Source organism: Capricornis sumatraensis, chromosome 21, assembly GCF_032405125.1.
Source record: "Capricornis sumatraensis isolate serow.1 chromosome 21, serow.2, whole genome shotgun sequence".
In the NCBI taxonomy this organism is placed as follows: Eukaryota; Metazoa; Chordata; class Mammalia; order Artiodactyla; family Bovidae; genus Capricornis; species Capricornis sumatraensis.
The window spans coordinates 2,863,730-3,002,723 of NC_091089.1; the positions used below are offsets into that span (position 1 = coordinate 2,863,730).

Here is a 138,994-nt window from a genome sequence, read left to right on the forward strand (position 1 = left end):
ATATATGCTGGCATACTGAGTGCAGCACTTTCACAGCATCATCTTTCAGGATCTGAAAGAGCTCAACTGGAATTTCATCACCTCCCCTAGCTTTGTTCATACTTATGCTTCCTAAGGCCCACTTGACTTCGCATTCCAGGATGTTTGGCTCTAGGTGAGCGATCACACCATCGTGATTATCTGGGTCGTGAAGATCTTTTTATATAGTTTTTCTGTGTGTTCTTGCCACCTTTTCTTAATATCTTCTGCTTCTGTTAGGTCCATACCATTTCTATCCTTTATTGAGCCCATCTTTGCATGAAATGCTCCCTTGGCATCTCTAATTTTCTTGAAGAGATTTCTAGTCTTTCCCATTCTACTCTTTTCCTCTATTTCTTTGCACTGATCACTGAGGAAGGCTTTCAAGTCTCCTTGTTATTCTTTGGAACTTTGCATTCAAATGAGGATAGCTTTCCTTCTCTCCTTTGCCTTTTGCTTCTCTTCTTTTCACAGCTATTTTTAAGAGCTCTTCTGACAGCCATTTTCCTTTTTTTGCATTTCTTTTTCTTGGGGATGGTCTTGATTCCTGTCTCCTGTACAATGTCATGAACCTTTGTCCATAGTTCATCAGGCATCCTGTCTATCAGATCTAGTCCCTTAAATCTATTTCTCACTTCCACTGTATAATCCTAAGGGATTTGATTTAGGTCATATTTGGGTCATACCTGAATGGTTTAGTGGTTTTCCCTACTTTCTTCAATTTAAGCCTGAATTTGGCAATAAAGAGTTCATGATCTGAGCCACAGTCAGCTCCTGGTCTTGTTTCTGCTGACTGTATAGAGCTTCTCCATCTTTGGCTGCAAAGACTATAATCAATCTGATTTCAGTGTTGACCATCTGGTGATGTCCACGTGTAGAGTCATCTCTTGTGTTGTTGGAAGAGGGTGTTTGCTATGACCAGTGCGATCTCTTGGCAAAACTCTACGAGCCTTTGCCCTGCTTCATTCTGTACTCCAAGGCCAAATTTGCCTGTTACTCCAGCTGTTTCTTGACTTTCTACTTTTGCATTCCAGTCCCCTATAATGAAAAGGACATCTTTTTTAGTGTTAGCTCTAAAAGGTCTTGTAGGTCTTCATAGAACCATTGACCTTTAGCTTCTTCAGCGTTACTAGTCGGGGCATAGACTTGGATTACCATGATATTGAATGGTTTGCCTTGGAAATGAACAGAGATCATTGGGTCATTTTTGAGATTGCATCCAAGTACTGCATTTTGGACTCTTGTTGACGATGATGGCTACTCCATTTCTTCTAAGGGAATCTTGCCCATGGTAGTAGATATAATGGTCATCTCAGTTAAATTCACCCATTCCAGTCCATTTTAGTTTGCTGATACCTAAAATGTGAACGTTCACTCTTGCCATCTGCTGTTTAACCACTTCCAATTTGCCTTGATTCAAGGACTTAACATTTCAGGTTCCTATGTAATATTGCTCTTTACAGCTTCAGACCTTACTTCCATCACCAGTCACTTCCATAACTGAGTGTTGTTGTTGCTTTGGCTCTGTCTCTTCATTTTTTCTGGAGTTACATCTCCACTGATCTCCAGTAGCATATTGGGCACCTACTGACCTAAGTCAACCAAAATCGAACTAAAATTATTAAAATAGATAGTCGTGGCTCCTTATTGCTTTTTGGAATTGAGCCACTTTACAGGCCCAGAAACCTTTCAATGAAGGGATAAGAAAGCTTTCCTCAGCGATCAATGAAAAGAAATAGAGGAAAACAACAGAATGGGAAAGACTAGAGATCTCTACATTAATTACATCAAAGTAAAAAGAATAATTAATAATAAAAATTAAAATTAAAAGAAAATTAGAGATACCAAGGGAACATTTCATGCAAAGATGGGCTCGATAAAGGACAGAAATGGTATGGACTTAACAGAAGCAGAACATAGTAAGAAGAGGTGTCAAGAATACACAGAAGAATGGTACAAAAAAGAGCTTCATGACCTAGATAATCACAATGGTGTGATCACTCATCTAGAGCCAGACATCCTGGAATGCGAAGTCAAGTGGGCCTTGGAAAGCATCACTACAAACAAAGCTAGTGGAGGTGATGAAATCCCAGTTGAGCTATTTCAAATCCAAAAAGATGATACTGTGAAAGTGCTGCACTCAATATGCCAGCAAATTTGGAAAACTCTCCGTTGGCAACAGGACTGGAAAAGGGCAGTTTTCATTCCAATCCCAAAGAAAAGAAACGTCAAATCACACTCAAACTATCACACAACTGCACTCATCTCACGTGCTAGTAAAGTAATGCTCAAAATTCTACAAGCCAGGCTTCAGCAGTACATGAAACGTGAACTTCCAGCTGTTCAAGCTGGTTTTAGAAAAGGCAGAGGAGCCAGAGATCAAATTGCCAACATCCACTGGATCATGGAAAAAGCAAGAGAGTTCCAGAAAAACATCTATTTCTGCCTTATTGACTATGCCAAAGTCTTTGACTGTGGAAAATTCTGAAAGAGATGGGAATACCAGACCACCTACCTGCCTCTTGAGAAACCTATATGCAGGTCAGGAAGCAACAGTTAGAACTGGACATGGAACAGACTGGTTCCAAATAGGAAAAGGAGTACGTCAAGGCTGTATGTTGTCACCCTGCTTATTTAACTTATATGCAGAGTACATCATGAGAAACGCTGGGCTGGAAGAAGCACAAGCTGGAAATAAGATTGCCAGGAGAAATATCAGTAACCTCAGATATGCAGATGACACCACTCTTATGGCAGAAAGTGAAGAGGAACTAAAAAGCCTCTTGATGAAAGTGAAAGAGGAGAGTGAAAAAGTTGGCTTAAAGCTCAACATTCAGAAAACGAAGATCATGGCATCTGGTCCCATCACTTCATGGGAAATAGACAGGAAACAGTGGAAACAGTGTCAGACTTTATTTTGGGGGGCTCCAAAATCACTGCAGATGGTGATTGCAGCCATGAAATTAAAAGACGCTTACTTCTTGGAAGAAAAGTTATGACCAACATAGACAGCACATTAAAAATCAGAGACATTACCTTGCCAACAAAGGTCTGTCTAGTCAAGGCTATGGTTTTTCCAGTAGTCATGTGTGGATGTGAGAGTTGGACTGTGAAGAAAGCTGAGCACCGAAGAATTGATGTTTTTGAACTGTGATGTTAGAGAAGACTCTTGAGAATCCCTTGGACTGCAAGGAGATCCAACCAATCCATTCTGAAGGAGATCAGCCCTGGGATTTCTTTGGAGGTAATGATGCTGAAACTGAAACTCCAGGACTTTGGCCACCTCATGCAAGGAGTTGACTCATTGGAAAAAACTCTGATGCTGGGAGGAATTAGGGGCAGGATGAGAAGGGGACGACAGAGGATGAAATGGCTGGATGGCATCACTGACTCGATGGAAATGAGTCTGAGTGAACTCCAGGAGTTGGTGATGGACAGGGAGGCCTGGCATGCTGCGATTCATGGAGTCGCAAAGAGTCAGAAACGACTGAGCTACTGATCTAAACTGAAAGAAGGACTTGGAACAATAGCCAGAATTTTTGTTTGTGATATTTATCCCGCTCTCCCAAGAGGGACACAATGATTTTATCAATGTAAATGCATTTGGGTAAGGAAATAATCATAATTTTCTAAAACTACAGGACATTTTATTTTGAGGGCTCCAAAAACACTGCAGCTGGAGAATGCAGCCATGAAATTAAAAGACGCTTACTCCTTTGAAGGAAAGTTATGACCAACCTAGATAGATATTAAAAAGCAGAGACAATACTTTGCCAACAAAATTCATCTAGTCAGGGCTATGGTTTTTCTAGTAGTCATGTATGGATATGAAATTTGGACTATAAAGAAACTAGAACACTGAAGAATTGATGGTTTTGAACTGTGGTGTTAGAGAAGACTCTTGAGAGTCCTTTGGACTGCAAGGAAATCCCACCAGTCAATCCTAAAGGAAATCAATCCTGAATATTCATTGGAAGGACTGATGCTGAAGCTGAAACTCCAGTACTTTGCTCATCTGGTGTGAAGAGCTGACCTTTGGAAAAGACCCTGATGGGAAAGTTTAAAGGCGGAAGTAGAAGAGGACAACATAGGATGAGTTGGTTGGATGGAATCACTGACTTGATGGACATGAGTTTGAGTAAGCCCCGGGTTGGTGATGAACAGAGAAGCCTGTTGTGCTTCAATCCTTGGGGTCGCAAAGAGTTGGGAACAACTGATCCACTGAACTGAACTGAACAGTGGTTGTGAAATGACATTGATTCCAAGAGACCCAAATTGTCACTGTGGTCATCAGTCAAAGTAGAACCTTATGGGGGTCAACTTATCAACAGAACTTTAGCTCAGGTTCACCTCATAGTGAGTCCAGGGTGTTCCTGAGCTCATTCTATAGCTATTTTCCAAGTTCCAAAATGTATAATTAGAATAGATATTCTTAGCAGTTGGCAGCACCCCAACATAGGTTCCCTAAACTGTGGAGTGAGTGGTGTCATGGTGAGAAAGTCCAAATGGAAGCCAGTAAAACCGACCATTTCCTGGAAAATTTTACAGTAATACTACTTTCCTGGAGGTACAGAGATGGATGCTCTCTGAGTGCATGCATTTGTGCTGAGTCACTTCATTTGTATCCTACTCTTTGAGACCCTTCTGAACTCGATAGGAGGCCTGACAGCCTTGTTACAACTTGAGAGAAAAGCGGAGTTCCATGCCTCAAAACGAGACAAGGCCTGACTCCCCTGTTGAAACTTGATAAGAACCCCAAGATGCCTGTCGCAACTGGAGAGGAACCCTGAGTTTCCCACCTCAACTCAAGATGAGGCCCTATTCCCCTACAGCGACTCAAGAGGAATCCCGAGGTGCCCCTCACAACTTGAAAGGAGGCCTGACTTCCCTGAGGCAACATGAGAGGTTCCCTGAGGTCCCTGTCACAACTGGAGAGGAACCCAAAGCTTCCCGAATCAACTCAAGAAACACCACGAGATTCCCCTCTCAATGCGAGATGAGACCCGATTCCCCTGCAGTGATTCAAGAAAAATCCCACGCTTCCCGTCACAACTTGAAAGGAGACTTGGCTTCCCTGAGGCAACACAAGAGGTTCCCTAGGAGCCCCGTTGCAACTCAAGAGGAACCACAAGCTTCCCGCCGCAACTTGAGAAAAAACACGAGATTCCCCCTCAATGCGAGATGAGGCCCTGTTCCCCAGCTGCACCTTGAGAGCAATCCCGAGTTCCCTCTCGAAACTTAAAAGGAGGTTGGACTCCTTCTATGCAACTCAAGAGGTTTCGCGAGATACACATTGCAACTCGAACAGAAACCCGAATTTCCCGCCACAACTTGAAAAGAGCCCCATGTTCCCCAACTCATCTCAAGATGAGGGCCAATTCCCCTGCTTCGACTCGAGAGGAATAAAGACTATCCCCTCGAATGTCAGGAGGAGGTCTGTCTCACCTATTGAAACTCAAGGGGAACCCCATGGTTCGTGCCACAATGACAGGACGCTGGGTTCCCCCTCAAATCGAGATAAGGCCTGATTCCCCTGCACTGACTCGAATGGAACAATGAGTATCACCTCATAACATGAAAGAAGGTCTGGCTCTCGTGCGGCACCTCTATATAAAAAGCCCAAATACCCGACCTGAACTCGACAGGAGGCCTCAAACCCCTTTAAAAACTCGAGAGAAAAGCGGAGTTCCATGCCTCAACACGAGACGAGGACTGACTCCCCTGTTGAAATTCGGTAAGAACCTCAAGATCCCTGTCACAACTGGAGAGGAACCCTGAGTTTCCTGCCTCAACTCGACATGAGGCCCTATTCCCCTGCAGCACCTCGAGAGCAATCCTGAGGTGCCCATCACAACTGGAAAGGAGGCCTGACTTCCCTGAGGCACCATGAGAGGTTCCCTGAGGTCCCCATCACAACTCGAGAGGAACCCCAATATTCTCGCCACAACTCAAGAAGCACCACGAGATTCCCCTCACAAAGCAAGATGAGGCCCGATTCCCCTGCAGTGACTCAAGAGCAATCCCGCGCTCCCCCTCGCAACTTGAAAGGAGACTTGACTTCCCTGAGGCAAGACGAGAGGTTCCCTGAGGTCCCCATCACAACTCAAGAGGAACTACAAACTTCCCGCTGCAACTCCAGAAAAACCACGAGATTTCCCCCCTCAGTGCGAGATGAGGTCTTTTTCTCCTGCAGTGCCTAGAGAGCAATCCCAAGTTCCCTCTCGAAACTTGAAAGGAGGCTTGGCTCCCTTTATGCAACTCAAAAGCTTCCCCAAGATACCCGTCGCTACTCAATAGGAACCCCGAGTTTCCCGCCAAAACTTGAGAAGAGTCCCATGTTCCCCACCTCATCTCGAGATGAGGGCCGATTCCCCTGCTTCAGTTTGAGAGGAATCCCGACTTTCCCCTCGAATATCAAGAAGCCCCTCTCATGTATTGAAAATCGAGAGGAACCCCATGTTTCCTGCCACAAGTTGAAAGGACACTGTGTACCCACTCAACCTGAGATAAGGCCTGATTCCCCTGCACCAACTCTGTGGAACCCTGACTATCCCCTCACATACGAACATAGGTCTGACTCCCCTGTTGCACCTCTTGAAAAAGCCCAACCTCCCCCCACAACCCGAACTCAACAGGAGGCCAAACACCCATTTCACAACTCGAGAGGAAAGCGGAATTCCATGCCTCAACTCAAGACAAGGCCTGACTCCCTGTTGAAACTCAGTAGGAACCCTGAGATCCCTGTCGCAACTGGAAAGGAACCCTGAGTTTCCCGCCTCAACTTGAGATGAGGCCCCACTGCCCCACTGTCCTGCCGCGACTCAAGAGAAATCCCGAGGTGCCTCTTGCAACTAGAAACAAGGCCTGACTTCCCTGAGGCAACATGAGAGGTTCCGTGAGGTCCCCATTGCAACTCGAGAAGAATGCAAAGCTTCCCGCCACAACTGGAGAAACACCATGAAATTCCCCCTCAATGCGAGATGAGGCCCGACTCCCCAGCAGTGACTCACGAGCAATCCCTCACTCCCCCTCACAACTCGAAAGGAAACCTGACTTCCCAGAGGTAACACGAGAGGTTCCCTGTGGCCCCCGTCACAAATTGAGAGGAACCACAATCTCCCGCCACGACTCGTGAAAAAACACGAGATTCTCTCCTCAACGCAAGACCCATTTCCCCTGCAACAACTCGAGAGCAATCCTGAGTTCCGATTCGAAACTTGAAAGCAGGCTTGACTCCCTTTATGCAGTTCAAGAGGTTCCCCAAGATACCTATCAAATCTCGAGAGAAACCCCGAGTTCCCTGCAAAAATTCAAGAGCCCCGTGTTCCTCACCTCATCTCGAGATGAAGGTCGACTCCCCTGCTTCAACACAAAAGGAATCCCGACTTTCCCCTCATACCTCAAGAAGAGGCCTGTCTCACCTATTGAAACTCAAGAAGAACCTCACAGTTCCTGCCGCAATTTGAAAGGACACCGAGTTCCCCCTCAACTCGACATAAGGCCTGATTCCACTTCACCTACTCAAATGGGACCCCGAGTATCCTCTCAAAAAATGAAGGGAGGTCTGACTCTCCTGTTGCAACTCTAGAAAAAGCCCAAGTTCCCCACCTGAACTCTACAGGAGGCCTGAAAACCCCTTTTACAAATCGAGAGGAAAGTGGAGTTCCATGCCTCAACACAAGACAAGGCCTGACTCCCCCGTTGAAACTCGATAGGAACCCCAAGATGCCTTTTGCAACTGGAGAGGAACCCTGAGTTCCTGACAACTCCAGATGAGGCCCTATTCCCCTGCAGCAACTCGAAAGGAATCCCGAGGTGTGCCCTTGCAACTTAGAAGGAGGCCTGACTTCCCAGAGGCAACATGAGAGGGTCCCTGAGATCCACATCACAATTCGAGAGGAACACAAGCTTCCCACCACAAGTCGAGAAACACCACGAGATTACCCCCTCAATGAGAGATGAGGTCCAATTCCCCTGCAGTGACAGGAGAGAAATCACACACTCGTCCTTGCAACGCAAAAGGAGACTTGACTTCCCTGAGTCAACACGAGGTTCCCTGAGGTCCCCATCTCAACTCGAGAGAAACCCCAAGCTTCCCTCCACAACTTGACAAAAAGCAACAGATTCCCCCCTTAAGGTGAGATAAGGCCCTTTTCCCCTGCAGCGCCTCGAGAGCAATCCTAGTTCCCTCTCAAAACTCGAAAGGAGGCTTGAGTCCCTTTTTGCAACTCAAGAGGTTCCCCGAGATACTTATCGCAACTCAAGAGGAACATGGATTTTGTGCCACAACTCGAGAAGTGCCCCGTGTTCCCCATCTCATCTCGAGATGAAAGCCAATTCCCCTGCTTTGACTCAAGAGGAATCCCGACTTTCCCCTTGCACCTGAAGAGGAGGCTTGTCTCACCAATTGAAACTAGAGAGGAACCCCATGGTTTCTGCCACAAGTAGAAAGGACACTGAGTTCCCCCTCAACTTGAGATAATGCCTGATTCCATGTCACTGACTTGAATGTCACCGCAAGTATCCCCTCACAACACAAGGGAGGTCTGACTCCCATGTTGCACCTCCAGAAAAATCCCAAGTTCCCCACCTCAACCCCTCAGGAGGCCTGACACCCCTTTTACACCCTGAACGGAAAGTGGAGTTCCATGCCTCAACACAAGATGAGGCCTGACTCCCCTGTTGAAACTTGATAGGAACCCAAAGATCCCTGTTGCAACTGGAGAGGAACTCTGAGTTTCCTGCCTCAACCTGAGATGAGGCCCTATTCCCCTGCATCGACCCAAGAGGAATCCCGAGGTGCCCCTCGCATCTTGAAAGGAGGCCTGGCTTCCCTGAAGTAACACGAGAGGTTCGCTGAAGTCCCTGTCGCAACTTGAGAGGAACCCAAAGCTTCCCGCTTCAACTAGAGAAACAATGAGACTGCTCCCTCAAAACGAGATGAGCCCCGATTCCCCTGCAGTAACTCAAGAGCAATCACAAACTCCCCCTTCCAACTTGAAAGGAGACTGGATATCCCTGAGGCAACACAAGAGGTTCCCTGAGGTCCTCTTCGCAACTCAAGAGGAACCACAAGCTTCCTGCTGCAACCCAAGAAAACCCAGGAGATTCCCCTCTCAGTGCTAGATGAGGCCCATTTCCCCTGCAGGGCCCCAAGAGCAATTTTGATTTCCATGAAACTCGAAAGGAGGTTTGACTCCCTTTATGCACGTCAAGAGCTTCTCCGAGATGTGTCACAACTCAAAGGAACCCCGAGTTTCCCATCACAACTCGAGAAGAGCCCCGTGTTCCCCACCTCATCTCGAGATGAGGCTTGTCTCACCTACTGCAACGTGAGAAGGACCCCGAGGTTCCTGACACCAGTTGCAAGGACACATAGTTGCCCTTCAACCCCAGATAAGGCCTGATTCTCCTGTAGTGACTCAAATGGAACCCCGAGATTGCTCTCACAACACGAAGGGAGGTTTGACTCCCCAGTTGCTCCTCTAGAGAGAGCCCAAGTTCCCAATCTTAACACGACAAGAGGCCTGACACCCCTTTAATAAAAGGACAGGAAAGCGGAGGTCAATGTCTCAACACAAGACGAGGCCTGACTCCCCTATTGAAACTCAATAGGAACCCCGAGATCCCTGTCACAACTGGAGAGGAACCGGGAGTTTCCCACATCAACTCAGAATGAGGCCCTATTTCCCTGCAGCAACTCAAGAGGAATCCTGAAGTGCCCTTTGCAACATGAAAGCAGGCCTGACTCCACTGTGTCAATACAAGAGGTTCCCTGAGGTCCCCATCGCACCTCGAGAGGAACCCCAATTTCCCACCGCAACTCGAGAAAAACCACAAGATTCCTCCTCAACCAAACATGAGGCCCAATTCCCCTGAAGTGACTCAAGAGCAATCCCGAGTTACCTCTTGAAACTGAAAGCAGGCTTGATTTCCTTTATCCAACTCCAGAGGTTACCTGAAATACCCGTCACAACTTGAGAGCAACCCTGAGTTTCCACCCGCAACTCGAGAAGAGCCCCATGTTCCCCGCCTCATCTTGAGATGAGGGCCGATTCCCCAGCTTCGACTCAAGAGGACTGCTGACTTTCCCCTCACTCCTCAAGAGGAGGCCTGTCTCACATTTTGCAATGTGGGAGGAACACCAAATTTCCTTCCTCAAGTCGAAAGAACACCGAGTTTCCCCCCAACTCGAGTAAAGGCCTGATTTCCCTGCCGCAAGTCCTATGGAACACTGAGTTTCCCCACACAACATGAAGGGCGGTCTGACTCCCCTGCTGCACCTATTTTAAAAAGCCCTTGTTCCCCACCTCAACTCAACAGGAGGCCTGACACCCCTTTCTCAACTTGAGAGGAAAGTGGAGTTCCATGCCTAAACACGAGATGAGGCCTGACTCCCCAGTTGAAACTCCATAGGAACCCCGAGATCCCTGTCACAACTGGAGAAGAACCCTGATTTCCCCGCTTCAACTCGAGATGAGGCCCTATTTCCCTCAGTGACTCGAAAGGAACCTAGAGGTGCCCCTTGCAACTCTAGAAGACGCCTGACCCCACTGTCGCAACATGAGAGGTTCCCTGAGGTCCCTGTCGCAACTCGAGAAAGACCACGAAGGTTACCTGCTCCACGTGAGAGGAGGCCCATTTGCCCTGCAGCACCTTGGGAGCAGTTCTGAGTTCCCTCTCAAAACTGAAAAGGAGGCTTTACTCCCTTTATGCAACTTCAGAGGTTCCCCAAGATACCCATCACAACTCGAGAGGAACCCCGAGTTTCCTGCTGAATCTCGAAAGGAATCCTGAGTTTCCTGAACAACTCTAGAAAAGCCCTGATTTCCCACCTCTTCTCGAGATGAGGCCCGATTCCCCTGCAGTGACTCAAGAGCAATCCTGGGTTCCCCCTCCCAACTTTAAAGGCTTGACCCCCTTTATGCAACTCCAGAGGTTTCCTGAGGTTCCCGCCACAACTTGAGAAAAACCACGAGATTCCCCCCTCAAAGTGAGTTGACTTCCTTTCCCCTACAGCGCCTCAAGAGCAATCTCGACTTTCACCTTGCACCTCAAGAGGAGGCCTGTCTTACCAACTGCAACTCGAGAGGAATCCCGAGGTTCCTGCCACAAGTCAAAAGGACACCGAGTACCCCCTCAACTCAAGATAAGGCCTGATTTCCCTACAGTGGGGACTCCAATGGAACCCTGAGATTTCCCTAACAACAGGAAGGGAGTTCTGACTCCCCTGTTGCACTTCTAGAAAAAGCCCAGGTTCCCCGACTCAACTTAACAGGAGGCATGACACCCCTTTTACAATTTGAAGGAAAGTGGAGTTCCATGCCTCAACACCAGATGAGGCCTGACTCCTGTGTTGAAACTTGATAGGAACCCCAAGATCCCTGATGCAACTGGAGAAGCAACCTGAGTTTCCAGCCTCACTCGAGATTAGGTCCTATGACCCTGTAGTGACTGGAGAGGAATCCTAAGGTGCCCCTCACACCTCGAAAAGAGGTCTGACTTCCCTGAGGCAACACGAGAGGTGCACTGAGGTTCCCATTGCAAAAACAGAGGAACGCCAAACTTCCTGCCTCAACTCGAGAAAAAAACACGAGATTTCCCCCTCAATACAAGACAAGGCCCTTTTCCCCTGCAGCCCCTCGAGAGCAATCACGAGTTCCCTCTCGCAACTTGAAAGGAGGCTTGACTCCCTTTATGCCACCTCAAAGGTTCCTCAAAATACCCACAGCAACTCGAGATGGATCCTGTGTTGCCTGCCACAACTCAAGAAGAACCCTGTGTTCTGCTCCTCATCTTGAGATGAGGGCTGATTCGCCTGCTTCGACTTGAGAAGAATCCCAACTTTACCCTTGCACCTCAAAAGGAGGTCTGTCTCACCTGTTACAACGTGAGAGGAACACCAAGCTTCCTGCCACCTCTAGAAAAAGACCTGTTCCCCGCCTCAACTCAACAGGAGCCCGGACACGCCTTTTACAACTCGAGAGAAAAGCGTAGTTCTCTGCCTTAACACAAGATGAGGCCTTACTCCTCTGTTGCAACTCAATAGGAACCCCGAGATCCCTGTCCAGCTGGATAGGAACCCTGAGTTTCCCGCCTTAAAACGAGATGAGGCCCTATTCCCCTACAGCGACTCGCAAGGAATCCCGAGGAGCCCCTTGCAATTTGAAAGGAGGTGTGACTCCTCTCTGGAAACACCAGGTGTTCCCTAAGGTCCCCAACGCAACTCAAGAGGAATCGCGAGCTTCCCACCACAATTTGAGAAAAACCACGAGATTCTCCCTTCCCCTGCAGTGCCTCAAGAGCAATCCCGAGTTCCCTCTCACAACTTGAAAGGAGGTTTGACTTCCTTTATGCAACTCCAGAGGTTTCCTGAGATACCTGTCACAACTCACATGGAACTCCGTGTTTCCCTCCTCAACTTGAGAAGAGCCCTGTGTTCCCCACCTCATCTCTAGATGAGAGCTGATTGCCCTGCTTCAACTCGAGAGTAATCCCGAGTTTCCCCTCGCACCTCAAAAGGAGGCCTGTCTCAACTCTTGAAATGTGAGAGGAACCCCGAGGTCCCTGACGCAAGTCCAAAGAACACCAAGTTGCCCCTGAACTCGAGATAAAGCCTGATTCCTGGGCAGCAACAGGAATGGAACCCCGAGTTCCCCCTCACAACATGAAGAGAGGTCTGCCTTCCCTGTTGCACCTCTAGAATAAGCCCGACTTCCCCCCCGCCAGCCCCACTCAACTCAGCAGGAGTCCTGACACCCCTTTTACAACTTGAGAGGAAAGCGGAGTTCCATGCCTCAACACGAGACGAGGCCTGACTCCCCTGTTGAAACTCCATAGGAACCCTGAGATCCCTGTCGCAATGGAGAGGAACCCTGAGTTTCCCGCTTCAACTCAAGATGAGGACCTATTCCCCTTCAACGACTAGAGAGGAATCCCGAGGTACCCCTCACAACTCGAAAGGGGCCTGACAACCCTGAGGCATCATGAGAGGTTTCCTTAGGTCCCTGTCACAACTTGAGAGGAACCCCCAGATTAGCCCCGCAACTCAAGAAGAGCCCCTTGTTCACCACCTCATCTTGAGATGAGGGCCCATTCCCCTGATTTGAATCTAGAGGAATCCCAAATTTCCCCTCACACCTCAAGAGGAGGCCTGTCTCACCTATTGAAACTCGAGAGGAACCCCAAGGTCCCTGCCACAAGTTGAAAGGACACAGAGCTCCCCCTAAACTCTAATAAGGCCTGATTCCCCTTAAGCAACTCGAATGGAACATTGAGTTTCCCCTGACAACACGAAAGGAGGTCTCACTCCCCTGTTGAAGCTCAATAGGAACCCCGAAATCCCTCTCACAACTGGAGAGGAACCCTGAGTGTCCCGCAACAACTCGAAATGAGGCCTATTCCCCTGAAGCGACTTGAGAGGAATCCTGCGGTGCCCCTTGCAATTCCAAAGGAGGTCTGACTTCACTGTGGCCACATGAGAGGTTCCCTGAGGTCCCAGTCACAACTCAAGAGGAACCGCGAGTTTCCCACCACAACAGGAGAAAAATCACAAGATGCCCACGCAACGCGAGATGAAGCCCGATTCCCCTGCAGTGACTCATGTGTAATCCCACACTCCTCCTTGCAAATTGAAAGGAGGCTTGACTCCCTTTACACAACTCCAGAAGTTCCCCGAGATACCCATCGCAACTCAACAGGAACCCCAAGTTTCGCACTGCAACACAGAAGAGCCCCATGTTCCCCACCTAATCTCAAGATGAGGGATGATTACTGGAGAGGAATCGTGACTTTCCCCTCACACCTCAGGAGGAGGTCTGTCTCACCTATTGCAACTTGAGAGGTACCCAGAGGTTCCTGCCACAGGTCGAAATGACACCAAGTTCCCCCTCAACTCGAGATGAGGCCCGATTTCCCTGCAGTGACTCAAGAGCAATCCTGCATTCTGTCTCGCAACTCGAATGGAGGGGTGACTCCCTTAATGCAACTCGAGAGGTTCCCCGAGATACTCATCACAACTCAAGAGGAACACCGAGTTTCCCGCCTCAGCTTAGAAAAGCCCCATGTTACCCACCTCATCGCAAGATAAGGGCCGATTCCCCTGCATCAACTCCAGAGGAATTTTGAATTTCCCCTTGGACCTCAAGAGGAGGACTATCTCACCTTTACAACTCAAGAGGAACCCCGAGGTTCCCCTCAAAACTCCAAAGGAGGCCTGACTCCCCTAAGGCAACACAAGTGGTTCACTGACATCCCCATTGCAACTCGAGAGGAACCCTGAGATACCTGTCACAATTCGAGAGGAATCCCGAATTTCCCACCTCACTCGAGATGAGGCTGGATTCCCCTGAAGCTATTTGAGATCAATCCCAAGTTCCCCCTCACAACTTGAAAGGAAACCTGACTGCCCTTAGGCAACATAAGAGGTTCCCTGAGGTCCCCATCGCAATTTGAGAGGTACCCCGGCTTCCTGCTGCAACTCGAGAAAAACCACGACATCACCCCCTCAGTGCGAGATGATGCCAGATTCCCCTGCAGCAACTCGAGAGTGATTGCAAGTTCCCCCTCGCTACTCGAAAGGAGGCTTGACTCCCTTTGGCAACTCAGGAGGTTCTCCGAGATTACTGTCACAACTCAAGAGGAACCCCAAGTTTCCTGCCACAACTCTAGAAGAACCTTGTGGTCCACACTTCATCTCAAGATGAGGGCTGATTCCCCTGCTTTAACTTGAGAGGAATCCTGACTTCCCATGGCACCACAAGAGGAGACCTGTGTCACCTATGGCAACTATAGAGGATCCCCAAGTTCCCCATCACAATGCAAGTAAATCTCCAAGTTTCCCACCACAACTCCAGAAGAACCCCGAGATCCCTGCGGCAATTTGAGATGTGGCCCAATTCTCGAGTCTGCAGCTACTCGAGAGGAACCCCAAGTTCCCCCTCACAGCTAGAAAGGAGGCTTGACTACCCTGAGGCAACATGAGAGGTTCCTGATGTCCCCGTTGAAACTGGAGTGGAACCCTGAGCTTCCCATCATATCTCAAGAAAAACCACGAGATTCTCCCCTCAATGTGAGATGCATCTCAATTTCCCTGCAGTGACTCGAGAGCAATCACAAGTTCCCCCTCCCAACTCAAAAATACCCTTGACTTCCTTTTGGCAACTCGAGAGGTTCCCCAAGATTCCCATTGCAACTCGAGAGGAAGCCCGAGTTTCCAGCCACAAGTCGAGAAGAATACCGTGTTCCCCACCTCATCTTGAATGAGGGCCAATTCTCCTGCTTCAACTCGAGAGGAAGCCTGACTTCCCCCTTGCACCTCAAGAGGAGGCCTGTCTCACCTAAGGCAACTCCAGAAGATCCCTGAGTTCCCCGTCAAACTCAAAAGAAACCCCGAGTTTCCTGCCAGAACTCAAGATGAATCCCAAGTTCCCCACCTCAATTTCAGATGTGGCCCAATTCCCCTGCACTGACTTGAGAGTAACCCCAAGTGAGCCATCCCAATTCAACACGGACCCCAAGACCATAATGCAACTGCAGAGGATTCCCAAGAGGAACTTCAGTACAGTTCAGTTCAGTTCAGTCACTCAGTCGGGTCCAACTTTTTGCGACCCGATGAATCGCAGAACGCCAGGCCTCCCTGTCCATCACCAACTCCTGGAGTTCACTCAGACTCACGTCCATCGAGTCAGTGATGCCAGCCAGCCATCTCATCCTCTGTCATCCCCTTCTCCTCCTGCCCCTAGTCCCTCCCAGAATCAGGGTATTTTCCAATGAGTCAACTCTTCCCATGAGGTGGCCAAAGTACTGGAGTTTCAGCTTTAGCATCATTCCTTCCAAAGAAATCCCAGGGCTGATCTCATTCAGAATTGACTGGTTGGATCTCCTTGCAGTCCAAGGGACTCCCAAGACTCTTCTCCAACACCACAGTTCAAAAGCATGGATTTTTCAACACTCAGCTTTCTTCACAGTCTAATTCTCACATCCATACGTGACCACTGGAAAAACGATAACCTTGACTGGATGGACCTTTGTTGGTAATGTCACTGCTTTTCAATATGCTATCAAGGTTGGTCATAACTTTCCTTCCAAGGAGTAAGCGTCTTTTAATTTCATGGCTGTAGTAAATATCTGCCGTGATTTTGGAGCCCAAAATAAAATAAAGTATGACACTGTTTCCACTGTTTCCCCATCTATTTGCCATGAAGTGATGGGACCAGATGCCAAGATATTCGTTTTCTGAATGTTGAGCTTTAAGCCAACTTTTTCACTCTCCACTTTCACTTTCATCAAGAGGCTATTTAGTTCCTCTTCACTTTCTGCTATTATAGGAGACTGGTATGCAAAAGTAGGAAGTCAAGAAAGACCTGGAGTAACAGACAAATTTGGCCTTGGAATGCAGAATGAAGCAGGGCAAAGACTAATAGAGTTTTGCCAAGAAAATGCACTGGTCATAGCAAACACCCTCTTCCAACAACACAAGAGAACACTACACACGCACATCACCAGATGGTCAACACCGAAATCAGATTGATTGTATTCTTTGCAGCCAAAGATGGAGAAGCTCTATACTGTCAACAAAAAGAAGACCAGGAGCTGATTGTGGCTCAGATCATCAACTCCTTATTACCAAATTCAGACTCAAATTGAGGAAAGTAGGGAAAACCGCTAGACCATTCAGATATGACCTAAATAAAATCCCTTATGATTATACAGTGGAAGTGAGAAATAGATTTAAGGGCCGAGATCTGATAGAAGGAGTGCCTGATGAACTATGGAATGAGGTTCGTGACATTGTACAGGAGACAGGGATCAAGACCATCCCCATGGGAAAGAAATGCAAAAACGCAAAATGGCTGTCTGGGGAGGCCTTACGAATAGCTGTGAAAAGAAGAGAGGCAAAAAACAAAGGAGAAAAGGAAAGATATAAGCATCGGAATGCAGAGTTCCAAAGAATAGCAAGAAGAGATAAGAAAGCCTTCTACAGTGATCAATGCAAAGAAATTGAGGACAAGAAAAGAATGGGAAAGACTAGAGATCTCTTCAAGGAAATTAGAGATACCAGGGAACATTTCATGCAAAGATGGGCTTGATAAAGGACAGAAATGGTATGGACCTAACAGAAGCAGAAGATATTAAGAAGAGATGGCAAGAATACACAGAAGAATTGTACAAAAAATATCTTCACAACCCAGATAATCATGATGGTGTGATCACTCATCTAGAGCCAGACATCCTGGAATGTGAAGTCAAGTGGGCCTTAGAGAGCATCACTACGAACAAAGCTAGTGGAGGTGATGGAATTCCAGTTGAGCTATTTCAAATCCTGAAAGATGATGCTGTGAAAGTGCCGCACTCAATATGCCAGCAAACTTGGAAAACTCAGCGGTGGCCACAGGACTGGAAAATGTCCGTTTTCACTCCAATCCCAAAGAAAGGCAATGCCAAAGAATGCTCAAACTACCGCACAATTGCAGTCATTTCACACGCTAGTAAAGTAATGCTCAAAATTCTACAAGCCAGGCTTCAGCAATACGTGAAACGTGAACTTCCTGATGTTCAAGCTGATTTAAGAAAAGTCAGGAGAACCAGAGATCAAATTGCCAACATCCATTGGATCATGGAAAAAGCAAGAGAGTTCCAGAAAAACATCCATTTCTGCTTTATTGACTATGCCAAAGCCCTTGACATTGTGGATCACTATAAACTGTGGAAAATTCTGAGAGAGATGGGAATACCAGAATACCTGACCTGTCTCTTGAGAAATCTATATGCAGCTCAAGAAGCAACAGTTAGAACTGGACATGGAACAACAGACTGGTTCCAAATAGGAACGGGAGTATGTCAAGGCTGTATGTTATCACCCTGCGTATTCAACTTATATGCAGAGTACATCATGAGAAACGCTGGACTGGAAGAAACACAAGCTGGAATCAAGACTGCTGGGAGAAATATCAATAACCTCAGATATGCAGATGATACCACCCTTATGGCAGATAGTGAAGAGGAACTAAAAAGTCTCTTGATGAAAGTGAAAGTGGAGAGTGACACACTAGGCTTAAAGCTCAACATTCAGAAAACGAAGATCATGGCATTTGGTCCCATCACTTCCTGAGAAATAGATGGGGAAACAGTGTCAGACTTTATTTTGGGGGGCTCCAAAATCACTGCAGATGGTGATTGCAACCATGAAATTAAAGAACGTTTACTCCTTGGAAGAAAAGGTATGACCAACCTAGATAGCATATTCAAAAGCAGAGACATTATTTTGCCGACTAAGGTCCATCTAGTCAAGGCTATGGTTTTTCCAGTAGTCATGTATGGATGTGAGAATTAGACTGTGAAGAAGGCTGAGCGCCAAAGAATTGATGCTTTTGAATTGTGGTGTTGGAGAAGACTCTTGAGAGTCACTTGGACTGCAAGGAGATCCAACCAGTCCATTCTGAAGGAGATTAGCCCTGGGATTTCTTTGGAAGGAATGATGCTAAAGCTGAAACTCCAGTACTTTGGCCACCTCATGCGAAGAGTTGACTCACTGGAAAAGACTCTGATGCTGGGAGGGATTGGGGGCAGGAGGAGAAGGAGATGACAGAGGATGAGATAGCTGGCAACTCCGGGAGTTGGTGATGGACAGGGAGGCCTGGCGTGCTGAAATTCATGGGGTCACAGAGTCAGACCCAACTGAGTGACTGAACTCACTTTCTGCCATAAGGGTGGTGTCATCTGCATATCTTGGTCTTGAAGCTTTTTTTTGTACAGTTCTTCTGTATATTCTTGCCATCTCTTCTTAACATCTTCTGCTTCTGTTCAGTTCAGTCATGTCTGACTCTTTGCGACCCCATGAATCACAGCACACCAGGCCTCCCTGTCCATCGCCATTTCCCGGAGTTCACTCAGACTCACGTCCATCGAGTCAGTGATGCCATCCAGCCATCTCATCCTTGGTCGTCCCCTTCTCCTCCTGCCCCCAATCCCTCGAAGCATCAGAGTCTTTTCCAATGAGTCACCTCTTTGCATGAGGTGGCCAAAGTACTGGAGTTTCAGCTTTAGCATCGTTCCTTCCAAAGAAATCCCAGGGCTGATCTCCTTCAGAATGGATTAGTTGGATCTCCCTGCAGTCCAACACCACAGTTCAAAAGCATCAATTCTTCGGCGCTCAGCCTTCTTCACAGTCCAACTCTGACATCCTTACATGACCACAGGATAAAACATAGCCTTGACTAGACGGACCTTAGTCAGCAAAGTAATGTCTCTGCTTTTGAATATACTATCTAGGTTGGTCATAACTTTCCTTCCAAGGAGTAAGCGTCTTTTAATTTCATGGGTGCAGTCACCATCTGCAGTGATTTTGGAGCCCAGAAAAATAAAGTCTGACACTGTTTCCACTGTTTCCCCATCTTCTGTTAGGTCCATACCATTTCTGTCCTTTATCGAGCACATCTTTGCATGAAATGTTCCCTTGGTGTCTCTAATTTTCTTGAAAAGATCTCAAGTCTTTCCCATTCTGTTGTTTTCCTCTATTTCTTTGCATTGATCACTGAGGAAGGCTTTCTTATGTCTTCTTGCTATTCTTTGAAATTCCAGATGCTTATATCTTTCCTTTTCTCCTTTGCTTTTTGCTTCTCTTCTTTTCATAGCTATTTGTAAGGCCTCCCCAGCCAGCCAGCCAACTAGTAGGGGTATAAACTGGATGGCTCTTTTAGACTGCGTATGTGCTGTGAGAGGTACAGTGAGAGTCTGTTTGTTAGGGACAATACTCACCTGGGGAGTGAGGAAGGCTAAGGTGCAGATACCCATCTAATTGACAGGTAGACATAAGTAAGCATCTGCCTCACAAAGAAAAGGCCTTGATGAGGGCTGCACCATCTGTTGCAGCACAGGACACCAAAAGGCTGCACATAACAGATAACTGAACACTAGCGAAAGGTTTCCTCCCCATCTTTGGTGCCGGAGTCCAACTCCTGCAGCCAGGGATTCAACCTGAAGAGGTGAACAGTGTCAGCGATGAGACAGCCTCTCATTTTTCTTTTGAACCGCCTGTTTATTCCAAGTTTAAGATTCTCTTTTATACTTTTACAAAAACATTAGGCCAGAGGTTTGACATTTTCAGATCCCCCTCTCGCAGACTTATTGTCTCCATAAGTCATTGTTGCTCTTCAAACAGAGTTCCTGCTTCAGTGATTCTCGCAGAATCAGCCTTATCATCTATTATCTATCTCTTCTAATGTGTCCTGTAGTTAACGTGATTACATTGTAACTCATGGAACATTCTTCAGTTTATTTCTTATCTTTCTAAATCCTGTTTGACCCTAACATCCTGAGCTCACTATCTCTTAAAAAAGCTTCTAGCTATCATTTCAGTTCAGTCACTCAGTCGTGTCCGACTCTTTGCGACTGCATGAATCACAGCACACCAGGCCTCCCTGTCCATCACCAACTGCCGTAGTTCACTCAGATTCACATCCATCGAGTCAGTGATGCCATCCAGCCATCTCATCCTCTGTCATCTCCTTCTCCTCCTGCCCCCAATCCCTCCCAGCATCAGAGTCTTTTCCAATGAGTCACCTCTTCGCATGAGGTGGCCAAAGTACTGGAGTTTCAGCTTTAGCATCATTCCTTCCAAAGAAATCCCAGGGCTGATCTCCTTCAAAATGGACTGGTTGGATCTCCTTGCAGTCCAAGGGACTCTCAAGAGTCTTCTCCAACACCACAGTCCAAAAGCATCAATTCTTCAGCGCTCAGCCTTCTTCACAGTCCAACTCTCACATCCATACATGACTATTGGAAAAACCATAGCCTTGACTAGACGGACCTTTGTTGGCAAAGTAATGTCTCTGCTTTTGAATATGCTATCGAGGTTGATCATAACTTTTCTTCCAAGGAGTAAGCGTCTCTTAATTTCATGGCTGCAGTCACCATCTGCAGTGATTTTGGAGCCCCCCAAAATAAAGTCTGACACTGTTTCCACTGTTTCCCCATCTATTTCCCATGAAGTGATTGGACCAGATGCCATGATCTTCGTTTTCTGAATGTTGAGCTTTAAGTCAACTTTTTCACTCTGTTTCACTCTCATCAAGAGGCTTTTCAGTTCCTCTTCACTTTCTGCCATAAGGGTGGTGTCATCTGCATATCTGAGGTTCTTGATATTTCTCCCGGCAATCTTGATTCCAGCTTGCGTTTCTTCCAGCCCAGCATTTCTCATGATGTACTCAGCATATAAGTTAAATAAGCAGGGTGACAATATACAGCCTTGACGCACTCCTTTTCCTATCTGGAACCAGTCTGTTGTTCCATGTCCAGTTCTAACCATTGCTTCCTGACCTGCATATAGATTTCTCAAGAGGCAAATCAGGTGGTCTGGTATTCCGATCTCTTTCAGAATTTTCCACAATTTATTGTGATCCACACAGTCAAAGGCTTTGGCATAGTCAATAAAGCAGAAATAGATGTTTTTCTGGAACTCTCTTGCTTTTTCCATGATCCAGTGGATGTTGGCAATTTGATCTCTCGTTCCTCTGCCTTTTCTAAAACCAGTTTGAACATCAGGAAGTTCATGGTTCATGTATTGCTGAAGCCTGGCTTGTAGAATTTTGAGCATTACTTTACTAGCGTGTGAAATGACTGCAATTGTGCAGTAGTTTGAGCATTCTTTGGCATTGCCTTTCTTTGGGATTGGAATGAAAAAGGACATTTTCCAGTCCTGTGGCCACTGCTGAGTTTTCCCAAATTTGCTGGCATATTGAGTGCAGCACTTTCACAGCGTCATCTTTCAGGATTTGAAGTAGCTCAACTGGAATTCCATCACCTCCACTAGCTTTGTTCGTAGTGATGCTTTCTAAGGCCCACTTGACTTCGCATTCCAGGATGTCTGGCTCTAGGTGAGTGACCATACCATCGTGATTATCCTGGTCTTAAAGCTCTTTTTTGTACAGTTCTTCTGTATATTCTTGCCACCTCTTCTTAATATCTTCTGCTTCTGTTAGGTCCATACCATTTCTGTCCTTTATTGAGCCCATCTTTGCATGAAATGTTCCCTTGGTATCTCTAATTTTCTTGAAGAGATCTCTAGTATTTCCCATTCTGTTGTTTTCCTCTATTTCTATAAATGATTACAGCCAAGTGTTAATCTCCTGGTTGTACATCATGGAGCATCTGACCTTTAATCCAAAGACTAGTTACTGAGATAAGCTTTGGAAACAATCTTAGAGTGTCCTTTTCAATAGCTTAATTAAAACTTTTAGCAATATAACATAACAAGGAACTATCTCAGAAGTGAGTCTTAGTAAGCACACACCGTAATTAACAAAACTGAACTTAATACTTAGTGACACATAATTTTTTCTTTTTTTCTTTCTTTTTTTTTTTTTTTGCAGGACTCATTGTGAGGGCATTAACAATGTAGCCATGTAAGGCTTTAACCCATCAAATAAAAATAAGGACTGTCAGAGAACTGGGAAAAGCCAAGCAGCCATCTTAGATTTCCCATAGCCCTGGCTCTTTGATTTTCAGTTGTTGTTTATCTATTTTTAATTTCCTGATTTAAGAGCAGACTATCACCATGTTTTAAAGATATCAAGACAGTAAAAGTCTAACCATGAGGGGTTATTTTTTGCAGAATTTAAGTTTTTCCACCAGCTTAAACTCATTTAGGTAAACTTAATTAAATTTATTTTAAATTTAGTCAGTCCTAACCATGCACAAAACTTTTTCAGGGTCCACCTTCCACAAACCATTTAATCACTTTCTGTAACAGCTACCTGTAAATCAGACTTACTTTCTTTGCCCTTTATAAAATGTAATTTTATTTTTTACATTTTCTTTATTAAAAACATACATCCTACTTTCTTATTAGATTACCAAACAAACATTAACACTAGATATTTAACACTGAATATTTCCCAGTTCACTTGAATCTGAAATTTATTTAGATTAATTTTTCTTGTATTTAGAATTGTTTAATTTGTAAGGGCTTACTTTTCTTTAGGCCAATTAAATTATAACTCATTTACAACTTCAACGACATTATCAGAAAAAAGATACATAGTGAGACATACATAAATCCAGACAGACTCACTGACTGAGATCTTATTGCTTTTTGCTTGAGATTTAAAATATATCTTTGGGTCCCAGGAAAGGTCCATCTAGTCAAGGCTATGGTTTTTCCAGTGGTCATGTATGGATGTGAGAGTTGGACTGTGAAGAAAGCTGAGCACTGAAGAACTGATGCTTTTGAACTGTGGTGTTTGGAGAAGACTCTTGAGAGTCCCTTGGACTGCAAGGAGATCCAACCAGTCCATTCTAAAGGAGATCAGCCCGGGGATTTCTTTGGAAGGAATGATGCTAAAGCTGAAACTCCAGTACTTTGGCCACCTCATGCGAAGAGGTGACTCATTGGAAAAGACTTTGATGCTGGGAGGGATTGGGGGCAGGAGGAGAAGGGGATGACAGAGGATGAGATGGCTGGATGGCATCACTGACTCGATGGACGTGAGTCTGAGTGAACTCTGAGAGTTGGTCATGGACCGGGAGGCCTGGTGTGTTGCAATTCATGGGGTCGCAAAGAATCGGACACAACTGAGCTACTGAACTGAACTGAAATGAACTTGGGCCCCAGCCAAGATATCTGACATGGAGGGTGATTTCACATGCAATGAGGAGGAGGACTATGACCTGGAATACTCTGAAGATGGTAACTCTGAGCCAAATGTGGGTTGGGAAAATCAGTACTATAATTCCAAAGCATTAAAAGAAGATGACCCAAAAGCAGCATTAAGCAGTTTCCAAAAGATTTTGGAGCTTGAAGGTGAAAAAGGAGAATGGGGATTTAAAGCACTGAAACAAATGATTAACTTCAAGTTGACAAACTTTCCAGAAATGATGAACAGATATAAACAACTATTGACCTATATTCAGAGTGCTGTCACAAGAAATTATTCTGAAAAATCCATTAATTCTATTCTTGATTATATCTCTACTTCTAAGCAGAATTCTGGTTTTTTATGTCAGATGAATTTACTGCAGGAATTCTATGAAACAACACTGGAATCTTTGAAAGATGCTAAGAATGACAGACTGTGGTTTAAGACAGACACAAAGCTGAGGAAATTATATTTAGAATGACAGGAATATGGAAAGCTTCAAAAAAAATTTATGCCCGTTACATCAGTCCTGCCAGACTGATGATGGAGAAGATGACTTGAAAAAAGGCACACAGTTATTAGAAATATATTCTTTGGAAATTCAAACATACACAGCACAAAAATAACAAAAAACTTAAAGCACTCTATGAACAGTCACTTCACATCAAGTCTGCCATCCCTCATCCATTGATCATGAGAGTTATTACAGAATGTGGTGGTAAAATGCACTTGAGAGAAAGTGAATTTGAAAAAGCACATGCTGATTTCTTTGAAGTCGTTAAGAATTATGATGAATTGGGAAGTCCAAAATGAACCACTTGCTTAAAATATTTAGTCTTAGCAAATATGCTAATGAAATTGGGAATAAATCCATTTGATTTACAGGAGGTCAAACCTTACAAAAACGATCCAGAAATTCTAGCAATGATGAATTTAGTAAGTGCCTATCAGAGTAATGATATCATTGAATTTGAAAAGATTCTGAAAACAAATCACAGCAACATCATGGATGATCCTTTCATAAGGGAACACACTGAAGTGTTTTTGTGAAATATCAGAACACAAGTGCTTATAAAATTAATTAAGCTTTACACAAGAATACATATTCCTTTATTTCTAAGGAGTTAAACATACATGTAGCTGATGTGGAGAGCTTGCTAGTGCGGTGCATATTGGATAACACTGTACATGGCCAAATTGATCAAGTCAACCAACTCCTTGAGCTGGATCATCAGAAGAGGCGTGGTGCCTGATATATTGCACTAGATAAATGGACCAACCAACTAAATTCTCTCAACCAGGCTGTAGTCAGTTAACTGGTTTAACAGAGAACAAGCTTTTACAGACATACTTAAGCAACAATGCAGAGATGTAACCCTTAAAAGAACTGGGAATGGCAAAACTACTGTCGGTTGATGTGTCCTGAAAATTATTGAAGTTATGGCAGAAGTGCTTTTTTTGATCAACTGGTTTGTGTTTTGCTGCTGCATTTATCCCAAAGGGGGGAGCGGGGGGGAACAGCTTTAATCTCCAGAAGAAAACCAAAATGCCATGGGATTTATGCTGTATTGACATCTTGCCCTAAAACATACAACATCATAGTAATTTGTCATGGGCAACATGACCAGAGAGATTTTTGTCATGATTTTAAATACACTGACATGCTACTGTTGGTTAAATTTAAACATGTTTTACCTGCAGAAATTCTCTCACAAATAACCTGCAATAACTTGAAAAGCATACCCTTTTGAACATACCCTTTTCTCATGTATAAATTAAAATGTTTGCTGCATTTTGCAAAAATAAAATAAAATATATCTTTGACCCCTTCTTTTCTTCTCTTGAAGTTTTAATTTGCCCAAGGCTGAGGTCTCAGGCAAAGCTGGCTGTGTATTTCAAGGACATGGAAAGGGTTAACTTCAAGCTTTCCCCGGGCAGGTCTTTTTACAAGCTCATTGTTTTTAATTGCATATGCAAAAAGAATTGGTTTTGCAGTTTCCAAAAAGAAAAATTTCTCTCACTCTGTTCAGTCAGCAATCACACACTCACAATCATCAGAGGCTATCACAATGCTTTCCTTAACCCGGAGTCCCCAGGTCTCCCAATCTGTTGCTCCCTTCCTGGGAGCCCAAAGAGGTGATCAGTCTCTTCTTCCACCCGCTGGGGTAGGTTCCTGCCTGGGGATTGGCCCTGGGGCCTTACCTTATCCTGTGGCCATTTCTGGTGAGTTGGTCCATCCCTCCAATGAGTACAGTTGGGGCTCAGCCGTCTGGAGAGTCGGAAAGCCGGTATGAAAGAGAACCCGGAATACCGTCAGGTGGCGCGCCTCCTTCTTCGTCTCCGGGTTCTTTCACTCAATCCTGGCCGAGTCACCAGTCTGGTGCCTCAAGGGGCTGGCGTGGTTGGAACCTTGCTGGGGCCTCAAGAAATGTTGCAGAAACCAGTACTCAGGAAACCAAGCACCACACTCGGAGAGTTGGAGAACTCAGGTTTATTATGCCAGCGGGCCGAGGGGAGTTAACACTCCAAGCTCTGAGCCCGGAACAAAGGGATTACAGAGTTTTAATAGACAGACTGTAGTGGGCAACACTAGCTGTTAATAGGCTGGTTTAAACTAAGGAAAGGGTGTGTGAGATAAACTCCAGTTCCTAGTATTGCAAGTACCCACTTTCTGAGACTACGTGATCCAGACTTTTCAAGGGGCAAGGTGAGTTACAGAGGCAGAAGGAGGTAAAATTTTAACTTTTCCTCTTCAGGAGGAGAAGGGTATGACAGAGGATAAGATGGTTGGATGGCATTGCGAATTCTATGGACATGAGTTTGAGCAAGCTCCAGCAGTTGGTGGTGGACAGGAAAGCCCAACGTGCTGCAGTCCATGGCGTTGCAAAGAATCAGACACATCTGAGTGACTGAACTGAATGGAACTGGACAGCAAAGAGATCAAACCAGTCAATCGTAAAGGAAATCAACCCTGAATATTCATTGGAAGGACTGATGCTGAAGCCAAAGCTCCAATACTTTGGCACCAGATTTGAAGAGCTGACTCATTGAAAAAGACCCTGATGCTGGGGAAGATTGAGGTAGGAAGAGAAGGGGGCAAGATGGTTGGATGACATCACCAACTCAATGGATATGAGTTTGTGCAAACTCTTGGATTTAGTGAAGGACAGGGAAGCCTGGTGTGCTGTAGTCCATGGGGTTGCAAAGAATAGATGCAACTTAGCCACTGAACAACAATAAAAATGAAATTACCAAGGAAAAAAAATTGGGGAGTGAAGAAATGCTGCCATCTTGTAGCCGTTCACTGTAACAGCAACTTTAAGGTGTGTTTGTGGCTCAGTCATGTCTGATTCTTTGCAACCCCATTGATTGTAGACTGCCAGGCTCCTGTGTCCACGGAATTTCTCAGGCAAGAATACTGGAGTGGGTATACATTCTCTTCTCCAGGGGATCTTCCCGACCTGAGGATTGAACCCAGGCCTCCTGCACTGCAGGCAGCTTCTTTGCCATCTGAACCACCAGGGAAGCCCTTAAAAGGTGTGCTGATGGGCATTTAATGTTCACATGGCCTGTGGGGCTGTAAGTAAAACTCACCTGCCCTCAAGAAATGTCATAGGCATGGTCATCAATTTTAAAAAATCCAATGCACAGCAGAAGTTCAAGAAGCCAATTTCAAAAGATATATTTCACTCACACCCTTTTTAAAAATCACATGAAAAGAAAGATGTCAGCATTGCTAAATATTAGAGAAATGCAAACTAAAACTACACCGAGGTATCACCATAGAGTGGTCAGAATGGCCACTGGCAGAAACCCTACAAAGGATAAATGCTGGAGACAGCATGGAGAAAAAGGAACCCTCCCACACTGATGCTGGCTATGCAAATTGCGAACAGCCACTCTGGAGGACAGAGTGGCGCTTTCTCAAACAATGAAAAGGCCAGTGAAATTAGAATACTCCCTAACACCACACACAAAATTAAACTCCCAACAGTTTAAATATCTACACCTAAGGATGGGAACTATAAAACTCCTGAGGAAAATATAGGGAGATGTAAACCACAGCAAGTTCTTTTGGGATCTACTTCTTACAATAATCAAAACAAAACAAGAATAAGCAAGCTGTGCCTAATTAGTCTTAACAGCATTAATCTGCACAGCAGAGGAAATCCTAAAATAAATTCATTTCTTCTTCTCCAGAAAATAATTTAAGATGCACTGTAAATATAACCACAAACTGAGTCAAATATTACAGTAATGCTTTCTTATTATCCAGACAAAACATATCTTGGAGATATTTTCTTAGGAAACATATATATATATTCTTAGGAAATATATATATATATCTGTAACAGATATTCAACCATAAAAGAGTCACCCACTTGATTTTCTCCCAACCCCCACCTTTACAGATTAAAGTCTTGGTGACCAGTGACTATTTAATAAATACATTTAAGAAATTGTTGGCAGAGATGGCTCTTTTAAACAATAAATTGTAGTTATATCTCTGAACATAATTTACCTACAAAAAACACTTTAAGTATAGGGAAAGATTGCTTCTGTTTCCCTCGGCTGCAGGGATGACTGAAGTGGGGCGCAGTCTCCCCTCACGTATCACCCTGGTCGCTCACTGGAGCTCAGCTGCAGGGCTGGCCCAAGGAGCCTCTTCTGTCAAGGGGGATTCAGACTCGTGCTCCCCTAAGAGCCCACAGCACGTGGAGCTAGGAGTGCTCACTGCAGCCCCCAGGCTACATGGTCTCATGAGCAGCTACTGTGGGAACAGAGGCGGTGCAGGCCTACACTCCATATCAGTTCGATTTGCCAACTCTGATTTGTGTCCTGAACTGCTTTTCTTTTCTTCTTCTTCTTTCAGAAAGCTATTTTTCTGGTTTTATTTATATTTGTGTCACAGTGTGGTTTTCGGGATCTTAGTTCCCTGACCACATTGGTGCCCCCTTGCAGGGGAGGCCGGGGAAAAACCACAAGGGAACTCCCTGGAACTGCTGTTCTTGGGGTGGTTCTGCTGTGTCTGTCTTTCACCCTTTAATTTTACATAATAACCATTAGAACCAGTTTTTAGTTGAAGACAAAAGGATGGTTTTTCACTGGGAATTAGCCAGTTATTTCGCAAATCCCTTGGAAATTCAAACATTGGTGGGTATTCCTATTTGCAAACTGTTATTATACAAGACTTAATGCCATGTTACGTGGTTAGATGAGCAGAATCCACTTGCATACAACAACTTGCACCTGGAAGGACCCAGAAATCCCAGGCCTCACTTTGTCCCAGGCCCTGCACCCACCAAGGCTGGGGGCACGTGGAGAGAAAGGTTTGCCCTGCGCATCCTGTTCTAGGACCACCCGTCCAGGATCCAGGCAGCTGCCATCAGTCAGCCAGCACGCACAATGGAAATTCACATCCAGTGGAAAGGACAGACAGAGAAACAGAAAATGACAATGTGGTGTGGCACGTGCTACGAGAGGAGACATTCAGGGGAACAACTCAGACAACAGGAGGGCCAAGGGGGTGTGCAGGGCCGGCCAGACCGGGGTGGAGCTGTAGAGGCTCGAGGAGGTGGACACAAAGGTTTCCCTGAACAGCACAGGGGTCGGTGTGACCAGGAAACAACCAGCAGGGGATGCTGAGGAGCTGCCCAGGCACCAGGAAGAGATGGTGGCTGGCCCAGCTCAAGACAATCAGCCAGCACCTTGGGTCACCCTGGCCTGCTCTGGCCTTCTGTTTCCCTGGACACAGACCACCGAGACAGCTCTGGGCAAAACTGTCTTCACCCACCTCCACTCACTCCCTCCTCACCCATCTCAGGTCTTGCTGAGCCCAGAGCACCAGGGATGCCCACCGTCCTCCCAGTTGAAGCCCACCAGCCAGCCCTTCGAGGTCCTGCCAACACACTCACATGGGTGGTCACGAGATGCAACTGGAGTCCAAATCGCACAACCATTCATTTCACCTTGAGTTACTAGGAAACAGCTCTTTACCCATGAATCATATTTTGCATTTGTACTTCCACGCATTTCTGGTCCTTTACAAAACACATTTTCTTATGGACTTTTACACTGAAGTGTCTTTTGCAAAGCAAACATTCAGTTATAACATTTATTTTGGTACAGTTTTTTTATGTGCATAGATATGTAGTTAAAGAGGGCCATGTATAATATAAGCTGCTTAGTTTTCCATTTGTTTGAAGTCTGAGGCACCTGAGGGTGAGCTCGCCTGGTGTTTAGGATTGTTTTCTTAGAGTACTGTCTTCCCACCTTCATCTCCAGACCCAAGGGAGATGACAAAACAGGTCCGCACGCTAAAAAATGTCTTCAGGAATCTTCAAACCCAGCTTCTTCTAGGAGTTCAAGGTTAGGGACCAGGACAGTGAGAGGGTGTGTGGGGGAGGGAACAGCAAGTCACCAAAACCAAGTGTCTGTGACCAGCCCACCTTCTGTCAGGAGGACCACCTGGAGCTGGTCTCTGCATGGGCCAGCCCTTGTGCTGAGACGGGGGAGCAGCTGACCCCAGAAACCACCAGCTAAGTGCTTGTGAGACCTACTGTCAGCCCCGAGCTAAGGTTAAACCGTAACTACGTTTACCTGCATATTTACTGTGACAGACAGTATGCTCAGTACCCTGAGTGACTGTATTCTCCCCTATTCTATTTCCTATAAACCCACTTTATGAAGGTACGATTGACATACAGAAAGCTGAGTTTGGAGAAAGGTTACTTCCATGAAGCCATGACCACAGTCTACACCGTAAACATTTATCTGTAATTACCAGTATCATCACCATTTATGTGTACGGTAAGAATACTTAAAATAGGATCCATCCTATCGTAAATTTTAAGTACACGGCGCAGTATTGTGAAGTACAGGGGCCATATTTAACAGCCAACCTCCAGGACTTCTTCATCTGGCGTCACTGAAATTTGTGCCCTTGCACCAGCTCCTCCCAACTTCTCAGGGACTCAGGAGGGTGAAGTATTGCCTTGGGCCTTTATAGCTGGGATTGTAGCAGCAGAGACTTGGTGTCTTCCTGCTCTGTGCAGACCTACTTGAGGTCGGTAAATGCTCTGCTCCCGACCCCAGCCCCTTGCTCACACACTCTGGTATAGAGCCCCGAGTTTGGGCCCCACGCCCACCCATTCACTAGCAACAGAAGCCCTTGCTCCCTGGACCTCTCTGCTCCTCTTTTCTGGTCTTCTCTCCCCCTAACATGCCCCTCCTTGCTTTCCACCAGAGAAAGAGCTGGTGGAGAAAAGGGAAGCCATCAAGCTACAACAATGGCTCACACATAGGTATTTCCTGGCGTGAGGGGCTGCTCTGTGTGTCCTGTGGGGTCACACGTTAATCTTCATGACAACCTCATGAGGGAAGTTCCCATCACTACGTCCACTTCATGGATGAGGGCCTGAGGAGGGGCAGTGCGGGAACTGAGCACCCTCACACACAATGAGACCCAGACTCCTTAACCTGTGGCTCACCTGGCTTCAGCCACTGCATCCTCGTGTTCTTGGAGACTCTGCTAGGTCCTTTCCACAAATCCCCTCAAGACTTATAGGCTTTTAACTAATCTATATGGGCAAGTTACTTCAAGTTTTCCTGAAAAACAACCCCAAGCAGGTTTCTACCCAGCTATGAGCACATGGGCGGCTGCAACCGGTGCACATAGCACGGCCGAGAGGAGCTACCCCACGTCCGGGGTCAGGGGCAGAAGCCAGGAGGACCTCATGCCTGAGGGACGGTGGCCAAGAGAAGTTACCCAACGTCTGAGGTCAGGGGCAGCAGCCGAGAGTGCCAGTCTGCGATGGCACAGGAACAGCCGAGAGGAGCTACCCCAGTCCGAGGTCAGGGGCAGCGGCCGGGAGGAGCAACCCCACGTCCAAGGAGCAGTGGCTGCAGGGGCGCAGGAGGGCCTAGAGGAGCTATTCCACGTTCAAGGTCAGGAGGGGCGGGGGTGAGGAGATACCCCTCGTCCAAGGTAAGAGAAACCCAATAAGATGGTAGGTGTTGCGAGAGGGCATCAGAGGGCAGACACACTGAAACCATAATCACAGAAAACTAGTCAATCTAATCACTCTAGGACCACAGCTTTGTCTAACTCAATGAAACTAAGCCATGCCCTGTGGGGCCACCCAAGATGGGTGGGTCATGGTGGAGAGGTCTGACAGAAGGTGGTCCACTGGAGAAGGGAATGGCAAACCACTTCAGTATTCTTGCCTTGAGAACCCCATGAACAGTACGAAAAGGCAAAATGATAGGATACTGAAAGAGGAACTCCCCAGTTCAGTAGGTGCCCAATATGCTACTGGAGATCAGTGGAGAAATAACTCCACAAAGAATGAAGGGATGGAGCCAAAGCAAAAACAATACCCAGTTGTGGATGTGACTGGTGATAGAAGCAAGGGCCGATGCTGTAAAGAGCAATATTGCAAAGGAACCTGGAATGTCAGGTACATGAATCAAGGCAAATTGAAAGTGGTCAAACAAGAGATGGCAAGAGTGAACGTCGACATTCTAGGAATCAGCAAACTAAAATGGACTGGAATGGGTGAATTTAACTCAGATGACCATTATATCTACTACTGTGGGCAGGAATCCCTTAGAAGAAATGGAGTAGCCATCATGGTCAACAGAATCCGAAATGCAGTACTTGGATGCAGTCTCAAAAATGACAGAATGGTCTCTATTCGTTTCCAAGGCAAACCATTCAATATCACAGTAATCCGAGTCTATCCCCCAACCAGTAACGCTGAAGAAGCTGAAGTTGAATGGTTCTGTCACATGAGTGTACATTCCTCGATTCTTTGTCTCGTCACAACAAAGATTTGGAGTGACGGACATTAAAGCCCCCTCGGCGTGTCACAGCTCTCAGGTCTTGGATAGACCGTGTTATAGCTCTCAGGTCTCGAATGGACCGTGTTATAGCTCTTAGACAAATCAGTGCTACAGCTCAGTGTGACAGCTCTATTTTATTTAGAAGATAGCAGGAAAATCCGTCTTTCAGGCGTGAGGGCATGTCGATCTAAAGAGACGAGAAGAAGAGCGCCCCAGCGCGCGCGGGAGAGAGAGAGAGTGCGAGAGAGAGAGCTGGCTTTGGCTCTTCTATTTATATGTTTATCTCTCCCTGGGCCTGTCCTATGTAAACTGGGCCAGACAGGAGTGTTGTTTGTTTTACCTGAGGTCCTCACTCCGGTCCTCGGACCTTCTTTTGTTTCTTTTTCGCGGGCTTTTCCCTTGTCTGTAGCCACCGCCATTTTGGACTCCTTTTCCCTGTTCTACCTACATAACAGTTCTGTGAAGATCTACGAGAGCTTCTAGAACTAACACCCAAAAACGATGTCCTTTTCATTATAGGGGACTGGAATGCAAAAGTAGGAAGTCAAGAAACACCTGGAGCAACAGGCAAATTTGGCCTTGGAATACAGAATGAAGCAGGGCAAAGACTAATAGAGATTTGCCAAGAAAATGAACTGGTCATAGCAAACACCCTCTTCCAACCACACAAGAGAAGACTCTACACATGGACATCACCAGATGGTCAACACTGAAATCAGATTGATTATATTCTATGCAGCCAAAATGGGGAAGCTCTATACAGGCAACAAAAACAAGACCAGGAGCTGACTGTGGCTCAGATCATGAACTCCTTATTACCAAATTCAGACTTAAATTGAAGAAAGTAGCGAAAACCACTGCACCATTCAGGTATGACCTAAATCAAACCCCTTATGATTATACAGTAGAAGTGAGAAATAGATTTAAGGGATGAGATCTGATAGATAGCGTGCATGATGAACTATGGACTGAGGTTCATGACATTGTAGAAGAGACAGGGATCAAGACCATCCCCATGGGAAAGAAATGCAAAAAAGCAAAATGGCTGTCTGGGGAGGCCTTACAAATACCTGTGAAAAGAAGAGAAGCGAAAAGCCAAGGAGAAAAGGAAAGATATAAGCATCGGAATGCAGAGTTCCAAAGAATAGCAAGAAGAGATAAGAAAGCCTTCCTCAGCAATCAATGCAAAGAAATAGAGGAAAACAACAGAATGGGAAAGACTAGAGATCTCTTCAACAAAATTAGAGATACCAAGGGAACATTTCATGCAAAGATGGGCTCGATAACGGACAGAAATGGTATGGACCTAACAGAAGCAGAGGATATTAAGAAGAGGTGGCAAAAATATGCAGAACTGTACAAAAAAGAGCTTCACAACCCAGATAATCACGATGGTGTGATCACTCATCTAGAGCCAGACATCCTGGAATGTGAAGTCAAGTGGGCCTTAGAAAGCATCACTACGAACAAAGCTAGTGGAGGTGATGGAATTCCAGTTGAGCTGTTTCAAATCCTGAAAGATGATGCAGTGAAAGTGCTGCACTCAGTATGCCAGCAAATTTGGAAAACTCAGCAGTGGCCACAGGACTGGAAAAGGTCAGTTTTCATTCCAATCCCAAAAAAAGGCAATGGCAAAGAGTGCTCAGACTGCTGCACAATTGCAGTCATTTCACACACTAGTAAAGTAATGCTCAAAATTCTCCAAGCCAGGCTTCAGCAATATGTGAACCGTGAACTTCCTGATGTTCAAGCTGGTTTTACCAAAGGCAGAGGAACCAGAGATCAAATTGCCAACATCCACTGGATCATGGAAAAAGCAAGAGAGTTCCAGAAGAACATCTATTTCTGCTTTCTTGACTATGCCAAAGCCCTTGACTGTGTGGATCACAATAAAATGTGGAAAATTCTGAAAGAGATCGGAATACCAGACCACCTGATTTGCCTCTTGAGAAATCTGTATGCAGGTCAGGAAGCAACAGTTAGAACTGGACATGGAACAACAGATTGGTTCCAAATGGGAAAAGGAGTATGTCAAGACTGTATATTGTCACCCTGCTTATTTAACTTATATGCAGAGTACATCATGAGAAACGCTGGACTGGAAGAAACAGAAGCTGGAATCAAGATTGCCGGGAGAAATATCAATAACCTCAGATATGCAGATGACACCACCCTTATGGCAGAAAGTGAAGAGGAACTGAAAAGCCTCTTGATGAGAGTGAAAGAGGAGAGTGAAAAAGTTGGCTTAAAGCTCAACATTCAGAAAATAAAGACCATGGCATCTAGTCCCATCACTTCATGGGAAATAGATGGGGAAACAGTGGAAACAGTGTCAGACTTTATTTTGGGGGGCTCCAAAATCACTGCAGATGGTGACTGCAGCGATGAAATTAAAAGATGCTTACTCCTTGGAAGAAAAGTTATGACCAACCTAGATAGCATATTCAAAAGCAGAGACATTACTTTGCCAACAAAGGTCTGTCTAGTCAAAGCTATGGTTTTTCCTGTGGTCATGTATGGATGTGAGAGTTGGACTGTGAAGAAAGCTGAGTGCTGAAGAATTGATGCTTTTGAACTGTGGTGTTGGAGAAGACTCTTGAGAGTCCCTTGGACTGCAAGGAGATCCAACCAGTCCATTTTGAAGGAGATCAGCCCTGGGATTTCTTTGGAAGGAATGATGTTAAAGCTGAAACTCCAGTACTTTGGCCACCTCATGCGAAGAGGTGACGCATTGGAAAAGACTCTGATGCTGGGAGGGATTGGGGGCAGAGGAGAAGGGGATGACAGAGGATGAGATGGCTGGACGGCATCACTGACTCGATGGACATGAGTCTGAGTGAACTCCAGGAGTTGGTGATGGACAGGGAGGCCTGGCGTGCCGCGATTCATGGGGTCACAAAGAGTCGGACACGACTGAGCAACTGAACTGAACTGAACTGATGAGCACACGGAAAACTGAGGACAGACGGCAGAGCCCAGGTCCCAGCAGACAGGAAGCAGCTGCTTTCACTGGAAAAGCAGAGGCAGACCTGGGGACTGGACAAGAGGAAGCGGGCCTGGGAAGGAGGGGCCGTGATACCCCCTCACAGCCCCGTCCTCCACTCAAGCACAAGTCCTCAGCAGTGTGCTGGCTCTGCAGTCAACACACTGAAGATGACATGCCCTGTGGGCCAAGGCCAAGTGCCAGCCAACATCCACAGAATCGAAGAAAAATACAAAACAAAGAGCTGTGCTTGAGTTTTTGAGATTGAACTGTGATGGGCAACAGCAGCATCACCCCTCTCTAGCACGTGTCTGTGCCCAGAGTAGCATTTTCCAAGGGCTATTGTTGACTTTTGTGAAACACTGTTGTTGTTATTGTTGTTCAGTTGCTCAGTCATGTCCGACTCTTTGTGACCCCATAGACTGCAGCACGCCAGGCCTCCCTGTCCGTCACCACCTCCCGGAATTTGTCCAAGTTCATGTTCATTGCATCTGTGATGCTGTCCAGCCATCTCATCCTTTGCTGTCCTCTTCTCCTGCCCTCAATCTTTCCCAGCATCAGCGACTTCTCTAGTGAGTCGTCTGTTCACATCAGAGGACCAAAATCCTGGAGCTTCACCTTCAGCATCAGTCCTTCCAGTGAATATCCAGTGCTGATCTCCCTTAAGATTGACTTGTTTGCTCTCCTTGCTCTCCAGGGGACTTTCAGGAATCTTCTCCAGCCTTCTTCGAACCACGGTTCAAAGGCATCAATTCTTTGATGTTCTGTCTTCTTTTCGGTCCAGCTCTCACACCCATACATGACCACTGGGAAGACTGTAACCTTGACTATATGAACCTTTAGCGACAGAGTAACGTCTCTACTTTTCAACACACTGTGTAGGTTTGTCATCGCTTTCCTGCCAAGAAGCAATCATCTTCTGATTTCATGGCTGCAGTCACTGTCCGCAGTGATTTGAGGAAGCTGAGAATCACAGAACTCAAGTCTCCCAGAAAGGAGCATGCCCTGTCTACAGGTTTTAAGTTGTTTCAGAAGGTCAGCACTGCTGGCCAGGCCCCAGCTTCACACAGAGGGTCAAGAGTCAGGCAGGATCCTTTTGCAAAGCTGCCCCACTAAGCTTCCACTCTAACAAGGTCTTGATTACAGAAATGTATACTCATGCAGATGTTTCTACAATGCAGAAAATAATGGAGAGGAAGTCAAAACACCCTGTGATTCCATCCCAAGAGATACTCGCCACTAACCTATGGATCCATGTCCTCTCCGCCTCGCGCTGACTGACCTCTCTGACCTGGACTTTGGTCTGGGATGGACATCACATCCCACACTACCCCTAGATGTCCAGGGCGGAGCTGGCAACACACTGAGGGTCGAGGTGGGGGTGTCTGGCTGGAAGAGCCGTCTGAAGGGGCACACTCTGAAGGGCCTGGGCTGCAGACTTAGTGTGAGTCTGTGTCCTCGTCAGACCTCTGTTTATCAGCTGACCCCAGAGCCATGTGACTAAAGGGTGCTCCACAGAGCAGCCATGACCTCACTACTAACTGGCCCAGTCTGTCTCTTTCTACCCCAAACTCCACATTGTGTATTACCAGTGAGACCAAGACCAAACCTGCTAGCACCAAGCCCAGCAGCACCCCCTGACTTTTCAGACCCTGCTCCACAGCAGAGGGGAGGGCAGGGAATTAGGGCATTAACCAGGCCCTCGATTTCCAACTCCTGAGGCCAGGCCACCAGGTCATTCACAAACACTGGACAACAAAAGGTCCTTAAGTCTCACCAAGCTACAGAAGAGGCTCGTCCCTGACTTGTGGGCAGAGAGAGGGATGGGCTGTCCTCCTTCTCTGCAGGCCGGCACTACCACATGCCTGGGCTTCTCCCCTCGGCACTGCTGGCATTCTGGACTGAACTGCTCTGTGTAGGGCTGTCCTGGGCACTGAGTGTCCCGGCAGGGAGGGCCACATGGTTCTGCTCTGGAGCCCCACACTGGCCGCCCTGCTGTCCTGGGCACTGAGTGTCCCGGCAGGGAGGGCCACATGGTTCTGCTCTGGAGCCCCACACTTGCTGCCCTGCTCCGATCAGCCCAGGGCACCTGCAGGCAGGACTCACCAGGCACTCTGGAGTCGGGGGTGGGACTGGAGTCTCTTCTCCACTGCAGTTGGCATCCAAAAATCCTAACTGCTGATTCAGTCACTCATGTGAGGTTGACATTTCTCCTCTCTGTTATCAGGGTCTTAAAAACAATTTATCTCTTTTCATTATTAAATCCCTTTTCATTCTAATGAAACACCTTTGGTCTTCAAATACCTAGAAGTTTTGGGGTTTTTAAAGATATTCTTTTTTCCATTTATTTATTTGGCTGCGCTGGTTCTTAGATGCAGCGTGCAGGACCTTTAGTTGCAGGATACTATCTCTGGGTTGCAGCCTGTGGGATCTAGTTCCCTGACTAGGGATCAAACCTGGGCCCCCACACTGGGAGTGTGGAGCCAGCCACAGGACCACCAGAGAAGTCCCTGGAGGTTAAGACTTTGTCTACTGCTACTTCCATCTTGGATGCTGATGATGGTGAGGCATACCCAGGACTTTGGGGAAACCTATTTCCCTGGGTCTGTGGCACGTTTCCCTCGACACTGGGGAGACAGGGTACCAGTTTCGGGTGGACTATTTGAAGCCATAGACATGAGGAGGACTGCACCCTTACACCTGCCCGTTTTCCTTCTTGGTCTCTGTCTGTAACTAGTCTGTAGCCGTGTACACATAGGGAGTGTGCACCTCTGCAGCTGGGCCTTCCGTGCAGACACACCTCTGCTGGGCCGTGCACACTCCCAACACCCTCTCCATGAGACCCAGCTGTGGCTCAGGGAAGGTGCAGCCACTCTGACTGACAGACCTGTTTAAAGACTTCAAAGTGGGGCTACATGGTGTCCTTTTGCTTCCAGGATACGGCCACAAAGTGGGTGAGGGAAGAGCCGTGGTGCCCACCTCACAAATAGAGAAGGCCGAGGCTCAGCTGAGAGGACAGTCCAAGCTTGCCTAGACCCAGGCTCCTCGTGGGTGCCTGCAGGATGCACGACTGAAGTAAAAGGCCTCCCCATGCTCCCAGCCCTCTGCTGAGGGCCTTATTTAATTGCACTCACAGCTCCGGACACCTCACTGAGGGGGCCAGCTCAGTGATAATTAACAGAACCACATCTTATGTCGGGATTGTGGGGCAAGTGTGTACCTTGCGTCTGCCAGCCGCAGACAGCCTCCCAGTGAGGCCTCCCAAGGCTCCATGACCCCACGGGCCAGTCAGGTCAGGATGAACGGGGAGGTTTTCAATCAAGCTTCTGGACTTTGAAGAGATTTTCCCATTGGAAGACTTTGCTAGGCAAGTTGATTGTCTACACTGAACCCACCCACAGGCTTGAAGCCCTCAAGGACCTTGTTCAAGTCTCAGCTGGATGCTCAGCCTCCACACACAACCAGCCAGTGTTCCCAGCCTTTCCTCCTGCTGACCGCACCAACCGACAAGAGCCTGCAACAGAGGAGAGGAGAGGAGAGACGGGCAAGAAAGACTGCAGAAGGCCGGGGGTCACTGACAGCGCCGAGCAGACACGTGGCGGGGCTCTGACCATAGGCCACCAGCGTGGCAGAGGTGACCGCTGCTCCACCAAGTCCTGTGGCCTCAGCCTCCTCTCTCCCCCACCCAGAGAGCTGCTCATCTGCCCTCAGCCTCTTTCCCTCCTTCTTAGAACGTTTGGGCAGGAGCACCCTGTGAGCATGCCCGGAGCTGCTCCTACCCCCGGGAGACAGGCGGCAGCAGCAACCTGGGACTGTCCTTGGGGCCAAAAACCTGCATTCAGCTTAGGAAATTTCCCTTTGAGAGAAAGTCAGCACTTCTGTACACAGTTTGCTCTGCTACTTGCCCAGTGTGTATCTTTGACATTTTTTGGTTCTACCTGGAATGTATGAGACTTTGTGTAGATGACAGGTTGATCTCAGTCCTTTCTAGCTATCAGAACAATGCTCGGGCTCAGTGTGCTGTCTGGAATAGTCTCCTCTTGACTCTGCGGAAATCTCCCAGCATTTCTTCTGTCTGCCTGCTTACTCCACTTGTTCTGGAACTCAAGTTCTGGCCAGCCTGCTGTTTCTCTTAAGAGCAGGGACTGTACATCACTGCCTCTCTGATCATAGTCCCTGGCATCCAACAGCATATTTATTAAAAGGAAATAAAAATTAAATTTTAAGTACTACAATTTTGCAATCTGTATTGAAGAGGTTAGAGATATGTGTGCTTTATGGCCTAGTATTTTCATTTTTAGGAGTTGATTCTAATGAAATCAGAAATAAGTAAATTTAAGAAACAGACGATTATATAAAATCTAAACATTGGAAACATTCTAAATATCCAATAATGAAATGATTAAAATTACACCTGTATTCAAATATTAAAAACAATATTTTCTAAGAACATTTAATGAAAATGCTTTTTATATAACATGAGGTTAAAAAAGATCAAAATTTTTAAGATATATCAATATATATGCAGAAAAAGAAAAAAAGATAAAATACACCAAAAGGTAATAGAATTGATTGCTAAGTAGTATGAGTGATTTTAACTTTTTCTATTTTGTGTTTGAATTCTCCAGATTTATTTCACAGTGAGTTTATGGGCTTCCCTGATGGCTCTGTGGGTAAAGAAAGAAAGTGAAGTTGCTCAGTGGTGTCTGACTCTTTGTAACCCCATGGACTGTAGCCTACCAGGCTCTTCCATCCTTGGAATTTTCCAGGCAAGAGTACTGGAGTGGGTCCCCATTTCCTTCTCCAGGGGATCTTCCTGACCCAGGGTTCGAACCCGGGTCCCCTGCATTGCAGGCAGACGCTTTACTATCTGAGCTACCAGGGAAGCCCCAGTGGGTAAAGAATCTGCCTGCAATGCAGGAGACAATGGAGACGCAGTTAGATCCCTGGAATGGGAAGATCCTCTGGAGGAGCACATGGCAACCCACTTCAATATTCTTGCCTGGAGAATCTCACGGACAGAGAAGCCTGGCAGGCTACAGGCCATAGCACTGAAAAGAGTTGGACATAACTGAAGCAACTTAGCACAGCCCAGTGCATTTTAACTAAGGTACAGTAGTTAATTTCACATTCTAGCTCCTGTCATTTTATTTTGTGAATGCTGATCAATGCAGTATTCACGTATATTAGATCTTCATGTCGGCATACCACCATTTTCATTATAAAGGTTCATTGTATGCATGTGTTCCAAAAAATAGAGCCTTTTACTTAAATATCATGTAAGAGATTCCAAAGTCTTGTGAAGAGTTTATCACAACTGAGTAAACTTAACAGGAGTAAGGAATAACATTATCCTTAAAAAAAATTTTTGTCCATCTGAATTTTTTTAATCCTCTCATCTGCGGTATCTCATTTCCATTAAATAGGGTAATGTCTTTGTCCCTAAAGCCACATAATCTTAAATTAAGAACCCCATTTTCTCTCTTTCACTGTTATTTTAAATTTCATCCTTTCTATGTCACTTTGTTGTAGTTGTATCTCCTTTACCATTTTTGACTGGATATTACTTAATGAACAAATCTGAAAGTCTTAAAATAGGTGTGTTTTATCTCATTCACTTTATAGGCATGCAGATTATATATACTCTCAGTTCCTATTTATTTCACGCTGTGTTTTCTGTCTGTGGAACTGCTTTCTGACTGCAGGGGCTCTGCACTGCCGTCTGCAGCTCCTTCTGCTGCACATGCACCTTTAGCTGCTCGGCAGCATGTGGGACTTTGGCTGCCTGGCCAAGGATAGAAACCCCGCCCCCTGCATTGGAAGGTAAATTCTTAACCACTGGGCCACCAGGTAAGTCCCTATCTAAAGAATTTTATAAGTATCTCACAATTATGTTTGCATTAGTTTCGCCCTCTATATATACATAGAATGTTCTGAAAATTTGGAGAGGCAATATTTTTGTTCTAATTCTGTTTTTGATTACATTTAAAACCATAAATTTAACTAATACACCCCTCTGTATGTATAATTAGCACGTTTGTATTTCTTCTTCCTTTTTCTCCTATGAATTCAACTAAGAAAAAGTGATATATAATCTACCGAATTGGGTTGTAAATTTGTGTAGCAAGCTTCACAGGACTCTTGAAGCACCTACTGGTCCTGTGTTCTTGGCTTCATCAGAGATTCCTGAAGAGCGAGGATTTCGGTTTCCGCAGCCCCGCTTCCAAGAGCGCTCTAGACAGGAAGCACCCACGACATTGCTCACACCTGACGATGTCTTTCTTCCGTTTCTCGCTTCTACCAGCCCTGGCAGAAGTCTTCCTTCTCATCAGACAGGCCTATGGGTGCTTCTGACACTTCCGAACCCTTTACCTTTGGCCTGTGCTAGACTACGCCTTAGGACGTTGCCTCCGTGCAGAACCTCTGCCCAAACCATCTACCACCTGGCAGCTCTAACGGACAGATGGACCCAAGGAAGTCAGGCTTCCGTGAGTCCAGTATCACCCAAGACAACGTTAAAAATCAGCCAAAACAGACCCCTTTCCTGGACGACGGGAGGATGCTAACAAAATCTTGGCGGAAGCGAGCAAGGGAGAAAAAGTGTGGACGTCCCGGGCGAGTCAACCGGGCTTCTCTCCCCGGCTCTTGATTTTGCGGACGGGAGTGAACACCCACCCGGGAGCGGCGTCCTCGGGGGCGGGTCCGTGGGCGGGGCTCCGGGCGGGGACTGGCCGGGGGCGGGCCGACGAGCCCTGGGTGGGGCGTCGGGTGAGTCCTCGGGACGGGGGGCGTGTCCTCCAGACTCGGAGGGTGGGTCCTCAGGGCGCGAGGCTGGGCCTTGAGGCTCGCGGGGCCAGTCCCCGGGATGTGAGCCGGGTTTTCTCAGCGCCGGGCCAGTCCTTAGGGAACCGGATTAGCGGCGGGTCTACAGGGCGCCGAGCGGGACGTGGGCCCTTGGGGCTCGTGGGGCGGATCCTCGGGGCTCCGGGCGGGTCCTCGGGGGACGGGTGCTCTGGGCCCGGGGCGGGGACTGGCGGCGGGTATTCTGGGCGCTGGGCAGGGATTGGTGGCGGATCCTCCGGGCTCGGGGCGGGACGTGGGTTCTAGGGTATCGGGGGGCGGGTCCTTGGGGCGGCGCGCGCCGCCGTACCCCGCTCCTCCCGCGCGCGGCCCCTGGAGTGCCCAAGGCGCGCGGCCAGCCCTGCTCGGGCCGCTGCACTCGAGCTGCCCCGCGGCCGAGCGAGCGCGGGCAGGGGCCGGGGCCGGGGCCGGCGCCGGGGCCACGGCGGCGGGTGGCGCACCCAGGGTCCTTCTGCAGTCCCCATAGCGAAGAGCGAGGGCGAAGCCAAGGCTGAGCGGGGCTGGAACCATGAACCGGAGTTTCCACAAGTCTCAGACCCTGCGCTTCTACGACTGCAGCGCGGTGGAAGTCAAGAGCAAGGTGAGCCGGGGGCCGGCAGTCTGCGCACCCCCACCCCGCCCCACGAATGAATGGGCGCCCCGAAGGGGACTGGGCGGCGCGAGAGGGGCCGGCGCCGACCACAACTTCGGAGCGCGGCGCGCGTCCGTGAGATGCGCCGGGGTCCCTCAGTCCTTCCCGCCCCTGCGCGCGCACAAAGCCCGGCAGCCCGGTAAGGTTCGGCTCGAGCCCCGGCGCTCGGAGGGCCGCGCGGCCGCCGGACCCTTTGCGAGAGTGGCTCTTTTGTTCCACAAGCCGGCGGCGATCCGGCGCACCGCGCGGTGGAGGGGCGATGTTTCCGGGGCGACCCGGGGGCTGATCGAATTCGGGGCCCTGGAGGGGCCTTGGGGGCCCGGGCCGGGTAAGGGCCCTGGCTGCGCCGCCTCCTTCGCAGCGGAGGAGCCTCGGAACCGGCGAGGGAGAGACAGGCAGCGGGTCCTCGATCCCCGGACCGGACCCCCAGTCCCCAGCACGGCCCTGCATACCAGCCCCTCAGCCTCCCGACGCGCCCCAGGCCCAGATTCCCCGGGCGCGCCGGACCAGCGGCCCCTCCCGCTGCCCGCGCCCGGGCCCAAGCGTGCCCGAACTTGCGGGTGGCTGTGCGCTTTGGATAATTGGCTGATAGGATCTGGCGCTTCTGCCCGTTGCGGGGGCGGCACCTTCGCGGCAGAAGCTTTTGTCTGCGAGGGTCTCAGGGGTGGACCTTGCCGCAGATCAAGAGCAGCAGTTGTTCAGGGTCCTGGAGGAGGGGGCCTCGGGCTTACTGCTGCCTGGGATCGGCTTTCGCCCTTTCTCTGCGCTCCCCCCGCCCGGCTCGGTCAGGCAAGGAGGAGAACCTGAGTGGTGGCAGAGGGGCCAGACCCGAGGGTGGGCTCTGACCTCCAAATCTGTGCACACTTGGTCGCCAGCGTGTGTGTCCTGGTTCGCTCTCTGGGAAGACTAACCCGATGGCCCCTGTCTGGGCTGCCCGTACCAATCAAGGTGGGGTCCTTTGACATAGGATTTGCAGGGCTTCCTCTGAGGCTGGGGGTTCTCTGCAGGAGTCCCACAGAATGAGTTGTGGGATTTCATCACATCTTGTTGGGCAGTCTATTTATGAACCCTCATATCTAATTACCTCCAATGCTAATTCTGTGACCCTGGCCCAGCACTCATCTCTTTTTAGCCCCAGAACTCCCCACACCCCCAAATCAAAAGTGACCTCTGTGAGTTGTGTGGGGGGAGGAACCAACAAGCCTGAGTGGGAGCACCAAATAACTGACGTTTCTTCAACTCAGTGGGAATGTGGCTTCTTAGAACTCATTGTCCCCTGACAATAGCCACTGAGCACCCATGGTGTTTCACTTTAACTATTTATTTTGAGATCATCATAGATTAACAGGCAGTTGTGAGAAAGAACACAGAGGCTTCCCCACAGGTACCGTCTTGTATCACAGTGTCACATCCAGGGCCTTGCGGAGTTTTCAGGTCACAGTTTGTCATGCGTGCGTTCCTGAGGCAGTCTCCACGAGGACCACTTCCATCGCAAGGGGACCTCCTGGCAGCCTTTCACCCCTGCAAGGTGGCTGTTTGGTTCTAAGTGATGAACACCCCAGGCTGTTCACGAATCTCACTGGCCGAATGCCCTGGGCTCTGCAGCCATGGTGGCAGGCAGCTGCCTGACCAGATGCAACTCCGGAGGGCTGGCCCTGGAGGAAATGCCCTCACCAGCCTTTATCCTGCAGTGGTGCACTCTGGACATGGCAGACCCCTGAGGCCTGAAGAGTAAGAGTCTGCCTTTGCCTCTCCCGGGGAACTGGGGGCCATAGGTGTTCTGGTGGCCCAGTGGGTTACCTCAGGCTGCCCCTCCTCCTTGACCCCCAGTGAAGAAGGAGGGCTGCCCCATGGCCCGAGCCTGGGTTCAAGTTCAGATGCAGTGACTGCTCCGCCAGGGGTGAGTGGCAGAGGGGCAAAGTTTTGGTTGAATTTGGGAACAGTCCTGGAGGGCCACACCAGGCTGGGCCCTGCTGGGCTGGCTGGTTATACACACACCACCACCGCCCCAGGCCCTTTTGGATAAGGTGGCTTGTCTTACTGTTTGTCCAGTGGGGCCACGTGGCTCCCCTTTCTGTACCACTCTCTCACCCACCCACGGAGTCCATCTCTGCAGGGAGCCTTATTCCAGCTGCTCTTGTCAAAATATGGGAGGCAAACCATTATGACAGTGATGTTTTTATCCAATCTAAATGGTTCACCAAAACACCTGGGTTTGCATGTGGAGAAAAATCGTGCCAAAATCCAGCCAGTTCTACCACCCAACCTTGTGAGCTTTCAGACAAGTCATTTAACTTTTCTGAGCCTTAGTTATTTCATCTGTACAATGGTCATTGAACCTATTCTGGTAGCCCGACAGGATCAAACGAGGCAATGAACGGGAAAGCACCTGTAAACTGCAGGACACCCACAGTTGTAAGAGCTAAGCCTTGCAGATCAAGACTCTGTGGCATTTCAGGATATCAGGTCTGAAAATTGCCTCTGATCCTCTCAGAATTGTTGGTGTTAGCCCTCTGTCACAGCTGGTCAATTCCCAAAGCCTTGAGACAGAGAAACTGTCTAGATCGGATGGCTCTCCCCCATCAGACAGCCCCTAACTCTACCCAGCATTTCTGTCAAATACCTGTGATTTGTCTGTTCCTCTCCCAGCCAGCTGCATGCGCTTCTGACTCCCCAGTTCTGGTAACGGGGCTGCCATTTCACACTCAATCTGACTTTTTCCTCTCTTCCCAGAAGACCTGCAGTGGGAAGGGGCTATGCAGATGTCTGGGGAGAATGTCTCAGGCCAAGGAGAGCTGTCTTGGCCCTTCAGAGGGATAGCAGGAAGTCCAGTGCTGGACAGGAGTCTACAGGGGCCAAGTAGTTGGAGTTGACTGGCTGTGTGAGGGGAAGACAGAAGGCCACACAGGGCCATTTTGAGCTCTGTAGTAGCTTTCACTATGTGACTGTCTCATCAGCCCCACCAGCATCTGCATGTGCCTGGAAAGTCTAAAGGAACACAGCTTCCTCATCTCCGCAGTGCGCTCTACACTGCGCCCCCCCACCCACCCCCGCCTGGAGACCCCTGCCTTAAGTGAGGTCCATGGTGTCCCAGCTTCCTTAACAGGCAGGTCTATTCTGTCTTCTCTTTGGCCTCTGGGGCCCTGGTTATGTGGCTTCCCACACCTGAAGTGTTTTCTCCAAGAATCAGCACTATCCTGACATTCCTCCTGCCAAGCCGCCTGACATCTTTGCAGGCAGAGCATTCTCCATCCCGCGCCCCTTCCCCACGTTTCCCTCGTTTTGTGGCCTTGGTCCTGGTGATGGGGGCCCAGGGCTATGTGACTCACCCGTGGCCTCTGGTGTCCGTTGTGTGTGGGGAGAATAACACCACTAAAGGTTTTAATCCAGTTTGGGCTGCTTGGTTTAGATACTGAAAAGTGAAAGTCACTCAGTCTGACTCTTTGAGACCCCATATTCTCCAGGCCAGAATACTGGAGTGGATAGCCTTTTGCTTCTCCAGGGGATCTTCCCAACCCGGGGATCAAACCCAGATCTCCTGCATTGCAGGCAGATTCTTTACCAGCTGAGCCACAAGGGAAGCCCAAGAATACTGGAGTGGGTAGCCTATCCCTTTTTCAGCATATCTTCCCAACCCAGGAATTGTACTGGAGTCTCCTGCATTGCAGGCGGATTCTTTAACCAACCAAGCTACCAGGGAAGCCGTACTGCAGGAGGCTTTTCTGGATTTTAAACTATCATTGTGGAAGATGTGGAAACCACAACAGGCACAAAGGAGGTAATTCCCACATTCCAAGCATGGTCGCATGTCCTTCTGGCCCTTTATGTGCATCTGTACATGCAGATGTCCTCGTTTGACAGAATCAGGGTCGTATTTTATAGGTGTATTTTTCAGTAGCCTTCAACGTTCCACTTTCAATTTAACAGTGAAGTGTTGTGTTTTCTATGTCATTAATATTTTCAGAAGACATGTTTTTGAAATGACTACATAGTATTTCATCTTATATGTGAACCATAATTAACCTAACCAATATCCTGTTTGGGTTATTTTCCATTTTCTTAGAGTAAACAATGTTATGAATAACAATTTTGCATTTAAACATTTATATAAACAGTACATATAGAATGTATATCATATAAAGTATATAAAGCATGTCAGGGATTGGAGAAGGAAACGGCAACCCACTCCAGTACTATTGCTAGGAAAATCCCATGGACAGAGGAGTCTGGTGGGCTACAGTCCATGGGGTCACAAAGAGTCGGACACGACTGAGCACGCCAAGTTTATAAAGATATTGATTCTCTTACTTCATTGCAGGACTTTTATTATTTCTTTAGGACAGATTCTTAGAAATGAAATTACTAAGTGAAACGTATGCAAATTTTTAAGACTTTGTATACATATTGCTGGATTTTCTTCCAGAAAGTCTCTTCTATAAATGTGTACACCCTGCTTCATGTCTATCCCCTCCCTCCCTCTGGTATACCCTCCAGTACTGGGTATTTTCTTATTCTTTTAAAATTAGATAAGTGAAACACTACCCCACTGTTTTAATTTGTAGTCTTCGGTTATTGGTGAATAGAATATTCTTATATGTGTTAGGTATCTCTATGTGTATTTTTAGCTGCCATATTCTTCCCTGCGTTCTTTTGTCAGTGATCTTATTTTTCACTCTTACGGACCTGCTCATCCACAGGAGATTTTCCAATCAGTGCAGATGCTGCTAGGTGTTGGTGCACCCTGTGGTCCCAGATCTTGTCTCTGCCTGGCCATGCCCTTCCATCTGGGGCTGGAGTGGAGGCCACACCCTCCCCACGCGCTGGCTGGGCACTTGCCTCCTGCGGGCCAGTTAAGAACCGCCTGACACAGTTTGACTCACCTCTGTGTGTGGCTACACCCTTTTAAGATTCTGGTTTTGTTGTATCATGCACGTCTGTGTTTAAACAGGTTCGGTGACTTGATTTGGGAAGTTGCGTCCAGAGGAGACTGTCATCAGAGACCCAGGTGGGGAGTGTCATCTGGTGGGCATGGATGGTGGTGCTGCCCACACCCTGTGAGCAGCAGAAAGCCCCTGGGGACCTTCCTGGGGGCACCCAGTTAGCAGAGGTTCCGGCCATTTCCTGGGACTTGTGACATTTCAAATAGAGGGGTCTTCCAATTTTAGGGCAGGGAAGGCATGTCAGGGATTGGGAGATGCAACCGTTCAAGTTGCCTTGAGGAGTCAGAAGGTTAGGGTCAGGGTCAGGGTCAGGGTCAGGGTCAGGGTTAGGGTTAGGGTCAGGGTTAGGGTCAGGGTCAGGGTCAGGGTTAGGGTCAGGGTTAGGGTTAGGGTCAGGGTTAGGGTCAGGGTTAGGGTTAGGGTCAGGGTTAGGGTCAGGGTCAGGGTTAGGGTTAGGGTCAGGGTCAGGGTTAGGGTCAGGGTCAGGGTCAGGGTCAGGGTTAGGGTCAGGGTCAGGGTCAGGGTTAGGGTCAGGGTCAGGGTTAGGGTCAGGGTTAGGGTTAGGGTCAGGGTCAGGGTTAGGGTTAGGGTTAGGGCCACTGTCTGTGAATCAGCAGAAAGAGAGCAGCATCTTGCCCCTTTCCTTCAGAGGGGCCTCCTGGACTTTTACAGGCAAGCAAGGAGGGAGCCCGGAGTGACATCAGAGCGTCGCTGAAACGGACCTCGGGGGCCAGGGAGCGGCAGCACAGTTAGCGTCCAGCGGACTGCTCACCTGCTTACTGCTCCGCACGTCCTCTCACAGGTTGCTCCAACTGTGAGCCTGAGGAGCAACGAGAGGTGCTGCACACCTTCCAAGCCCAGTACATACCCTGCAAGCCTCCTCTGAGGCGCCCCTGAACACAGGGTCCAGGCTGGACACTGCCCTCTGCGAACAGGTTGCATCCAGAAGTATTTCTTTATACATATATATATATAGGCGTCCCAATTGGCACTAGTGGTAAAGAACCACGTGCCAGTGCCGGATACATCAGAGACGTGGGTTCGACCCCTGGGCTGGGAAGATCTTCTGGTGGAGGGCATGGCAACACACTCTAGTATTCTTGCCTGGAGAATCCCATGGACAGAGGAGCCTGGCAGGTTATAGTCCATAGGGTCGCAGAGAGTTGGACATGACTGAAGCAACTTTGTGTGTGTGTGTGTGTGTGTGTGTGTATATACACACATATATAACATATATGTGTATATATACAAACATATATAATACATACACATATATAATATATATACACATGTATAATATATACACATATATAATATATATATGTTTTTTTAATTTTCCTACACCAGGTGTGTTAATTGCACTGTGAAAGATCTTTTAGTTATAACATGTGGGATCTAGTTCCCTAATCAAGGACTGAACCTGGGCCCCCTCCACTGGAAGCACAGAGTCTTAGCCACTGCACCATGAGAGAAGTCCCAGAAGCATTAAAATAAGTTTAACCACATATATATATTCATAAATACATTTTAGTTGCAAATGATAATTCATTACTCTCCATCACAACCTTGCCAGATAGGTTCTGTTACCACTCCAATTATACACTGAAAAGTCTGGGGGGTTCCACTCAACTGGCCCCAGTCGAAGAACTCAGGCTGTTCAGCTCCAGACTCCAGTCTCTACCATGCACTGTCTGTGGCCCTAGTGAAGGAGGGTTCCTGCCCTGCCTCCTCCGACAAGCCCTCAAGTCCGGTCCAGATACTGACACAGGTATTCCCACGTAGAATGAAACAGACCGCTTGGGCTCTCTGGGTCCAGAGTTTGGAAGAGTTAGGCCTAGTGCTCTGAGGAAGGAAGTTCTATTTTGCTTCCATCCCTGCAGCAGGTTTTAGCTGTGTGGCCTCAAGGGAAGTACACTCTCCAGTAGTTATTCTTAAAAGTCTACCATCCATTCATGTATTCATTTACTGAGCACCTACTGTATGCGAGGCATGGGGTTCATGCTGGGGTACAGAGGTAACCAAGATAGCCACTATCCCCAGCTTAAAAGCAAATGGCCCAACGAAGGTCCTGTTGTGTGTAGGCAGACTGGAGTGGGTGGGTGTGGGGGTCCTTTATCCTGAGGCCCAAAGTATCGCCAGAGCCACAGGGTCGCAGCTGGAGGCTGAGGTCTCCAATCCCCCTGCCACCCGCCCGCACAGCAGGAGTAGTCGTGGTGCTCAGGCCTCTAGGAGCTGCTCTCAGCTTCTCTGGAACCAGCAGCGGCGGCACCTGTGCGGGCCGCTTGGAGCTGAGGCAGAGCGCCCTCTCCCCTCCTTGCTTCCAGGAGTAGCTAGGCTCCTCCGGTCTCCAGTTTTCCTCGCCCGGGGACTCTAGTTCTCTCCCAGCCCTGCATTTCTCAGTAGTACGTTCCAAGGAAAGAGTCAGTATCTAAAGTGACCAGCAGGGCTTTGCATGAAGTAGGTGCCCAGTAAATGCCACTCGAGTTAACCTCAGAGGAGGAACAGGTTTTCCAGCTAGCTACTAGTGCAGGAGATAGAGAAGAACAGGGGAGCCTGGCATGCTGCAGCCCATGGGGCCTCAAAGAGGCGGACACGGCTTAGAAACTGAACAACAATGGCTAGTTCAGCAGTGGTCTTTTAGGGTACTTTAGAAAGGAACTGCTTTTTGAGGAAGGTGACCAAAGCTGGAGTCACTAATTGACTTAGCCCCAGGGCATCTCTGCGAGGGCTCAGGGCCCTTGTCCCCTCCCCACTAGTGCCGTGGAGGGAAAGGAAAGAAGTGGTACAAGATGAGCTAAACAAAAAAGAGAAGCTTTGGAAGTCCAAAGGAAGCGGATTTCAAAGGCCACGTTGGGGGCTTCCTTGGTGACTCAGGTGGAAAAGAATCTGCCTGCCGATGCATCAGACACAGGCTCGATCCCTGGTCCAGGGAGATCCCACAGGCCAGAGAAACTAAGCTCGTGTGCCACAACTACCCTAGAGCCCGGGAGCCGCAACCAGAGAGGCCCCTGCAGTGAGCAGCCACGCCCCACAGCCAGAGAGTAGCCCCTGCTCAGCACGACTCAAGAGAGTTCACGCAGAAATGAAGACCCAGCACAGCCAATTAAATAAATTAAATTATTTTTTTTAATCCACGTTGATAGTGTCACCTAATTTCCTTAGTTGACAGCTTCGGGGGCTCAGGGCACCTCCTCAGAGCCAGCCCTACACATCTCCCTGCGTGGTGCTCACACCCCTTCCCTGGAGACGGTGCCAGCCTTCTCTGCCTCCTTCAGAGCCGCCAGGCTGCCCTGTTACCCACAGGACTGGGTGGGGCAGGACTGGGCACTCACTGTTACAGCTGGGGCATCAGTGACCTTTGAAACCTTTCCCCATCCCCTCATTCAGTGCGCCTCTGGTTCCTGGGCTCCAGGAGGTGTGTCCCACACCCCACCGTCCAGCTCTCCAACTTCCAAAGGCTGTGCTCCTTTGGGGCTCTGTGAAGATGCTTGTTGGCAGAGGAGACAAGGGAATGGCTCCTTTCACCATCCCCAGCCAGAGCATCTGCTCTATATTTTGGGGAACATGTGTAGCATTTTACTTGTTGCTGCCAAGTCGCTTCAGTTGTGTCCGACTCTGTGCGACCCCATAGATGGGGGTCCATAGATGGCAGCCAGGCTCCACCATCCCTGGGATTCTCCAGGCAAGAACACTGGAGTGGGTTGCCATTTCCTTCTCCAATGCATGAAAGTGAAAGTGAAGTCACTCAGTCATGTCCGACTTTGCGACCCCATGGACTGCAGCCCACCAGACTCCTCCGTCCATGGGATTTTCCAGGCAAGAGTACTGGAGTGGGGTGCCATTGCCTTCTCTTAATTTTACTTGAGGAAAGTAAAAAAAAAAAAAAAGTTGCTGCTTAAAGAGTTCAAAAACCACCTGGACCCTTCTGCACTGCCCATCCCTGTTAATTCTTCATTTGTCAGCCTCCCCGTGTCCATAGGCTGCCCTTGCACGTGATCCTCTCCTGCAGTTCAGTTCAGTTCAGTTCAGTTCAGTCGCTCAGTCCTGTCCTACTCTTTGTGACCCCATGGACTGCAGCACCCCAGACCTCCCTGTCCATCGCCAACTCCCAGAGTCCACCCAAACCCATGTCTATTGAGTTGGTGATGCCATCCAACCATCTCATCCTCTGTCATCCCCTTCTCCTCCTGCCTTCAATCTTTCCCAGCATCAGGGTCTTTTCAAATGAGTCAGTTCTTTGCATCAGGTGCCCAAAGTATTGGAGTTTCAGCTTCAACATCAGTCCTTCCAATGAATAGTCAGGACTGATCTCCTTTACGATGAACTGGTGGATCTCCTTGAAGTCCAAGGGACTCTCACAGAGTCTTCTCCAACACCACAGTTCAAAACCATCAATTCTTCAGTGCTCAGCTTTCTTTATAGTCCAACTCTCACATCCATACATGACCACAGGAAAAACCATAGCCTTGACTAGATGGACCTTGGTTGGCAAAGTAATGTCTCTGCTTTTTAATATACTGTCTAGGTTGGTCATAACTTTCCTTCCAAGGAGTAAACATCTTTTAATTTCACGGCTGCAGTCACCATCTGCAGTGATTTTGGAGCCCCCAAAAATAAAGTCTGACACTGTTTCCACTGTTTCTCCATCTATTTGCCATGAAAGTGAAGTCGCTCAGTCATGTCTGACTCTTTGCGACCCCATAGACTGTAGCCTACCAGGCTCCTCTGTCCATGGAATTTTCCAGGCAATAGTACTGGAGTGGATTGCCATTTCCTTCTCCAGGGGATCTTCCCGACCCAGAGGATCGAACCCAGGTCTCCCGCATTGTAGACAGACGCTTTACCGTCTGAGCCACCAGGGAAGTTTGCCATGAAGTGATGGCTAATAGAGTTTTGCCAAGAGAACACACTGGTCATATCAAACACTCTCTTCCAACAACACAAAAGAAGACTCTACACATGGACATCACCAGATGGCCAACACCAAAATCAGATTGATTATAGTCTTTGCAGCCAAAGATGGAGAAGCTCTATACAGTCAGCAAAAACAAGACCGGGAGCTGACTCTGGCTCAGATCATGAACTCCTTGTTTCCAAATTCAGACTAAAATTGAAAAAAGTGGGGAAAACCACTAGACCATTCAGGTATGACCTAAATCAAATCCCTTATGATTATACAGTGGAAGTGAGAAGTAGATTTAAGGGACTAGATCTGATAGACAGAGTGCCTGATGAACTATGCACGGAGGTTCGTGACATTGTACAGGAGACAGGAATCAAGACCATCCTCAAGAGAAAGATCCTCTCCTGCACTTGCCCAGAAAGCTCTGCCGTGCCTCGAGGATGAGACTGCTGCCTTTCAGGGACCCGTTCACATGTGACACCGGAATCATTCCTGAGTGGAGTTCAGTGTGTGTGACAGTGTGTGTGTGTGTGTGTGTGTGTGTGTGTGTGTGTATTAGTGGCTCAGTTGTGTCCGACTCTTTGCAACCCTATGGACTGTAGCTCACTCACCAGGCTCCTCTGGCCATGGGATTCTCCAGGCAAGATACTGGAGTGGGTAGCCATTTCCTTCACCAGGGGGTCTTCCTAACCCAAGGATCAAACCCCGGTCTCCTACACTGCAGATGGATTCTTTACCATCTGAGCCACCAGGGAAGCTGTGCGTGACAGTAAAACACACTAATCTCAGCATGCAATCTGATGAAATTGTACATGTTTGCACACCTGGTGAACACTGTGCGCATCACAGTAAGTGTGCAACATTCCAGCATTTGAGAAGGTCCCTCCATGTCAGCACCCACCCCCAGTGTAACCGCCGTCAGGGCTTTGTCACCAGGGTGAGCATGCTGGTGCTCAGACTCAATGTCACGGTGCACTCTGCGTCCAGAGGGTCCATCCGTGTTGTGTGTATCTGGAGATCGGTTTTTTAAACGGATTCAGAGTATTCCTTATGCATCTGTCTGTATGGATGGAGATTCATGGGCCCAAAGCCTCCTGTGAGCTCCTCTTCGACACCCTTGTGGATTCCACTAGTGGTTCTCAATGTTGCTGTGAGCTGGCTGGGCGTAGCCCTCGTCAGCCTCCTCCCAACCCAGTGTGCTGTTCGAGAGCCCTGTACAGACCCCAGCCCTGGACTTGAGTGGACCGGGGTGGAGCAGCTGCTATCGGTGGTCTGAGGGTTCAGGAGTTCCTGAAGGCCTTGAACCACAGCTTATTAATTACTTGTCAATTAATAAATCAAATCAGGGATCTGTTTACCGAGTTGAAAGGCTTTCCCAGCCCTTCCTTTAATTCTGCACTGTGACTCACAGCTTTCAGGCCGTCCTGTGCACTCCGTTACCTGCTGTAGCCCTCTCGGGGGGCTGAGACACCAGGTGGACAGGGTCGGGCCTGGCGCTGCTCAGTGGGTCCAGGACAGCACGTGCCACAGTGTCTTCGATGAAAGTGAACCGCTGTCCTTTTGAAAGTTGTCTGACTTTCACGTGTGAAATGAAGACCCCCACAGCAGCCTTGATGGTGGTGGGCTGTGGGGCCACGAGCTTCGGTGGCCTTCACTTGGGGTTTGCCTGTGTCGTCCTGCGGCTTCCCACTCGCACACCTGAGGGTGTTGGTGAGTCACATCCTTTGCCTTTGGGAATTTCTTTGCTGCTCCTAAAAGTCCTGCCTAGTGATCGGGTATGTTTATTTTCCGCTTCATCACGTCAGTGTGTCTGTCGAAAGCTGAACTGTGTGTCCATCGGTCTGCAGAGCTTCTCTCTCTGCACTTTTGCTCCCGAGACAGGACACGGGGGACTGAGGCACAGGCCCAGAAAGCCCCTCAGATGGCGTCTCCTGGGAGGTGTGCTGTTGTGCATGGGCCTGGGTAAGGGCCATGGAAGCAAGCCACACGGGCCGCTAAAGCCGGCGTCTGCGCGGCCAGCTGTGCCTGAGGAACTGGGAGACTACAGCGCTGCTCGCATCCTGCTTTGTGTGGCTCGGGGGCCACTGGCTCCCCGCCCACACGTCATGACCTTGCTTCCCTCACCGGTCTGGAATAATAACGGGGTGTTGCTATGTGACAAAACAAATACTCTGCCAGGAGTGTGGCCCCTCTCATGGAGGAGGGGCCCCTGGCTCCGGCAGCAGCTGCAGGGATGAGCAGGGCCCCCAACCTTCACAGGAAGGCGCTCCTTTTGCCGGAAGGTGATGCCGAGGCTCCACAGGTCGGAATGCTCTTGTGAGAAACGGTGTGTTGGGGCAGCTGCACTCCACCCTCAGGAGAGGATCTGCCCTGGAGCAGCTTTGTCCCTGTCCACCTGGAGCTGGAGTCACTGCGCTCCCCCGCCCCAAACTGGGAACAGTTTCCCAGGAATGTGGCCCACTGCTTGTCAGTGGTGAGCTGAGGGTCCAGGAGGGGCTGGGGAGGGAGGGAGAGCGACACACGCAAGCCTCCGCACCAGGCAGGTGTTGTCTATCTCCTCACAATGCCTCTTCTCCACCCACCCGGTCACAGCCATTCATCAGAGGAGGGTCAGCACCTGGCCCTGGAGAGTAAGCCAACGTGCGCTGTTGAGGTTGCCCTGTGGTTCTTCCTGGAGAGACTTCTGGGGGGCCACAGTCTCTGGGCTCCCTCCCTGTCCTAGGAGCTCGGTCCAGCCTGGTAGGAGCAGTTGCCGCCCGGTCACATCACCTGAGTCCTTTTCTCTTCTTGGGGTTACCACGTCCCTTCTTAGAGCATCGGCTCTGTGCCAGCCCTTCTACTGGGCACTCAGCTCAGGTGCTTTGTGATGCTCATGACACCATACCTGTGGGCTGCAGAGGGGATGCTCATGACCCCCATACCTCTGGGGTCTGGACCAGGCTGCTAACTCGCCCCAAACAAGGCCCCAGCAACGTTCCATTGCTCCACCATCCTGCTTCTCACCTAGTTCTTGTTATTCCCTGATTCCACCTCGTGGAAAACGGACAACACCTACCTGGTCCAGACTGCTCTGCAGCCACAGCATGCACCGCTCTCTCTCTCTCCCCAGCCCCTCCAGGACATGGCTCAGGGCTGCACTGCCTCTTCAGTATTCTTCCCGTGTCCTGGGAATCCCCCTCTCTGAGGCCGCCCCATGCGCTTTGGCCTGTGTGCAGTCTGCTGGGGGCAGAAGGGGTGCTGCAGGCAGAGCCCCCTCTACAGCTGTGCTCAGAGTGTCAGTGGTGACCGAGCAGAGGCCCCTTGGGCTGCAAGGCTGGGGTGGGCAGCTTCTGCTCAGCTCAGCTCTGAGTCCCCATCTAGAGATCGGAGTTAAGGTCATGCTCCTGAGCACCACTTTTCTCTCACAGAGTAATAAAAAAGTGGTTTCCTTGTGAAAAAAAAAAAAAAAAAAAACCTGAAAAATAACTGCCAGTGATGGAAGGGACAGGGCCTAAAAAAGTCATGACTTGTATTCAGAAATTAGGAAGGTGGCTTAATTGAAGAGGGGTGTACTCCTGTAGGGGCATGCTTCCTGCTCTGTCTTTTATAAACCACACGGGCAGAGGTCTCAGTGCAAGTCTGGGTGTTTGAGAAGGGCTCTGGCAGCCCTGTGGTGCATGTGGAAGCCTGGTGTGCCCTGTACACCTTCCCCACGTGCACTTGGCCAAGAAGAGCAAAAGCTCTGGAACAAGGTGATCGAGTGCAAGCTGCTGTTCAATGGACTCTCACTCAGAACAGGACACGGATTTGATTCAAGACTCACACCAGCCCTCTGGGGAATATATTGTGTCCTTCTTTTACAAAGGAGGAAATATGCTTGGAGAAGTTTAAATGATCCAGAGTCACCAGCCAGTTCAAGGTGAGTCAGGAGCTTGAACCGAGGTCTCCATCCAGGACCTTGCCTCTTGATGCCTCTGCCTTCTGTCTGCTAAGGCACCACTGACCCAGGCAGCGTCCCCCTCAGCCCAGCCCATCCCTGGACACTGCCTCTTTTCCAGGCACTTTTCCTGAGCTCAGGTCCAGATGTGACCTTGCTTGCCTACTCGGGCTGGGGCTCCAGGCCTCTGCCTGAGTGCATTTCTGCATTTCTGTTCCGGGGAAGTGCTGTGAAGGAGAGGCGGATGAGCAGCCTGGCACTGACCTCCACACCTGGCCCAGGTGGGCCCTCCAGCCCACCAGCTCCACCTCGACAGCAGGCTCCCTGCACCTTTTCCTCAGCTTCTAGAGCAGCCGGTTCTGGTCTGCGCTATTCTGCCCACCACGTGTGCCAAGTCGCTTCAGCTGTATCCAGTTCTTTGCAGCTCCGTAGACTGTAACCCACCAGGCTCCTCTGTCCATGGAATTCTCCTGGCAAGAATACTGGAGTGGGTTGCCATGCCCTCCTCAAGGGGATCTTGAGTAACACTGAATTACTTTTCTTGATAAGTTTGTAAGAGAATACCAGGTATTAATTTAATACTGAATATTTCCCAGTTCAGGTGAACCTGAAATTCACTTAACTTCTCTTGTATTTAGAATTGTTTGATTTGTAAGCACTTACTTTTCTTCAAGCCAATTAAATAGAGCTCATTTACAAATTAACCATGGCAGTATTCTCCAAAGACATATACAGAGACATACATATACCCAGACAGACATGAGAGATTTAGCTTCATTTTCTAAACTTAGTCATGAATCAGCTATCACAATGTAAAATTCACTAATTTATAGTGAATAAATAAAAATTGGAATAAATAAAAATTTGGAATTTGGAATAAATTGGAATTGGAATAAATTTGGAATAAATAAACATTTTGAAGGCTTCTCCTGCCCACCATGGCCCGCTTTGTCCACGCTGCCAGCTGGCCTGGGCGTCCCCTCCCCGTGGAATTCCCACAGCCCCCGCTGGCGCTCCTTAGACCTCGTCTAGACCCTCTGCAGTGTCAGCCTCAGGTCCTTTCTTTACTAGTAGCCTTGTGCCTGTGCACAGCTGTCGAAACTTCTGGGTCTCAGCTTCCTGGTCTGTAAAATGGGAACAGCGACACCTGTAGGGTGCTGTGAGGAGAGCTTGGCCCGGACCACACCTTCTCTCCCACCGTCGCGACCACAGCCGTGTCCCGAGATCTCTCTGCTCCCTTCTCGGCCCTGCCCCACTCCTACACTGAGCAGTCCTGGGTCCACAGGTGGAGAGCACACGCAGGGCTCACACAGCCCCCGGCAGCTGCTTGGCAGCCTCACGCAGGAGCCGCTGCTTGTCTGAGCAGTTCTGCAGGTGCTGACGGCTACGCCATCACTGCTCCGGATTGAAGTGGGTGGACGGGGCACAGCAAAGGCCCAGGCTCGGCTGTCCGCTCCACCCCGTCTGACTCACAGGTCTGTGGCCTGATTTTAAACTGTCCCGACGTGTCCGCCCCGGAGGTCACCCCCTGGCAGGTCCCACGCTCTGACAGATGCCTCGTGAGGTTGGCAGCCTGTGCTGCCCGATCGTCCCATAAATGGACGTCTCTCCATGGTTTTCTACACGGCATGCGTGTGTGCGCATGCTCCTTGGCCCTGTCCTGAAGTGGCCCTGACGTGTTCGTGCCCCTTCATGGTTGGATGTGTTGTGTTGATTGTGATTCCAGGACCCACCTCGATGAAAAGCAAGCAGGACGTGAGGCATCACAGCCCACGGGGCTGCCCTGTGGCCTCTGGCGCGCAGTGAGGTCCTGCCCCCCTGGTCCCGGGCCATGGTGTGGGGTGCGCTCTGGCCCTCTCTTCATCTGATTCCTGCTTTCCTGATACACTCAGTTTAAACCAGGGCCTACATCTGTCATACAGCGTCTTTCTGTACTTTTCTCAGTTTGTCCTTACACATTTGCACATGCAACCACAACATCTCAACATTGGGCTCTCAAACCGTCAGCCTTGTGAAGACACTCAACACTAGCCCAGGGCCCTACTGGGCATTCAATTCAGTTCAGTCGCTCAGTCGTGTCTGACTCTTTGCGACCCCATGAATCGCAGCATGCCAGGCCTCCTGGTCCATCACCATCTCCCGGAGTTCACTCAGACTCATGTCCATCGAGTCAGTGATGCCATCCAGCCATCTCATCCTCGGTCGTCCCCTTCTCCTCCTGCCCCCAATCCCCCCCAGCATCAGAGTCTTTTCCAATGACTCAACTCTTCGCATGAGGTGGCCAAAGTACTGGAGTTTCAGCTTCAGCATCAGTCCTTCCAAAGAATATTCAGGACTGATTTCCTTTAGGATGGACTGGTTGGATCTCCTTGCAGTCCAAGGGACTCTCAGGAGTCTTCTCCAACACCACAGTTCAAAAGCATCAATTCTTCGGCGCTCAGCCTTCTTCACAGTCCAACTCTCACATCCATACATGACCACAGGAAAAACCATAGCCTTGACTAGACGAACCTTAGTCGGCAAAGTAATGTCTCTGCTTTTGAATATACTGTCTAGGTTGGTCATAACTTTTCTTCCAAGGAGCAGGCGTCTTTTAATTTCATGGCTGCAATCACCATCTGCAGTGATTTTGGAGCCCCCAAAAATAAAGTCTGACACTGTTTCCACTGTTTCCCCATCTATTTGCCATGAAGTGATGGGACCAGATGCCATGATCTTCGTTTTCTGAATGTTGAGCTTTAAGCCAACGTTTTCACTCTCCTCTTTCACTTTCATCAAGAGGCTTTTTACCTCCTCTTCACTTTCTGCCATAAGGGTGGTGTCATCTGCATATCTGAGGTTATTGATATTTCTCCTGGCAATCTTGATTCCAGCTTCTGTTTCTTCCAGCCCAGCGTTTCTCATGATGTACTCTGCATATAAGTTAAATAAGCAGGGTGACAATATACAGCCTTGACGCACTCCTTTTCCTATTGGGCATTCAGTGCAATCTTAATGAATGAATGAATGGGTACTAAAAACTAGCCCATAACAGTAACTAGCAAGGTGCTTACTGGGATGTTCATGACACAGCTTTTTAGACTTTAGTGTGCACCTGAGTCCCTGGGGATCTTGTTAGACCACAGATTCTGAGTCCCTAGGCCTGGGGCCTAAGGTCATGCATCTCCAGCAGGTTCCAGGTGTTGCTGGCGTTGCTGGTTCAAGGAACACACCTTGAGCAGGAGTTGGAACGGGGCACAGGCAGGAGTCCAGGCCTGGGGCTGGGCCTTGCTGCTTTGTTCTGTGTTCAGCCCGAGTACAATATTTTTCGATCTGATTGGGTCACATTGGAGACTTACCCTTGGGTTGTGTTTTCTCTCACTTTCCATATTGTAAAGGCTTCCTTGAGTCCTTCAGCCCTTTCTAATACAGCACTTCTGTTGGCTTCATCCTGGGAGCAAGTTTAATCTGTTTGATGAGCTTTTACAGTTTCCACTTTTCACCTTTGTGCATATTTTGATGATGATTTTCCATCAGAATCTACCTGTGCTTCTGATGTCCTGTGATTGCTTTCACCTGAGAGGCCTGGGGTGGCGCCTTGGTATGGGTGGGGCTTCGGGGTGGGGCCTCGGTGGGCGGGGCCTTGTGGGGGCGGGGCCTCTGCTGCAGGGTCCGGAGTGCTTGGCTGGGATTCTATCTGCAGTGAGGAGCTTGGGAAGATGAGTAATGTGTGGGTTACCTTTTAACTTCACGTTGTAAGACAGACTTTAATTACAAGGGGTCGGTCGTCTGTGAAAGAACACAGTAACTCCCTAGATGCCCTGAGTATGTTCATGATAAACACAACATTTCACAACAGGAGAACAAGCTGAGGAATCCTGGGTGCTTCAGCCCCAGGCTCCTGCCAGGGAGCAGTCAGTGGATATTGGAATGTCTAGGATCCTCCTTGGTCCCTCAAGACTGGGGCAGTTTCAGGATCACTGGAAGAGTCTAGCCCTGAAGGATTTTCCAAGGAAAGTACTGCTATCATAGTCACAAAATGTCCCTTGTGGCACTTACAAGACAGGAGCCAGATGACTTGACCTTTCTCATGTTCAGGAGCATCTGCAAGTCCAAGATACATACCTACCTCCTGGGACTATAAACATCCAGCAAAAGAATGTTTTTCAAGTATAGCAGATAAGTGAAAAAAATCAGAGTAGACCAGTGTGGACCGCGTGCTGCTTGTCAGAGAAGAGGGCAAGGGGACACAGGTCACAGACCCTGCTCTCACGAGCATGAGATGCCTTTTGAAGGGACAGAGGACTGAAGTCATTGGTTCCTGTGGAGGCTGCTCACTGAACACCTTTTGAATTTTGAGCTGTGTGGTTCTATTCCATTCACACCATAAAGAGAAATATACCAGGCTCTAAGATCCTAATTTTTCTTTAAAAAAAAAAGCATGTTGGAGAAGGTTGAGGAGTGTCCTCTCCCCCATGCAGAGCTTTAGTCACTGGGCCTGCCCAGGTGGGGCTGGGACGGCTGCAGGACAGGGAGCCCTGGGCTCCCAGGGCACCTCAGTGTCACACCACACACTGGACCTAGATTTCCCTCCTTCTTTTCTGTCCGTCATGAATCTTGCTGCTTTCTCCAGAGTGACTGTGTTCACGGGCACGAGTAGTCAGCTCTGTGGACTGCCTCCAAGGTGAAGATTATCGTGAGCTGTGTACGCAGGAGGGAAAAGAATGTTGTTGTGTTTTTTTAAGAGTATTTTAAGGAAATGATGAAGGAGGATAGAAATTCAGAGTTGCAGATATTTGTCCTTAAAGTTCAGTTCCCCCTTTTTTATGAAAACTAACCTGAAAGGGTGGAGAAGGTGATGGCACCCCACTCCAGTATTCTTGCCTGGAAAATCCCATGGATGGAGGAGCCTGGTGGGCTGCAGTCCATGGGGTCCCGAAGAGTTGAACACGACTGAGCGACTTCACTTTTCACTTTCATGCATTGGAGAAGGAAATAGCAACCCACTCCAGTGTTCTTGCCTGGAGAATCCCAGGGACAGGAGAGCCTGGTGGGCTGCCGTCTATGAGGTCGCACAGAGTCGGACACGACTGAAGGGACTTAGCAGCAGCAGCAGCACCGGCAACCTGAAAGGGGAGGTGAGCTGGGGGTTGGGGGTGATTGAGCCAGATACAGTGGCAGAGAGTAACCAGAAACATCTCTGGATATCAGTTACCTGTATCAGGGGTCGAGGAGGGGGCAGCTTGAAAGCTACAAGAACGTGGTATGCTTCCTGCCCCCACAAAGCTGTCAGAGACACAGCCCCATGTGCACCGTCACCTCCCACAGCCTCTCCCCAGGTGTGGAAACAGTGGCCCTGGGGCCACCAAGGGACAGCACATGGGGTCAGGTGTAGGAGCCCTCCCCAGACAAGACAACAGCATGAAGGCCCGAGGTGCGAAGACAGTACCATTTATAATCTTCCTCTCCCTCCTTTGATGTTAGATCAGCAGGAGGGTGCTTTACTCAGACTAGGTTTCTTTGGGAATGATATTCCAGTGTAAGCCAGAAGTACATCTTAATCATCAAAAATATGCTAGAGTTTTTAAGTGAAAGTAGCCAAGTGACTTTAAGATGAAACCTGGGGACCGTGATTTCAGTTGTAAAAAGAAGGAGCTTTTTGGTTGGTTTGAAGTGGCAGTAGCTTAGTGCTGCAGACAGAATACAGGACCAGAGTTGGGAGATGGGTCTGTTTCCAACCTGGAATCCATCAGCTCAACAGCTCTGGGCAGATCTCTCTCCAAGCCCCTCAGCATAGGAGTTCAGAAGTGCACTTCTAGGGGGAACTTATGGTTTAGTTGTGGGCATGAAGACAGCCAGTAAGACTTGCTGCTGCTGCTGCTGCTGCTAAGTCACTTCAGTCGTGTCCGACTCTGTGCGACCCCATAGACGGCAGCCCATCAGGCTCTGCCGTCCCTGGGATTCTCCAGACAAGAACACTGGAGTGGGTTGCCATTTCCTTCTCCAATGTGTGAAAGTGAAAAGTGAAAGGGAAGTTGCTCAGTTGTGTCCAACTCTTCGGGACCCCATGGACTGCAGCCCATCAGGCTCCTCCATCCATGGGATTTTCCAGGCAAGAGTACTGGAGTGGGGTGCCATCGCCTTCTCCGAGTAAGACTTGTAGTGCACACCAAATGAGCCTGGCATGTGCTGAATTAAATATGTTTCCATACGAAAGGGATTTGTTTAAACATATGGATAACTGTAGAGAGAACTCCTCAGGTCTCAAGAAAAAGAAAATTTTACATTTTTAACTTGGAAAGTAAGAGATAATTATGGTAGTGGTAATGAATGAACCATAGAGTGACGTGACTTTGGATGATGAAAATACATTTGTATTGTCAAAGACTTGTGGCTCCAAAAGCATCATTCATATAAAGTTTTAGCTTCTACATTGGACAAGAGGGCCTGAGGGCCTTTTGCCGTTTGGGGTCAGGGTGGAGATGGGCATGTGAAGGAGGCAAGTCCTACCCTGTTCAGAGTGCCTGCCCTCTGTCTTCCCTACCAGTTCAACACTGTTGGACCAATTCAAACTGGAAAAGCTTGCCCTTCCAGCTTAGATGAAGTCTCACATCCTGTTCTCCTCTGCAAGGCCCAGCAGTAATGGGAGTGGGGGCTTCCCTGAGTTCTTAATACATCTTCATCATCTAAACTGATGTGTGCTGACGGGGGATGCCAGACCCTTAGTCTCTTAGTGTTTTCCATCTGCCTGGAGCAAAAGCAGGGCCTCCATGTGCACCAACCAGTCTGCCACCACCTTCTGGAGTTTCCATATTTCTCAACACAAACTTCCAAAAAGCCTTCAGTTGGCTGTTAATAATAATTATTCTTAGGCTTCTCTGTTGGCTCAGTGGTAAAGAATCTGCCTGTTAATGCAGGAGATGTGGGTTCCATCCCTAATCCAGGAAGATCCCACATGCTGCAGAGCAACTAAGCCCATGCCCCACAATGACTGAAGCCCGAGAGACCAAGAGCCCGTACTCCCCAACAAGAGAAGCCACCGCAATGAGAAGCCCATGCACCGCAGCTAGAGAGCAGCCCCTGCTCGCTGCAACTAGAGAGAAACCCAAACAGCAACGAAGACCCTGCACAGCCAAAAATAAATAACTAAATAATTTTTAAAAATTATTCTTCGAAGTGAAAGGTAAAACGCCCTATAAACTACAATTCATATGAAATAAAATTCATATCTTTGAAGTATAAATTCAGTAGGGTCTAGTATTTTCAGAATTGTGCAGTCATTACCATTATTTAATTTTAGAACATTTTCTTCAGCCTAAAAAGAAGCCCCATACCCATTAGCAGCCATTCTCAATTACTTACTACTTCTAGCACCTAGAAACCACTACTCTACTCTCTTTATGAATTTGCCTGTTCTGTATATCTCATATAAATAGGATCATACAACATATGACCTGACGTGTCTCATGTCTTTCATTAAGGTAATGTTTTCAAGGTTCAAATTTGTCATACTTCTTTCCTCGTCATGGACGAATAATATTCAGGAGTAAGAGCATGTATGACTTTTGGTTTATCCGTTCATCAACTGAGGAGTTTTCACTCTTTGGCTATTCTGAATAACGCTGTTATGTACGAGTTTTTGTGTAGACCTATGTGTTCCTTTATCTTGGGTACATACCTAGGGGTGAAATTTCTGGGCAATATGGCAATTCTTTATTCAACATTTTTAGGAGCTGCCAAACTGATCACCAGAATAGAGACATATTTTATATTCCTACAAAAACGTATGAGAGAGTCCAGATTCCTCCACATTCTTACCAACACATTGTCGTTTCTGTCTCTTTTTTTCCACATCAGATGGCACACAGGATCTTACTTCCCTGACCAGGGATCGAACCCATGCTCCCTGCAGTGGAAGCATAACATCTTAACCACTGGACAGCCTGGGAAGGCCCTGTCCCCTATCTCTTTGATCATAGTCATGCCAGTGGATGACATGGTGGCTTATTAGTTTTGATTTGTATTTTCCTAATGACTAATGATGTTGAACATCTTTTCATGTATTTATTGGCCATGTGTATATCTTCTTTGGAGAAATCTCTATCTAGTCCTTTGCCCATTTTTAATAAGGTTGTTTGTTGTCATTGAGTTTTAAGGGTTCTTTATATATTTTTGGTGCAAGTCCATTTTATATATAATTTGATAATTTTCCTCCCATTCTGTAGATTATCTTTTCACTTTCCTACTGCACAGAAGTTTTCAGTTTTGATGAAGGCCAATTTATCTAATTTTTCTCTTTTGTTTCACATGCTTAGTATCATATTGAAGAAATTATTGCCTAACCAAAGTAATGAATGTAATCCTATGTATTCTTCTAAGAGGTTTATAATTTTAGGTCTCATATTTATGTCTAGGATCCAGTTTTAGTTTCAGTTCAGTTCAGTTCAGTTCAGTCGCTCAGTCATGTCCGACTCTTTGCGACCCCATAAATCGCATCACCAACTCCCGGAGTTCACTCAAACTCATGTCCATCAAGTCGGTGATGCCATCCAGCCATCTCATCCTCTGTCGTCCCCTTCTCCTCCTGCCCTCAATCCCCCTCAGCATCAGAGTCTTTTCCAATGAGTCAACTCTTCGCATGAGGTGGCCAAAGTACTGGAGTTTCAGCTTTAGCATCATTCCTTCCAAAGAAATCCCAGGGCTGATCTCCTTTAGGATGGACTGGTTGGATCTCCTTGCAGTCCAAAGGACTCTCAAGAGTCTTTTCCAACACCACAGTTCAAAAGCATCAATTCTTCAGTGCTCAGCTTTCTTCACAGTCCAAATCTCACATCCATGCATGACTACTGGAAAAACCATAGCCTTGACTAGATGGACCTTTGTTGGCAAAGTAATAGCTCTGCTTTTCAATATGCTATCTAGGTTGGTCATAACTTTCCTTCCAAGAAGTAAGCATCTTTTAATTTCATGGCTGCAATCACCATCTGCCATGATTTTGGAGCCCCCCAAAATAAAGTCTTACACTGTTTCCACTGTTTCCCCATCTATTTCCCATGAAGTGATGGGACCGGATGCCATGATCTTTGTTTTCTGAATGTTGAGCTTTAAGCCAACTTTTTCACTCTCCTCTTTCACTTTCATCAAGAGGCTTTTTAGTTCCTCTTCACTTTCTGCCATAAGGGTGGTGTCATCTGCATATCTGAGGTTATTGATATTTCTCCCGGCAGTCTTGATTCCAGCTTGTGTTTCTTCCAGTGCAGCGTTTCTCACGATGTACTCTGCATAGAAGTTAAATAAGCAAGGTGACAATATACAGTCTTGAGATACTCCTTTTCCTATTTGGAACCAGTCTGTTGTTCCATGTCCAGTTCTAACTCTTGCTTCCTGACCTGCATATAGGTTTCTCAAGAGGCACAGCAGGTGATCTGGTATTCCCATCTCTTTCAGAATTTTCCACAGTTTATTGTGATCCACACAGTCAAAGGCTTTGGCATAGTCAATAAAGCAGAAATAGATGTTTTTCTGGAACTCTCTTGCTTTTTCCATGATCCAGTGGATGTTGGCAATTTGATCTCTCGTTCCTCTGCCTTTTCTAAAACCAGCTTGAACATCAGGAAGTTCACGATTCATGTACTGAGGAAGCCTGGCTTGGAGAATTTTGAGCATTACTTTACTAGCATGTGAGATGAGTGCAATGGTATGGTAGTTTGAGCATTCTTTGCATTGCCTTTCTTTGGGATTGGAATGAAACCTGCCCTTTTCCAGTCCTGTGGCCAACGGAGAGTTTTCCAGATTTGCTGGCATACTGAGTGCAGCACTTTCACAGCATCATCTTTCAGGATTTGAAGTAGCTCAACTGAAATTCCATCACCTCCACTAGCTTTGTTCGTAGTGATGCTTTCTAAGGCCCACTTGACTTCACATTCCAGGATGTCTGGCTCTAGATGAGTGATCACACCATCATGATTGTCTTGGTCATGAAGCTCTTTTTTGTACAGTTCTTCTATATATTCTTGCCACCTCTTCTTAATATCTTCTGCTTCTGTTAGGTCCATACCATTTCTGTCCTTTATCGAGCCCATCTTTGCATGAAATGTTCCCTTGATATCTCTAATTTTCTCGAAGAGATCTCTAGTCTTTCTCGTTCTGTTGTTTGCCTCTATTTCTTTGTGTTGATTGCTGAGGAAGGCTTTCTTATCTCTCTTTGCTATTCTTTGGAACTCTGCATTCCGATGCTTATATCTTTCCTTTTGTCCTTTGCTTTGCTTTTCTCTTCTTTTCACAGCTATTTGTAAGGCATCTCTTTTCCATGGGGATGGTCTTGATCCTTGTCTCCTGTACAATGTCACAAACCTCCGTCCATAGTTCATCAGGCACTCTATCTATCAGATCTAGTCCCTTAAATCTATTTCTGAAGTAGGAGTCCAACTTCACTGCTTTGCCTGTGAGTATCAAATTCTCACAACACCATTTGTTGAAAAGATTACTCTATGTCACCATTCAGTAGTCTTAGAATTCTTCTCAAAATCAATTGATCACAAATGTAAGGGTTATTTTCCTGGACTCCCAATTTTATTCTATTGATTATATGTCTACTCTTATGCCAGCAGTACACTGTAAGTTTTGAAATTCAGAAACATGAATCCCTGCTGTTCTTCTTTTTCAAGAATCTTATGGATTTTCTGGGTCCCTTGCATTTCCATATAAATTTTAGGGACAGCTTGCCAATTATTGTAAAAAGGCAGCTACGATTTTGATAGGGCTAGAAATGATTCTATATTAACAGTCTTCCAGTTCATAAACATTGAATCTTTTTTTCCCTTCCTTCCTTCCTTCCTTCTGTCGTTCCTTTCATGCCATAAGTAACCATCTGCTTCCTGAAGATGTCTGCCAATAACTTTGAGAAAAATACTTGGCAAAATGCAAACTCATCAGAGAATTATAGGTAATATATTAGAAATGAAGAACAAGATGGCTACTATTCCAAAAAAGTCTTACTTTATGAATTAAAGGCTGTTTATTTTGTCCTTTTTACATGTCTATATATGTGCTCACACTATTCAGGTCTTCTTTAATTTTTCAACAATACTCTGTACACTGTAGTTTTCAGTATATGAGTCTTTCACTTCTTTTGTTACATTTATTCCTAAATATTTTAATCTTTTCTGATGCTATTATAAATGAAATTTTCTTAATTTCATTTTCAGTTGCTCATTGCTAGTGTACAGTAATAAAATTTATATTCATATGTTGATACTGTTTCCAGCAATCATACTGAACTCATCTATTAGGTCTAATAAGTAATTATTGCAGATTCCTTAGAGCTTTCTACGTATAAGAATGTATCATTTGGGGATAGACATATTTTTAATTCTTCCTTTTCAAACCAGATGTCTTTTATTTTTTCCCTAGGTGCCCTGGGTAGAACCTGTAGCACAATGTTAAACAGTAGTTGTTAGAATGGAAATTCTTTCCTTGTTCCACATCTCAGGGTGAAAATCTCTGTCGTTAACCATTAAGCACGAGGTGTTGGGACCTTCCTTGTGGCTCAGATGGTAAACAATCTGCCTGTAGTGCAGAAGACCCAGGTTTGATCCCTGGGTCTGGAAGATCCCCTGGAGAAGGGAATGATTACCCATTCCAATATTCTTGCCTGGAGAATTTCATGGACAAAGGAGCCTGGTGGGCTACAGTCCATGGGTTGCAAAAGGTCAGACATGACTGAGCAACTAACACACTTTCAGGGTTTATTTGGAAACAGCAAAAAATTGCAATTTGAGCATGCAATCTATGGCAAACCACAGGCATGTTCACAGAACAAAGGAAAGGAATCTGCTTTTATGGGGAAAATGGGGAAGTTGCAGGGTCTGTTCTAAGTGAAAGTTCATTGGAGGAAGGTAGAAGTTCAGACTGATGATGGCTTCTCATTGGTTGAGCTGTGATGTTTCTCATTGGCAGGACTGTTGCTGAGCAAGGAGAAATTCTTCCTTTGGGATAGTAATGTAGTCACTTCCTGTTTGGGAGTGCAAGGTATGCTTCTTCCTTTGAGGTGTGTACATGAAGATCAGTGTGTGCAAATGATGGTGAGTGGTAATGTATGAGAGCTCCCTCTGCAGGTCATTCCCAACTCTAATTTTAGTTGAGGTCTCCTTTATTAATTTCCAGAGGTTACCTATGGATTTTCGTAGAAGCCCTCTATCAGGGTGGAGAAGTCCCCTTATATTCCTAATTCATTGAGTATTTTAGATCGTTAAAATGTGTTAGATTTTGCCAAATGCTGCTTCTGCATCTACTGAGATGATCATGTGGCTTTGTTCTTTATTACTATTATATACTACATGATGTTCAGGTGTTAAACTAATCTTGCATCCCTGTGATAAATCTCACTGGTCATAATGTATTGTTCTTTTTGTATAGTTCTTTACTGGATATGGCCTACAAGTGTTTTGTTGAGAATCTCTGAGTCTCTATTCACAATGGATATTAGTTTGTAGTTTTCCTGTAATGTCTTTTTCTGGCTTTCACAGGGTAATAATACTTCAAAGAATAAGCTGGAAAATGTTCCTTCTCTTTTGCGTTTTAGATTTGTGAAGAATTGGTGTTATTTATGTAAATGTTTACTAGAATTCACTAGTGAAGCCATATGGACATGGGCTTTTCTTTGTGGGCAGTTTCAAAATTACTAATTAAATATCTTGTAATAAGTTTAATCAGGTTGTCTATTTCTTGTTGAGTCAGTTTTGGTAATCTGTGTATTTCTAGGAATCTATCCTTTTCACCTTGGTTATCAAATTTGTTGACATACAGTTATTAGTAGCATTCCTTTGTCATAGTTTTAAAAAGAAAACTTTTAATTTTAGAACAACTCTAGATTTATAGAAAAGTTGAGAAAATAGTACAGAGAATTTCCATATGTATACCACATCGAGTTTCCTCTGTTATTACCATCTAATGTTAATAAAATCTAATGGTACATGTGTTATAATAGGTCTGTAAATATTGTACATTTCAATGGAATGCATATTTATTTTTCCTTCAGTTTAGTCGCTCAGTCATGTCCAACTCTTTGCGACCCCATGAATCGCAGCACGCCAGGCCTCCCTGTCCATCACTATCTCCCGGAGTTCACTCAGACTCATGTCCATCGAGTCAGTGATGCCATCCAGCCATCTCATCCTTGGTCGTCCCCTTCCCCTCCTGCCCCCAATCCCTCCCAGCATCAGAGTCTTTTCCAGTGAGTCAACTCTTCGCATGAGGTTCTCATCTAATACTCTTTTTAGCTTTGTGTTTCAAAATCCTGTACAGGATACATTATATTTGTTGTGATATCTCCTTAGGTTCCTCTTGACCATGAGAATTATGCTCTGTTTTGTACTACCTCTATAAGTTGAATGTCGAATTTAATCCATATGTTGAACCCTTAATCCCCAGTTTGATGGCATTTGGGAGTTAATTAGGGTTACATTAGGGTCATGAGGGTGGGAAACTCGTGATGCAATTAATGTCCAGAGGAAAAGACACAAAACTGCTCCATCATGTGAGGACACGCAGTATGAAGGCAGCCATCAGCAAATCAGGAAAAGAGCTCTCACCAGATACCGAATCTGCCAACACCTTGACCTTGGACTTTCCAGCCTCAAGAACTGTGAGAAAAAAAAATTCTTGTCTAAACTAGCCAGTCCATGGTATTTTGTTATAGCAGCTCAAGAGGGACCTGAGCAGTTTTAAGGAGTGTTGGTCACTTCTTAAAAATCCACTATCTTTTGTGGATTGTCCTTCAGTGAGATTTGCCTGTTGGGCTTCGCATTACTGTACAGAGAGTACTGGTTTGGAGAGGAAGACCGCAGAGGTAAAGTGCCATTTTCATCACATCTTATCAAGAGTGCACACGGTCAACATGGCCCATTACTGTTGCTGTTGACCTTGATGACACAGCTGGGAATGTTTTCCCCATTTCTCCACTTATCCTTTCTCTCACTTTCCATACAGTATTTGGGATGAGCTCTGGGTTATGTTCTATCTCCTTGAAGGTGTGTATCTACGTCAATTACTTGGAGTTCTTCTGCATGATAGATCTGTCTATTCTCTCCCAATTACTGTTCAGCCATTTATTATGTCATTATGGACATGTGGACATTTATTTTGTACATTGAGTTTAATCCAGTACCACTACTGATTTTGTTGCTCATATTATACCAGCTTCAGCAATTTGGAGCCTTTTCAGTTGGTTCGCATTTCTCTTTGACATATCCGATGTTTAGGTATTTTGTTTTTAGCACTTTCTTACTGTCTGGTATTATAAAATTTCCCAGGCTCATCTTGTGTATTCTGTATACCATTTCTAGGTCAGTCAATTCTTCAAGGAGTTTCTTGGGTGTTAGGTATGATTGTTACTACTGTGATGCTTATGATCCTTCTTTTTTTAATATAAATTTATTTATTTTAATTGGAGGCTAATTACTTTACAATATTATATTGGTTTTGCCATACATCAACCCTTCTTAATCCCTTAAGCTCAATAGTAATGTTTCCTCTTTCATTCCTGATTTTAGTACTCTAAATCTTTTCTCCTTGACCCCTCCTACCTAAAATTGGTCAATTTTATTGATCTTTGATCTTTTCAAAAACCTATTTTTGCTTTTGTTATTTTCTATATTTTTTTCTATTCTCTATCACATTCTGTTCTAATCTTTATAATTTCTTACTTTCTACTTGCATTGGATTACTTTTGTGCTGTTTTAGTTTCTAATGGTGGTAGTTTTCAAAACTATGGTTTTTCCAATAGTCATGTATAGATGTGAGAGTTGGACTATAAAGAAAGCTGAGCACTGATGAATTGATGCTTTTGAGCTATGGTGTAGGAGAAGACTCTTGAGAGTCCCTTGGACTATAGGGAGATCAAGCCCATCAATCCTCAAAGAAATCAGTCCTGAATATTCATTGGAAGGACTGATGCTGAAGCTGAAACTTCAATACTTCAGCCACCTGATGCAAAGAATTGACTCATTTGAAAAAAACCCTGATGCTGGGAAATTGAATGCAGGAGGAGAAGGGGACGACAGAGGATGAGATGGTTGGATGGCTTCACCGACTTGATGGACATGAATTTGAGCAATCTCTGGGAGATGGTGATGGTCAGAGAAGCCTGGCATGCTGCAGTCCATGAGGTTGCAAAGAGCTGGACAGATTGAGCAACTGAAATGAACGGTGGTAGTTTAGGTTATTGTTTTGAGATCTTTTTTTTTTTTCTTTCACTCTGGCTATTTATAGCTGTGAATCTCTTTTAAGCACTGTGTTAGCCAAGTCCCATAAATTTTTGTATGGTGTGTTTTCATTTTCTTTAATCTCTTTGTGTTTGCTAATCTCCATTGTGATTTATTCTTTAACCCATTGGTTATTTATTGAGTGTGTTGTTTAATTTCATCATATTTATGAATTTCCCCAATTTCCTCCATTGTTGATTTCTAATTTCATTCCATTGTGGTTGGAATTATACATATTTTGTATTATTTCAGTCCTTTCAAATTTATTAAGGCTTGTTTTAGGGTCTAAAATATGATCTATCTTGGAGAATGTTCCATGTGACAGATTTGCCTAGCTTTTGTTTATTTGGGAATATCTCATTTTTCCTTCATTTTGGAGGATGGTTTTGCTGGATATAGAATTCTTGGTTGATTTTTTTTTTCCACCCACAACTTGGAACATGTCATTCTGCAGCATTTTAGCCTCTGTGGTTTCTGATGAGAAGACAATTGTCAATTTATTGAGGATCATTTGTACACAACAAATTGTTATTCTCTTGCTGCCTTCAAGATTTTCTCTTTGACTTTGGGTTTTGGTAGTTTGACTATAATGCATCTAAATGTGGGCCTGAGTTTATCCTACTTATAATTTGTTGAACTTTGGGATATGTAAATTAAACTTTTTCATCAGATCTGGGAAGTTTTTGACCAGTGTCTCTTCAAATATCCTTTAGCCTTTTTTTCTCTCACTCTCCTCTAGGACTTCCAGATGTGTTCCTTGGTATGCTTGATAGTATGGCACAGATAGAACATCGCTAAGACTGTTCATTTTCCTTCACTTCTTTTTCTTTTCTGCTTCTCAGACTGGATACTCTCAACTGACCTATCTTCAAGTTTGCTGATTCTTTCTCTGCCATGTCTAATCCACTGTTGAGATTAGGGAATTTTTCATTTCAGTTATAATTTTCAACTCTAGAATTTCTATTTGGTTCTTTTCAAACAAAAGATTTTCATCTCTATTATTCTCTATTGGTGAGACATCATTTCATGGTTTCATTGAGCTCTTTGTGTATGGTTTCCTTCAGTTATTTGTAAGTATTTACAATAGTTTATCTAAAAATCTTTGTCTAGTATGTGCAAATTCTGGGCCAGCTCAAGGACAGTTTGCATTGAATGTTTAACTCTGTTTAGGCTTTTTTCACTATTTCTTTGTATATCTCATAATTTTGTTGAAAACTAAATATTTTAAATAATATGATAACTCTGAAAGTCAGATATGATATGATAACTCTGAAAGTCAGACTGTTCCCTCAAAGGTTTGTGGTAGCTGCTACTGTTTGTTCAATAACTCTCCTGGGTTAATGCTGTAAAGTGTATTTTTTCCTCATATGTGACCACTGAAGCTCTGCTCATTTAGCTTAATGGTCATCTGATGATTGGACAGAGATATCATTAAATGATTTGAACCAATAAGTCTCCCATCCTTTGGTTTATATGTATGTACTAGGGTACATTTTCAGCACTCCAGCAGTTTACAGCTTTGCTTTAGCCTTCAATTCCTGATTGCACAGAATCTCACAGTCAGCCAGCTATGAGAGATTGCAACATTCTCAGGTCTTTCCTGACCATGCCCACAGTCCTGCACATGTATGTGCACTTATATATTTCCAGGAATATATCAGAGCTTATCAAAGCCTTCTTCAGACAACTCACTCCCCAGCATTTCAAAAATGTTCCTCTATTTTTCTATTGTAGTAAAATTTACCATCTTAGCCATTTTAGGGGTACAGTGTAATGGTATTAGTGCATTCACATTGTTGTGCAGTCATCACACTATTATACTCATAACTTCTCATCTTTAAACCCTATACTCGTTATGGGCTTCCCAGGTGGCACTAGTGGTAAAGAATCTGCCTGCCAGTGCAGGAGCCTCAGGAGACACGGGTTAGATCCCTGGGTTGAGAAGATCCCCCGGAGGAGGGCATGGCAACCCACTCCAATATTCTTGCCTGGAGAATCCCTGGCAGGCTACAGTCCATAGAGTCGCAAAGAGTCAGGACTGAAGCGACTTAGCATGCATGCATGCATACCCATTAAACAATAACTTCCAGGAGTTCCCTGCAGTCTAGTCATTAGGGCTTTATGCTTCCACTGAAGGAGGCATGGGTTTGGTCCCTGGTTGGGGAATTTTTTGAGGAACCTCCCTACTGTTTTCTACAGTGCTCTAAAGTTCCCATTTCCTCATGTCCTCCCCAACACTTGTTTTCTGGTAGTCATCCTAACAGGTAAGAATCACCACATTGCTTTTTATTGTCTTTGTCCTAGTTGGTACGTTGACTCAGGTATTTTTGTGGCAATTCCTATGCCCTATGCAGTAATCTTCATACATTACAACCCTGTGAAAAGAATTTTGAGAATTACCTGTATAGTGAAGTGAAGTGAAATTTGCTCAGTCATGTCTGACTCTTTGTGACCCCATGGACTGGAATTCTCCAGGCCAGAATCCTGGAGTGGGTAGCCTTTTCCTTCTCCAGGGGGTCTTCCCAACCCAGGGACTGAACCCAGGTCTCCTGCATTACAGGCAGATTCTTTACCAGCTGAGCCACAAGGGAAGCCCAAGAATACTGGAGTTAGTAGCCTATTGCTTCTCCAGGGAATCTTCCCGACCCAGGAATTGAACTGGGGTTTCCTGCATTCCAGGCAGATTCTTTACCAAGTGAGCTATCAGGGAAGCCAATATATTTTGAAGTTTACATCTAAGTTTTCTTGTAGTAAATGTAGTTGATTACCCCAAGGACTGTAGCCTACCAAGCTCCTCCATCCATGGGATTTTCCAGGCAAGAATACTGGAGTGGGTTGCCCTTTCCATCTCCAGAAGATCTTCCTGACCCAGGGATTGAACTCAGGTCTCCTGCATTGTAGGCAGACACTTTACCATCTGAGTCACCAGGAAAGTCCCTAATAAATGTAGTTACAAAAGATAATTTCCAGAGATTTCCCTGGTGGTCCAGCGGATAAGACTCAGAGCTCTCAATGCAGGGGGCCTGGGTTCAATCCCTGGTCAGGGAACACGATCCCACATGTGGCAACAAAGACTGAGCATGCTACAGCTAAGACCCAACATAGCCAAATAAATAAAGATTTTTTTAAAAAAAAAAAAAAGATAATTTCTATCACGTTGTAAAAATTCCATTTAAAAATGAAACTTGTACTATATAATCTTTATTCATTAAACAATTGCTGCTGATTGTTCTTAACAAATGTCCTGAGGAAAGGGCTTTTCCCAACAAGTGAGTTCTGACTCAAGCTAAATAAAGACAAACCCTGTGAACAGGGCTTTTCTAGGGACCTGTGAAACAGGTTTAATGATGACAGCTCTGTGCATATGGTGCTCTGAGGTGAGCTCCAAACCAGTTCTGCCCCCTGTAAAACTATTAGGCTGCTGGTTTTCAAAGCTGAGGAACAGAGCACAAGAAGTTAAAACACCGTAAAGCTTGCCACTCTGAGATTCAGATGCTTTTCTGGAATAAACACACCTTGCATTGTTGCTTGCAAACCTTTGATTAATTTCCAGAATTCTCAAAAAGTTGGATTTTTTTACTCTCTTTGCCAGTGCTCTCACTGCTTTTATGGAGGAGCAGATTTGTGCTGATCATTACTCCACTGTTTTAGAAGTACTTCAAGGTTAACTTTTAGGACAACAAATAACTTGTGTTTCCCAAGTTCTTAGCTTTATTGGGTTTCTACCACTCATTTTGCCTCTTTGCTTCTTGGCCAAGGAAAGGCTTCTCACTGAAAAAGAACTTTATCAGAAACATAGTTTACTCAATAGCATATTATGTTTGTAGCAACTGAGTCCTAGGTATTGTTCATTCAACAAGCATTTGTCAGAAGTATCCCTTCTTCCTGAAGGAAAAGAGTGTCAAAATAGATAAGATAGATAAATCTTTGTTTTGAAATTATAATGGTCATTTTATTACTTAATATTTTAAAGGAAATAAAAGTGAGTTTCATTTAAAGACTGATTCATTTTTGCTTACTGACTTCCTTATTTCATTTGAGATAACTAAAAATTTTAAAGAAGTGAACTCCACCCTCCCTTGCCATTTTTACTATTCTATTGAATAGTAGGAATAACAGGTATGGTCAGCTGTAAAATTCAATAAATATTAATGCTTGATTCTTTCTTTATTATTTACATATTTTCAAAATAGTAGGTTGGGACTTCCCTGATGGTACAGTGGATAAGAATCCATCTGCCAGTTCAAGGCACATGGGTTTAATCCCTGGTCCAGGCAGACTCCACATGCCACAGAACAGTTGAGCCTGTACACCACGACTACTGAACACATACTCTCAACAAGAGAAGCCACTGCAATGAGAAGCCCACACACCACAACACAGAGTAACCCCCACTCACAGCAACTAGAGAAAGCCTGCACAGTAACGAAGACCCAGTACAGCCATAATTGGAAAAAAAAAAAAAAATAGTAGGTCGGTTCCTAGGAAACTTCCAGAAATTATCATCCTTATCAATGATAAACACACAAATGATCCACTGTTGGGAGATTATTCAAACTAGTTCCTGAGTCCTTTTGATATGACCCTAATAGTCTTTGATCATTCCTTGCCTCTTAGAAGGATGAGATTCATAGGCTCATATGAATTTCTTGACTCATATCCAGAATTAGCCAGTTTGATAAGGAACCCTAGATCTTTTTTGAAAAATTGCGTTAAATACACAGAACAAAATACACAAAGCTAGTGGAGGTGATGAAATTCCAGCTGAGCTATTTCAAATCCTAAAAGATGATGCTGTGAACATGCTGCACTCAATATGCCAACAAATTTGGGAAACTCAGCAGTGGCCACAGCCCTGGAAAAGGTGTTTTCATTCCAATCCCAAAGAAAGGCAATGCCAAAGAATGGTCAAACTACTGCACAATTGCACTTATCTCACACACTAGTAAAATAATGCTCAAAATTCTCCAAACCAGGCTTCAACAGTATGTGAACTTCCAGGTGTTTAAACTGGTTTTAGAAAAGGCAGAGGAATCAGAGATCAAATTGCCAACAACCACTGGATCATGGAAAAAGCAAGAGAGTTCCACAGAAACATCTATTTCTGCTTTATTGACTATGCCAAAGCCTTTGACTTGTGGATCACAACAAACTGGAAAATTCTGAAAGAGATGGGAACACCAGACCACCTGACCTGCCTCTTGAGAAATCTGTACGCCGGTCAGGAAGCAACAATTAAAACTGGACATGGAACAACAGACTGGTCCCAAATTGGGAAAGGAGTACATCAAGGCTATATATTGTCACCCTGCTTATTTAACTTCTGTGCAAAGTACATCATGAGAAACGCTGGGCTGGAAGAAGCACAAGCTGGAATCAAGATTGCTGGGAGAAATATCAAGAACCTCAGATATGCAGATGACACCACCCCTAAGGCATAAAGCAAAGAAGAACTAAAGAGCCTCTTGATAAAAGTGAAAGAGGAGAGTGAAAAAGTTGGCTTAAAGCTCAACATTCAGAAAACGAAGATCATGGCATCTGGTCCCATCACTTCATGGGAAATAGATGGGAAAACAGTGACAGACTTTGTCTTCTTGGGCTCCAAAAGAACTGCAGATGGTGACTGCAGCCATGAAATTAAAAGACGCTTACTCCTTGAAAGAAAAGTTATGATCAACCTAGACAGCGTATTAAAGAGCAGATACGTTACTTTGCCAACAAAGGTCCATCTAATCAAGGCTATGGTTTTTCCACTAGTCTTGTATGGATGTGAGAGTTGGACTATAAAGAAAGCTAGAGTGCCAAAGAATTGATGTTTTTGAACTGTGGTGTTGGAGAAGACTTTTGAGAGTCCCTTGGACTGCAAGGAGATCCAACCAGTCCATCCTAAAGGAAATCAGTCCTGAATATTCTTTGGAAGGACTGATGCTGAAGCTGAAACTTCAGTACTTTGGCCACCTGATGCGAAGAGCTGACTCATTTGAAAAGACCCTGATGCTGGGAAAGATTGAAGGCAGGAGGAGAAGGGGACGACAGAGGATGAGATGGTTGGATGGCATCACTGACTCAATGGACATGAGTTTGAGTAAACTCAGGAGTTGATGATGGTCAGGGAGGCCGGGCATGCTGCAGTCCATGGGGTCGCAAAGAGTCAGACACGACTGAATGACTGAACTGAACTGGAGTTGATTTAAAGTATGGGTGTGTGGAGTGTGTGTAGGTTACATTCAAATATTGCAGCATTTTATGTAAGGGACTTGACCTTCTTAGGATTCTGCTGGAATAAAGGTAGGACTGTCTTCACCACTTTTCAAAGCCTTTTTACTCTGTGGATATTGTCCTCTGATGAATAAAATTAAGTTTTTAAGAATTCTAGTGTCTTTTTTAATTTTGTTACCTGTGTCTTTGGTGTCATATCAAGAAATCATCACCAAACCCGGTGTCCTGAAACTTTCGCCCTATGTTTTTGCTCAAGAATTTTATAGTTGTATGTGTTATATTTAGGCCATGGATACATTTGAGTTAATTTTTTATAATGGTGTTAGGGAAGGGTCCAACTTCAATATGACAAAATTATTTTATTTTTTAATTTTATATTTTTACTTTCCCATTAGATCAGATCAGACAAGTTTCTTCTAAATGAAGGAATTAGCTGGCACAATTCATTGCCATATAATTCTTGGTATAATTACCAGAAATTGAAAAAGTTAATGGCTTTAATGACTGGGCAATAAATCTTCCAAGTCACATATTTTCCAAATCTGTTTTCAGCAAACTTGAATGTGGTCCTAATTGAATTGTCGTCTAATGGACTGTTTGAAATAATTCTAATCATAGGCTGCTCTATGGATATTTCTGGCACAAGACTTGGTGAGACTCACAGGCTGAGCATCTCTGTGCCTTCAGAGCTCACTGCTGTCTCCTCCTGTCACATGAAAGGCCTCTCAGTACCAACACCATGACAATGAGAAGCAGCAGAAGAATCACTGCTACCCATGCCACATTTAGCAATCAGTACTTCTCATTAAACCAAAGTTTTTTAAATGTTTACTTTGGAAGGCTAATAATCATTTGTCAAATCTTATAACTATGTTCCAATTTGATTTAATAATTCCAAAGACAATTAGAAACTTTTTTACTGTAAAAATCTATTTTTTTTACATTACTTGATTTATAAATGCGATAAAATACACATGCATAAAATTCACTGTCTCAGCCACTTTTTAGCATATAGTTTGAGGTGAAGTGAAGTGAAAGTCACCCAGTCACGTCAACTCTCTGCAACCCCAAGGACTGTAGTCGGCCAGGCCCCTCTGTCCATGGAATTCTCCAGGCAAGAATACTGGCGTGGGTAGCCCTTCCCTTCTCCAGGGGATCTTCCCAACCCAAGGACAGAACCCAGGTCTCCCGCACTGCAAGCGGATTCTTTACCAGCCGAGCCACCAGGGAAACCCAGTGTAGTTCAGTAGTGTTAATTACATTCACATTGTTGTGCATCTACTCCAGAACACTCCCATTTTTCAAAACTAAAACTCTATACCCAACAGAAACAACTTTGAAATATTTTCACAAAGAGAGACTTACGGCCTCAAGGGTAATGTTTAACTTCAATTTATCTAATTTTGTTGTAGAGGAGAGTGATAGGGTAACCAAGCATAAATTATTAGGATAAAATATCAGGATTAAATTCTCCTGGGGCAGTGCAATGGAAACCAAAGATCAAAGAGAAAAAAACCACCTTGTTGGATTTTTTGATTAGTATAAAAGAGCTCGTTCATTCTATTTTAAAATATATGTTGGTAGTATCAAATGACTATGACATTTAGATTTCATTGACTATATTGAAAAGATCATATGATAAAATATTTATTTTTAAATAAAATAATTACAGCATGCTGAAAATTAGGGCTTCCCTGGTGGCTCAAACAGTAAAGAATCTGCCTGCAATGTGGGAGACCTGAGTTCAATCCCTGGGTTATGAAGATCCCCTGGAGAAGGGCATGGCAACCCACTCCAGTATTCTTGCCTGGAGAATCCCTTGGACAGAGAAGTATGGCAGGCTACAGTCCATGGGGTCACAAAGAGTCAGACACGACTGAGTAACTAAGCACAGCACAGCTGGAAATTATATTCTTTGCAACTATTTATTTTTATTATGAAAAATTTAGATGCCAACTTAAAAGTGTATTATCCCTTTTATACTGGTAGGTTTTTCCAAAATTTTTGACAGGATATGTCACATGTGAAGACTGCTGCATTAGGAGAGAGGGATCCCTATGGAATACTGAACCAAAATTGAAATTCACTGGAGAATCACATCCTAATGTGTTCAGCATCTCACTGTGGACTGTGTCTCCACAGCAGGACTCATGAAAGGGTAGCCGCTGAGCTTCACCCTTTTGTCTGTTACATTATTCCATAATCAACCTGTAAAACAGCTACCAATTTCAAGGAAAGTTTTAAGAAAAACTTGCATTACTGTGCCTGGCCTAGGTTAGGAAGTAAGTTACACAACTGTATCAAAAGTCTATCTTTCCCTCCCAGCACCACAGAGTAAAAGACAGATGGGAGGAGAGGTTTACAAATCATGTATCTGATAATGAATTATATGCATATATATATATAGAGAGAGAGAAATCTATACATATGTAGAGAGAGAGAAAAAGTGAAAGCACAGCAGTGGTTGCAGGGTCAGGGAGCCAGGAAATGGTAGTTACTGCTTGATGGGAGCAGAGTTTTAGTTTTACAAGATAGAGTGAAGGCGGATGATAGCGCCCTTGGTTGTACAGCAGTGTGAAAGTACTTAATGCCACCGAACTGTATACTTAAGAATGGTTAAGATGGTGAATTTTATGTATATTTTGCCACAATAAAAAAAGTTCGAAAAAAATGCTTTTATCATCTCACATTTCACACTTCTTTTTGCCCAACTTTGGAACTCATTCAGCAAATGAAGCATAGGCAGCCTCTTTATCAAACACAAACCAGACTTGCTTTCTGTCAGGAAAAACTCAGAATTCATCTGCATTTCAAATTAACATGTATTTTGAGGAAAAGTACTAAAAGAACTATGAAACAAATTGAATTTCATCTGAGATTAATACCAAGTGCAGTCAAGACTATAACACTGCAGAACTAACCTATCTAATACACTGCTGCTTCTCATTACTTAAATATGTGGCCTAAGGCTAGAAGTAGGGAGGGGGACAAGGTGTCTGATGTCCCTTGGAGGGAAGTGAGTGTGTTGTATCCAGTTTGGGGGAATATTTGACTGAGGTAAAAGTCAAAAATAGTCTTACTGGTTTCATTAGATATGATTAAACTCTTCTTGTGTATTTAGTGAAAATGAGGCAAGTGTTGATAAAAACTAATTGCTCTGGAAATTAGCATATGTGAGATAGCATACAGGAAAGATGATGGGTGACTTTTATTGAAATAAACATCATGATGTGACTGGATAACTGATTATGAAAGAAATCACATTAAACTTGTGTTGTCTGCTTGATCTCGTGTCTTGAAAAGTTTTGCCAGCCTAGGATGTCTCCCTGTGTGTAAGAGGGGGTGTGCCTTGCTCCCCGGCAGCCTGGCAGCCTGCTCATGTGTGCCTCCTTAGAGAAGATATTAAGAAGTAACAGGGAGACGGCAAGGGGATAGAGGAGAACACACCCCTGGACCTCAGCGTGTGGAGCAGGCTTTAGTTTAATTAGCCACTGAAGGTGGATTTTCCCAAACTTGAAGTTTTTTTTATTTCAGGGGCAATGAAGAATGGTGTTTTCCTTTGCTTTGTAAAAGGGAAATAAGATCTGAGTCTGTTTCTCAGGGATCTGTGTAAGTTGAGGTCTGGAGATATTCCCTTTAAGTCAGTGGTTTTATCTGAGTGATTCCCAGACCAGCAGCATCAGCTCCTCCTGGGCACTTGTGAAAAACACACATTCTTGGGCTGCATTCCAAAGCAGCCAGTTCCAGAACTCGGGGGTCCTCCATGACTGATGCCTCCCCAAATTTTAGAGCCGCTCACACCTGCATGGTTTGAGTTGCATTGCCCTTGTAGTTGACATAATGTCTAGGTGATGTAACTATTAGTTTTATGTAAACATTAGACATTTCATTTTTGTGTGTTTTGGAACCAATGTAATTAGTTTTCAGTTATATAGAAGAGCACAAAGTCTGTCCTGCCTGATGAATAAAGTTCCCTTTTGCCAAGTGAGGAACAACAGCGTGTCCTAAGCCAGCAGCCTCAGGCCAAACAAACAGGCGGTGTCCTTAGATCGCTGGACAGGTCAGCCTGCGGGAGGTGACCCAGGGTACGCCTAGCAGGTGGCCTGGAGGTCTGCAGGCAACGCTGTGGGCATTTGAGCCAGAGCCAGGGGCTGACAGGAAAGAGGTGGGCCCGGCTGTTTCCCAGAGCAGGGCAGCGAGCTGCATCTTTTTTAAAGGGACCTGCTCTGTCTTTTTAGCCAGAACCCATGCTCCTGTCTCCCAGAGGTTTGTGAAGCATGGTTTTCACCAGGTTTTCTTCTTCTTTCAATTTTGCTGCCACTTGTGATCCTTTTGAAGTGTAGCCATTTGGTGTTTTTAAAATGCAAATCATATCCAGTCATTTCCTTCCTTAATATTAAAACTGCCCAGGACTTCCCATTCCCCTTAGGGGAGAGTTCAGAAGTTGCAGCTGGCCTTTGTTTCACTCATGCCTCTTAAGTGTCTGATGGATGTCCTGGGCTGTGCAGTGTGGCCCAACCTGGGGATGCTCCAGGGTCCCCGGTGAGGAGGGACCCCCACCCTACAGCCTGAGCTGCGCACCTCTCCTGGGGTCCGCAGGACAGGGGTCCATGCGCATGAACTGTTCCCCCATGCTTCCGCCTCCCTTCTCTTGGGGCTCCACGAGGACTGGGGTGCCGATGCAGCCATGTCCAGGCCTCCGGGAGGCCCAGTCATGATGCCTCATCTCCAATGCCCGTCCCTGCTGTTCACGCACCGCTATCTGTTTCCTCCTAGTTTGGAGCCGAGTTCCGAAGGTTCTCTCTGGACCGCCAGAAGCCTGGGAGGTTCGAAGACTTCTACAAGCTCGTCGTGCACACCCACCACATCGCCAACACCGAGGTGACCATTGGCTATGCGGACGTGCATGGCGACCTGCTGCCCATCAACAACGATGACAACTTCTGCAAGGCCGTCTCCAGCGCAAACCCCTTGCTCAGGGTTTTCATCCAGAAACGAGGTACTCAAGAGGCTGAGCCCATGCTCCTGCTTGGTGCTCATTTAAAAAATAAATACACTTTCCAGTTTCATCTGTCATTTCAGAACCATGTTATTCTGATTTCTTTTTTTAATTTATTTTTTAATTGGAGGAAAATTGCTTTACAGTGCTGTGTGGTTCCTGCCGTACAACAAAACAAATTATGTATATATCACCTCCGCCCATCCCACTCACTCTGTTTTCTGGCCTTTGATAAGAGACTAAAGAAATTAAGATCTGTTTGGTCAACATTAATTTCTTAGAAAATATTCTTAACAATATTTAAACTGCATTTTCCACCTGAAATTGTGTTGACTCGTGACTTTTAAATACTGAGGAAAAATGACATCTATATTTTCAGTATTTTAACCATAGTCATTAGCCAGTAACCCAAGAATTAAAGTAAAGGTTGTTAGTATATGTTTTCCACTGTCTTTTTAGGGTTGGGAAAAAATGTAAGCTTTAGATTATAACTTTGGTTGGTTTTTAGCTCTGAAGGCCTGTAACAGCAGTATAACTTCATGTGAAAATAAATCGCTAACATGGGTTAATGATTGAGGTGGGGGCACTCCGGTGGATTTATTCTTCAGAGCTGCACATTAGACTTGTTTTCTTGTCTCTGGACTTGGGAGAACCTTGACAATTCTAAATACCGTCCTGAAGAGAAGGACACTAGCAGGGAAGGCCTGGCGTGGGGAAAGGGCGCTTTCCAATTCCCGTGTGTGGCGACTGTCCCTCCCTCCCTGAGGGGCCTCTGCGCTGCCCTGGGGGAGCAGTGTGTGGGCGGGGCCCCTGCTCACAGTGTTCTCTGCTGGGACCCCACCGTCTGGGGAGGAGGGAGACTGGCCTTAGTCCCTGGGGCTGCCAGCATGGGGCCGGGGGCCTGGTTCTCTCTCCTCCACCTGAGTCCCTGCTTGACTGACAGTGTTCTTACATCGCTCTCCACCAGTTGTCCTGTGGCGAGGGGGCCACACAAGCAGAGGGCGCTGAGCATCGGCCAGGGCCTCCTGTGTGCGGTGGTGGAGGGGACGTGGAGGAGGGCCCGCAGGGGGGCCGCTGACCTCACCTCGATCTGGTTCTCTGGCACCAGATCAGAAGTGCTGCATCTGCGGCCCTGGTTGAGCCGGGTGTCCTGCTGCTGGTCCCGAAAAGTCAACACAGCTGCCACTTCCTCACGGTGACGGGGGTGGGGCGGGCGCGGGCGCCCCCGTGCAGTCGCCGGGGCTTCGGGCCCTCCGCGGCCCCTCCTTCTGTGTGGCTACACCTGCACCCACTGCCCCGCACGGCTGGGTGCCTGTTCTCCTGCGACCCCCTCAGCCAGGCCTGATCTCGATCAGCCTGCACCGCCGCCATCCTCTCGTCTCTTTGCTCTGGCTTCTCAGTGTTGTATCGTCAGTTGCTCCCAGGGCTGGTGTGTTGGCCAGATCCCACGTCCACAGCTCTGCCGGCCATCCCAGGTTGTGGCGTCGTCTCCCGAGGTGCAGAAAGTGAGGCGTGGGTGTGAAGCCGTGCGCATGTATGAGAAACGGGTCTCTGTGCCGCTGGCACGTGCAGTGGGGTGGGAGGCACTACGGGCGCCCTCGTGACACACCTGTGACGTCAGCTCACCAGGGGAGGCGGGACGTTGCCCGCGGGGCCGCACACAAGGCTGTGCTGCTCGGGCGTGCGGGCTCAGGCCCCGCGGGCTCAGGCCCCGCGTCCTGTCCTTTGTATTTTGGCTTTTTCCCTGGCCTCACAGAAGTGGCCCAAAGAATAACCAGCTGCCTCAGAGCTCTAACCCTCTTGTAAGCATTTCGAGCGTCGGGGCTTTGCCTCCAGCCGCTGCCTTTCTGTTCCGTGACCGCAGGGGCGCGCTCACCCCCGCCCCCAGCACTCTCTCAGGGACCCTGACAGCAGGGGGCGCTCACCCCGCCCCCAACACTCTCTCAGGGACCCTGACAGCAGGGGGGACTCACCCCTACCCCCAGCACTCTCTCAGGGACCCTGACTTCAGGGGGCACTCACCCCGCCCCCAACACTCTCTCAGGGACCCTGACAGCAGGGGGCGCTCACCCCTACCCCCAGCACTCTCTCAGGGACCCTGACAGCAGGGGGTGCTCACCCCGCCCCCAGCACTCTCTCAGGGACCCTGACAGCAGGGGGGACTCACCCCCGCCCCCAACACTCTCTCAGGGACCCTGACAGCAGGGGGGACTCACCCCCGCCCCCAACACTCTCTCAGGGACCCTGAATGCAGGGGGGACTCACCCCCGCCCTCAGCACTCTCTCAGGGACCCTGACAGCAGGGGGCGCTCCCCCCCGCCCCCAACACTCTCTCAGGGACCCTGACAGCAGGGGGGACTCACCCCCGCCCCCAACACTCTCTCAGGGACCCTGACAGCAGGGGGCGCTCACCCCTACCCCCAGCACTCTCTCAGGGACCCTGACTTCGGGGGGCACTCACCCCTACCCCCAGCACTCTCTCACGGACCCTGACTTCAGGGGGGACTCACCCCTACCCCCAGCACTCTCTCAGGGACCCTGACAGCAGGGGGCGCTCACCCCTACCCCCAGCACTCTCTCAGGGACCCTGACTTCAGGGGGGACTCACCCCTACCCCCAGCACTCTCTCAGGGACCCTGACTTCAGGGGGGACTCACCCCTACCCCCAACACTCTCTCAGGGACCCTGACAGCAGGGGGCGCTCACCCCGCCCCCAACACTCTCTCAGGGACCCTGACAGCAGGGGGCGCTCACCCCGCCCCCAACACTCTCTCAGGGACCCTGACAGCAGGGGGCGCTCACCCCCGCCCCCTGAGCCTCCCATTCTCACCGGTTCTGTGGGGGAGCCCACCTCGGGTTGTTGTCAGGCTTGAAGAGGAGAATATTTCCTCCGTGTAGGAAGCCTGGCCCCTCGATCCTGTCGCTGTCGTCGGGAGAGGCAGGGGCAGCTGCGCTTCTCCGGACGGCAGGCGGGAAGCAGCACCACCCTGATGCCCCCCGTGCTCAGGAAAGGCCCACCTGCCCTGTGACGGGGCTGTCCTTCCTGAGGGTGGACTGGCCTGAGAGTCCTGGAGGGAACACTCCTTTTCCACAGCAGGGGCTCTGAGCTTTTGGTCACAGAAATGCTATTTCTGTGATTTTACTGTAACCACACCCACTCGGTCATCTACTTCATAACTTTCTGTACGATGGTGGATGAACAGATAAACGAAATGCGATGTGTCTGCCCACTAAGGTATTATTCAGCCATCAGAAGGAGTAAAACGCTCTGGGGTCCAGCCTGCAGTACAGATAGGAAGCAAGGCCTCGTGGATGAAGCCGGCCTGTGTTGTACGGCTCCAGCCCGATCCACCGCGTGGTGTGTGGGTTCCGTTTGTGACCAGTTTATCTGTAGCAGCGCTTTCACGGCTGTCTGCAGACGCGCACAGGTTGCCAACGCACGTTCCCACCAAAGCAGAGCAGGCGCTGCTCTGCCTGCCTGTTTCAGCTCACACTGTGAACTGTGTGCTTTTCACGGTCTATTTAGTGCCATTTTCCACATTTTTCTTTTTTTAATGTATTCAAATACATATAACATAAAATTTAGCAGTGTAGGGGCTTCCCTGTTGACTGAGTGGTAAAGAATGCACCTGCCAATCCCATGGACGGAGGAGCCTGGTGGGCTGCAGTCCATGGGGTCGCTAAGAGCACGACTGAGCAACTTCACTTTCACTTTTCACTTTCATGCATTGGAGAAGGAAATGGCAACCCACTCCAGTGTTCTTGCCTGGAGCATCCCAGGGATGGGGGAGCCTGGTGGGCTGCCGTCTATGGGGTCGCACAGAGTCGGACACGACTGAAGCGACTTAGCAGCAGCAGCAGCAGTAGCAATGCAGGAGACACAGGTTGGATCCCGGATCCAGGAAGATCCCACATGCCGCAGAGTCCTCAAGTCCATGTGCCTAGAACCCGGGGGCCACAACCAGAGAAGCCACCACGATGAGTCTGTGCACCACAAAGAGAGAGTAGCCCCCCATCTCCACAACTAGAGGAAAGCCAGCACAGCCATGGAGACTCAGCACAGCCAAATAAACAAATACAATTATGAAAAGAATAGCATTGGGACCATTCAAGCGTTCAGCTCTCTGGCATTAAACATGCTCCTGCTGTCGTGCAGCAGCCACAACCATCCGCCCCTGTAACTTCATCTCATAAAACTGAATCACTCTGCCTGTTAAACACTGACTCCCCATTTCCCCTCCCTCAAACCTGGCAACCACCACTTTCTGCCTCTATGATTTTGACAACTCTGAGTACCTCATATAAGTGATATTAGACAGTGTTTGTCCTTTTGTACTGGCTTGTTTCAGTGACTGAGCAAAATGTCCTCCAAGCTTCATCCATGCTGCAACCTATGTCCCAATTTGCTCTTCCTTTAAGGCTGAATAATAGTACATTCTATGGCTACCACGTTGTGCTTTTCCACTATTCCATTGATGAACACGTGGGTTTCTTCCACGTTAAGCTATTGTGAATAATGCTGCTGTGAACATGAGAGACAAAAAGCTCTTTGAGACCCTGCTTTCAATTCCTGAGTATGAACCTAGAAGTGGAATTGCTAGGTCACATGGTAACTGTATTTTTTGTTTTTCTGAGGAAGCCCCATACTGTTTTCCAAAGTGGCTGTTCCATTTTACATTCCCACCAACAGGGAATAGGGGTTCCGGTTTCTCCACATGCACACCAACACCTATTTTCTGGTTTGGGGGTAATAGCCATCCTGATGGATATGAGCTGGTAGTTACTGTAGTTTTGATTAGTGTTTCCCATCATTAGTGATGTTGAGCATCTTTTCATTTGCCTAATCATCATTCATATGCCTTCTTTGAAGAGATATCTATTCAAGTCTTTTGCTCATTTTGCACTGGATGGTTTGTTTCTGTTTGTAGAGTTTTGGTTCTCTATTTATCTGGATATTAATCCCTCATTCAGACACATTATTTCCAAATATGTTTCCCTGTTCTGAGCGTTGTCTTTTACTCAGTAGAACGTGTCTTTTCTAAGATATAAATGTACCTTTGTGCCGCATCTTAGTGGTGACATCCTGGACATTTAGTTGCAGCATGTGACTCATTTGTGGCACCTGGGATCTAGCTCACTGACCAGGGATCAAACCCAGCGCCCTCCCCCCCGCCCCCCCAGCCTTCACATCTGCAGGTTCCTTTCCTTCTGCATTCACTACACTTCTCCCTCTTCTGCCCAGGGCTGTCTACTGTTACAGGCTGTGCAGGTTTTCCCCTTGGATGGGTAAGAGCTGTCACTGTACCTTTCACTTTAATGCTTTGCCCACTTAAGAATAACAGCAGTCCCCAGAATGAAGTACTCACAGTGGAGGAATCCAAATCTGGTCAAAATCTGCTCCCTCCCGGCACACTTCCCCCCCTCACACACACGCACACACTCCTGTCCTCCCCGGTCCTGTGAGAACAGCTGGAGACTGGCCCAAGGCGGAGGGAATGCAGGAGGAGACCAGCAAAGGCACTGGGAGTGTCTCTATTTTCAGCAGAATAAACAGGAAGTACAGACACTCACTTGTCACCACTTACCACAACATAAACCCTCCCAGTACTAGCGACCCCTGTGTTCTTATCATCTATGAGATGGGCCTGTACCCCTCTGGCCCCAGACCAAGACCAGAGGAGGGCCCCTAATGGAATCTCAGTGGCTCTCTGCCCCCGGGGTAAGGGGCCTCCCACAGTGCCAGCGGAGGCTTGATGACTTAAGTATACCAAAAGATCTCCAGCATAATTAGAGGACTCTCAACTATTTACTTTTAAAATAAACATAAATGTGGGTCATTTGCAAGTGTCTGTTAACTGTTCTTGGCATTCTGACATTCTTTTGGGTTCCTAGAATGAGGAAGATACATTGTAAAACTTTTTTGGTTATCAGAAACTGCATGATTGGGGGTAGGGTAGGGAGGTAAGGGTATTTGCTTGTGATGTCACTTAAGTGAGTTGCCAGAAAAAGTAATTAAGGGATGTTCTTCAAAATAAGTCGGTTGTGAATTTGGTTACAGATACTGGCAGAATCTATAATTTCTGCTTTATAAATGCTTTTCTTGGATTCTGCATTAAGTAGCAGGAGGTATGTTTGGTTTTGGAGTTAGGGGTTCACTGCTGAGCAGAAAGCACTCAGTGGGTTTAACATTTTAAGTGGCCACAACTGAATTTCTGTATTTTTTTTCCGTATTTTATTCTGTTTCCTAAGATACTGCCTAAGGTTTTGAGGCTGTGTGTTGAGGGCAGGGTAAGGATGTAATTTCACTGAATTCACTTCCTCTCTGTGCCCACACTTTTCGGAACAGGCGTAGAACCTGCAGGTAAACACCCTCTGCTATGGGAGATGTGTCACAAGACACATTGGCTTCTTTGTCACTGATTTCTGGACGTTTACATGTTTGGAAATTTCCTTTTATTTTCTAATTATAAAAAAGGACAAAAATTCTCCCACTGCTCTACCATGGGAACATGCAGAAAACAAAACGCCTGAACCCCGTGTTCACCCTGGAGTGGGAGTGGATGTGGGAGAGAATGTGCTGACACAGCTCACTAAAAAGCAAACAGAGCCCGAGCCACGCACCATCCAGAAGCGTCCGGGGCTTGTCGTGGGGAGGCTGGCCACTCTGCAGGCGCCATCGGAGAGCCAGGGCCGCCCCATCTCCTGGCCGCGCTCCCTCCATCCGTGTCACTGCAGCTTCTCCTCCGGCTGGGCCTTTGGGAGGGAGGGGAGACACAGCTGGCGGATCCTGTCTCTGACCACCCCACAGACACCCTGTGTATAAGCAGTGAGCGTTTACACAGATGGAGTTGGAATCTACTCCTTCCTTATTTACTTGCTGGTCACATGCACTTTTCAGTGTTTTCAAGCCCATAGTATATTAATAATTTGGATTCTTCTAAAAATCTTTACACATCACAAACATATCCTAGGTCATTAAGTCCTTTGTAAAACATTTGTTTTAAAAAATGTTTTGTTTTGCTTTTTTCTGGGACATCCCTGGTGGTCCAGTATAAGAATCCACCATCCAATGTAGGGGACACAGGTTCGATACCTGGTCCAGGAAGACCCCACATGCCACAGGCAACTAACGCCCGTGTGACACAGCTTCTGAGCCTGTGCCCTTGAGCCTGCGAGCCACAGCTTCTGAGCCCCTGGGCTGCAGCTGCTGAAGTCCGAGCACCTCGAGCCTGCACTCCACAAGAGACGCCACCATAACCAGAAGTCTGTGCAGCAGCGAAGAGCAGCCCCAGCTTGCCACAGCTAGAGAAAGCCCTTGCACAGCAACAAAGGCCCAGATCAACCAAAAATTAATTAACTTAAAAAGAAACGTTTAAAAAAAATTTTTACTATTTATAACATATTTGTAAAAGAAAATTCAAACAACATGAAAATAACTCCAGCACTCTGAGGTGACCAGTGTTAAGCAGTTTGGTGAGGCGCCTCCAGACCCCTTGGTGTAGATACAACTCATTGGATACAGTTTTATATAAACAGGGTCATAATACACACACTACAGAGATCATTTTAGTCTAGCATCACATTTTTGACTCCTTGTAGATTATATTGTATTTACCATCTTTTTAACAGACATAGCAATTGTATGAATGTAACAAACTGTGACTAATCCCATATTAATCTAAACTGTTCCAATTTTTCACTATAGTAAACTGTGTTGTACCTTTCATAAATGTGTCAGATTCAGGATTAATTGGTAGAAATGTTCTTGCTGGATTAAAAGGCATGTTTTTAACTAAAGTGTATTTATGCCAGTAGGCCTCTCTTTAGCCGGGCATTAAAATGACATTTGAATTGGGTCTTTTAAAACACACCTTGGAAGACTGTTCTTATGTGGCATGAAAACTCACGAGCTTTGCATTGACCCTCCTGAACACTGCAGTGAGGCCAGCAAGGGTCTAGCAGCGCTGTGGGGTGAGGGCTGCCCTCGGCTAGGACAGCACCACCTGGGGCCACCAGCAACTCCGAGTCCAGCCTGCCCCCACCCTCCGAGTTCAGGGAGCCCCTCCCAGCCAGGTCTCCCGGGGGGACCTTCAGGACGGGGCTCCAGGGGAGAGGCTGTGCAGGGGGCACTGTGCCTGCTGAAGCAGCGTGCTTCCACAGGGGCCGGAGGGTCATGGGGCTGAATGTGGTCACAGTGTTGTTTTCCTGTCTGGTCCGAGCGGGTCGTTTGCCACAATTAACACATGTATTTAAGCTGGTTCTCCGTGAGCATGAGCTCAAGGATTTCCAGTCTGATGGGAAATAAGGCCCCAAAACAGAAGCACGGTTGGGGCTTTCTTTTCATGTTTGAGCTGATAATCCTGGTTGTCAAGCTGCCAGTGTGAGTAGGATTTCTCTTTGTAAAAATCTGTCTAAACACCAAGCAGCAGACTCCTCTGATAACATAACAGGGCTGTGTTTCAGTTTCCAGAGTGGGTTAGGGTTATGTGTCATTGCCCATTTTTAAAGGGAGAGATTCTTTGGCCTTCTGGAACAGCCCTGCCTATGGACTGCGACTGCACCACCAGCCTCCTCCGTGTGCCTGGCGCTGGGGCACCTCCCATGGAGGCAGAGCCCCAGCGCCCACCTAGCATTCAGACCGGCGAACATGGCCGTTCCTTTCTGGACTTGCTGAGTCTCCAGCGCTGTGGCGAGCAGGTTGGTCCTGTTTGTCCTTTGGGGGGCGGGTCGCGGGGCCACTGCAACTCCAGAGAGGGGCCAGGTCCTGCAGGCTGTGCAGGTTGTGCCGAGGCTGATGCAGAACCATGGGAAGGTTTAAGCAGGTGCTCTGTGAACTGGTGGAGTGTCCTTATTTATAAAGTGGCTGGTTAAAACAGGGATTTCCCTGGTAGTGCAGTGGATAAGAATCTGCCTGCCAACACAGGAGACGTGGGCTTGATCCCTGGAAGATCCCACATGTCATGGACCAGCTAAGCCCAAGAGCCACGACTGCTGAGCCTTGTGTCACAACTACTGCAGCACAAGCCCCCTAGAACTCGCGTGCGGCAGCTGCTGTGCCCACGCACCTAGAGCCTGTGCTCCACAGCAAGAGAAGCCATCCCAGCGAGAAGGCCCTGCAGCGAAACGAAGCGCAGCCTCTGCTTGACACAGCGAGAAAAAAGCCAAGCAAAACAGCAAAGACCCAGGGCAGAACAGTGGCTGGTTAAAACATCTTTTGTTTAGATGAGAAACAGTTGATGAGTATTCATCTTAAATGTTTAAAGATCTTAAGCATTTTGTATTTGATACATTTTTACTGGAAAGAAAAGCTCCAGGATACTGGAAACTTAAATCTTCTTTCTTACCCATCTAGTCTACACCTGCCTGTGTTCTCACGGTCAGTGAGCTGAGGAAGCTGTCTTCATTCCTGTTAGTAATCGCTTTGAATCCAATTAAATGCCACTGCATTTGGAGGGAAATCTTTTGGGGTGAAAATGAGGACAGCTGGAGGAGAAGCTGCACTTGGTGGGAGCTCCACAGGCACCCCCCGGGAGAAGACTGTGCCCTGGAGCAGCTCCTGTGAAAGCGCCCCACACAGAGACACTAAGGGTGCTCTTGAGACAGGCCATTTCTGTTTAAAGGGCTTCTCATGGCAGAGGACAGGCGTGGAGACTGGAGGCAGGTGGAAATCCAGGGGGTGTGTCCTCAGCCCACCCATCCACGGTGATGCAGCCTCAGTGGGGCTCACCAGTGGGGAGGAGGGAACCGCTGTGAACAGGCAGCACCCAAGGAAAGGAAGCCCTGCTTTCAAAGAGTGGCCCCAAGCCCGGGATGAAGCCGCCCTGTGCCGCCTTCCTCCAGGCCTGAGCTCACAGCTCTGGAGATGCTTGCTTGCTCCTTTTTACCGTTTCCTTCTCCTTCCTTCCCAAACTCTGGCCTGGCTCCCAGCACTGCAGACTGTTTCTCAGCCTTCTGCCTGTCTTGCCCCCTCCTCTTTCTCTCTGGCTGCACTGGGCCAGGCTGGCTCCCTGCCCATAACTCCCTCCTGGTTCCACGGCTTAGAGGCAGGACTGGCCCCTGACGCACCGCCTGGCCCCGCAGCAATCTCGGGGATCCTCGTCACATTCATATTACACTGCATCAAGGCGCCTCTCGTGGGTATCTCACGCTGTGCCTTGTGTATGTTTGTGTTGTTGCCCAGCTCCATCGCAGCCTGCTTGTTTCCCTTTAACATCCATTCCTGCCTAAGATCCATCGCTGTTACCTACCCGCTCAGGGAGCCCTTAGAAGTAGCTCCCATCTGGTCTGGAGATCACCAGCATCAGCGCCCCAGGGAGGGGAAGGCCTTGTGAGACGCTTGTCCCAGTTGCAGCCAGGATCCCCGGGGTGAAGGTCAGAGCTGATCCTCCAGCGCCTCGTGTTCATGGCCCCAGAATGCACCTATCCCTTCTACTGTCATAACAAATGCTCATTTAACAGTTTGCTGTTGACCAAGGACTTTCCAGCTAACATGTGACTCTCACAACAAACCAGGCTGTAAGATTGTTCTCATTTTGTGCATGATGAAACTAAAGCTTCAGAAAAGGTCAAAGCTTCCAAACATAATTCTCAACTGAAGTTGTTTGGAATCTATTTATAATAGTCCCTGGTGAGGGCTTATCTGGCACCTTTCAACAAAGGATGTACAGAGGCGACATCCAGGCGTTTCACTGTGATAGGTGTGATTTGTGACTGTCAGCAGTCAGAGGAAGCCCCAGCCTTGGGAGCTGGAACCAAGGTGGGCCCCCACCTCATGACCATGTTGTCTTCCTGTCTCCAGGAGAACCCTTATTTAGAATACAGTCAACTTCAGTGGGACCTCAGCACAAGGTGCTTATCATGGGAATGGTTTACCTGTGCTGGTTTGGAGTCCAGAGATTAACATTTCCATCGTGAACTTTTTTCTTTTCCAGAGACGTAAGCAAGATTTGGATTTCCTCTTGCATAGCGATCTGTCTTCCTGTTTTTGCCCTTTTCTCTGTACTTTCCACCCTCTCCGGTGGGAAAGTGATTTCAGCCCGGAGCTGCACTCCGTTAGACTCCACCTGCACCCGGGGTCTCATAAACCCGAGCTATCTTGTAGCATTTAGCAGGTGCAGGTGGACATTAGGGCGACACTGACGGTTGGCACTGGAGCTGCTCACTCCTGCATTGTCTTCCGTGGGGACACCAGGGCAGGCCGTGCCCCCGGCCTGCCCGCCACACTTCCCATCCCATGAGAACCACTGAGGGCGGGAGGTGCCCTGAAGAGCTGCGCCTTGTCGGCCTGCAGAGGAGAGAGAGTCCTGACACTACCCACATCGAAGGCTGGTTCACTGTGAGAAAGCATAGGCAATACCACACTGACCGTTTTACCCGTTTTTGAGTGTGTGGGTCAGGGGCACTCAGCACATTCACAGTGATGTGCAAACACCACCCACCTCCTAAATCTTTTCGTCTCCCAGCTGGAACTGCACCCATTAAAAATAGTGTGTTTTAGTGAGTTAAATCAAATGCCAAAAAGTACCTCTATCCATGTAAGTATAAATCCTATAAAATGCCCGTGGGGCACACTTATAGCTGATAAACGTCTACAGTCTTGTTAGAATTTCTAATCCAAGGTGAGGGATTACACTTTTTCAAACAGTAAATCACTTAGGAAATAACTGTCACTTGCTAGTGGAGTCCCTGCAGAGATCCCACGCCTTCTTGGGGGCTGTCTGTGGCCGACCGTCCCCCTGGTTCCCATGCACTGACTGCCCTGGCCTGGAGGCCGGCAGTGGGAGCTGTGCTTCTTGGGCTTCAGCTGCGTGTGGAGTCTCAGCACCTCCGGACACGTCAGGGCATTAGCAGTGACTCAGAGGGTCAAGCGCCCTAACTGGTCTTCCTCTTGCCGGGACCTCAGTGAGCTGGCAAGTGCAATCTGTGTCATGACGTGTGTTTGCCTGTTGGGAGTAGAGTCTCCTGAGACACCGGGGCCCCTCAGCCAACAGCTGCGCTGCCTGTCTGCCTCCCTGCAAACCTGCCTCCTTCCGCCTCCCAGACTCAGGAGAGGGAAGCCAGGTGACAGCCAAGCCCGCATGGCTCCCACCTGTGGCTAATAAGCCTTTGACCTTGGAGCCACCCTAGTCTCTTTAAGCATCTTTTAGTGGATGAAATTTCTTTGTGCAGTTGACACTGAAAACACCAGATGCATGTTTCTGATGCTCAGGACCATCAGAGGGCAGAATCTGAGACTGAGGTTTAGATTCAGTGTTTGTCAGCGTGAAGAAGAGAACCCCTAAACCATCTCTCCAGCAGCTTTCTGGCGGCCCTCATTGTCAAGGCGCGCGGGCACACTTAACTAGCGCACACTGACGAATCTCCTGCGCCGGCAGAATCAGTGGAATCGCCGTAATTCAGAAGGACCCTGCACTCAGTGCAGCAGCTCCCTGGGCTTTGCATGAGGAGGCTTCCAGACCCGGAGGCCCTGGGTCCTCCTCAGGCCCGTTGGGAGATCCCTGCCGACCACTCTCTGTCGTGAGATGCTTCTGAAACTAAAACACACCCTCCTCACCTTTGCTACTTTTTAAGTCCTCATCCACTGGTGCCACAGCCAGTTACCTTCGTGTGCTGTGAGCTGCTGGGGCCGCTCTGCAGACACTCTCTGCCAGGCCCCGTGGTAGCTGGCAGGGGTCCTGGCATCCCGAGGACGGGGGTGAAGGGCGCTGCAGAGACTGTGTGTGCTTCACCAGGAGTCAGGTGTCAGGACCAGATCTGTTGTCACAGCAGGAGCTCAATGAGCCCTGTTTCCTGCGAAAGGAGGTGGTTTTGTCGTGTGGGCTACAGGGGCCGGGGAAGACTCCCGGGGTTGCAGAGCCTCACAGGCAAGCCTCGCGTCCTCGAGTCCATGGAGGACTGAGGGGGATGTCCTGTCCCTCCTTTACAAAGGACAAACCTGAGTCCCAGAGAGGTCGTGTGGCTTCTCAGAGGTTCAGGTGTCTCCTCCCACAGCTGGAGCTGCGAGTGAAGGAGGCTGCGGCTCTCTGGGGCGGTCAGCAGAGGAGCTGGGCACTTGCACAAGCCTGGCCCACAGGCTGAAGTTTCCATGGGCCGAAAGGCGGCATCAGAAAGTGTCCCTGGACAGACCACAAATTCCTCTGGAACGCAAGAGGGATGCGCACTGTGGTTCCTGGCTGCCGTGGTTTTTCCGTCTTGGATGCCCCTGCTGTCCAGCCCCTCTGCTGACCTGGCTTGTTGCTGGGGTACCAGGCAGCTCTTCAGAAACAGCAGGAAGATAACCTATTCAGCTCTTAAAATCTGGGTCCTCAAGATGTACTGAGGAGAAAACACAGGGTGCAGAATTGTATGCACACGATGTTACACTGAGCAGGGGTTGACGGTCTGTGTTCATACCTGCTCGTATTTGCACAGACAGACTCTGGGGTGATTGATAAATGAGCAAAAGTCATAGCCTTGGGTGGGGATGGGGAGCAGCTAAGGCCTTGGGTTTTGCTTCTGGGGTGATGACAGTGCTCTGGAATTAGGCGACAGTGATGGTTGCACAGCTGAGTGCACCGTTATCGAGGGCCACGTCGAACATGGCTCAGCCAGCAGTGAAAGCAGGTTCTTGAAGCAGGTGTTTCACTTGACTTTGAGCCTCTGCCACGTATGTAACACGAGCTGGTCTTCGACCCTGCTCTGGATTCTGGGACTGAGGGCCCTGTGAAGTTGTGTCTTCTGCAGAGTCTTCAGGGTGTGTGGGCTAGAGGGCCCGGGGGAGGGCTGGTCTGAGTGTGTGCAGGGTCCTGGATCTGCTTACGGGCGTTCGTCCTCAGAGGCTGCTGGCAAGGCGCCCAGGTGGCGTCGGCGGCCTTTGCCGTGGGCTCGCGGAACAGACATCTGCCTGTTGGCACCACGCAGTGCCCAGCAGCCTCTGCTGAGAAAGGGCTCCTGCCGTGTGTGGGCACTCAGCTGGCGGGTGCTGTGAGGCTCACAGTGCCTGGAGGGTGCAGAGCCGGGCCAGCTGAGGTCAGGGGCGAGGGCCTGTACCCCCCACCCAGCCGCACTCTGGCACATCCGTGCCCTCCTCTGCTGTCGGGCCCAGTCGTGGGAATTGCTGAAGGAGGTCTGCTCTAAGTATGGGCTTTTCTGCCAACAGTTATTTTCAGCTGTTTGAATTACAGTTGTCCCCTCTGGTAACCGCTGTAGCGTCCTGTAAATACAGGCTGAATCACAGCCCCAGGAAGGAAGGGTGGACACGTGGATGGCTCCACTCCTCCTGGTGGGGCCGGCGACCCCTGAGGCTTTAAGTGGCCACTCGGAGGCAAAGGAGCCATCGAATGCAGCCCTTTCTCTCTGATTCAGTCCTGATAATCTTCCCACACCATCTGCTCTGCAGCTGAACCAGGAGCCCATCATGAGCTGGTGGCAACCCACCGGCTCCAACGTGGGTTGGAAAGCCGGCTTTTCAGAAGTGTCCAACCCCATTCTGCCCCTGGCAATCCCATCCTGCTCCTCAGACAGACCCCTAAGAGGCCCGTGTTTTCCTTGGAAATTGAAGGTTCATGTTTCATTCATCTGACCTCTTGCCTATTTCATAAAAACGATTAAATCTGAGAGGGTGGGAGATGGGGAGAGCTCTTCCTGGGATTAATATCCATGAAGTGGGGGGCCTGAATCGGGCTTAGCCCCCAACACAGTGTGCTGGGGCTGGTGAGACGAGACCGAGGGTCTTTCATGACTGTTAGTCTTGGGGTGTTGTGTCTGGGCCACGAGCCAGCACAGCAGCCCCAGCTGGAGGTGAGGGTGGAGGAGGTGAGGGCAGAGGGCAGGGCTGGCATTGGGGCCCCTGGTTCCAGGCTTCTGAAAATGTGCCTCTTGAGAGAGACATCAGCGCCATCTCCTGATGCTTCGTGAAGCGATGGACCCACAGGACAGCTGCTCACAGCCTGCTCCCCGGTTGCTGAGCTGGTTCTGTGGATTAACCACACTGTAGGAGGGCATGGTGCTGAGTCTTCAGCTGAGCTTCTTGTCTGAGGTCAGCACCTCAGGCCCAGAGGTAGGAGGCTCCGGACAAGACCTGCCTGGGGACCCGGGGAGTGGGAGCAGGGCACTCATCAGGGCCCCACCGTTAGCCCTTCTGCAGTGACGCTGAGGCCAGTGACCCGCGAAGGGCAGGACACAGTCCTGGCAAGGAAGGACTGTTCTCCCATGACGGCCGGGGGGCGGGAGGCATGTTGCTGCAGGTTGGGGCGTGCGCGCCTAGCTGAGAAAGATGACTTCACTCTGCCCTGGCCTCACGTGTGTCTGAGGTGGCAGCCCCGAGACACACCTGAGTGATTTCAGATCCTGGAGTAACCGAGTAAAAATGTTCCCCTCTAGTCAACAATATGACGGCAGCCCTCCTGCCAGGCCCTCCCTGTGGGCTAGGCCGTGGGCACAAGGCTGGGAGGCTTGGCAAGAAGTCCTCCCACATGGGCTTGAGGCGGGAACAGCGAGTTCTGATTGGTGCTTTGTGATCCGTCCCCCTTTGTGGCTTCTGCAAAAATGTAAGAAATCGGGCGGTTGGCTCTGTGTTTCCCTTGACTCGGCATGTTCTTTATTAACCATCTGCCCAGGCTGGGTTGTCCTCCTCCCTCTTCTTCCCAAGAGGAGGAGCGAATGGCCTGCAACCTTAAGGCTGTTTGGAGTTGACATGGCCCCCCAGGTGGGAGGGGGCTGGGGCCGAGGAAGGAGAGAGCACGCCCTCCTGTCAGCCTCTGCAGCTTGGCTTGGGGGACAACATTCAAGGAGGCCATGCTGGATGCCCCGAACTGTGTTCCCTGCCCCTTCCATCTTAGATCCACACCCTCTTGGAGCAGCAGAGAACTGGCCCCCAGCCGCTCCCATGCACCTGGTCTACACTGCAGGCCCTGGCATCAGCGCCAGGAGTGTCCCCAGAGGAGCCGTCCTCCTCTATCTTCCAGGCTGATCCTCACCACAGACCCAACCCCTCCTCTCCTCCCAAAGCCCCTCCTCCAGGAAACCGCTTAGGAGTTCCTGCTCTCTGACCAGAAAGACATCATGGTGTGTTGCTGGGGCTCGTGGGCAGTTGGGGGTCACTGGATTTAAAGATGTGGCCTGCAGCAACATCACAGAAGCGGGCCTGGGGTGGCTCACCAGGCGTGTTGACCCAAAGCTCAGCAGCCTCACTTCCAGGAAGAGCCCACGAGAGGCACGAAGAGTGGGGGCCTGTGGGGGGTCCCCACATAGAGCAGTTGGGGGGTCACATGGGTACGGAGGTCTGTCCCTGCAGTGTGCACTAGACATTGCAGAGTGACAAAGACCTGTCCCACACGGGTGGCGCTCAAGATGCAGAAAGCGAGAAGAGCTGGCCGTGAACCGCGCACACGCAACACAGACCAAACTGCCCCAGAGCCACACCTCGAAGCCCTAACCCCAACGTGAGGCTCTTCAGGAGGCAGTTAAGGTTAAATGAGGCCATGGGAGGGGGCCTGTGTCCTTCTAGGAAGAAGAGGAGCCACCAGGGTACCCCCTCCACTGTGAGGAGGCCTCGCAAGAATCCACACGCAGCACCAAGTGCAGCTCCAGCCCCAGGACGAAGAATAAACTACCTGCGGTGCTTTGCTCAGCAGCTCCACCTGGCAAGCTAACACAGCGCCCCATTCTGCTCAAAACATGAAGTGTTACTGCGTGTATTTTCTGCATTTGTGTCACGATGGTTAATCGTACATGTCAGCTTGACTGCCGTGAGTGACGCCCAGAGAGGCTGTGTCTGTGCTCATGTCTCCAGGAGAGATGGGCCTCTGAACCGGGAACTGGCTCTCCAGCACCCCACCGGCCAGAGGACCAAATGAGGACAAAGGTGAAGCAGAGGGCCCTCTCTTCTGGGGCTGGAGGGTCTGCCTGTCCTGCCCTCAGACACGGGGACGCCCAGCCTCCATAAACGCCACCACGAATCTCCTCTCCTGTCTGTGTCCACGTGTGCTATCAGCTCCGTGTCTCTGGAGAACCTTCCTACACAGACACATGGGCACAAAACAGCCTGGAGAACCCCTGCCGCACAGACCCGTGTTAGGTGCATGGAACAGCCTGGGAAAGTTTGCACGAGACATTTACTAGGGAGGAGCAGGACTGTCGGGGCATTTTCTCTCTGTTTTGTGTATTCAATCCACTTGATCCAATCCGTTTAGTGTCGGCTCCCAACAGGTGCCAAGCACTTTCTCTGTACATTGACTGAATGAACAAGCCAACAGGAGGGAGTGAGTCTTCCTGACGCTGTCTTCACTCCTGCCACCTCTGGAGCAGTGTGCAGACGAGCACCAGGGTCCTGTACCTAGTGGCATCTGCATCTAGCCTCAGAGGGAGGTTCCCTGGGCCTCAGGAGCCCTGAGGACCGAGGAGGAAGGAGCTTTCTTAGCCAGCTCGGCTTCCAGGAAAGGGTGATCCCAGCTGACGTGGCCTCTCCAGGCCTCAGGAAAGTCACCCTAGTGGCTCCTGGCCCCCTGACCTACCTGTGTCTGTGGGCCTAAGGCTGGACCCTGAGCACCTGGAGTGGGTTGGAGAGGGCAGTTCAGACTTCCTGGCTCCATGCGCCTTTGCTTTCTTGCTCTGGAGCCCTGGGGAGGTTGAGGGTGGCTCAGAAGGAGCAAACCGCTCCCTGGGCTACGGTGACCTACCTGGGCCTCAGCCTGGCTTCTTCCTGAAGCCATAAAGCTTCACTGGTCATTGACCTCCGAGGTCCTACCAGCAATCTAGACCCTGAATCTCAGTGGAGAATCTTGGGTGCTGCCCAGAACTGGCCATGCAGGACCTAGCACTGCTCACAGTGGGCTTTGACAGCATCTCAGCCGACTCTTTGGGGGAGCGGATCAAACATCTCGCAGAACTTGGGCATGGCTTCCTCTTGGCAGAGAAAAGTGTTTCAGAGTTGACTTTATTTTCACTTTGAGGTGCTTTCAAGATTCATCTGCTTGAGGAAATTTTTAACAGAAAACACAGACGATGGTCTGAGCCTTGTCTTCCTGGTAAACTTGTTCAGCTTCCTGGCATGCGTCACCCTCACATGAGGCTGGGAAACTGGGAGGAAACGCCATGCCTAACTTTTCAAATTAGGACTCTGTGCATTGTGTGGTTGCATTGCTCATATTCTCATCATGCTGGTTCCAGCAACTTCTATTAACACATGGTATTTTGTATTGGGCCTCTTCTGCAGGGCAGACAGAAAAGAGCTCCTAAGACCAGCTCCCCCACACACGGTGTTATTTATGTTTCTGTTTTTTAGAACCAGGGCCATAGCTACTTTTGTTTGCTGCTTTACTTAGAAATGCACGGGGACATGACCCTGGGTTAGGTGATGGCTTCCTAAATATAATGCCAAAAGCACACCCAACAGAAGGAAAAATAGATAAACTGGAATTCATCAAAATGTGAAACTTCTGTGTGTCAGGGGACACTATCAAGAAAATGGAAACCAACAGAACAGAGTATTTTCAAGTCATATATTTGTATCTAGAATAGCCGTCTATGGGGTCGCACAGAGTCAGACACGACTGAAGCGACTTAGCAGCAGCAGCAGCAGCAGAATAGAAAGAAAATTCTCACCAATGACAAAAAGGCAAAGGATCTGAACAGACATTTCTCCAGAGAAGATATTCAGATGCCAATAAGCACATGAAAAGATGAAGACAACGAGAAACAAATGTGGAAAAACTAGAGCCTTCAGGCCCTGCCGATAGGAATACAAAATAGCATAGCCACCATGGAAAATAGTTCAGCGATTCCTCAAAAAGTTGAAGTTATAGTTACCATATGACCCAGCAATGTCACTCCTAGCTATCTACCCAAGAGAAATGAGCACATGTGTCCACACAAGAACATTCACGCAGCACAGTTCACAAAGGCCCAAAGTGGAAACAAACCAAGTGTCCGTCAAGGATGCATGAATTTTAAAAATGTGGTCCATCTGTACAGAGGAATATTATTCAGCTGTAGATAAGAAATGAACTTGAAAATATAATGCTCACTGAAAGATGTCAGACATAGAAGCCCACATACTGTATGCGTCCACTTATATGAAGTGTCCAGACTATAGAGACAGACAGTAGATGAGCATTTGCTTGGGGCTGGAGGGAGGAGGTTGTTTTGAATGGTGGTGTTTTTTTCTGGGGTAATGAAAATGCTCTGGAATTAGATAGTGGTGGTGTTTCCACAACATTGTGAATTTACTAAACACCCCAGGATTATACATTTTTAAAGTGGTTTAAATGGTGAATTTTGTGTTATGTGAATGTTATCTCAAGAAAGCACACAACACTTTTTAAGGCAAATGCTCAGGGAAGGAACACGGGCTGGTGAAACACGCAGCTGGGTGGTGCCACTTGGCGCTCCGTGCTGACACCCCTCCATGGACTGGGGCAGGTGTGGGGGCCTTCAAGCTCCTCTCTGAGATTTTGCAGGGGAGGAGGGTGGTGTGGAAATATCCTCCTGGGGTGGGGATACCTTCTAGCTGCATCCATGCTCACCTGCTCGAGGGGTTCACAGGGGAGCAGGCAGGCACGGCCTGAGACAGTCCTCATGGGAAGAAGATACACCGACAGTGCTGACCGAGCAGTGGGCTATGGCTTTGGGGTCTTTCCAAGGAAAATTTAAACTCTATCCCGCTGATTCCTTCCTTGTGTCTCCTTGCGCCTCCTTGTGTGTCAGGCCCAGCAACACACACTCCGTGCCCCGGACTTGGGGTGGGGAGTGGTCTAAAGAATTCTATGTCCAAGTTACCAAAAACAGTACCCAGGGGGAAACTAGAACAGTTCACCCTCTATATCCGTGGTCTCACATCCACGGATTCGGTTGAACTGAGGACTGAAGAGGATGAGGATGCAGAACCCACAGACGTGGAGGGCCGGCGGCACTGGGCCATTTAAGAGGCCTGAGCCCTCAGACACCCAGGAATGACTTACTTTGTTTCTCGTCAAAAGAAAGCCTGTTGTCAAGCGCCCAGCCTTTCTGAAGCTCACATGAGAGGAGTTTACTTTGAAAGAACATGTTTTAGATTGAGACGGAAGCCGGGCTGGAGGACTGGCGAGCTTGTTAGGGAGCGGTGCTCCAGCCTCCCCGCCACAACCACTGCCGTACGAGTTGGAGGTGCCCCTTCCCACCTTTCCAGCTCTCGACGGGCACCTGTGCCCTGCCTGTTTTCAGGTCTCGGGCTGTCTGCACACCTAGCTGACGGGTGTGTCTCAGCCCACCTGCCTGCAGCCGATGCTCACCTGAGCACCCCAGGGCAGCTTCCAGGCCCGTCACCTGCTTGGCAGATGTAGGACCCGGGGTGCTACTCTGCCGTGAGGTGGTTATAAGTGAGTACTGCTAATAATAAGGGACCAAAGATTCTTAGAGTTTACCAAAAAGGGTGGATCCACGGGTGTGATTATAAGGAAGCTTTGTCACTCAGTCAGCTTTTGGGGTTGGGGGAGGCTGCTGGCCATCCCACAACCCAACCTATGTGGGAGGCAGAGAGGCTAGGAAGCTGGTTAGTCCCTGGCCCCGATGTAGGTGGAGGCCACTGCCTGAGACCTGCTGACCACCATCTGCAGTTTGGTCAACCAAGAGCCAGCCTCGGGGTTGACAGAGCCCGTCCTGCTAAAGTTGCAAGGGGGTGGGCGGGGGCAGGCAGGCAACTAGCATCTCTCGTGGAAGGAGGAGGGGAAAAAAAAAAGAAAAATCAAGCAACTGGGAGGACACAAGACACCTCTGTGCCAGTTAAAACAGATGTTGTCACCTGAGAAGCTCAAGCCCCAGAAGCCGACTCTAGTTCATGGACACAGATCAAGGCCCCCGCCTGCCCCGGGACATGGAGCTCACAGCCACTGAGAAGGCCACACCCCGGGAGCCCTGTGAACGGCCCTCAGCCCTGCTTCCGGGTGCTCTCCTTCCAGGCTCCTGACACTGGTCTGCGGGGGTCTCTGCAGATGGCACAGACAGTGGACCTGCCTCCCTTCATCCCCAAGATGGCCCAGTGACCCAGGGCTACCAGGGCTTCCCTGCTGGGATGATTAGCAGAGACGCTTAGGCACCTGCTGAGTGTCCATGGCAAGCCCCCCAGAGCCTGTGCACCCCCTGCTAGAACAGCTGTGTCTGCCATCAGGAGGTGCCACACCCTAAAGTAGCCCCTTCTTCCCAGAAAGTATTGAAATGCAGGTTTACCTCTAGGAAGGGTCCTAGGACCACAGCTCCAAGAGGGGCCCTGACTGGCCTGAGCCCAACCCCAGCCCCACCCAAGATCTTGGTTCCAGAACCAGCTGAACCATTGCAGGGCAGGAAAGGACAGACGACCACAGACTGGCAGGTGCCAGGCTCGCTTTCGGCTCCCGAGCCATGCGTTCCTTGATCCTTAGAGCAGTTTACTGCTGGGAGGTCTTTAGGACTCACTGCCCTACGCCTGACTCTGCACTTATTTTGAGTCATTTCTTTAAAATCCTCTTTAAACTTCCTTTGATTCTGGAACCAGCCCTGATAAAAGCAACCATGATGCCAGACCAACGCCTGGCACACGATCAGTGTGTGGCCCTCAGGTGCCCCTGGAGCCGTCCCACCATGCTTCCTCCCACAGGGGCTCAGCAAGCCCAGGGGCTGCACTCTTGGGGGAGATAGGGGCTAACAGGACAGCTTCCTTTGAGGAAAACGGGGGGTGGGGTGGTGGGGGCCATGACGAAGCATCTGGAAGTGGCATCTGAATCCCTGCAGCCCAGCAAATCAAATGAGCTGGGAGTGGAGAGAGCTGAGTGCCTGGCGTTGGGGTGGGGGGGGACCCTCCAGGGAGTTCTGATCACTGCAGAAACTGAGTTTATCAGCGGCACTGAGGGAAAACAGTCTAAGGAGACAGGTCTTGAGGCTTCAGGACAAAGCTTGTGAGGAAAGAAAACTGCAGGAGTTTCAGATTCCTTTGCAATATGTGGCACATTTTGTTTTTCAGCTTATGTGGCAGACTTTATAAATGTTGACGTTTCCAGTGTCTCTAAGAATAGACTCGTTCTGACTTGTGTTTGATCCAGCAGCGCAGCTCTTCCGGGAGGTTTGCATGTCTGCTTAATCATGGGGAGGGGAGCTGCTTGGCCTTAGCTACCCTGGACAAGCTCAGACTGGAGGCAGTATTTGCATGCAGATGGGTGATGGCTAATCAAAGGCCCCGTGTGAGCTTCTTAACCCGTGCGGTACGCGTCCCTGAACGGTAGAGGGCCGTTCTCGGCCGCTCCCCCTCCCCTCCATGCCCCTCCGCCGTCTCATTTCTGCGTCTGGAATCCCTTTCACTTGTAGAATTCCACGCAGAAGCCAGCGGTCTGCTCGCACCACTTCCTGTGCTGTGGGCCTGGGTGCTCCTCCGGTGACCATGCAGCAGTCACGGGGGCTCTCCTGTGATCCCGACAGCGATCAGACTCATTCCTGAGCTCTTCCTTCTCTCCATGACGCTAACTCTGCTAGGAGCAAAGAAGACCGCCCCAGCTTGTGTCTGAAGAAACTGAGTCAGCAGCACAAGACGGAGGACAGCGGACCTGGCTTATTGGACGGCAGGCGGGGCACCTGGAGAGGCCTTCTCCTCCCTGCAGGCCTAGCCTAATTGGCAGGAAAAGCTGAGGACACCCCGCTGAGCACCAGGGCAGGGGCTTTCTGTCCGGCAGGCAGAATGCACCTTGGTTTCTACATTTGTCTGGAGCTTCTCAGCTTGAGCTGTTACAAGAACGGAGGGGAGTGGGTGGATCCTGTAGTGCGGCCTGTAGGCGTGAGGTGTCTGGGTGCTGAGATCCAGCATAGCCTGGCCAAGGCCACGCCACCTGCCTCCCACACTTTATTCGAGGGCTTTCCATTGTCTCACTGATCTGTGTCTGTTTTGTGCCAGTACCATATGGTTTTGATTAGTATAGCTTTATAATAGCCTGGACTCAGGGAGCATGTTACCTTCAGCTCTTTTCTTCTCAAGATTGTTTTGACTATTCAGGTTTTCTGTGTTTCCATACATATTTTTAAATTACTTGTTCTAGTTCTATTGGAAGTCTCATGCATATTTTGACAGGGATTGCATTACATCTGTAGATTGCCTTGAGCAGTATGGTTATTTTCACTGTATTATGATGACTCTTCCAATCAATAGTGTATGTTTCCTTCTATCTGTGTCATCATCTATTTGCCATGAAGTGATGGGACTGGATGGCATGATCTTTGTTTTCTGAATGTTGAGCTTTAAGCCAACTTTTTCACTCTCCTCTTTCACTTTCATCAAGAGGCTCTTTAGTTCTTCTTCACTTTCTGCCATAAGGGTGGTGTCATCTGCATATCTGAGGTTATTGATATTTCTCCCAGCAATCTCAATTCCAGCTTGCACTTCATCCATCCCAGCATTTCTCATGATGTATTCTGCATATAAATTAAATAAGCACAGTGCCAATATTCAGCCTTGACATACTCCTTTTCCTATTCGGAACCAGTCCATTGTTCCATGTCCAGTTCTAACTGTTGCTTCCTGACCTGCATACAGATTTCTCAAGAGGCAGGTCAGGTGGCCTGGTATTGCCATCTCTTTCAGAATTTTCCAGTTTATTGTGATCCACACAATCAAAGGCTTTGGCATAGTCAATATAGCATGTCCGACTCTTTATAGCAGAAATAGATGTGTTTCTGGAACTCTTTTGCTTTTTTGAGATCCAACAGATGTTGGCAATTCAATCTCTGGTTCCTCTGCTTTTTCTAAAACTAGCTTCAACATCTGGAAGTTCACGATTCACATATTGTTCAAGCCTGGCTTGGAGAATTTTGAGCATTACTTTGCTAGTGTCTGAGATGAGTGCAATTGTGCAGTAGTTTGAGCATTCTTTGGCATTGCCTTTCTTTGGGATTGGAATGAAAACTGACCTTTTCCAGTCCTGTGGCCATTGCTGAGTTTTCCAAATTTGCTGACATATTAAGTGCAGCACTTTCACAGCGTCATCTTTTAGGATTTGAAATAGCTCAACTGGAATTCCATCACCTCCACTAGCTTTGTTCATAGTGATGCTTCCTAAGGCCCACTTGACTTCACATTCCAGGATGTCTGGCTCTAGGTGAGTGATCACACCATCATGATTATCTGGGTCGTGAAGATCTTTTTTGTACAGTTCTGTGTATTCTTGCCACCTCTTCTTAATATCTTCTGCTTCTGTTATGACCAGACCATTTCTGTCCTTTATTGAGCCTATCTTTGCATGAAATGTTCCCTTGGTATCTCTAATTTTCTTGAAGAGATCTCTAGTCTTTCCCATTCTATTGTTTGCCTCTATGTCTTTGCACTGATCACTGAGGAAGGCTTTCTTATCTCTTCTTGCTATTCTTTGGAACTCTGCATTCAAATGGATATATCTTTCCTTTTCTCCTTTGCTTTTCACTTCTTTTCACAGCTATTTGTAAGGCCTCCTCAGACAGCCATTTTGCTTTTTTGCATTTCTTTTTCTTGGGGATGGTCTCGCTCCCTATATCCTGTACAATGTCATGAACCTCTGTCCATAGTTCATCAGGCACTCTATCAGATCTAGTCCCTTAAATCTATGTCTCACTTCCACTGAATAATCATTAGGGATTTGATTTAGGTCATACCTGAATGGTCTAGTGGTATTCCCTAGTTTCTTGAATTTCAGTCTGAATTTGGCAATAAGGAGTTCATGATCTGAGCCACAGTCAGCTCCCAGTCTTGTTTTTGCTGACAGTATAGAGCTTCTCCATCTGTGGCTACAAATAATATAATCAATCTGATTTCAGTGTTGACCATCTGGTGATGTCCATGTGTAGAGTCTTCTCTTGTGTTGTTGGAAGAGGGTGTTTGCTATGACCAGTATGTTCTCTTGGCAAAATTCTGTTAGCCTTTGACCAGCTTTGTTTTGTACTCCAAGGCCAAATTTGCCTGTTACTCCAGGTGTTTCTTGACTTCCTACTTTTGCATTCCAGTTCCCTATAATGAAAAGGACATCTTTTGGGGGTGTTAATTCTAGAAGGTCTTGTAGGTCTTCATAGAATCATTCAACTTCAGCTTACTGGTTGGGGCACGGACTTGGATTACTGTGATATTGAATGGTTTGCCTTGGAAACCAACAGCGATCGTTCTGTCATTTTTGAGATTGCATCCAAGTACTGCATTTCAGACTCTCTTGTTGACCATGATGGCTCCTCCATCTCTTCTAAGGGATTCTTGCCCACAGTAGTAGATATAATGGTCATCTGAGTTAAATTCACCCATTCCAGTCCATTTTAGTTCGCTGATTCCTAAAATGCTGACATTCACTCTTGCCATCTCCTATTTGACCACTTCCAATTTGCCTTGATTCATGGACCTAACATTCCTATGCAATATTGCTCTTTACAGCATTGGACCTTGCTTCCATCACCAGTCACATCCACAGCCTTGTCTAATGCAGTGAAACTATGAGCCATGCCATGTAGGGCCACCCAAGACAGACGGGTCATGATGGAGAGTTCTGACAAAATGTGGTCCACTGGAGAAAGGAATGGCAAACCGCTTCAGTATTCCTGCCTTCAGAACCCCATGAAGAGTATGAAAAGGCAAAAAGATAGGACATTGAAAGATGAACTCTCCAGGTCAGCAGGTGCCCAGTATGCTACTGGAGATCAGCAGAGAAATAACTCCAAAAGAATGAAGACATGGAGCCAAAGCAAAAACAACACCCAGTTGTGGATGTGACTGGTGATGGAAATAAGCTCCAACCTTTCTTATGTTTAGGTATGTTCCCTCCCTACCCACTGTGGAGAATTTTTATCATAAATAGATGTTGAATTCTGTCAAAAGCTTTTTCTGCATCTATTGAGATGATCCTGTGATTTTTATCCTTCAAATTTATGAAAATGCTATATCACATGGATTGATCTGTGAGTGTGAAACCATACCTGCTTCCCTGGGATGAATCCTGTGTAATCGTGGTGTACGATCTTTTTAATATATTGTTGGATTCAGTTTGCTAACATTTTGTTGAGAATATTTGTGTCTATGCTCATCAGAGATATTGGCCTAAAATTTTCTTTTTTGATAGCTTTTTCTTGATGAGTCTTGCTAAAAATTTTTCAATTTTATTTATCTTTTCAAAAGACCAGCTCCTAGTTTCATCTGTTCTATTTTTTAAGCATCTATTTTATTTATTTCTGCTGATCTTTACGATTTATTTCCTTCTACTAACTTTGGGTTTTGTTTGTTCTTTTTTCTAGTTCCCTTGTGTGAAAGGTTAGATTGTCTGAGATGTTTCTTGTTTCCTTAGGTAGGCTTGTATTACTGTAAACTTCTCTCTTACGTTTGCTGTGTCCCATAGATTTTGGATCAGTGTGTTTTTATTTTCATTTGTCTCCAAATATTTTTTTATTTCATCTTACTAAAGATGCATTGGTTCTTTAGTAGTATATTGTTTAGCCTCTACACGCTTTTGTCTTTTGCAGTTTTTTTTTGTTTGTTTGTTCTTGAGTTGGTTTCGTAGTCTCATAGCATAGTCGTAAGGAAATGGCAACCCACTCCAGTGTTCTTGCCTGGAGAATCCCAGGGACGGGGCAGCCTGGTGGGCTGCCGTCTATGGTGTCACACAGGGTTGGACACGACTGAAGCGACTTAGCAGCAGCAGCATAGTGGTTGGAAAAAATGCTTGACGTGATTTAAATGTTTTAAAATTTACCAAGACTTGGTTTATGGCCCAGCATGTGATCTATCCATGTGCACTTGAAAAGAATGCATATTCTGATGCTTTGGGGCAGAATTCTATAAGTCCATGTAATCTAATCTTATCCTAAGACCAGTTTCCTTAATGATTTTCTGTCTGATCTGTTTATGCTGTTGTTGCTTCGTTTCTCAGCTGTGTCTGACTCTTTGCAACTCCATAGACTGCAGCCTGCCAGGCTCCTCTGTCCATGGGACTTCCCAGGCAGGAATGCTGGAGTGGGTTGCCATTTCCTTCTCCAGGAGGTCTTCCCAACCCAGGAACTGAACCCACATTTCCTGCACTGGCAGGCGGATTCTTTGCCTCTGAGCCACCAGGAAAGCCCTCGTTGATGTTAGTGGGATTTTAAGCTCCTCACTATTACTGTGCTGCTGCCGGGCTCTCCCTTTATGTCCGTTAATATTTGCTCTCTGTATTTAGGTGCTACTGCTTTGAGTATGTATATATCTACGACTATTATATCTTTTTACTTGGGTGATACCTGACCATTACTGAACGTCGTTCTTTGTTACTTGTTACAGTCTACCTTAACATCTATTTTGTCTAGTATTCTTATCTTGGCTTTATTTCCATTTCCGTTTGCATGGAATAAATTTTGTCTATACCCTTTCAATCTGTGTTTTTAGATATGAAGTGAGTTTCCTGCAGCATGTACATGGCTCTTGTTTTTGTAGGCATTCAGCCATTCTGTATCTTTTGATTGGAGGATTTAGTCCATTTACATTGAAAGTAATTATTAACAGGCACATACTTGTTGTCATCCTACTTAATTTTGAGTTGTTTTGTAGCTCTTTGTTGACCCTTTCTTCTTTCGTTCCCTTGTCTTTTGATAGTATCTTTAGTGTTATGTTTGGAAAACTTTCTCTTTTGTTTGTATTATAGGTTTTCGGTTTGTGGTTACCATGAGGGATGATAAGTTGTTGATCTTGCAATTCCAAACACATTTAAACAACTGCAGTTTTACTCCCCTCCCCCCACAATTACCATTTGACATCACATTTTACATACTCTTTGTTTTTCTATCCCTTAACTACCTATTGCAGACACAGATGATGTACTAACTTTGTCTTTTAACTTTCCTACTACCATTGTATGTGGTAGGTTCACTATCTTTCCTCTATATGTGGTTTTACTGGTGAGCTTTTTTCCTTTTGTAGTTTTCATGTTTCTAGTTGTAGTCTTTCCTAGTTTGCTTAAAGAAGTCCTTTTAACATTTCTTGTAAGGCTGGTTTCATGGTGCTGAACTCTTTTAGCTTTGGCCTAGCTATAAAACTTTTGATCTCATCAGATCTGAATGAGAACCTTGCCAAGTAGAATATTCTTGGTTGTAGGTTTTTCCCTTTCATCACTTTAAATATATGGTGCCACTCCCTTCTGGCTTGCAGAGTTTCTGCTGAAAAGTCCCTTGTGTGTTGCCTTTGTTTTTGCCTTTAATATTCATGCTGCCATTAGTATTCTCTGCCATGAATATACTCTTTATCTTAGTTTCTGCCATTTTAATTACAAATTATCTTGGTGTGGTCCTCTTTGGATTGATCCTGTGTGGGCTTTCTACTTCCTGGACCTGGATGTCTGCTTCCTTTCCCAGGTTAGGGAAGTTTTCAGCTAGTATATCCTAAATGTATTTTCAGCCCCTTTTTCTATTTCTGGGACCCCTCTGATGCAAATGTTAGTACAGCTGATATTATCCTAGAGACTTCTTGAACTATCCTCATTTTATTTTTCTGTTCAGCTTGCACTACTCTGATTTCCACTACTCTGTCTACCAGCTCGCTGATCCAGACCTGTATCATTTAATCTGCTGTTGATTCCTTCTAGTGCATTTTCATTTTAGTTATTGTATGTCTCTGATCATTCTTTATATTTCCTTGCTCTTTGTTTAAAACTTCTAACTTTTCAATCTGCTCATCCATTCTTCTCCCAAGTTCTTTGATTATTTTGATGATCATTACCATAAGCTTACCATGAGTTTTACCATGGTAAAACCAGTTTACCATGCTCAGTTTACCATGAGCAAAATGAGTTTACCATTTACCAGGTAAACTGCTTATCTCTATTTCTCTTGGTTCTTCTGGGTTTTGTTTTTTTCTCATTTGGAATCTGTTCCTCTATTGCCTCATTTTGCCTAATTTGCTGTTTTTATTTCTGTGTATCTCATATGTTGGTTACATTCCTGATCTTAGAGAAGCAGCCTTTTTTAGGAGATATCATATGTTCCTCACAGCACACACCTCTCTGGTCACCAGAGCTATATACTGCATGAGGGCTTGTGAGCCCTTCCGTTACAGCAGGATGGCCCTATGGGCAGTCTGGTAGGTGCAGCTGGCCCCGTCTGCCGGTTTGCCAGGCTCTATTCTGGGTGGAGGCTGCTGGCCTCCGGGTGGCAGAGCCAGGTCACAGGGCAGCTGGCTGCAGAGCCCTGCCTGCCTGAGGTCTAGTGCTCACTGTTGGGTGGAGCCTGGCTCCAGGGTGGATGGCTGCAAAACCAGATTTCCTGGATCTAGTGTTGGCCTGTTGGTGGGTAGTTTCTCCAGTATCCCAAAGCTGATACTGGCCTGCTGGTGAGTGGGACTTTCTCCTTGGGCAGCTGGCTGAGGATTCTAAGGTATCTCAGAGCTGCTGTTGGCTTTAAGGTGGGTGATTCTGGGGACCGGGGGTCCATGGGTTAGTTCTGGCTCACTGGTGGTTGAAGCCAGGTCCTGAGGCCTCTCACTGAAAGGCCATTGGGGTTTCATAGCAGGTTTCATCCCACTGTTGGCAGTGGAGGTGAGGGGGGGCGGGGGGGGCAGGCGGTTGACAGTTGGATCCTAAGATATCCTGAGACTGTGGCCAGCTTGCTGATGGCCTGAGAGCTGATAAGGCAAGCTGCAGTAATCCTATGGCCAGTGTCCACCCACTGGCAGGTGAAGCTGGGTCCTGGAGTCTCTGGTTGTGGCATTCCTGGGGCTGATGTCTGTCTGCTGGTGGCCAGGGCTCAGGGGGCTCTGAGGCTCATTGGTGAGCAAAGTTGGGTCCTGGAGTCTCTAACTGCAGTGTTCCTAGGGGAACACTGGATATAGCTCCAGTGTGTGGTGCCAGGGCCTTCTGGTGGAGAAGGTGTTTGCAGGAGTGGCTGTGGACTCAGGGGGTCTTTAGGCTACCTTCATGCTGGTATGTGGGGCTGTGTCCCTGCCCATCTCCCAGTGCTGGTGCCTTCAGACTGTTGGGCAGGGGATGGGCTGGGTCCTGAAGCTAATAAACTAGAGGGAGAAGTCAAAGATGGCACTTTCTAGTGCTAGAGTCCACGTGACAGAATGAGTTTCCTAAATGGCTGCCACCAGCATCTGTGTCCCTACGGAGATCTGCAGTCACCTTCTACCTACTCAGGAGACTCTCTGAGATCCACAGGTGGGTCTACCCCAGCCTCCTTTCATATTGCTGCTTCTGGGTTCTGGAGCATGTAAAATTACATTGTGTCTTAATTAAGCTTGATTATATTGTCACCTTGGGTCTCTTTGACTTCTTCTTACTTAGAGTTCATTGAGCATGGGCATTTACATTTGCACATTTCATCACATTTGGGAGTTTTTAGCCATTATTTCTTCAAATAGTCCCTCCACCCTTTTCTCTTCTCCTGCTGCTGCTGCTTGCTGCTGCTAAGTCGCATCAGTCATGTCCAACTCTGTGGGACCCCATAAATGGGAGCCCACCAGGCCCCTCCATCCCTGGGATTCTCCAGGCAAGAACACTGGAGGGTTGCCATTTCCTTCTCCAGTGCATGAAAGTGAAATCGCTCAGTTGTGTCCGACTCTTAGTGACTCCATCGACTATAGCCTACCAGGCTCCTCTGTCCATAGGATTCTCCAGGCAAAAGTACTGGAGTAGGTTACCACTGCCTTCTCCACTTCGCCTTCTGAGACTCTCACAAACTACATGTCAGTTTGCTTAATGGTGTCCAGGTGACTGCGTAGGCTCTGTTCACTTTTCTTTAATCTTTCGTTGTTTTTCCTCAGAAAGGATAATTTCTACTGTCCTGTCTTCAAGTTCACTAATTCCTTCTTCTGCCTGCTCAAATCTGCCTTGGAATCCCCCATTCACTACCTTCCATTATTGTAATTTCATCTCCAGAATTTCAGTTTAGTTTCCTTTTAGGTTTTCTGTCTCTCTACTGATATTTCCATTTTGTTCACACATTGTTTTCTTGACTTGCCCTATATCTTTTTGTTTTTAATCATGTCTTAGGCCATTGTTTTAAAGTCTTTGTCTAGTAAATCTGCCATCAGGTTGTTTCAGGGACCGTTTCTATTATGATTTTCCTTTGAGTGGGGGCACACTCTTGTTTCTTTGTAGGCTTTGTGATTCTCTGTTGTTTTTGAACAATGAGGATTCATAATGTGGTAGCTCTGGAAATTAGATTGTACCCCTTCTCCAGGATTTGCTACGGTTTTTTCTTTTTCTTTTTTTAATTGTTGCAGACTGTCTTTGTGCTGAGTATCAGCATTAAAGTGTGAACTTAAGGTCTTCTAAGATCCTTTCTGAGCCTTTCCTTGACCATGCACAGTCACTTTCTAACTCTCCCTATATAGAGAGCTGTTTTTAATGTCCTGGACTTTAAGCTTTGGCTCCCAAAACGGGAAAAGGTGAAAAATGAAGGGAGAGAAAGGGTGCCAGTCCTCTCACTCTCTGGGATGTTCCTTCAGGTGGAAGGGGAGGGGCTTGGAACAACACAGGGAGGTGCAGCAATAGTCACCCACCCATCTACACCTTTGTGACGAGAAGGATCAATCAGTAGTCAGAGCAGATACCTGATGTTTGGAGGACAGGTCCCACAAACTGCTCCAGGATCAGTGCACAGCTGCCTGCCAGGGTGCTGGGGTGGACTGGGTAGCTGCTACTGTGCTAAGAGTTCAAATTACCCAGAATTGACTGCCATTAGCATCCAGCTCTTCCCTTGGAAGTTGAGCCTTCAACAGACTCTCAAGTTCCAAATTAGTTACATCAGACAGACTCTGCCCCTGCAGTTGTTGTCCAGGTAGGGGGCCATTCCTGGTGTCCCTGCTCCACTGTCACTGCAGAATCCAGTCAGGCACATTTAAACCTTGCATCTATTGTTAATTGTCTTAACCTTTCAACCACTCTCTTGGTTGCCTGTAGAGCTGAATTTAGGGAGGTGACTGTGCTTGAACTTGGCATCCAACATTTGCCTGGTAAATATTGTTGGGCCAGTTTGGCTGATGGCAGGATTGCTGTGGGTTCATCAAAACCACTAGTGAAGCTATTGCAGTAGCCTGCATGTCATCCAAGAAGCTGACGTGTGACAAAATGAATTGATGATTCAGCTCCAAGGCATGTGTGGGAGCTTTGTGTTTTAGTTAGTTCTTTACACCATTTGATTTGCTCACCGTCTCAGACTTCCTGGGGTCACACATCAGAAAGGTGTTGGGAGGCAAGCTGCAGAAAGTCAGGACTTACTTGACGCTCTGAGTGTTCAGCGCAGCCTGACTTGTGCTTCCCTGCTGCCCCCGATCTGTGCTCTCACTGTCCTCTCTGTGCTTTTCCAGAAGAGGCTGAGCACTGCAGCTTCGGGGCAGGCTCGCTGTCCAGGCGGCGGCGCCCACTGGCCCTGCGGGAGGACGGACCCCGCCGGCGCACACACCTGCACATCGGCCTGCCGCACGACTTCCGCCCTGTGTCCTCCATCATCGACGTGGACATCGTCCCCGAGACGCACCGCCGCGTGAGGCTGTACCGGCATGGCTGCCAGAAGCCGCTGGGCTTCTACATTCGCGACGGCACGAGCGTGCGTGTGGCCCCGCAGGGGCTGGAGAAGGTGCCTGGCGTCTTCATCTCCCGCATGGTGCCTGGCGGCCTTGCAGAGAGCACCGGGCTGCTGGCCGTGGATGACGAGGTCCTGGAGGTGAACGGGATCGAGGTGGCCGGGAAGACACTGGACCAGGTCACGGACATGATGATCGCCAACAGCCACAACCTCATCGTGACGGTCAAGCCCGCCAACCAGAGGAACAATGTGGTGCGGGGCAGCCGAGCCTCGGGCAGCTCCGGCCGCTCCTCGGACAGCATAGCCAGCCGCCACAGCCTGCCCGCGGCCCACGTCCTGCAAAACTTGCCCCCGGACGAGATGGAGAGCGACGAGGAGGCCGACGTGGTCCTCGAGGGCGTGCTGGAGCCCCGGCTGGCACCCAGGCCACCTCCAGGCAGCCTCGCGCGCGTCAACGGCGCGGGCCTGGCACCCGGCCTCCATAGCCCTGGGCGGGAGGGCAGCGTCCAGAGGCTTCTCAGCTCCCTCCGCTCTGACCCCCGCCACAGCCTGGCCCTGCCCCCGGGAGGGGTGGAGGAGCACGGGCCGGCAGTCACCCTGTAGGGCCAGGCACCAGACAGCTCAGTTTACCAAGGAGAAAGAAATACTTCTAAACTTTTATTCCAATTTTAAAATAAGAAAAAATTGTATACTTCACTCCTCCTATTTGTTGTTTTTACTTATCCCTCCCTTTTCATCCGTAACCCTATTCTTTCTTTCAACTCATGAATAGAAAAAAGCTTTATAGAGTTTCTACGCAGAACATAAAATACACACACATGCACAGTATACTAGCCCAGGTGCAGGGTCCAGCACCTTTGTGAAGTGGTAGAAATGACCTAAGTGCAGAAAATATTTCATTTTTAAATTCTAAAAACATACTTTTGTAAAATGAAGTCTTTAAATTACTTTTGTATTGGGTTGGCCAAAAATCTCATTCAGGTTTTTCTGTAAGATGCTATGAGAAAGCCCAAAGAAACTTTTTGGCCAAACCAGTAAATAGTAGTCATGTTTTCACTGTGCTTCCTGCCGACTTGCACTCATCCTGCTGAGAGACTAGAAGGCTGTGAAGACAGAATGTGGCCAAAAGGCAGAGACTGGAATTCAAGAGCAAGTGCACCGAAACCTGTACTAAGCATGACTGCAGAGGACGAATTTCAGAATTTCACAGTTTGTAGTCCTGTCTTAAATAGCCAAGTGGGGGTTGAACTCCCACACCTCGCTGGGAAGAGAGAACCCATGTGAAATGGTCATGGTGGTCATGGCAACTGTGGGCAACTTTGTGAGACCTTTGAAGGTGAATTTAACTTTGGAAGAGAGTGGAAGGTGCAGCTCACCATCTGTGATCAAAAGCCATTATCTCCTCTGAGATAAACACCAGGCTGTTCCTGGGACTGTGACTCTGAGCGTGGTCATGACGTGTTTCCGTGAGGAATGGTGGCCAAGCCAGGCACACGTCACTCAGGCCTCTGAGAGGTCTCAGCCATTCGGATGTATGCGTTCTGCATCTTTGCTTTTAAATAACAAGTCACATGAAATGTAAAGATTTTTAACACAGAGTAAATTCATTATCACTTCCCTTTGATATTTGACCAATATTTACATATTTAGTAATCTTAAAGGTTTATTTGTGTTTCATCCAAATTTTATATGAAGTGTATTTTTTGGTTGAACCCAGTGTTGAGGAGAAAATGTTACACTTATCCTTTGAAAACTGAATTTTCACCCAAAAAATTTCCATGTAAATACAGGTAGATGTATTTTTTTTGTAGGTTGCCCTTTGGGAAACTATGCAGCTGCTTCTCCTGTGGTCTAGCACCCCCTGCTGGTCAGTGGCAGAACTGACTTTATGGATGTCAGTTTGGTAACAGATGTCAGTGTATCACAATGTTTTTATTTCTCCTGAATTCATTAAGTGAAAAGAAAATTATTTTTCTCTTGGAAACTATTTATTGGACATAAATAGCTTTTACTGAGTAGCTGTGGTCTCCTGCACCTTTGTTTTTGTTATTTGTATGCCAGGATCACTGTCTGTTTTGGTCGTAACATACAGGGAAGACCAAGGATGCTCCCCTTCTGAGGTCTAGGACCCCCAAGTTTATGGGCTCCAATGAACTGTATGAGCATTTTGGGGCCCCAGGAGTAGGAAGTATTTCTTTTACTATGACAAGTGTTATAGAACCAAAACTCTAAGGCAGTTTCTATCACTAAGTTATTGCTGGTCACTGAATATCTTCTCAAAAAACAAGGTGTGTTACCAAGAAGGAAAGTTATATTTCTCACCGTATCTTAAGTTGTTAAACAAATGTGAATAATTTTTTAAAGGAAAAAAAAGGCTTATGCTGAGATTTGTGTGCTATTGTTCATAATTTTAGGAGTTACAAATTGTCTTGAGCAGCTGCTTGAGTGTATTTTTCTACCCAAGTCTATATTTCTACAATTTTCTTCTTAAAAAAAAGAAAAAGACAAAAAAAAAAAACTATGTTGTATACACATGAAAGTTTTCTTGGTTTTTATATATCAAAGAATAAAAACTCCTTCTTTGCTTTTAATATTTTCCAGCTGGTTCTAAATATCGGAGACCATGTGTGTTAATGATCAGCAGAGATAAACTTACCCTCAGGATGAAACGCCTCTAATGTTTACCAAGTCTCTCGTGTGCCAGGTTTGTTTCCTTGATGCTCACACATTCTTCACAGGCAAGCAGCAGTAGCCCCATTTTACAGAGGGAAAAATGGGCTCAGACTGAAGTAGGCAGTAGGGCATTTCAAATGACAAACTCCACTCATATTTGACCGGAGGTGGTTGTGTCTTAGGTCCAGGACCTTCTTTGGAAGTCAATATGAAACAGCTTTTCTGAAAAACTAACCATGCAGCTTTTTGAAAATACACCCTGGTTTGAAAATTTTCCAATAACACTTATACATTCAGTACTGTCAATGATAAATACATCAAGATCCACTCATGCAGTAAATTACAAATGTCAAGGTGACGGCAGCAAGCACCAACAATTCCTGGAAGAAATAGCACATATGCTTTGCCAGCATGAGGCACTGCACGACACCCTCCCTGGCACACTGGGCTACAGACAGCCCTTTCCATTGGGAGGGAACACCAGCAGCGCTTCTAGAGTGACCCCACACCTGTGAGGGGCAGCTGGGGAGGCAGGTACTGAGGCTGGATCCATGCTCTGAGTTGACTCAGGGGTGGGGTCAGAGATGCAGGGGAACATACCTGGCTGACCAGCTGGGGAGTGCAGGTCACGTGACCTAGTAGTGACGCATGTTGCCAGCCCCAGAGCCTGCAACACCTCGGGAGAACCAGCCTTGCAGCCGACAAAGAGACCCTATCCACCAATCAGTGGTTATGTAGCATCTCAGTTTTACAGAGCAGCCAAAGACTGGCAGTGGCGTCTTGTGGTGAGTCACAAAGATGTCTGGAAAATGCTGGTACTAAGATCCTAACTTAACATCAGGTAACCTTCAAAAAGTGTTTCCTGATGGGCAGAAATACTATTCAGTGATTAACTTTCTCTTCCAACACCACACCTACTCCTTTCTGCCTCTGACATCAACTTGCTACATATTTCTTATCCCAAAGACCTCCCAGGTCAACACACAAGTTCCTTTTCCATGTTTCCTCATTTATCTTATTTTCATCAGGATCTTCATAAAAAGATAACTTTCAGGGATTGAGGACTTTGCTTTACCAGACAGTTTCCTAAGGAGTGGTCCCCTCTCCAGGAAATAAGCACTGTTTTCCACATTCCCTTTCCCAGGGAGCTTTGTAAGGAAACATTTCTTGAGTTGAACCTTCTTGACCCCAAGCTAGTGTGCTGGGGAAAGAGCTCTCTCTACACAAGTGTTGCTTCTAGTGGATTCTGTCAAGCATGCCCACATGTGTTTCATGGCAAACCGAGGGTCTGTGTTATTGCTCCAGAACCAAATCACAGTCTTCATACAAGCCCACCCACATGAACTGAATATAAACTGAAGCAACTACCAGGGAAGCACCGCAAATTCCACCCAGAATGGAATATTACACACACACAATGGAATATTACTACACACACACACAATGGGATATTACTACACACACACACAATGGAATATTACCACACACACACACACAATGGAATATTACCACACACACACACACAATGGAATATTACCACACACACAATGGGATATTACTATCCACACACACACAATGGGATATTACTACACACACACACAATGGGATATTACTACACACACACACAATGGAATATTACTACACACACACACAATGGAATATTACCACACACACACACAATGGGATATTACTACACACACACACACAATGGAATATTACTACACACACACACAATGGAATATTACCACACACACACACAATGGAATATTACCACACACACACACAATGGGATATTACTACACACACACACACAATGGAATATTACTACACACACACACACAATGGGATATAACTACACACACAATGGAATATTACCACACACACACACACAATGGGATATAACTACACACACACACAATGGGATATAACTACACACACACACAATGGGATATTACTACACACACACACAATGGGATATTACTACACACACACACAATGGGATATTACTATCCACACACACAATGGGATATTACTACACACACACACACAATGGGATATTACTATGCACACACACAATGGGATATTACTATCCACACACACAGTGGGATAGTACTATCCATACACACAATGGGATATTACTACACACACACACAATGGGATATTACTACACACACACACAATGGGATATTACTATGCACACACACAATGGGATATTACTACATACATACACAATGGGATATTACTACACACACACACAATGAAATATCACTACACACACACATAATGGGATATCACTACGCACACACACAATGGAATATTACTACACATACACACAATGCGATATTACTACACACACAATGGGATATTACTACACACACACACAATGGGATATTACTACACACATACACAATGGGATATTACTACACACACACAATGGAATATTACTACACACACACAATGGAATATTACTACCCACACACACAATGGGATATTACTACACACACACACAATGGGATATTACTACACACACACACAATGGATTATTACTACACACACACACAATGGAATATTACTACCCACACACACAATGGGATATTACTACACACACACAATGGAATATTACTACACACACACACAATGGATTATTACTACACACACACACACACAATGGAATATTACTACCCACACACACAATGGGATAGTACTATCCATACACACAATGGGATATTACTACACACACACAATGGGACATTACTACACACACACACACAATGGGATATTACTGTATACACAAACAATGGGATATTACTGTATACATACACAATGGGATATTACTGTATGTACACACAATGGGATATTACTGTATACACACACACACACACAATGGGATATTATAACTCCACACAATGGGAATTATAATCATTACTTTGTAATAATTTTACTATACACACACAATGGAATATTATTACACACACACAATGGGATATCACTACACACACACACACAATGGAATATTATCACACACACACAATGGGATATTACTATACATACATACAATGGGATATTACTACAGCCACATGGAATATTACTGTACACACACACACGGGATATTACTACACACACACAATGTAATATTACTACACACACACAGTCATAAGAAAAAAAGGAGTCAATGCCATTTGCAGCAATGTGGGAGGACCTAGAAAGTACACTTAGTGAAATAAATCAGATGGAGAAAGACAAATACTATAATGATATTTATTTCTAGAATATAAAACTAATGAATATATATATATCAAAACCAAAACAGACTCACAGATAGAAAAAACAAACTAGTGGTCACCTCTGGGGAGAGGGAAATGGGCAGGAGCATGTTAGCAGGATGGGACTAAGTTACAGAAACTACTGTGTATAAAATTCATAACCAGCAAGGATATACTGTACAACACAGGGAATTATAATCATCACTTTGTAATAATTTTTAACAGTATATTCTATAAAAATATGTATTCATTATGTGGTACACTTGAAACTAATGTAATATTGTAAATCTAAACTTCAAAAAAAGCAGCAAGAGAAAAACAACTTATATACAAGAGACGCTCCATAATACCGTCAGCAGTATTTTCAGCAGAAACTTTGCAGGCCAGTAAGGAGTAGAACAATATATTCAAAGTGCTGAAAGAAAACATTTCCAACCAATAACACTCTCTTGGCAAAGTTACCATTCAGAACTGAAAGAGAGAGAAAGAGTTTTCCAGACAAGCAAAAAGTAATGGAGTTCATCACAAGTAAACCAGCCTTACAAGAAATGTGAAAAGAATGATTTTAAGCTCTAATTAGTAAAAAGAAAATATATGAAAGTCTAATTCTCACTGAAAAAGGTAAAGGTAGCGGATTGTTGTTGTTGTTCAGTCACCAAGTCATGTCCAACTCTTCAGGACCCCATGGGCTGCAGCACACCAGGCTTCCACGCCCCTCACCATCTCCCAGAGTTTGCCCAAGTTCATGCATAACTCGAAATTATGAGCCATGCCACTTAGGGCCACCCAAGATGGATGGGTCATGGTGAAGAGTTCTGACAAAAGATGATCCACTGGAGAAGGGAATGGCAAACCACTCCCTTATACCAGCTGTGAGAACCCCATGAACTGTATGCTGCTGCTGCTGCTGCTAAGTTGCGTCAGTCGTGTCCAACTCTGTGCGACCCCAGAGACGGCAGCCCACCAGGCTCCCCCGTCCCTGGGATTCTCCAGGCAAGAACACTGGAGTGGGTTGCCATTTCCTTCTCCAATGCAGGAAAGTGAAAAGTGAAAGTGAAGTCGCTCAGTCGTGTCTGACTCTTTGCGACCCCATGGACTGCAGCCCACCAGGCTCCTCCGCCCATGGGATTTTCCAGGCAAGAGTACTGGAGTGGGATGAACTGTAATAAAAAAGCAAAACATGGATTCATCACTTATAAAGCTAATATGAAGGTTAAGAAACTAAAGTAGTAAAAACAACTCAACTACAACATATACATAATAGGAATCTAAGAACACTAAAGAAAGTCATCAAACCACAAGGGAGAGAGTAAGAAGAAGCAGAGAAACTACAAAACAGTCAGAAACCAGGTAACAAGATGGGAATGTACATATACCCATCAATAATAACTTTAAATCAAATTGGTTAAGTTTTCTAATCAAAAGACTGACTGGGAAAAAAAAAGACAGTGTCTGCTGGATTAAAAAAAAAAAACAAGACCCATCTATATGCCATCTACACATCAGATGTAAGAACACACATAGGCTGAAAATGAAGGGGTGGAAAAAGATGTTCCATGCAAATGGAAACCAAAAGAAAGCTGCAACACTATACTTTAAAACAAAATAGACTTAAAGTCTGTGATAAGAGACACAAAGGGCATCACACAATGATAAAGGGGTCAATCCACAAGAGGATATAACATTTGTAAATATTTATGCTGGAGGAGGAAACGGCAATCCACTCCAGTATTCTTGCCTGGGAAATCCCTTGGGCGGAGGAGCCTGGAGGGCTACAGGTCAGACACGACTTAGCAACTAAACAACAAGAAGTGCTATTTATGCACCCAACACAGGGGCCTCTACATATCTAAAGAAAATACCAACAGGCCTAGTATAATTACATACATATGATTTTCATTAATGTATTTACATAAACACATATACATACAAAGGAATACTACTCAGCCATAAAAAAGAATAAACTCTTGCCATTTGCGACAACATGGATGGGCATGGACCACTTAGCATGGACCTGAGGGCACCATGCTAAGTGAAGTCAGTCAGACACAGACAGACACTCTGATCTCACTTATGAGTGGGTCAACTGGATTTAATCACATTTTCCAACTGGTAACTCTGTTAGATGACACACCCCTTGTATTTTTAAAGAACTGACTGAACGCATCAATTTTAGAAAATGTGTAAAGTACAGAAAAACACCAAGAAAGGAGTCATGGCTCGTCTTGCACCAGGTGCAGCTTGCCTTTCTCTCGTCACGTGCACATCACAGCTGACCCTCACCGGCCATATGCCCTGAGCATTAAGTGAAAGCAAATACGTGAGGCCTTTGGACACCCATGTTCACGGCCGCCTTGCTCATGGAAGAACGGGTAAATAGAAAATGGAAATACATACAACGGAATATCATTCAGCCTTTAAGAGAAAGGACTCTCTGACACACACCACAACATGGATGAATCTGGAGGACACTGTGCTCAGTAAAATAAGCCACTCATAAAAAGACTAGCACTGAATGATCCCATGTAAAGGAGATCCCTACAGTAGGCAAAAATCATAGAGAGACAAAAACTAGAATGCTGGGTTCTAGGGGTGGGGGGAGGTGAGATTTGGGAGTCAGTGTTGAATAGAGACAGCACTTCAATTGGGGAAGATAAAAATGTTCTGGCGACTTGCCTGGAGGTCCAATGGCTAAGACTCTGTGCTCCTAGTGCAGGGGACCGAGGTTTAGTCCCTGGTCAGGCATCCCACATACCGCAAGGCAAACCAAAGACCCCATGCACCACAACAAAGACCCAACTCAGTCAAAGAAATAAAACATTTTAAAAGTCCCATCAACCCATAAAATGAATATTTTTTACACTGTTCTGTGGCTGGATGGTGGTTGTAGTGGCCCAACAATGTAGAACCATTTAATGCCACCAAACTGTAAACGTAAGTACGGTTAGGTAACTTTTATGTTCTGCATATTCTAACACAACGTTTAAAACTGGGGGGGAAAGGAAAGGAGTCCAAACTTCTGCCCCTAAGCTGTCGAGGAATATGCTTTGGACTCAGCTGATTTGTTCATTCGGCTCCTTCCCTGTCTCTTCAGGCTGCCTGGGTACAAACATCCTTTTGCACACACGCTACCCTGTTGACCTGTGGTCTGATAACCAGCAAAATGTGGAGCATGAATCACTTTGGGGTCCGTGCTTGAATGGGTCTTGAAGGTCACATGACACTTTCCTGGAGTATATTAATTTCCCAACAACAAATCTAAGGATAACGCTGATCCTTCCAGATCAAGGAACAAAGAAGTAGCTGACCGAAGCGTCATTTGACTTCCCTGGTGGCTCAGACGGTAAAGCGTCTGTCTACAGTGTGAGAGACCTGGGTTCGTTACCTGGGTTGGCAAGATTCCCTGGAGAAGGAAATGGCAACCCACTCCAGTACTCTTACCTTGAAGCAGGTGCAGGCTACTATCCATGGGGTCACAAAGAGTCGGGCACGACTGACCGACTTATTTTCACTTGAAGCATTCCAGACGGAAACAGAAGGGCAGCGAGGTTGGGGGACGAGAAGTAACTTGAATGTGATGTTTCCTAACTGAATGCAGAATTCAGTACCCAAGAAAAAGCATGGAATGAACCCCAGACCCCTACAACAAAGACGAGACTCATGCACCACTTATATTCCAACTGTATTTTTTTTTAAGTGATTTTCTGACTTCCCTGGTATCTAAAGGTTAAGAATCCGCCTGCCAGTGCAAGGGACGCGGACAGTTCCACACGCCAAGGGACAACTGCTCCCACGCATCACAACTGCTGAAGCCCAAGTGCCCCAGAACCCAGGCTCCCCACAAGCCTCCCGATGAGAGAGAAGCCAGCGACCGCAAGGGAGAGCAGCCCCCTCACCGCATCGAGAGAAAAGCCTGCGTGCAGCAAGGGAGACACAGCGCAGCCACTAGACAAATCAATGACGTTTCACATGTGCTTGGCACAAGGCCAGCCAGCACGGCGACCAGGGCCGTACCAACATCCACCTTGGGAGAGCAGGCAAGCCGGGGGGAGGTGGTCCAGCCGCCCAGGGCTCGGGGCCTCGGGCCGTGGGGTCTCCCGGAGCCGGAGGCGCAGACGGGGATTCTCCTCGCATCTGAGGGGGTGAGGCCAAGGCGGCTCCAGGCCGCGGGCGCGCGCCACTCACGAGCGCTCGGACCTGACCGCCAGCCCTTCAGGCGCGGCGCTCTCTACCCGGCGACGGCAGCAGGGCCCACCCAGTGGCCGGCCGCGGGCGGAGACACCCCAGGCCCGTCGGTGATCCACTTGGGCGGCTGCACTGTCCAGCTCGGAAAGCGGCTCCTTCTCACCCTCCTCAATCTCTGCAGGGTGTTTCTGCCCTTCCCAGGCTGAAAAGCGCAGTTGGAGAATATGAAAGCCAACACACCTTGAGTCAGTTGGCCTATCCCTTCCCTCCGCTGAGCTCAAGGGCTGGGGGCCGCCCCCCGGAGCCCCCGCCCTCCGCGCAGCTTCGCGGTGCTCTTGGAGCAGCCTTCCAGCCTCGCGCCGCATGACAGGGCCACACGTGCTCAGCAGGCGGGCAGTCACCACGCGCTCCGTGTCACCCGGCCTGAGTAAACGCACGCATCCCTCCGGGCGAGCTGGCTTGTCCGCAAGTAGGAAACCCAAACCTCTCTCTTCCACAGATCAACAAGAGGCTCAGGTGAGCGGCCTGCAGGCATTATGCAAACACACTCTCCGGAACCATTTCTATTGAAATGAAAAAACAAAAACTTCACACCTGTTTCTTATTGGGACTCTCAAAACTTGCCTTTAAAGAAAGCCTCGTTTCTCATCAAACAAATGAGAAAGCACAAGGAGTATGAGCCTGTGTTAAGATAGCTGCTCAGGAAGGCAAGACTTGGGTGCTGGGTTCGAGCTCAGGTTACCCAAGGAGAGTCTGTTTTCTGCCGCTTAACCACTGATGGAGCGGGTATGATGGACGAAGGAGTGATGTCCCCGGCGGCTACTCTCGCTGTCTACGGCCACACCAGTGCTGCGTTACAGACATAGCAGGCTCTACTGTACGTGATCAAGAATTGAATATGTATCCTTTAAAATTAATACAAGTAGAAAGAACCTCAGCCCCTACTCCACTATTCCTACAAGGTTTTACAAATTGCGATAATGGAAAAAAGAAAGAAGTTAAATTAACACTTCTATTTTGCAACCCTATCAACTTAAAAATAAACATTCCATGTGAAAAGTTTTGCAATTCAAATTACATAGTTTCTAATAACACTACTCTTTGCACAGTTGTTAAAACTTAAAAACTTTTTCTTCATAAATTCAATGCACAAATTTAGCTACTCCTAAACAGTGGAAACAGTGTCAGACTTTTATTGTTTTAGGCTCCAAAATCACTGCAGATGGTGATTGCAGCAATGAAATTAAGACGTTTACTCCTTGGAAGGAAAGTTATGACCAACCTAGACAGCATATTGAAAAGCAGAGATATTACTTTGCCAACAAAGGTCCGACTAGTCAAGGCTATGGTTTTTCCAGTGGTCACATATGGATGTGAGAGTTGAACTGTGAAGAAAGCTGAGCACTGAAGAATTGATGCTTTTGAACTGTGGTGTTGGAGAAGACTCTTGAGAGTCCCTTGGACTGCAAGGAGATCCAACCAGTCCATCCTAAAGGAGATCAGTCCTGGGTGTTCATTGGAAGGACTGATGCTGAAGCTGAAACTCCAATACTGTGGCCACCTCATACGAAGAGTTGACTCATTGGAAAAGACCCTGATGCTAGGAGGGATTGGGGGCAGGAGAAGGGCACGACAGAGGATGAGATGGTTGCATGGCATCACTGACTCGATGGACATGAGTGAACTCCGGGAGTTGGTGATAGACAGGGAGGCCTGGCGTGCTGTGATTCATGGGGTCACAGAGTCAGACACGACTGAGCGACTGAACTGAACTGACTGAAACTAACTCGAACTGAGCGACGGAACTGAAATTAACGTTTCCTTATTACAGAACAAATCTTCAGATAAGAGTTTTGAAGACCTTCAAATGAGAGCTGATGAGTTTGTGGATATGTTGGATTATATCTTAAACACTGCTGTCATTTAAACACTAAGATATGGTCATATGTTCAAATTACCAAGATATATGGATTTTTAACTAATCTATCCAAATGTTCAGATGCCAACTGAACTTGCAACAATAACAAAAAAAGCTATTTGATGTATTTACTATCTTTTCATTTCAGGTTATGATTTTGTAACCAGCACCTGGCAAAGAATAAGCATTAGGATCCCAATCTCTACGGCAGTTCATGCTTTCAGTCTGGGGCAGTGTAACACCAGCTCACAGGTGGGCTCAGGTGAACCACACAAGGACCAGAAGCGATGTAAACACAGACCCACATCACACACGTGTGCAAACGCCACGATCCTCCAGTGACGAGGCACTAAGCTACTGAACTCAAAGTGTCCAACATTAATTAATGGCCAAAATTCTGACAACTTTTAGAAACCTCTAATACGTAATACAGTAATGAAGACCACATTTATACAAAACATCAGTGACTTCTTGTCGGCTCACCCTATTCTGTTAGAGTTTAGGTTTGCAGCAACTCCACATGACTGTAGTGAAAGTGCATCTCACACCCTAACCCACTGAAGTGAGGCAGACACAGACCTGCACACACTTGATGTGTGTAAAGCATTCTGAATGCTTCAGAGGGTCTCAAGTTGAAGCACTTGCTTCAACACGCTCCATAGTTGAAGCACTTCACCTTGTTTTATTGGGACTCAGGTTGCCCTTTGCATTTTTATTACCATCATTCTCCTCCTGGACATGTCACTCTCAATCAAGATAAGCTCTGATAGGCAGAGAGATGTACACAGCACAAACCCAGGAAAATCTGGACCAAAGGTACTTTACTGCTTTAAGAACAAAGGTCTGTAACATCACCCCTACAGCGAAATATTTATAAAAGGATGTTACTGATGCTCTTAGGTGTGCACACAAATATTGTCTCAGCCATGATAAACCACTATTAGAAGATTGTAACATTACCAAATGTAGGTAGCAGCTTTACTTTTCATATATTCCATTTTAAGTCAAAGAAAATTAATCATTCCAGCACTGTCTTCCTTCACATCGTTTATCCTCATGGGCAGAAGATCCTGAACATAAGGAGTGCATGGAGAAATATAAGACAATTTCCTAGACTCTTATGCTATTCTACATAGTTTTGAGGCAAGAAGTAGATGTTGTGTGTGCACGCACATACACGCATACACACACACACACGCACACTCAGTAAAGCAATTGGAGATTCATTCCCTGTGGACCAAAACTCCCAAGACAATAGCAAGACAATTAAGGGAGGAGACTGGTCCCTGCCCAGACCACATATTTCTCAAAGTCAGGAGACCTCTGTGACCACATATGAGGAAAAAAGGCTCCCCCTGGAGGTCCAAGGGGAGTGATGCTAACTAATGACACGCTACCCACAGGCCTCTTCAGTAGAATCCATCTTGGCTAAGACATGTGAGTGAACACATGGGAGGATCCTCAGTTCAGTTCAATTGCTCAGTTGTGTCCGACTCTTTCTTGGCGACCTCATGGACTGCAGCACCCCAGGCCTCCCTGTCCATCACCAACTCCTGGAGTTTACTCAAACTCATGTCTACCGAGTTGGTGATGCCATCCAACCATCTCATCCCTTTGTCCCCTTCTCCTGCCTTCAATATTTCTCTGCATCAGGGTATTTTCCAGTGAGGGAGTTCTTCCCATAAGGTGGCCAAGTACTGGAGTTTGAGCTTCAACAGTCCTTCCAATGAACATTCAGGACTGATATCCTTTAGGATGGACTGATTGGATCTCTTTGCTATCCAAGGGACTCTCAAGTCTTCTCCAACACCACAGTTCAAAAGCATCAATTCTTCGGTGCTCAGCTCTCTTTATGGTCCAACTCTCACACCCATACACGACCACTGGAAAAGCCATAGCTTTGACTAGACAGACCTTTGTTGGCAAAGTAATATCTCTGCTTTTTAATATGCTGTCTAGCTTGGTCATAACTTTCCTTCCAAGGAGCAAGCATCTTTTAATTTCATTGCTGCAATCGCCATCTGCAGTGATTTTGGCACCCAGAAAAATAAAGTCAGCCACTGTTTTCACTGTTTCCTCATCTATCTGCCATGAAGTGATGGGACTGGATGCCATGATCTTCGTTTTCTGAACGTTGAGCTTTTAGCCAACTTTTTCACTCTCCTCTTTCACTCTCATCAAGAGGCTTTTTAGTTCTTCACTTTCTGCCATGAGGGTGGTGTCATCTGCATATCTGAGGTTATTGATATTTCTCCCGGCAATCTTGATTCCAGCTTGTGCTTCTTCCAGTCCAGCGTTTCTCATGACGTACTCTGCATAGAAGTTAAATAAGCAGGGTGACAATATACAGCCTTGACGTACTCTTCTTATTTGGAACCAGTCTGTTGTTCCACCTCCAGTTCTAACTGTTGCTTCCTGACCTGCATACAGATTTCTCAAGAGGCAGGTCAGGTGGTCTGGTATTCCCATCTCTTTCAGAATTTTCCACAGTTTATTGTGATCCACACAGTCAAAGGCTTTGGCATAGTCAATAAAGCAGAAATAGATGTTTTTCTGGAACTCTCTTGCTTTTTCCATGATCCAGCGGATGTTGGCAATTTGATCTCTCGTTCCTCTGCCTTTTCTAAAACCAGCTTGAACATCAGGAAGTTCACAGTTCACATATTGCTGAAGCCTGACTTGGAGAATTTTGAGCATTACTTTACTAGCGTGTGAGATAAGTGCAATTGTGCGGTAGTTTGAGCATTCTTTGGCATTGCCTTTCTTAGGGATTGGAATGAAAACTGACCTTTTCCAGTCCTGTGGCCACTGCTGAGTTTCCCATATTGGCTGACATATTGAGTGCAGCACTTTCACAGCATCATCTTTCAGGATTTGAAATAGCTCAACTGGAATTCCATCACCTCCACTAGCTTTGTTCGTAATGATGCTTCCTAAGGCCCACTTGACTTCACATTCCAGGATGTCTGGCTGTAAGTAAGTGATCACACACCATCGTGAGTATCTGGGTCATCAAGATCTTTTTTGTACAGTTCTGTGTATTCTTGCCACCTCTTCTTAATTAATATCTTCTGCTTCTGTTAGGTCCATACCATTTCTGTCCTTTATTGAGCCCATGTTTGCATGAAATGTTCCCTTGGTATCTCTAATTTTCTCGAAGAGATCTCTAGTCTTTCCCATTCTATTGTTTGCCTCTATTTCTTTGCATTGATCACTGAGGAAGGCTTTCTTATCTCTCCTTGCTATTCTTTGGAACTCTGCATTCAAATGGGTATATCGTTCCTTTTCTCCTTTGCTTTTGCTTCCCATCTTTTCACAGCTATTTGTAAGGCCTCCTCAGACAAAAGCCATTTTGCTTTTTTGCATTTTTTTCTTGGGGATAGTCTTGATTTCTGTCTCCTGTACAATGTCATGAACCTCCATCCATAGTTCATCAGGCACTCTGTCTATCAGGTCTAGTCCCTTAAATCTATTTCTAACTTCCACTGTATAGTTATAAGGGGTTTGATTTAGGTCATACCTGAATAGTCTAGTGGTTTTCTCCACTTTCTTGAATTTCAGTCTGAATTTAGCAATAAGGAGTTCATGATCTGAGCCACAGTCAGCTCCCAGTTTTGTTTTTGCTGACTGTATAGAGCTTCTCCATCTGTGGCTGCAAAGAATATAATCAATCCGATTTTGGTGTCAACCATCTGGTGACGTCCACGTGTAGTCTTCTCTTGTGTTCCTGGAAGAGGGTGTTTGCTATGACCAATGTGTTCTCTTGGCAAAACTCTATTAGCCTCTGCCCTGCTTCATTCTGTACTCCAAGGCCAAATTTGCCCGTTACTCCAGGTGTTTCTTGACTTCCGACTTTTGCATTCCAGTCCCCTATAATGAAAAGGACATCTTTTGGGGGTGTTAGTTCAATATACAGCCTTGATCCTGAAAGATACCAAATATGAATTGTGAACCAGGCAAATTAAAATGACTGGCCAAAGGAAACCCAGAAGTGCCCCACAAAAGTAATTCAGACTGCCACCAGGATACAACTCAGGGACTCTTGAGTCCACCCCTTGTCTATCCACATGTACTGTATTCTCTTCCTCCTAATAAAAACTTCACTTGCTTCACCACTTTCCGTCTATGGAAACTCTTTTCTGCAAAGCCGAAGGGTCAGTGGCCTGGTCAGTGACCACTGGCCCAGTGGATAGGATCTGGTGCTCTCACTACTGCAACCCAGCCTCAATTTCTCACTGGAAACCCAAGGCCCGCTCCAACCTGTGGCAGGCCGAGGCCACCCCAGATCAGTTTGAGTTACAACCAAATGATCTGGACTGAGGTGGACCTTATATTAGAAGGCAAAAGACCCAGGGTTACCCTCTAGTCTATAACGTGTTCTGAACTCTTTGAATCTGTCTAGTTTAAGTTGAAGTTTAGTTGATTTACATGCGTTAGTTTTAGGTGTACAGCACAGTGAGTAGGCTTTTTGCAGGTTAATCTCCGTTATAAGTTATTACAAGATATTGAGTGTCTCATGTTTCTTTGTAGCCACTCTGTCAACACTGTGGGAGAGGAAAGCGTAGATACCAATGAATCTGTCCTTACACAGGTCACTGCATGGAAGCAGCTTGCTAATTCAGTGTTCAGGAAGTGGCAAAGACTTATTCTGTTTCTAGTGCACTGAAAATAAAACATGGTTATACTGAGGCCATTTTTTATGAAATACAGAGCAATCACCTCTCCACACATGCATTTTGTAAATGGAAAAACAGGCATAGTGTGGTCAGGTTCTGGCTGAATAAGGTTAAATAGCTCATACCCTGGACTTCTTAGCAAATTAGATTGGGAATGTCATTTAATTATATGTCAATCCTCAGACATTACAGGTATTTTGATCCTGGAAGTAAGATGTTTCTTTAGGACAACACTGCAGTTCTGGGAATTCCCTGGCAGTCCAGTGATTACAACTCCATGTTTTCACCGCAGAGGGCATGGGTTCAATCCCTGGTCAGGGAACTAAAATCCTGTAAGCTTTGCAGCACAGCCAAAACGAACAAAACAGAAAAAAAGAAAAACCAGTGTGCAGTTATAAAGGTATATTTAAAGATTCATTTTTAAGTGGGACTCAAATATATAAGAACTTGCAATCATGGTAAAGTTCCTGGAAAATCTAAATTGATTACTGAATAAATCTCGTAATGAATTTACCAAGTTTTCCATTTTCATTTTTCTGAATTGATCCTGTGTTGTCAGTAACATCTGTTTTCAGTATCCCAGCCTCCCTTTAGTCATCAAGTCATTTAACACAGAACGTCAAGTAGAAGCTAAAAAGTTGGCAATGCTAATAGCTAGGAGAGGGTCAGAAAATACAGTTAGTACTGGGTGTTGATATATGTGTATTCTACTTACTTCTAAATTAGCAACTTATTGGACCAAGATGGTCTCCACCACCACCTATGAACAGAAACAAGGTCAGCAATGAAATACATGGTGATAAGGAACCACTGTGGTAACAATGAGTTCTGGTGCACAGTTATTGATTTTCTAATAAGTTATTAGAAAAGCACTCACCTTAGAGCTGAATATAATTTAAAAGGCCTCTGCTAACATCCTTGGAGTCATGTGACTGGAGCTGCGAGCAGTGTGCTAGATTTGGGCTTCCCCAGCGCATTCCAAAAACTCCTGCACAGCTACCATGCCTTCCTTGTCTACAGTTGTCTTATTGATGTAGTCATTCATTATTTGAGAGCGTGTATAAAATCCAAACAAAATTAAATTTTAAAAATAACCAAAAATTACCTTTCCTGCAAAATGCATTTCTTTAAAATGATCTCGTGAATTCCCTGGTGTTTTCCTAAGTCATCTTCCACAAGACAATGGCAGAGGCTAAATCTCTTGTCCTTTTTAGGACCAAAGATACTTTCCTTGCAATGAGACCTTAAATCTGTCTGCTTGGAAACTCCTTCCAGAATCTGAGTGTAGTCTGTTTCCAGAATCTGAGTGTAGTCTGTTTGATATCATACTAATGTGTGTGTGTCAGTGTCGTTATTTCATAGACAATGTAGGATTTTCTGGGTCTTCAAACAGTTCTGAAAGCTGCTCCATAGGGGTTGGGGAAGCGAAACGAGTCAACTTATCTATAAAACCCTAGCAAAACTATTGTTTTTATTGATTACACAATTTAACACTCAAGATAGATCTATAGAGAAACATTAAGAAAAACTATTGAACCGTTATAGATTGCTATTAATTATTCAATTTTCTCTAGCTTAGACAAGTGGTAAATTATCTAACATTATATTAAACTGTCCACACCATGCACTGTAAACCGTAAGAAACTAATTTTTGAAAAAATATATTCATTTATGACAACTAATTCTGAATTTGCATTTGATAATATGACCACAATCTTAGTTTATCTATAGCAAACACATCTATATGGCTGAAGTAGCATTAATAAAGATTAATAAAATTTTAAATGTTTTATTATTCAAAGTTTTATCTCTGAAAAGGAATTTATGTAATTTTTGTTTGTTTAAAAGTAAACAATCATTGCTCATATTTTATGGGTGGGATAAAAAAAGTGGTTTCAGAAGCACCTTCTTTAATAGCATGTGGGAAACAAATGTTACCTACTATTTAGCAGCATTATTATATATATTTTACCTTTTGAAAGGTGAGCTAGGTCATCTGCGTGAATGGTGTCAGTTTTCCACCTGCCAACATAGTGGCCTTAGAGATCCCAGTCATAAAACAGATTTTTATTTTGATTTTAATCTACTTTACATGGTGACCCTCCTAGATATCCGATCCCAAATAAGCATAAAGTTTAGACTGCTTTCATATGTCATTATCACAGGTCTTTGAGGTTGATAAGTGCCGGTAAACTGTCATCTTAACTGTGTATTATAAAAATCTGGTAATTTAGACAAACTTTCATCAGTGTTGACACCTTTTACTCAGATGGTGCATGGATCACAAATTTTTAAACTCCTGGGGTTAGAATCTGAAATTAACTAGAACTACTGGGCACTGTTACAACTAACATGTTCTCAGGGCTCACTCATTATAAAGAGTCTCCCTGTATAAAATTTTCATTGCTATAATGATTTCCAAATTTTTAAACTTTAAAAACTAGGTGATGAATAGTAACAGTGTGATTCTAAGTGTGCACCAGCAGGAGCGCTACAAGGTAAGGCTTTGTATTAAGGACTGTGTGTTTATATGTTTACTCACCACCTACAAAAAAAAGAATTGCTTTCAGGACAAAGATGACATTACATTTAAATTTTTAAAACTTAGTTTTCTGGCAGTACCTCGTAGTTCGAATTTGTATTCCTTGGTTGATAGTTCAGCAGGGGCTCTGTTTAGTAACATGGGGAGACATTCCAAAATACTGAATGAAATAGCAAATTTGTATTTCTTTTTTGTTGTTCTAATCAAAGACTTCCCTCCTTTCACTTTTCATTCAAAAAATGTCACCTCACTGAGTTCATCACACATTCAGAACAGTACCGGGCGCACAAGGCACTGCTGCTGTCGCTGCTGTGACCATCCAGGGCAGGGTGCCCTGCGCCTCCACACCAACAGGGCTACGTGCACATCCAGAAAACGGACATTTAGGAGCGATAGTACTGCATCCCTTAAGCGATGTGTCGCTGTGGGGAGGTGACTGACCTCTGGGTAGGGTGACCAACTGGTCCCCATCTGCCTGGATATTCCCAGTGTTGGTACTAAAAGTTCAGAGAAATCCCTGTCATGAGCAGACTGCAACAGTTGGCCACACTACCTTGGAATCCACATCATCTTGAAAACACAGGCAAAATAAAAATACCTACTCACAAGAGTACTGAGGCTTAAGTAGGGACCTATTAATACAGGACAAAAGAATGGAGCACAGCAGCACTACCTGTCACCTCCCTACTCCTTCCACCTGACTAGCTCCCTGCCTCGGGCAGCTTACTTAACCTCAGTTTCCTTTGTATGGAAAAAGGGAAAAGAACTTTCCGTTTTCCTTATGTATGAATACTACCATTCACCTCCTAGGTCCGACGAGAGTTAAAATGCACATCAGCTGCATCAACACAGAGCCAAGTAAGGAAAGCAGACCATCACCATCATCATTAGAATACTCAGCCCATTTTCCAGCAACAGTAAACTGCTGATAAATGTTTATTATTAGAAAGGCGGTTTAAAACCAATGTATAAACTAGGTTAGTGTTTTGGGGCTCTTTTTTCTTTTCTTAGTCAGGGCTGTTGCTTCCTCAGAGAGGAAACAGAGAGCTACACATAAGCATCAGATGTGAGGCTGCTGGAAAGGGTAACAGAGATGGGTTACCACCAACACATGCCTGGGGACTTGGGGCAGAACCATCAGCTCCCACAGGCCTGGCGCAGCTGCTGCTCTGAGAACAAAGGCAGGTGGCTGAGAAGCAGCCACAGCACAGCATTCCCAGAGGCCTTACTGCAAAACTGAGTGAAGCACAACCACGTGGCTTCTGCAGGGAGACAGACCTGGCCTGAGCCTGAGGGAGAGGACATGTCCACCCAACCCGGGAGGCCAACTGCAGGGCTGGTGTGAGCAACAGCCCTTCCCTGGGACACACCTGCACCAGGGGTTCCTGGAAGAGCGCCTCTGCCCAGAATGCCAGTCCATTTTTTGTGGTTACCTGGTGGTAGGTGGATGATGGTCTTCTGTCCCGTTGGCTTTCAGGACTAGCCTGGCTTCTTCACTGACTGCTGTGTCCTGTTGGATCGCACTGGTGAGGGTGAGGGGGCAGGAGTGGGCAATCCTCTGTGCCAGGTCATCTCCACGCTCCTGTGGTGCTGACACAGCCTGGCACCAGTGCTGTCCTCGGCACAGCGTCCCGCAGTGTGTGCCCTCGCACCGGCCTGTGGCCCACAGCCCAGAAGCCGGAGACTCGACTCCCGCCTCTTTGTTGAGCTCTCGTGGCTTGTGGCGCAGTCAGCCCTGCAAGGCCTTGCTGCCCGCTAGAGCCGCGGGAGCCACGCTCTGCCCGTCCAACCTCACTCGCCTTCAGCTTCTTAGAGGAAATATTCAAGGGCCTTAGGATGAGGCGACATCAAAGCCGACCTGTTCCTCAGCTGAGTTACCAAGGCCATCTGACAAAGATTTGCAGAGCTCCATTCTGGAAGCAGCACGCTGACAGGCAGGTGGGAGGGCAGTCACCAAAAGACCAACCACAGGAGCGGTGGTGAAGGGGCCTGCCCTGTCACCGGGTGAATGAAAGGCTTTCTGGGGCCTCCGGAGATGTTCTCATTTACTACTCACTGTAACAAATGAAGTGATGAGGTTCCTGGCTGTTAAAAAATAATACATCCCAAAACCATGGTAACAGAATTCAGAAATTACACTAATATGCTACATTCTAATTTGTCTTTCACCGAATAGACTTCAAATATGTAATCTGGGTGAAGAGGGAAGGAGAAGGAAGCATTTATTACTTGAAGCAAAAACACTGGGGATATTTCCCAAAGCAGTGTCTCCAAATATGTAATAGTTTTAAAGTTCATGCATAGATTAAAATTTAAATATACACCTTTTTGAAACCATGAAAATAAAAATTGTCTTCTTTCCTTCTCAATTTCCAATCTTTTAAATGACAGCATAAAAATCCCCCACCACAAAACTATTAATCTGAAGTTTAGTTTTTCATTTTCAAATAATAAACTTAGGGAATTCCCAGTGTTTAAGGGCCCACACTTCCAGTGCAGGGAGCAGAGGTTCAGTCCCTGGCTGGGGAACTAAGATCCCACATACTGCATAGCATAGCTAGTAGTAATAAATTTACTCCCTTTTTACAAGAACTCCCATATGCTTTTTGAAGCTCAGTTTATATCAAATTTTGATCTGTAAGCCTAAAAAAGAGTTTAAAAACCAGTAACTAACATATAAAAAGACTCCACATCAAAAGCTGGACTACAGCTGGCAACCAAAATTCCTTCATCACAGTGGTTCTGCTCAGGGCTGTTCCTCTCTGCTGGAGGGACACGGCCTGGGGAGGGTGCAGGGACCATGGCTGGGAGGGAAGAGGCTGGCGATGCTGCTCTGATCCTGCAATGGACAGGACAGTCAGTCCGACAGACTGACCAGGCCCAAAACGCAAACAGAGCCCCAAAGTCTCACAACTGAAGGAGCGCAGGCCAAGCCACATAGATGGCAAGCTGCGCCAGTCAGCACAGAGTTCAGCCTGGAGAACGGCAACTCCCGGCCACCGTCACACAAAGCAAGGATCTCCAGCCACAGCTATTTCGTGACCCTGTAATTAGTCAGCCTTTTGGAGGTGTGCTTATTTTCACAACAACAAATATGGTATCTATTTCCATGTTTAAATTGTTTCTGAATCATCACAATATTTTAACATTTAAAAGAATTAAACAGTTCTACTTGCAGTGGTATAACAAGTTTTAATTCAAAATAGACACTCTGAAAACAATAAGTAAAAAAAAAAAAAAAAAAACAACTTGACCAAGCTCTTTGAATTTACAACAGAGCACACCAACAATCACACACACGGCAGTTTCACAATTGCCTCAAAAATGTACATTACAGCAATGACATGCAAGAATTATACTTTAAAAATCCACGTGGTAGACTGTCACATCTTCCAAGCACGAGGCACAGGGGCCTCTGCCGTGCATCACCAGCACTGCGGCTCAAGGTCAAACAGGCTGGTCTCCATAACTGCTTCTGATGCTTTATTTCAGATTTTGTGGAAAAAACGAGGCCTAGTTGGCCAAAGGACAGTAACACACTTGATTCCTTAGCAATAGCCCATCCGAGTAACCTGGACACCAGGCTATGGGAAAGCCCATTTTCCCAGAATGAATAAATTTACCTCCAGGAAACTGTCAGATTTAATACACCAACTAGGAGACTAGCTCCAGTCCATACATTTCACCTTGTTTCCTGAAAACCTGTGTTTAAATCTTAGTAGCCACACTCAGGGGTCAACATTTTATTCCTGAGTAACACAGACTTTCCCGTTCACTGGTTTATGAACAGTGAGGTTAGGAGGAGAGCTTGTGTGTGTGTGTGTTTTCAGTGTTTGTTCTAAAGGCACTAAAAGATTTATTGTCTTGTCTTTGAATGGAGAAGACTTATCACCATATCAAAAAGACGGGGAAAGTCTACAGTGAGAAGTATTTTGTACCTACAGAATTACTTTATTTGTAAAATAACTTGATTTAAATACCGGTTCAGTATATTTTTAACAACTGAAAACATTTGGTTTTCTGAGTTACAATCAAAAACAACTGTTAGGACGTAAACAACTGAAAAAACGTAAAGC

At 46.8% G+C, this 138,994-nt stretch overlaps 1 protein-coding gene and 1 pseudogene across 1 annotated transcript; both read left to right on the forward strand.

The window, feature by feature from the left end:
- Positions 1-23,640: 23,640 nt before the first annotated feature.
- LOC138097649 (COP9 signalosome complex subunit 2 pseudogene) lies at positions 23,641-24,970 on the forward strand (annotated as a pseudogene).
- Positions 24,971-42,850: 17,880 nt separating this feature from the next.
- PARD6G (par-6 family cell polarity regulator gamma) lies at positions 42,851-116,264 on the forward strand. Its single transcript, XM_068993985.1, has 3 exons — positions 42,851-42,922; positions 82,970-83,192; positions 115,444-116,264. The coding sequence occupies exons 1-3, from the start codon at positions 42,851-42,853 to the stop codon at positions 116,262-116,264; spliced, it is 1,116 nt and encodes a 371-aa protein (XP_068850086.1).
- Positions 116,265-138,994: the final 22,730 nt, after the last annotated feature.

Coding starts and splice junctions, on each gene's coding strand:
- PARD6G (XM_068993985.1), top strand. CDS start 42,851: ATGAACCGGAGTTTCCACAAGTCTCAGACCCTGCGCTTCTACGACTGC. Junction 42,923..82,969: donor CGGTGGAAGTCAAGAGCAAG/GTGAGCCGGGGG, acceptor GTTTCCTCCTAG/TTTGGAGCCGAGTTCCGAAG. Junction 83,193..115,443: donor GGTTTTCATCCAGAAACGAG/GTACTCAAGAGG, acceptor GTGCTTTTCCAG/AAGAGGCTGAGCACTGCAGC.